The sequence below is a fragment of the Podarcis muralis genome, chromosome 3, assembly GCF_964188315.1.
Source record: "Podarcis muralis chromosome 3, rPodMur119.hap1.1, whole genome shotgun sequence".
Taxonomy (NCBI): Eukaryota; Metazoa; Chordata; class Lepidosauria; order Squamata; family Lacertidae; genus Podarcis; species Podarcis muralis.
Window position 1 is genome coordinate 121,358,299 of NC_135657.1, and position 105,281 is coordinate 121,463,579.

The following is a 105,281-nucleotide window of genomic DNA, read 5'->3' on the forward strand; positions in this document are numbered from 1 at the left end:
CTGGGTGTCATCTGCATACTGATGAACACCCAGCCCAAACCCCCTGATGATCTCTCCCAGCAGCTTCATATAGATGTTAAAAAGCATGGGGGAGAGGACGGAACCCTGAGGCACCCCACAAGTGAGAGCCCAGGGGTCCGAACACTCATCCCCCCCATACCACTTTCTGGACACGGCCCAGGAGGGAGGAGCGGAACCACCGTATAACAGTGCCCCCATCACAGTGGCCTGATGTTTGTTGTTTGAAAATGAGCAGCATGCTGCAATACTAAACATACATATTTAGAAATAAGCTCCACTGAAATGATGCTCTGAGTAAGCATACTTTTAAATTTAGGTTTCAGTCTCAAACACACCTAACACAGAATAAGTCCTATTGAGCTCAGTAAGTAAATAGTTTAGGATTTATAACTGAAAACATTTTCCCCTGCCATTTTGTATACTTAACTATGACCATAAATTTGTGTCCTTGTTTCTACACTAAAAATAAAACTTTCTCCTACATCCCTCTCCAAGAAAACATGTAGTTTCTATGTTGACCCAAAATATAATTTGTACTTTAGATAAGGGAAAGATTTGGGAGACTTCAGACTGTATTTTGAGCTTGTGCTTCTTTCTCCCTCCCCTCCGGTGTTTATGGGATCCACCACTCAGTCTGGGGTCACACTGGGGACCCACTCTCAGCCAGGAAATCCCTGCTGGCTCTGTCCCAGGTGGGGTTCCAGTTGCACGTGGCTCTTTCCGTATACCTGATATACTATTGATTTTTATTGCATTGTTTATTTTTTATTGCCTCATTTTAGATTGTATGTCCTTTAGAGTAGAATTCTTATTTTGTTTTTGTTTTTTTTTAAATATATATTTATTAAGGTTTTTCAATACAAAGGCATATTTAATAAAACAACGTTGGTTATTTAGCATCTTTTCATCATTACTTTGGACTCCCTCACACCTCCCCCACACACTTGCATCGTTATGAAATTATTTCCAGGCAAATTATCATTTTGTTCATAGTCTTTAGATTCAGTCATTAAAATATAGTTGAACTTAAATCTAGTTTAGTGATAGACAATTATTTCTGTTCTGGCATCCCTGTCAACATTCAGCCAAATTACAATATTTTTGTAAATAAGTCTTAAATTTCTTCCAGTCTTCTTCAACTCTCTCTTCTCCCAGGTCTCGAATTCTGCCGGTCATCTCAGCTAGTTGCATATAGTCCATCAGCTGCATCTGCCATTCTTCCAGAGTGGGTAGATCTTGAGTCTTCCAATTCTTGGCGATCAGTATCCTTGCTGCCGTTGTTGCATACATAAAAAATGTTCTATCCTTCTTTAACACATTCTGGCCAACAATGCCCAAGAGGAAGGCCTCTGGTTTTTTGGTAAAGGTATACTTAAACACCTTTTTTAACTCGTTATATATCATCTCCCAGAAGGCCTTCACTCTAGGGCAAGTCCACCAGAGGTGAAAGAATGTTCCTTCATTTTCCTTACATTTCCAACATTTATTATCAGACGAATGGTATATCTTAGCCAATTTAACTGGGGTCATGTACCATCTGTATATCATTTTCATTACATTTTCCTTCAGAGCATTACATGCAGTGAAGTTCAGCCCAGTGGTCCACAACCTTTCCCAATCTTCAAACATAATGTTATGCCCAATATCCTGTGCCCACTTTATCATTGCCGATTTAACCATTTCGTCTTGTGTGTTCCATTTCAACAGCAAATTATACATTTTTGAAAGTACTTTAGTCTTAGGTTCTAACAGTTCTGTTTCCAACTTCGATTTCTCCACCTGGAATCCTAACTTTTTATCATTCTTAAATACTTCTTTAATCTGAGCATAGTGTAGCCAGTCTCACACTTTATCTTTCATTTTCTCTAAACTCTGCAATTTCCAATTGTCTCCATCTCTTTCTAATATCTCCCAATACTTTGGCCAGTTGGCCTCCATATTGGCTCTTTTTCGGGCCTTAGCCTCCAAGGGTGACAGCCACCTCGGAGTTTTATTCTCCAGTAAGTCTTTGTATCTTGTCCAGACATTAAATACTGCTTTCCTGACAATATGGTTCTTAAAGGCCTTATTAATCTTAACCTTATCATACCATAAGTATGCATGCCATCCAAATGCATTGTTAAAACCTTCCAGATCCAGTACATCCGTGTCCTCAAGAAGTAGCCAGTCTTTTAGCCAGCAGAAAGCTGCGGCTTCATAGTACAACTTTAAGTCTGGCAGGGCAAAGCCCCCTCTTTCTTTCGCATCCGTTAGTATCTTAGACTTAATTCTGTAGAATTCTTATTTTGATTGTGCACAACACCATGTACACAGACAGGTGGTGCTGTGGTCTAAACCACTGAGCCTCTTGGGCTTGCTGATCAGAAGGTCACCAGTCGAATCCCTGCGACAGAGTGAGCTCCCATTGCTCTGTCCCAGCTCCTGCCAACCTAGCAGTTCGAAAGCACGCCACTGCATGTAGAAAAATAGGTACAGTTGCTGCGGAAAGGTAAATGGCATTTCCATGTGCTCTGGCTTCCGTCACAGTGTCCCGTTGCGCCAGAAGCGGTTTAGTCCTGCTGGCCACATGACCCGGAAAGCTGTCTGTGGACAAACGCTGGCTCCCTTGGCCTGGAAAGTGAGGAGTGCCGCACCCCATAGTTGCCTTTGACTGGACTTAACCGTCCAGGGGTCCTTTACCTTTACCTTTTTACCCGGACAGTGCTATATAGTTAATAATAGCTGTAATAATAAAACAACAGCAACAATAATAATTTGGGGGCTGCTTATGTTCAGGTGAATACAGTGTTACTTTTAAAAATTGCAAATACACAATATACATCAAAACACAGAGGAGGACATATTTGGAGGTAACACTTAACTTGTAACAAACTGTACTTTCATAAAATGGATATATGGGGTTTTTTTTGGGGGGGAGGGCCATAATTGCTTCTGTTCAAGTTTCTCTTCACAATCCGTGAAGTGTAAATACTCTCATCAAGTGAGACATTCTGAATAGTCTCAAAGTTTTTACTAAGCCACAGTAAAAAGGGACAATTGGGCCTTTGCTTCTTTCTGCCTTTTGGCTGCCACCAGAATGTTCTGCAACATCCGGCTTCTTGCGCAATGGCTGCAGAGGGCCAAGCCATGGCAAGTGAAGTGATGGCAGCCAAGACGAGGGAGCTGCCCCAGGTTTCCAGAAAATGCCTTTCCGTGGCTATATTCTTATAATAATTTTAAGGTGCATAGCAGGCCACACTCCGCAGTAAAGCTCTCTTTCACCCTTCAAAATTAGGAAATGTTCCCTGAAAAAAACCGACTGTCCAGGATACTGCAACTAGCAAGCATTATCTTTTTATATATAAATTTTAAAATTAGATTTTTCAAATTCATTCACACAGATAATGTTCTTGCAAATATTAGAATTTTACAGAAGATTCTTCCGAATCCTAGGACTCCCCTCCTCCCCTCCATGGATTCTTTAAGCAACTTTTTCAACTGCATATTGTAAGTCCATCCAATTTAGAGTCCTCCACTGTATCCAAAGTCCAGCAAGCATTATCAGGTATCTTGACAAACAGGAGACAAGCCACATGCTCAAATTTCTGTTAGAGCACCTCTGTGATGCATGTATGATGCTCTTGGGTGGTCTTGGCTAAGGGACCAGGCAATTTCTGAAGTCTTGTTGCACACTCTTGTTCCGGGTCCTCACTTCCTTACTGGGGGGGACAGGGACGGGACCTTTGCTGCAACAGAAAATAAAGCTCTTCTGTGCTTTTCTTCTACTGGCTCCTGCCTCCACTCATTCTTCTTAGACTGATCATGGACTTGGGGGACTGACTCTGAGTCCCTTGGGGAGTTGGGCTGTAAAAGCCAACCCTAAATTTCCGTATAGCAATATGATACAAAAGAGCAGCAAGCCTGCGTTGGATTCTGTTCCTGCCCTTAGTATGCATCAGAGGGTGGGCAAGGACAAGTCAAGCAAACCAAGGGGAAGTCAAGCCCAGGGGAAGAGTGGGAGGAGGCCTGGCAAACCCAAGAGAAAAACCAGCACTAAACAGGGAGGGGAAGCATGCACTTGTCTTTTGCATCCGCACAGGTAACATGGTGCTTACAAAATGTTGGTGTGGAGCAACTTAACCCTGAAAAGGCCACCAATTCTAATATGGCTGCAACAGCCCAGACCATTCTGTGATGCGCCCCACCCCCCCGGACTAGAGCCTTCTGCAGTAAAGTTACATTGGCTGAAGTGGTTGCAAAAAGTATTCTAATAAAATTATATTTCCAATGAGTTTCAGGACATCTTCCTGCCTAAGAGCCAAACCTTACATTCGCCCCTATTGAAATTCAATTTGTTACCTTGAACCCAGTTCTTAACAGAATCTGTTAAGGTCATTTTGAATTCTGATTCTGTTTTCTGCTGCATTAGCTACCCCTCCCAGTTTAGTGTCATCAGCAAATCTGATGAACATCCCCTCAATTCCTTCATCCAAGTCATTCATAAAGACGTTGAACAACAGGCCAAGGGCAGAACCCTGTGGCACCCCACTGGTCACTTTTTTCCAGGATGACGAGGAACCACTTTGAGTTCAGTCTGTCAACCAGCTACAGATCCAGATGGTGCTCTGGAAACATCTGAAGGTTGAACTAGCATTGTCAAAGTTGAGGTAAATGTAAGCAACTAATCCTTTCTATGCATTGCAAATTTGTCATAGTGGGCTGCTGTCAAGGGTTCCTTGGAGCACAGAAGGGGAAACCTTAGTGAATGGAACTATGGAGAAAGACACGAGGCACGAAAGCAGAACACTCTGTGCAAAGCAGTCTGGTTTCAGACCACACACAGAAAGGGCACGTGGCTGCTTGCCTGCTCACTTACTCTTGTCTCAAAACTCAACATTGACACCCAACAGCAACCTCATGACATGCCTACAACTGGAGTGCAAAGACAAAACTCTCCACACAGATAAGCAAGGAAAGAGGCAACGTACAGCAGAGCAGCATTGTGGTTAGACTGGGGAGACCCAAGTCCAAATCCTCACTCCATGAAGCCCACAAGGTGACCTTAGGCCAGTCACTATACTTATGGCATAGACGCTCAAGGAGGGTTGGCTAAACTTTGATCCTCCAGATGTTGTGAGAACCTAAGAAAGAACTCTGCGGCTTTAGGCCGGTGGCCCATCTAGTCCAGCCTCCTGTTCTCAGTGGCCAAACAGATGCCCCAAAGGGAAACTCAAAAGCAGGACTGGAGCACAGCAGCAGTGGGCAAGTGGGTGCTTGTACTGGAGCCCCAACATCATTGGAGAGCCCCAGGTTCCCCCATCCCTGCTCTATCGTGACTTGCCGCACCTCTCAAGTATTTCAGCCAGGAAGGAGTCTCTTCTGGCCCTCCCTGGAGATATCAGGAACTGAGTCAGACCTTCAGCAGACAAAGCATGTGCTGTGACAGAGCTAGGGCCCTCCTTGATTTTGCTTCTTGGTATGTTGTCAGGGAGGTTCCTATGAACATGAGTGGTTGGCTGAATAGTTCTTCTCTTTGACTTGTATCCTGCAACACCAGAGTCAGCCTACACAGTTTAAAACAGGCAACGCCCTGCTTTCTGCAGAAACCATGGAGAGTTGTGGGAGTTTCAAGGCAGTTTCTTTGCTGCTAATGACCACTTGTGCTCCTGTGCACAGATCCCTGCAGTTATAAAAGGTGACTAATCGGAAAGATTTGACCCAAATATTGCCACAGCTCTAGGCAAGTGGCTTTTAGTCCTGTCCTTCCTTAACACATGACAACATAATAAATTTAAAAGGGTAAACTAGATTTCTTGGGTTTATGGAATAGTTCACACTCCACTGTGGTCCAACGGGAAGATCAATTGACCTATGCTGCTCAACTGACCAAACACCATCATGAAAAATGCCTTCTTTGGTAGCCACTCACCTAAACTCTGAAAGCCCCCGCCCCCCAAAAAGGGCTTTGATGACCTGAGCTAAATGGTACATTCTTATGGAAGAAGACCATCCTTCAGATACTCTGGTCCAAAGGCCCTTTCTAGTTTTCATAGAAGGGACCAAGAGGGTCATTCGTCCAACCTCCTGCAATGCAGGAATCTTTTGTCCAACATGGGGATCGTGCTGTGACTCTCATGCTCTACTGACTGAGCCAACACATGAACTGTACTCAACAATACACTTTAAGCACTGGGCTAATATGTTTAGCGTGACAGATCTCAGTTAACAATTTCACTACTATTTTCTAAATAAGTTGGATGTTTCAAGATACTCTTCAGAGGGAGCCTCCCATAAGGCAGATTGCAGTAACCCAACCTGGAAATAACCAAGGGATAGATAACTCTGGAAAGGTTATATTTTTCGAGGAACACAGATGGCCCACCCACTGGAGTGAAGGAAAGGCACTTCTGGCCACAGATCCCACTTGGGCAACCACAGGCAGAGCGGGATTTCATGACAAGCTACAACCCTGACCCTTAAGAGGAAGAAGAGGCCAAACACCAATTTCAAATCTGATGAACCATTTATTATCAGCAACTCCATCTTGTCTGGATTGACGACATGAGGTCTTATCCAGCTCATCACTTACACCAGGAAAGTGCCTGAGATGCATTAGATGAAGAGGCTTCATCCATGCATTGATGGAGCCTCATCTTAAATCCCCAAACCATTTGTCCTAGCCATCTCATGGATTTGATAAGCAGCACAGAAGACACGATATAACCCTGTGCCAATATCTTGGGTAAACACTAGGATGCAGTTGTTGTTGTTTAGTCGTGTCCGACTCTTCATGACCCCATGGACAAGAGCATGCCAGGCACCCCTGTCTTCCACTGCCTCCCGCAGTTTGGTCAAACTCATGCTGGTAGCAGTTTCTTTGCTGCTAATGACCACTTGTGCTCCTGTGCACAGATCCCTGCAGTTATAAAAGGTGACAGCCACCCAATCTTAAACAACTCCTCACCCACGATAATACAACAACCAGACTTAACATGGACACTGGTACCAGAGCCTGCAATAAACCCAGATGCCAACTTTGCTGCCACATACACCCAGACAACACCATTACTGGCCCCAACAACATCAAACATACCATCTCAGGTGTATTTAAATGCTCATCTTAAAACATTGTGTATGCCATCAAATGCCAGCAGTGCCCTTCAGCTCTCTGTACTGGACAAACAGGCAAACCCTCTGCCAAAGGACTGTTGTTTAGTCGTGTCCAACTCTTCGTGATCCCATGGACCACAGCACGCCAGGCCCTCCTGTCTTCCACTACCTCCCGCAGTTTGGTCAAACTCATGCTGGTAGCTTCGAGAACACTGTCCAATCATCTCGTCCTCTGTCGTCCCCTTCTCCTTGTGCCCTCCATCTTTCCCAACATCAGGGTCTTTTCCAGGGAGTCTTCTCTTCTCATGAGGCGGCCAAAGTATTGGAGTCTCAGCTTCAGGATCTGTCCTTCCAGTGAGCACTCAGGGCTGATTTCCTTAAGAATGGATAGGTTTTATCTTCTTGCAGTCCATGGGACTCTCAAGAGTCTCCTCCAGCACCATAATTCAAAAGCATCAATTCTTCGGCGATCAGCCTTCTATATGGTCCAGCTCTCACTTCCATACATCACTACTGGGAAAACCATAGTTTTAACTATACGGACCTTTGTTGGCAAGGTGATGTCTCTGCTTTTCAAGATGCTGTCTAGTGAGCCAGTGTGGTGTAGTGGTTAAGAGCGGTAGACTCGTAATCTGGGGAACCGGGTTCGCTTCTCCGCTCCTCCACATGCAGCTGCTGGGTGACCTTGGGCTAGTCATACTTCTTTGAAGTCTCTCAGCCCCACTCACCTCACAGAGTGTTTGTTCTGGGGGAGGAAGGGAAAGGAGACTGTTAGCCGCTTTGAGACTCCTTCGGGTACTGAAAAAGCAGGATATTAAATCCAAACTCTCCTCTACTTCTCCTTCTAGGTTTGTCATTGCTTTTCTCCCAAGAAGTAGGCGTCTTTTAACTTCGTGGCTGCTGTCACCATCTGCAGTGATCATGGAGCCCAAGAAAGTAAAATCTCTCACTGCCTCCATTTCTTCCCCTTCTATTTGCCAGGAGGTGATGGGCCCAGTGGCCATGATCTTCGTTTTTTTGATGTTGAGCTTGACCATATTTTGCGCTCTCCTCTTTCACCCTCATTAAAAGGTTCTTTAATTCCTCCTCACTTTCTGCCATCAATGTTGTGTCATCTGCATATCTGAGGTTGTTGATATTTCTTACGGCAATCTTAATTCCGGCTAGGGATTCATCCAGCCCAGCCTTCTTGTCCCACGTAGAGATTTCTCAGGAGACAGATGAGGTGATCAGGCACTCCCATTTCTTTAAGAATTTGCCATAGTTTGCTGTGGTCGTCACAGTCAAAGGCTTTTGCATAGTCAATGAAGCAGAAGTAGATGTCTTTCTGGAACTCTCTAGGTTTCTCCATAATCCAGCACATGTTTGCAATTTGGTCTCTGGTTCCTCTGCCCCTTCGAAATCCACCTTGCACTTCTGGGAGTTCTCGGTCCACATACTGCTTGAGCCTTCCTTGTAGAATTTTAAGCATAACCTTGCTAGTGTGTGAAATGAGTGCAATTGTGCGGTAGTTGGCGTATTAGTTGGCACTGCCCTTCTTTGGGATTGGGATGTAGACTGATCTTCTCCAATCCTCTGGCCACTGCTGAGTTTTCCAAACTTGCTGGCATATTGAGTGTAGCACCTTAACAGCATCATCTTTTAAAATTTTAAATAGTTCAGCTGGAATACCATCACTTCCACTGGCCTTGTTATTTGCAGTGCTTTCTAAGGCCCATTTGACTTCACTCTCCAGGATGTCTGGCTCAAGGTCAGCAACCACACTACCTGGGGTGTGCGAGCCATCCATCTTTCTAGTATAATTCCTCTGTGTATTCTTGCCACCTCTTCGTGATGTCTTCTGCATCTGTTAGGTCCTTACCACTTTTGTCCTTTATTACGGTAATCTTTGTACGAAATGTTCCTTTCATATCTCCAATTTTCTTGAACAGATCTCTGGTTCTTCCCATTCTGTTGTTTTCCTCTATTTCTTTGCATTGCTCGTTTAAGAAGGCCTCCTTGTCTCTCCTTGCTATTTTTTGGAAATCTGCATTCAATTTCCTGTATCTTTCACTATCTCCCTCGCATTTTGCTTGCCTTCTCCCCCCCCCCCCCCCCCCGCTATTTGTAAGGCCTCGTTGGACAGCCACTTTGCTTTCTTGCATTTCCTTTTCATTGGGATGGTTTTCGTTGCTCCCTCCTGTATATACCATCTTTGGAAAACTATCTTCCAGGTAGAATTGTAGTCACTGAATGCCTCCCACTCCCATCCAAGAAAAGCGACACGGAAGGATATAATGATCAATAGCACTGAAAGCCGCTGAGAGATCTATGAGAATCAACAGGAATTGTCCATCTCCTTAAAAAATAAAAGCCAATAAGGGTGACCAAGTTAGTTTCTATTCCAAAACCAGGTCACATAACCCATGTCATCTGAACTCAGTCTCCTGCCGCCCACACAAGTACATTGCAAATGACATCCACAAAAGAGGATTTTGCAATTGGGTGACAGGTAATTGTGGGTCCAAATGAGGGCTTTTGGTGTGTTTTTTAAGTGGGTTGCAACTGGTTCTTTTGAGGTACCAGGGCTGCCCCCTTAGCAAGGAGTTCCGCCTGTCCAATTCCCCTCATATTGGGTGTTATTAATCATGATGGGCAAAAGCAGCAAGAATGCAGAATTTGCATTTGGATGGTGAGGTTCTCCTGACTGCCCAATTCCAATTTTAGTGGCTTCAAACACCAAGCAGATTTTGTGTTACATGCCACCTATAACAGCAATTTAATGGCAAGGATTATGTGGGAGATAGAAACTACTAATTGAACTATACCAAAAATGCTACTTTGGTAAAACATCCCTGTACAGTACTTTGAAAGAGATAAAATACAAAGTGTATGTAACACTGTAGTTAACTTCAGTAACTCCACTATAAACAATTTATGAAAATAGACATGACCTTTTTACTTGCCTCTGTTAATACTCAAATTGATAAATACTCAATTCTATAAAATTATAGGGTAGTGTCAGGGAACTGCCATCGGAAGGACAGGAGGTGGAAGGGCTCCCTGAGGTTGAGACAGACTTAACAGCTGAAGAGGGAACCAGCAGGGGGAGAGGAGGGGCTCCAGGGGAAAGTGAGTCGGAGGGATGGCTCAGAGACACTTCCAGCGAAAACAGTGGGGAGGTTTCAAGACCTCCTATAGGGACACCCACTCCTCGCCGGAAACTGTCACGCCGAGAGTCCAGAAGACGTGTTTCCGTTAAGGAGCTTTTATGCTGGAAGAGATTCCGTAAGAGACCACTTTCGGATTCTGCTAGCGACTGACAGAGCCATGCTGGAGGGGCTCCGTCGTAGGCAGAGGTTTGAGGACTTGACCAAACTCTGAGGGACTTGCATTTTACGCACAAGCAGCTCATCATCCCATTACAGCAATCTGAAAGTCTTTGAAAGCAGCTTGTGCAAGGGGAGGCATCATGAGCAACCCAGCCGAAACCGGAGAAGCAGGAGGAGCTGGAGCGGGTCCAAGCCTGGAAGAAAGGTACAGAGTGTTGGAGGTCCAGCTAGCGCTGCAGACGGCGAGGCTCGAGGAGAGGAGGGCTCAGGATGCAGAAAAGGGAAAAACCACCCCGCTCGCACGAAAGGTGCCAGGATTGGTGCAGAAGTTTGGGGGGGAATCCCAGGAACTATCACGCCTTTAGGACAGAGATGCAATATGCTCTCAATCTGCAGTTTGATGACTTTCCCGACGAGGAGTCGCGAGTGGCTTTTGTGATTGGCCATCTCGAATCGGGGGCGAAGGACTGGGTTAGACCCCTGATGGCAGTGAATAATGAGATCCTAAAGGACACGAGGAAGTTTTTTCGCGCCATGGACCTGATGTTTTCCAGCGACATTGAGCAGGGAGTGGTGCGCAGACAGTTAATGGCTTGCAAACAGGGGAGCCGATCTGTCCGTGAGTACTGGACTGAGTTTACCATGTTGATCCATAAATTGGGGTGGGATCTATCGGCGGAGCCCATTCAAATGCTTTTTGAAGAAGGGCTTTCTTCGGCGGTGAAAGACGAACTTTCCCGGGCGCCCAGGGCGGAGTCTATGGACCAGCTGACCAAATCCGCGCTGACCATAGGAGCACGCCAGGAGGCGAGAGCGTTGGAAAAGCGGGAAGGGAGAGGGGAGCGCTGGAGGGATTTCCGCATTCCAGAGATTCCAGAGCCACCTTTCCCGCCGGCAGAGCCGATGGAAATTGGCACAGCGCGCGCGCGCGCAGTTTCAAATCCCAGTGGCGGAAGAAGGAGGGGAAGAGCGCCAAGAAATGTTATCTCTGCCAACAGCCAGGTCACTTTGCCAGAGTTTGCCCACAAAGAAAGGAATGGCAAGGGATGGCGGGAGCTGTTGGGGAAAAGGAGGAGGAAGGCAAGGAGCAAGTAAAAGCCAACGCCTGGCTGCCACCGTCGGGGCACAGCAGCCAGGCCAAAGAGCAGTGAAAGTGCCCACGCCGGAACCTCCAAGACCTGCTTTAGTGATAGAGGTGTTACTAGAGCTGCCAAATGGACACCCACTGAAGATAAAGGCGCTATTGGACTCAGGCAGCTCCTGTAATTTCATGAGTAAGGAGTTTGCAGCTGAGCACCAGATACAAACTGTCCCTTTAAGTAACCCCTTGCAGGTGACCACGATCGATGGTCTCTAGGGCAGCAGCTGAAGAAGGAACAAAAAGGGTTTTCTTGTGTGAGTTTCTTGTGGCTGTTTAGCTGCTCTCTCTGGGCAAAGGTCAGAGGGGGCAGGGCTTCTGTTGAGGTAGGTGATTAGCTGTGGGAGGAGCTTATCAGAGCTTTTTGTACACATCCTTTTTTAATCTTAACTCAGTTAAAAGTTCTTTAGATAGCCACCCTGGCTTCTTTAGGCACCTTCCATGTTTCCGTCTCATTGGTATTGCCTGAAGTTGTGCTTTTACTATCTCCCTCTTAACAAACTCCCAGCCATCTTGAACTCCCTTTCCTTTTAGTATTACTGTCCATGGGATCTCACCCAGCACTTCCCTAAGCTTTATGAAGTCGGCTTTCTTAAAGTCGAGAAATTGAGTCCTAGTATGCTTGGCTGCTCCTTTCCGCTGTATGGAAAAAATGGAAAAGGGGGGAAACCACCAAAGAGGAATTCAAACAAATAGCCAGCACGTGTAGACACAAAGTCAGAAAAGCTAAAGCACAAAATGAACTCAGGCTTGCTAGAGAGGTTAAAAGCAACAAAAAAGGCTTTTATGGGTATGTTCGTAGCAAAAGGAAGAACAAAGAAACCGTGGGGTCACTCAGAGGAGAAGATGGTGAAATGCAAACAGGGGACACAGAAAGGGCTGAACTCCTCAATGCCTTCTTTGCCTCAGTCTTCTCCGATAAAGAAAACAATGCCCGACCTGAAGAATTTGGAGCAAATGATTCAGCAGAGGAAACACAGCCCAGAATAACTAAGGAGATAGTACAAGAATACTTGGCTAGTCTAGATGTATTCAAGTCTCCAGGGCCAGATGAACTGCATCCAAGAGTATTAAAAGAACTGGCAGATGTGATTTCAGAACCACTGGCAGTCATCTTTGAGAATTCCTGGAGAACAGGCGAAGTCCCGGCAGACTGGAGGAGGGCAAATGTTGTCCCTATTTTCAAAAAGGGGAAAAGAGAGGACCCAAATAATTACCGCCCAGTCAGTCTGACATCAATACCAGGGAAGATTCTGGAGCAGATCATTAAGCAAACAGTCTGTGAGCACCTAGAAAGGAATGCTGTGATCACCAATAGTCAGCATGGATTTCTGAAAAATAAGTCATGTCAGACTAACCTGATCTCGTTTTTTGACAGAATTACAAGCCTGGTAGATGAAGGGAACGCAGTGGATGTAGTCTTCCTTGATTTCAGCAAGGCATTTGACAAGGTGCCCCATGATATTCTTGTAAAGAAGCTGGTAAAATGCGGTCTTGACTATGCTACCACTCAGTGGATTTGTAACTGGCTGACTGACCGAACCCAAAGGGTGCTCATCAATGGTTCCTCTTCATCCTGGAGAAGAGTGACTAGTGGGGTGCCACAGGGTTCTGTCTTGGGCCCGGTCTTATTCAACATCTTTATCAACGACTTGGATGATGGACTCAAGGGCATCCTGATCAAATTTGCAGATGACACCAAACTGGGAGGGGTGGCTAACACCCCAGAGGACAGGATCACACTTCAAAACGACCTTGACAGATTAGAGAACTGGGCCAAAACAAACAAGATGAATTTTAACAGGGAGAAATGTAAAGTATTGCACGTGGGCAAAAAAAATGAGAGGCACAAATACAAGATGGGGGACACCTGGCTTGAGAGCAGTACATGTGAAAAGGATCTAGGAGTCTTGGTTGACCACAAACTTGACATGAGCCAACAGTGTGACGTGGCAGCTAAAAAAGCCAATGCAATTCTGGGCCTCATCAATAGGAGTATAGCATCTAGATCAAGGGAAGTAATAGTGCCACTGTATTCTGCTCTGGTCAGACCTCACCTGGAGTACTGTGTCCAGTTCTGGGCACCACAGTTCAAGAAGGACACTGACAAACTGGAACGTGTCCAGAGGAGGGCAACCAAAATGGTCAAAGGCCTGGAAATGATGCCTTATGAGGAACGGCTAAGGGAGCTGGGCATGTTTAGCCTGGAGAAGAGGAGGTTAAGGGGTGATATGATAGCCATGTTCAAATATATAAAAGGATGTCACATAGAGGAGGGAGAAAGGCTGTTTTCTGCTGCTCCAGAGAAGCGGACACGGAGCAATGGATCCAAACTACAAGAAAGAAGATTCCACCTAAACATTAGGAAGAACTTCCTGACAGTAAGAGCTGTTCGACAGTGGAATTTGCTGCCAAGGAGTGTGGTGGAGTCTCCTTCTTTGGAGGTCTTTAAGCAGAGGCTTGACAACCATATGTCAGGAGTGCTCTGATGGTGTTTCCTGCTTGGCAGGGGGTTGGACTCGATGGCCCTTGTGGTCTCTTCCAACTCTATGATTCTATGATTCTATGATGGGCGGGAGCTACTGGGAGGAGAAGTCAGCCAGCAGACGGTTCCAATGATAATGAGAGTGGCAAGGCACACCGAACGAATAGCGTTCAATGTGGCCACCTTGGGAGGAGCGCCCATTATTTTGGGGATGAGCTGGCTGGCGCTGCACGATCCGCTAGTGGGCTGGCATCAGAGAGTGGTCTCCTTTGGGTCAGCGCATTGCCTAGAACACTGCAAAGAGGGGAGGGCTCCGGAAGGGACCAGAGCCACCCTGGCAGGGACGGAAGTAACGGACAAAGGGAAGGTGCCCCCACAATACGCTGATCTAAGCAACGTATTCAGCGAAAGGGAAGCAGACAAGCTGCCGCCGCATAGACCCTTTGACTGTCAAATCAATCTACTCCCTGGGGCCCAACTCCCAGTGGGCAAGCTGTATGCCATGTCAGACAGGGAGATGCAGGAGTTAAGGGAGTTCATTGACAAAAACCTGAAGCGAGGTTTCATCAGAGAGTCCAGAGCGGTGGGGGGCAGCCCAGTGTTTTTTGTGGACAAAAAAAAACACAGATAAACCGAGGCTTGTAGTGGACTTCAGGGCCCTAAATGCAGTATCAGAACCTCTGGCTTTCCCTATGCCCCGAATTGATGACATTTTGACCAGGGTGAGGAAGGGAAAGATTTTTACGAAACTGGACTTGCGGGGGGCGTATAACCTGATACGAATAAGGAAGGGGGGTGAATGGAAAACCACCATGTTCACCCCTTTGGGGGGCCTTTGAATATCTCGTTATGCCCTTCGGTCTACAAGCGGGCTCAGCGTGTTTTCAATCGTTTATGAACCACGTCCTGGGGCCTTTGCTCTACAAGAATTGTGTAGCCTTCTTAGACGACGTGTTGGTATATTCAGAGAATGAAGAGCAGCATGTGAGGGACGTCCGCGAGGTGTTGGGCAAGCTGCAAGCCAACCAGCTGTGGGTGAAACTGGAGAAGTGTCAGTTTCATACCAAGGAGGTGGAATTCCTGGGGTACCGCTTGTCAGACAAGGGATTGGCCATGGATCCAGGCAAGGTCCAAGCGGTACTGGAATGGAAAACACCGAAAACGAAGAAGGATGTGCAAAGATTCTTAGGGTTTGGAAACTTTTATCGGAAGTTCATAAAGAACTTTGCCCACCTGACGGCTCCCATCACTGACTGTCTCAGCAGCAAGAAGAAATTTGTTTGGACGGCGGAGGCGGAGCGAGCATTTGAAGCACTGAAAAGGGCGTTCGCTTCGGAAGAACAACTCCTGCATGTGGATTTACAAAAACCTATGAGAGTGGAAACAGATGCGTCAGACCGGGCGGTAGGGGCGGTGCTTCTACAACCGGGGAAGAGTAAGTCGGAGTGGAGACCGTGTGCCTTCTTCTCGCGGAAGCTGAATAAGTCCGAGAGGAACTACACGGTGTATGACCGAGAACTACTCGCCATTCACGAAGCGTTCCGGAGATGGAGGCATTTATTGATTGGTGCACAACATAAGGTGCAAGTGTGCACAGACCACAAGAATTTAGAGTATTGGAGAACAGCACGAGTGCTCAACCAACGACAAGTGAGATGGGCCGAGGAGTTCTCCAAATTCCACTTTGAAATTTGTTATGTGCCAGGCCCAGAAAACGTCAGGGCGGACGCTCTCTCACGCAAACCTGAGTATTTGGAGGGGGAGGGGGCAACCGAAGAGAGACATGTCATCCCAGAGGACCGCTGGGTGTGTGGGGCGGCACTGGTGGGGCAAAGAGAACTGGTAGAGGAAACGGAGAATGATGAATATGCCCAGGATAAGCTCAGAGGTCTCAGGGGGGAGGGAGAGGGCCCCGGAGGCTTTGAGGAAAGAAATGGGGCATTGTATTACAAAGGGGCACTGTATATACCCGAAGGAGAATTGAGGGGGAGAGTACTCAAGCAGCTGCACGACAGCCCCACAGCGGGGCATTTTGGGCAACACAAGACCATGTGGTTGGTTACCAGGGAATTTTGGTGGCCCAAGGTGAGGGAAGATGTGAGGGAGTATGTAAGAGGGTGTGACCAATGCCAGCGAGCCAAAGGGGAAAGGCGGGCGCCGGCAAGGTTATTAGAACCCTTACCCACCCCCGAACGGCCATGGGAGGCGGTATCGATAGATTTCAAGACGGATCTGCCGAAGTCCAAGGGGAAAACAGCCATCATGGTAGTAGTAGACCTGTTAACTAAGATGTGCCACTTTGTAGCATGCTCACATGCAGTCACAGCGGAAGAGACAGCGAAATTGTTTGTAGAACACATTTTTCGGTTGCATGGCACCCCCTTGAGGGTGGTCTCAGACAGAGGCAAACAATTTACGTCCAGGTTCTGGAGGAAGCTCATGAGCTTACTGCACGTGGAGGTCAATTTTTCGACTGCCCGGCACCCTGAAACCAACGGGCAGGCGGAAAGAGCAAACGGTATCCTCCAGCAGTACCTGAGGTGTTATGTCAATGACAGAGAGAACGATTGGGTCGAAAAGTTGGCGCTGGCAGAGTTTGCCTACAATAATGCGGAGAATGTGTCTACAGGGATGAGCCCCTTTTTGGCCAATTATGGGTGTCACCCCAGGGCATTTCCAGGGGGAGGAGGGGAGAGATGAAGCGTCCCGGCGGCCGAACTTTTTGTAGAAGAGATGGAAGCGATCCATCGTCAGCTCCAGCTCAACTTAGAAAGGGCCAAAGAAGAATATAAGAGGCAGGCAGACAAGAACAGAAGGGAAGGTGAAGCCGTAAGGGTGGGGGATCAGGTGTGGCTGTCAACCCAAGGCTTGCCGTTTAAAGGGGGTTGCAAGAAGTTGAGACCCAAAAGGTTGGGACCCTTTGAGGTCATTCAGCAGATCAACCCAGTGGCTTTCAAACTCCGGTTACCCAACCACATGAAATTGCACCCAGTATTCCATAGGTCCTTACTGTCACCGTATAGGGGGGGACCTGAAGGGGAATCCACCAGGGGACCTGCCTTAGAAGAAAGGGAACGCAGCAGCCATGTTGCGGAAATCATCGATTCCAGGTGGAAGGGGAATCAGGTGGAGTATTTGGTGGCGTGGGAAGGGGAACCGGAGTCAGAAAACACCTGGGTAACTGCAGAGGATGTCAATGACGAGGTCTTAATAGAAACGTTCCACCAAAGGTTCCCGAGGAAACCTCAGCCTGTAGCAAGGTTCAGGAGGGAGTACTTCGGCACCACCGACGAGGAGGAGGAACTGGAAGGATTCACGGAATCGGAGCTGGAAGAAGGAATTGACTCCGATGACGAGGAGTACTTGGGGACCAGGAACAGCAACCGGTGGAGGGAAGTGTTCGAGACTTCGGAAGATGAGGGAGGTTCTTTCAGGGGCTTTGCTTCCTCACCGCCCATAGAGGAGGGGACGGGAGGGGGTGAAGGGGGCCCTGGAGGGGAGGTGGATGTCAGGGAACTGCCATCGGAAGGACAGGAGGTGGAAGGGCTCCCAGAGGTTGAGACAGACTTAGCAGCTGAAGAGGGAACCAGCAGGGGGAGAGGAGGGGCTCCAGGGGAAAGTGAGTCGGAGGGATGGCTCAGAGACACTTCCAGCGAAAACAGTGGGGAGGTTTCAAGACCTCCTATAGGGACACCCACTCCTCGCCGGAAACTGTCACGCCGAGAGTCCAGAAGACGTGTTTCCGTTAAGGAGCTTTTATGCTGGAAGAGATTCCGTAAGAGACCACTTTCGGATTCTGCTAGCGACTGACGGAGCCATGCTGGAGGGGCTCCGTCGTAGGCAGAGGTTTGAGGACTTGACCAAACTCTGAGGGACTTGCATTTTACGCACAAGCAGCTCATCATCCCATTACAGGTAGGTTAAAACTTGGTTTTATTTTTGTATAGTTTTTTAGTGTATATTAAATACTTGGCTAGTCTAGATGTATTCAAGTCTCCAGGGCCAGATGAACTGCATCCAAGAGTATTAAAAGAACTGGCAGATGTGATTTCAGAACCACTGGCAGTCATCTTTGAGAATTCCTGGAGAACAGGCGAAGTCCCGGCAGACTGGAGGAGGGCAAATGTTGTCCCTATTTTCAAAAAGGGGAAAAGAGAGGACCCAAATAATTACCGCCCAGTCAGTCTGACATCAATACCAGGGAAGATTCTGGAGCAGATCATTAAGCAAACAGTCTGTGAGCACCTAGAAAGGAATGCTGTGATCACCAATAGTCAGCATGGATTTCTGAAAAATAAGTCACGTCAGACTAACCTGATCTCATTTTTTGACAGAATTACAAGCCTGGTAGATGAAGGGAACGCAGTGGATGTAGCCTACCTTGATTTCAGCAAGGCATTTGACAAGGTGCCCCATGATATTCTTGTAAAGAAGCTGGTAAAATGCGGTCTTGACTATGCTACCACTCAGTGGATTTGTAACTGGCTGACTGACCGAACCCAAAGGGTGCTCATCAATGGTTCCTCTTCATCCTGGAGAAGAGTGACTAGTGGGGTGCCACAGGGTTCTGTCTTGGGCCCGGTCTTATTCAACATCTTTATCAACGACTTGGATGATGGACTCAAGGGCATCCTGATCAAATTTGCAGATGACACCAAACTGGGAGGGGTGGCTAACACCCCAGAGGACAGGATCACACTTCAAAACGACCTTGACAGATTAGAGAACTGGGCCAAAACAAACAAGATGAACTTTAACAGGGAGAAATGTAAAGTATTGCACTTGGGCAAAAAAAATGAGAGGCACAAATACAAGATGGGTGACACCTGGCTTGAGAGCAGTACATGTGAAAAGGATCTAGGAGTCTTGGTTGACCACAAACTCGACATGAGCCAACAGTGTGACGCGGCAGCTAAAAAAGCCAATGCAATTCTGGGCCTCATCAATAGGAGTATAGCATCTAGATCAAGGGAAGTAATAGTGCCACTGTATTCTGCTCTGGTCAGACCTCACCTGGAGTACTGTGTCCAGTTCTGGGCACCACAGTTCAAGAAGGACACTGACAAACTGGAACGTGTCCAGAGGAGGGCAACCAAAATGGTCAAAGGCCTGGAAATGATGCCTTATGAGGAACGGCTAAGGGAGCTGGGCATGTTTAGCCTGGAGAAGAGGAGGTTAAGGGGTGATATGATAGCCATGTTCAAATATATAAAAGGATGTCACATAGAGGAGGGAGAAAGGCTGTTTTCTGCTGCTCCAGAGAAGCGGACACGGAGCAATGGATCCAAACTACAAGAAAGAAGATTCCACCTAAACATTAGGAAGAACTTCCTGACAGTAAGAGCTGTTTGACAGTGGAATTTGCTGCCAAGGAGTGTGGTGGAGTCTCCTTCTTTGGAGGTCTTTAAGCAGAGGCTTGACAACCATATGTCAGGAGTGCTCTGATGGTGTTTCCTGCTTGGCAGGGGGTTGGACTCGATGGCCCTTGTGGTCTCTTCCAACTCTATGATTCTATGATTCTATGATTCTATGAAATTATACACATTAAAGTTAACCGAGTGTCCATTTATTTCTCCTCCTCCTGTGCTTTAATTTGCTTACTCACAAAAGCAGCTGCTCATCCCTCCTTTACTACAGTATTTTGCAATTTCCTTTTGGTATACAGTTGTGAAATAGTTAAGCTTCCTTGCAGCTTCATGCACATGCAAATGACGAGATTCCGCAGTGTGGTTTCTGACAATAGCTGTGCCCCCATGGGAAGTTGTGTTCTAATATATGCAATGTTTTGTACCATTTAGCTCTGTGGCAAGGGCTGCTGAGCAAGGCCGCTTCTTACAGTAATAATACTGAATGACTCTACTAATTAAAGAGTGAGGAAGTTCTAGAAAGTATACTAATCAACTGCTCTCCTTTGGACCTTCAGTGAAGAAACCTTTTTTTACAAATGTCATTGGATGTATATGAAGAGTTCTAGTGAGGCAACATTAACACCTTATTTCTTTTTTAACAAACTCATTGTCAGCATTAGGTTACTATATTTGCAACTAAAGCTAAACTTGACAAGATTAAAGTAATGATGATTGGAAAATCCTATGCCACGTGTCTCCTTTCAAAATCTCTAGGAAGAACTGTCTCAAATTTTCCCCAGTATAAGAAGTAAAAGATTACGCTCTTCACTGTCATCTTCATCATTACAACTTAAAAACATCTTCTCTTATGTGAGCATAGAACCTCTGTTTTGTATGACAGTGGCTCTGAGGAGACTCTTGAGAGTCCCATGGACAGCAAGAAGATCAATCCTATCCATTCTTAAGGAAATCAGCCCTGAGTGCTCACTGGAAGGACAGATCCTGAGCTTAGGCTCCAATACTTTGGCCACCTCATGAGAAGAGAAGACTCCCTGGAAAAGACCTTGATGTTGGGAAAGATGGAGGGCACAAGGAGAAGGGGATGACAGAGGACAAGATGGTTGGATAGTGTTCTCGAAGCTACCAACTTGAGTTTGACCAAACTGCGGGAGGCAGTAGAAGACAGGAGTGCCTGGTGTGCTCTGGTTCCTGGGGTCACGAAGACTCGGACACGACTAAACAACAACTGCTATCAGTGTTGACATGCTATTGGCTTTTTCATAGTTCCATCTAAACCTCATAGAAGTTAGTAGACACATCCACTGTTCGTAAATTGGGAGTTCTACATCTAACTCAATTCCAGTTTCCTATGATCATAGATAAAAAAGTATTCTGCATGCCCTACAAGTATTTTCTTGATCATCTTATTAAACACAAAATGAATTTATTGAAGAATATAAAGCAAAGAGCAATAGTTCGTGCTTTGAATATACAGCTGACACTGCAAAAAACTAACAGTTTGAAAATTTTCATACGGGTGTTTATTATTCAACATAAAAATGCTAAAATTAATGGTGGTAGTCTTTACATGTAGTTTCCCACAATTTCTATACCGTTTTTTTCAGCTCTTCATTCACTTCTTCCCAGATTTTCTTCTCAATTTCTAATGTATCATACTTTTTCAGCATATCAAATTCATTCCAAGGCATTTGCCATTTTTCTACTTTCGCTTTGTGTCTTTCATTAAGATACAAGTCAAAATTAATGCCCTGGATATTGAACTTTGGATGTTCCCAGCGTTTTGACCATGGTTTCGGTTTCATTCGGACTTTCATCTAGCATAATTGAAAGAAATGTATGTCAGATCATATATTTGATATTCAGCGAGTATCTTTCTTTCAGTTATATGTACTCAATGGACCAGGGGTGAGGGTTTAAACCACCAAGCCTCTTGGGCTTGCTGATCGGAAGGTCGGTGGTTCAAATCCCTGTGACGGGGTGAGCCCCCGTTGCTCTGCCCAGTTCCTGCCAACCTAGCAGTTTGAAAGCATGCCAGTGCAAGTAGATAAATAGGTACCACTGCGGTGGGAAGGTAAATGGCATTTCAATGCACTCTGGTTTCCATCACGGTGTTCCATTACACCAGAAGCGGTTTAGTCATGCTGGCCACATGACCGGGAAAGCTGTCTGCAGACAAATGCTGGCTCCATCAGCCTGAAGCCAGATGAGCGCTGCAACCCCATAGTTGCCTTTAACTGGAATTAACTGTCCAGGGGTCCTTTACCTGTTTTACTCTATGGACCTTTAATGACATCCCATTTATACCTGCTTGGCATAAGCAATGCTGTATGCACAGATACTTCCAATGATCCCCTGGACTGCCCACTGGGTTTCTTTCTCAGTTTGGTGCCAGTTATGCTCAAATTCTTATGACATTTTAGCACTTAGCAATATTTTTTGGGAACTACGTTTAGGGTACAATTCCCATCTTTGCCCTAGCCATGCCAGTGTACGTAAAATAACATCTTCTTTATTTTGCTATGGCCTACTTCCTGCAGGTGTTTATCATGGTTGCCTTCAATAACGGCTATAGCAGAATGGAGATGTAGAGGACAGAAACTAATTAAGGATAGTAGCAAAGACAGCAACAACAACAAATATTATAGAACTGCCTACTGATAACAATTAACCATAGAGCTCAGCTGCAATATCCAAGCTTGATGACAAGGAGTTAAGAACCCTATACTTCAACTATTCTGCTGTGTTAGAACTCCAATCAACATCTAAAGGTAACCATTTCAGACTGCTCAGGAGTTCATTGGAGCTCTAACGTGCCATTGCTTGCTAGCAAGAAGAAAACACTTCTTTTCTGCTAGGTTTGAGCTCTAAAGGAGCTAAGCCATCTCAAGTGTAATGTAATGACGAAAGGGCAGAAAGCCATTCCCATGAGGGCCTCTACCGCTATCACAACACCAAAACAAATGAATAGTACAATGTGACAACTTCATATTACAAAATGATGTTTCAGAATAACTAGTTGCCAGTCACAAACACCAGTTATTCCTTGCTGCTACCTTGTTGACAGGAACTTCTTCCATAGCTGAAAGTGGGACAGCCTTCATGTTAACATCAACAGTGCTGTACTCTGGAAGGGCATCCCGTAAATACATCAGGTTATCATCCAATCTTTTCTCCAGTTTCAGAACCTTGATCTCTTGGATTAGAGGATTGTATAGTTCATAGCAAATTTCAATACCTTAAATGGAAAATTGATAAATACAGAAAATGACATTATAAAAATAGGTGACAGTACTCTTTGTTATGAACCAATTTTTGTTGGTAGAAGAATAAACAATATTTGGAGTTATACAACATTTGAGGGCTGGTAGAATGGAGGGAAATGGGTGGTGCTGTGCGTTAAACCACAGAGCCTAGGACTTGCCGATCAGAAGGTCGGCGGTTCGAATCCCCGCGACGGGGTGAGCTCCCGTTGTTCAGTCCCTGCTCCTGCCAACCTAGCAGTTCAAAAGCACGTCAAGTGCAAGTAGATAAATAGGTGGGAAGGTAAACGGCGTTTCCGTGCGCTGCTCTGGTTCGCCAGAAGCGGCTTAGTCATGCTGGCCACATGACCCAAAAGCTGTCTGCGGACGTACGCAGCAACCCCAGAGTCGGTCACGACTGGACCTAATGGTCAGGGGTCCCTTTACCTTTACCTTTAGAACGGAGAGTTAACTAGATTGTCAAGAATAAAAAGTGTTCCTAACACTTCAGGTAATAGAATGGATCTGCAATACAATGCAGATTTTTTAATTAAAAAATCTAGACATCCCAATCCAGTGTTTTCCTACATGCCACCTCATGCCAACTTAAGTAGTTCTTGGTAACATTATTTTAATTGTTTGAACCTGGCTTAAGGACATCCAACAGTTACCCTATATGGAATATATTTTCATTATATCCAAATAATGTTGCTGAAAAGCCACTAAAGCCATTGCTGGGTTTCCAGCACTTCCCTCAGCTGGAAAACAATGAACATTAAAGTATGCACCCACCTTGTCCTTCTATTATATTGCGAAGTATGAAGGTTGCACCAAGTCCTTTTCCTGATCGCTGAATACAAAGTCCTACAAAAGTGCTGCTTTTCCCACTAGCATGGGGATCTGCGGCAGAAACAGAAAGTATACTTCCTGCAAGAAAAGAAACCATTTAAAGCCTAGACACTCACCAACAGAGGCAGAAAGGATAATAAAAACCAAACTTAGTTTTTAGTACATTAACGAGCATGGCATTTATTATTATTTACCTTGGTACATGATTTGATATTAGGCAATAAAGATTAGTTCCATATAGCTTCTTTTGCATGTTGACTGTTTTTGGCATAATGGAATGGTTGCTTTGTAATAGCATTCAAATTATTGTTTCAATAGTACACACAATCATACAGCTCTACAGTGATGTGGAATGATGAGTGAGGCAAAGTTTTCTAATTTCTAAAGCTATCCTATAGCTTCCCTTTTCATCTTTTCCCCACTAAAATGTGCTCAGGAAAACAACAGGGACAATTACTATGCACCATGCCAGGGGAGATGTATGTAATGTAATTAAGGGACCATTAATTATCCCCTTCCGGAAAATTCAAACTGACTGGTAGTCTCAATGGCCAAGTACAGAATTCCGCAAGACTCAACACTTGTTTTGTTAAAATATTTGGGAATGTCTTTTAAATTGAAGATAAAATGGCATTGGTATTGAATTCATTATTTTTGGTAATATATCCAACACAATATTATGAAAGTTCCACTTTAGACATAACTGACCAACATAGAACTCCGGAATATTCATTACTTTTCTCCTCTGTATCATGTTGCTTCTTTCAAGGTAGAACTTGAAAGGATTTGTTCTCTGCCGAGGAGGGATGAATTCAGGACTCAAGAATCTGTCAGAAACATAAATAATGCAAATGGTAACTTATTATAATAAATAACAAATGAGATACAGCTGAACATAAAATTAAAAATTTGTTACCGTGTCTCTGTTGTTTGGATTTTTGATTCATCAACAATGACTGGCTTTGGAGGTGGCTTAAATTTTGCTGGTTCTCCATCTTTAGATTTGAGGTGTCCAACCGAGAAAGAAAGGTTCCCTTTAACAGACAAATTTGGTTACAATGTGGCTGGAAATAAATTATTCAGCTTCCATGATCCTTTTTGCATTACAGCAAAACAGTTGTGTGCTACATCTTTTGTGCTACAATTTTTAAAAAAGAAAAGATCAAGTTGATTGAATGGTGGGAGGAGAAAGCAGATTTGCAGTGTAAAATCAATCCACCTGTTGAGGAGATATCTGTGTTTAATCACATTTGAGAAACATTTGGACTAGTAGTGATGGCAGGGCACAATGCTGGGTCACAACACCAATTCACAAGGCTTCGGAAATACTTCAGTACCTACACCATAACCGGCAGAATAAATGATGTTATAGCTACATATGCAATGCTTGCAAGTATCATCCTGTATTTTAAACTGAGGCCTAAGAATAAAACTCCAGCCATGACACAGAAATAAGATGGGTTGATATGTTGACACTGGACCATGCACGTAATATAACTAGTAGAAGTTGATGGACTTATATCATATATCATGAACAATGATGAAGTTTGTCATCTGTACACATTGCCACTCTGTTCTACATACAGTGGTACCTCTGGATGCGAACGGGATCCGTTCCAGAGCCCCGTTCGCATCCTGAGCAGAATGCAACCTGCATCTGCACGTGTCGCGATTCACTGCTTCTATGCATGTGCATGACGTCATTTTGAGCGTCTGTGCATGCGGCGAAACCCAGAAGTAACCCATTCCGTTACTTCTGGGTCGCCGCGGGGCACAACCTGAAAACACTCAACCTGAAGCGTCTTTAACCCGAGGTATGACTGTATAAACAACATGCAGAGTTCTAGTGTGCACAATTCAATTAGGGAGCCCTTTCAATCTGTGCTGAAAAATTATGGATACATCCTTAGGCATGGCTGTATCTCTAGGATAAATGTTATCCTGAATTCTGTTCCAAAAGCAAATTGTAGCTTTCATTACAAAAAAAGAAAAAGAAAAGATCAATTTGAGTTGTGCTTAAGTTTGCCTGGGATTGCATATAGACGAGCGTCACATTCACACCCTATGCTTAAGCCACCATGATACGCCCCCCCTCCAGAATTCTGGCAGCTGTAGTTACGGGGGGGGGGGGTTGAGAGCTGTTAAGAGGCCCCCGTTTTCCTCGCAGAGTCACAACAATTCCCAGTTTCCAAAGTGGGAACTCTCAGCATCCTTAACCAAGTACAGTTCCCCGAATGACCGGCGGCGGCGGCGGCGGCGAAGGCCGAGGTGCTTAAAGCGCCGCTGTCGCCCCCCGACACGTGCCGAGGCGTCGGCAGCAGCGGCTCCTTCAGCAACTTCTTTGAAGCGCTACCTCACACAGAGAGCGCCCCTCGGGAATTTCCTGGCCCCTCCGGGTTTTGTGAGCAGAACCCCCTTTTATCCTCCCCCCCACACACACACACACTTACTGCATCGCAGGCCGAGCAGAGGCGGGAGTCTCCCGCGAGCGGCTGCCATGACAGCTGCGGGCAAGCACTTTCGCCAGCAACAGGAGCGGCGCATGCGCTGCGCGCGGCTACGGCAGCCTCCGCGGGGACAACCTTGATCCAAACGCGAGCCCCCGCGCGCTGCGCCTGGCCGGACTTGCTCGGCGCCGAGAGTGAACACAGAGCTATTCGTTCGCGAAGAGACGCGCCTCTGCCGCCTTCGTCTCGTTGCCGAGTTCGGCTGTCGCGCTTTTCTCTCGGGCGGGACGGAGCATCGCGGCCCGAGGAATCGCCACTGGGAGGGAGCCCAGGGCAGCAACCAAGGTCCTTCTCTCTGCTGTTTTTATGGCGTTTCCTTTGTTTGTTACATTTCTGTACCGCCTTCGCCCGAGGAGCACAAGGCGGGTTGCGATAGGAAACACAAAAACGCGCCACCTCCGAACAAACGAAACCGGGCGGCGGAGCCTGGAGTCTCGGCGAGCCTTTCCGCCCCCGCCTCGCTCTCTCTCGCCCGAGGCCCCGCGGGAGCCGGCCTTGCCCAAGGCGCCCCCGTCCGACCCTGCTCCCCCCCGGCAGACCCCCAGGGGGCAGATCCGCCCGCCTCGCCTGGTTCCACGAAATGGGCCCGTTCCCTCGCCCTGCGCGCACGCGCCCCCGGGGGAGCAGACAGGTCTGAGACTGGGAGGCGAGGCGGGGCAGGTTCTCGGCGGCGGCGCCGTCTCGGGCCAAGGAGGCGTGCCAGGGCGCAAGCCGGGAGAGAAGCCGGACGGGCTCGGCCTTGGCGGCAGGTGCCTTCCGAAGCGGGCTCCCAGCCCCGGCTCCGCCGCCCCCGCCGCGGCTCCGCTCCCTCCCTCCCTCCCTGGGCCGCCTTCCCGCCATCTTCGGAGTTTTGACGCAGCCCCACCGCAGCCCGAGGAGGAGCGACCGCGACCGGGCCAGGAAGGGGAGGCAGGAGGCCGCGCTCTCGCTGGGAGCAGGCCAAGGAGGAAGAGGAGCGAGCGAGCGAGCGCAACAGGTAGGCGCCGCCCGCCCGCCCGCCGCCCAGGCCTCTGCCTCTCGCTGGCTGCAGCAGGCCGCCTTTCGGGGCGCCGGCCAAGGGCCCCTCCGAGGCCCGAGCGCCTCCCGGTCTTGCGCGGCCTCCCTTGGCCGCCGGTGCCTTCGCTTGGGCCGCCGCTCTCCGGCCCCCGGGCGCTTGGGGCAGCGGGAAGCGCCTTTCTCGCGCTTCGTATTGCGATGCCCTTTCCTGTCGTGCTCGAGAGCAGCGCGGCACAAAAGGTACCTCAGTTTAAATGCGGTTAAAATGGGTCGGAGGTCCCTGTGAGATAAAGGACGGGGAAGGACGATAGGAAGAGCATATTCTGGTCGCCCGCTTCCCACATGTGTGGCACCGCGGCCCTGTTCATTGCGGCATCTTTCCTCGGGTGGCAATGAGACGAGGGAACAAGGCAAGGAAACATAGGCATTTATATTTTCAAAGAGGCAGTAAGTTTCTTTTATTTATTGAGATTAAGCCTCGTTTTAAAAATGTATAGACTGGAAAGTATCGTCGAACATAAAGGGAGGCATGCATAAGGATTCTGATAGTCAAGTATTGGAAGTCCTTGCCAAACCAGATCATCAGAATTATATTCTATTTTTTTAAAAATGGAAACCACCATGGTGGTAGTAACAGAAAACGAGATTTGCCAGGAGTAGAATGACTGTATCCTATTGATCATCATGATCAGCAGTAGCTGAAGGTGTGGTGCATATTAGGGAAGATCTTTAAGAGTTAAATTTGTATTTTTGCAATCATGGGGATGTTTTTTGATGTAGAGCTCACACCTTTTCTACAGGTGATTATGAACAATATGGGGAAGAAGTTGTGGTTCTGAATTTACAATTGGATATAGTGGTTTGTGGTGGACAGAGCCTGTCTTGTCAGTGTTCAGAATGCAATCCAGGACTTTTTTTTCATCCAGAACTTGCCAGAACTCAGTTCCAGCACCTCTCAGGTGGCCACCATTGTCATTATAAGAAAACTATGGATTTGTTGTGAGTTCCAGCACTTCTTTTTCTAGAAAAAGAACACTGGCAATAACATTTTAAAATTGTAAGGATGCAGAAATACAGTAAAGATGGGGCAAAAAGGTTCTCCCCCCTCCCCGGCTGTCATTTCAGTGTCAGTGATTGGTTATTTCAGTGTCACCTGCAACCAAAAGGTCTGGAAACTTTATTTTTGAAACATGAAAGACAACATTACAGTACTAATATTCAAAGTTCCTTATGACTTGCATGTCATAGCTTTCCCAACAAAGGGGGAATGTGTCGTTTCCCTCAAAAATGAATAGTAAATCACTCAACCCCCCCCCCCTCCATGAATAGAACAACCTTAACAGGCATAATGGGAATTAGCATTTTGCAAATCTTCCAGATTTTACAGCTGAAACACAATTTGTACTAATCATACAATACTATTTTGGCTTTTGCATTTTGTGTAATCGTACTTAACTGTATTCTTTGTATAAGATGCTATTCTTTCATGAGAACAGATATAAAGATCAATAAAAGAACATATTTAAACATAATAAAATGAAGGAAATGGTCAGGGTGATCTTAGGATCTCACCACATCAGAGTTGTACCTAATAGTAAAGCCAACTGCATAGGCGCTGTAGAAACTATAATTAACCCATCAGCAATCAGCAAATGTCCACAGTATTCCTGGTTACTTCAGCACCACCCACCAATCATGGCATGCACACCTGAGCATGCTGCAACAACAATAGCTATGTAACAGAAGCTGCAATCCACGCTCTTTTGTCTCCGGCATGATGGTTGCAGAGTATGAATCCAAAACATGAATTTTGCCTTGATTCCACATTTTCCCATGGTGGGATTTAAACGAAATCCTATTTCAGTGCTTTTCTATTGACCTACCAAGGAAGACATGGGCTTGTTTCCAATGAGTGTGCAGTTGTGGTGCCCCTTGTTGATTCGTTGTCATGGTGTCTTGCTACCCCTGCACAGTGGTGTTATGGGGCTCATAGACCTTGAGGTTGTATTTATCTAATTTTGAGACCTGCTAAGGAACAGATGATTGTTATTATGTCCTGATATGTAAAACCACAGAATTCAAAGAAGGTGTACTTTCTTTTCCCCGTGACTGTCTACTCATGGTGGACTCATTGAAATAATCCTGTCCCGTCTATTAATTTCATTGGTTTACTCTGAGTATGACTAACATTGGATAACATGGAAACTAAAAACAGGATAGGAAGAGAGTTCTGCTGTCTAAACTTTCCTGATGCAGTACTTTCGAGAGGCAGACCCACATAGAGTATGTTACACTTGGTCAGTTTGAATTGACCAGGGCAGGGGTCAGCAAGCTTTACCTTGCCTGGGCCAGTTCACTCCAGCGGAGATCCCTCCACGGGCTGGATTGCTCATGTTCACGTGATTTCCGGCATCTGCGCATGTGCAGATGCGATTTCCGGCGCCACAGAAGCGAGCCCCTGGACCGCGCTGTGCCGGTTTAGTGCAGCGTGTGGGGACTCACCGAGAGGGCAGTTCAGTTTGTGGGCCAGTTAAAACAACCCCCATGGGTTGTTTGTGGCCCATGGGCCTTAGGTTGCCTACCTAGTGATCAAATCTGCTTTAACAAGCCAAAGTTCTGCTTGCTACAGTTGCCATGTGAGGATCTGGCACCAAGGACAGGCCCACAAGGATTCCTAAGCTGTGGACCTTATCACTTCCTCCCTATTCAGCTGTCCTACTGACCAGTCACCTGCCTGTCTTGCCAAAGTTAAGCTTCTGTTTTATTAGCTCACATCCAGTCCATTATTGCACTCAAAACACCACTTCAAAACATCCAGAGTTTCCTCAATATGAAATTAAAAAGAGAGAAAGTTGGCTATCATCCACATATTGCTGAAAACTAATTCCCAAAGCTACTCCCCGTGGTTTTAAGATTTTAAGAAGCATAACAGAATCATAGAATTGTAGAGCTGAAAGGAATCCCGAAGGTCATCACTTCCAATCCCTTGCATTGCAGAAATTACAGCTAAACATTCAGATGGCCATCCAACCTCTGCTTCAACACCTCCAACGAAGGAAAGGCCATCACATTCCAAAGTAGTCTGTTCAACTGTTAAGCAGCTCTTACTGCCAGGAAGTTCTCCCTAATGTTGAGTCGGAATATCTTTTCTTGTAACCTGAATCCATTGGTTTGGGTCCTACGGAGAAAACAAGCTTGCTCCATCTTCCATGTGACCGACCTTTAGATCAGGCTTCCTCAAACTCGGCCCTCCAGATGTTTTTGGCCTACAACTCACATGATCCCTAGCTAGCAGGACCAGTGGTCAGGGATGATGGGAATTGTAGTCTCAAAACATCTGGAGGGCTGAGTTTGAGGAAGCCTGCTTTAGATATTGGAAGATGGCTTTCATGTCACCTCTTAGCCTTCTCTTCTCTGGGCTAAATATGCCCAACTCCCCCAACTGAGTCCGATCCTCATAAGGCTTGGTTTCCAGACCCTTGGCCATCATGGTCTAACTCCTCTGTGCACATTCCAGCTTGTCCACATAGGCGCCGACTCCATGGGGCTTGAGGGGGCCCGAGCCCCCTCAAAAATTCGTTTGGGGGGGCTCCGCCCCCCCAATAATCTCCGGCGCCCCTCCAGCAGAGCGCCATCGCCGCCCCTCCCCCAGCCCAAAATGCACAGGGAGGGGCGGGCTGCATGCCTCCTGCCCTCCCTCCCGAGCAAAAGCTCCACCCAATTTCCTTTGGACCTGATTAATAGGCGCAGCACGCTCTCCCCTATTCGCTCACGAGGAGGCGGCGCCACTTTATTTGCATATTCATGAGCTTATTTATTATTCATGAGCTTTCCCGGGGCCCCCCAATATTTTTTATAAGTCCGTGTCCCTGCTTGTCCACATTGTTCTTAAACAGTGGTGCCCTGAACTGGACACAGGACTCCAGGTGGAATTACAGTGGTACCTCAGGTTAAGTACTTAATTCGTTCCGGAGGTCCGTACTTAACCTGAAACTGTTCTTAACCTGAAGCACTATTTCTGGGTTAGTGGAGTCTGTAACCTGAAGCGTATGTAACCTGAAGCGTATGTAATCTGAGGTACCACTGTATAGGGGTGGTACTATGACTTCCCTTGAGCTGGACACAGTGCTTATGTTGATGCAGCCCAGAAAAACATTGTTGATTTGTGCTATGTCTGCCGGGTGTTGGTAACCTGGGCCGGTTCTTTGGTTACCTCTCCACCAACTGCAACATTGTCCTGGTAGCCCACAAATGGCAATGATGAGAGGATATATGAAGCCTGTGGTATCTTATGACTCTCTTGGCCAGAGAAGCTGTAGTCATTCAATCAATGAAATAGCTCAGGATGGGAAGCACCACTGAGGGTCTGAAAGATCATGGTGTCGCCATTTCATGTTCCCGTGTCATTCAGTTATTGGTATATTTCTTATGTAAGTCAATTGGTGTTTTAAGTACTGTAGCTTCTATATGTCTCAAGAGATTTGACCCTCTTAATCTATTATTGTTCCAATTGAATTAATCCTTTCAATTTTTCCCTAATAATGTTCTCTTCTGAATCGAGGGGTGTGTGTGTAATTTCTTGCCTGTGTGTTCTCTCTTTTAGTAGATGCAAAGCATTATGTTGGATGAAATCAAGTTGCCTCATTTCTTGCAAGTTTCATAAATCACTTTCAAGAGTCAAAAATTTGTTTGCTTGAGAAGTAACCTTCGAACTGATTTCAAAAACTCCTAGGCATCCACCTTCTCTCGGAATCTGCTCTATCACTTCCAAATAGCATTGCGTTAACATAGATTTCTCCCCCTAAATGGCAGCTGCAGAGGCTACAGTGAGGGAGAATGGTGTCTGTGTTCCTTAGCCCTCCTGCCATGGTTCAGTATCTGAGGCTGATGAAAAGGGAAAGGCAGAAATTGCTATTCTGCTTACAGATCAAAGCAGAAAAGCAACAGCTGGGTTCTGCTAAATCAGCCACATATGGGAACACCTTGGTTTAGGATTGTAGAATCGTAGAGGTGGGAGGGATCCCAAGGATCATTGGTGGTCTGTGGACCCCAAGGGGTTTGTGGCACCATTCACATAACAAAAACTACCATAGAGATGGCAAAATTTTCTAAAGTACTTAGCTAATTGGGAACCACTGATTTAGTTCAACCCCCTGCAATGCAGGAATCTCGACTAAAGTTGGATGGCCATCCCTAACAGATGGCCATCTAACTTCTGCTTAAAAACCTCCAAGAAAGGAGAGTCCACAATCTCCAAAGAGAGTCTGTTCCACTGTCTAACAGCTCTTACCATCAGAAAGTTCTTCATGATGTTTAGCTGGAATCTTCTTTCTTGGAGCTTGGAGCCATTGGTTCCAGTCGTACCCTTCAGAGAGGAGAAAACAAGTGTTCTGCATCTTCCATGTGAAAGCCCCTGAGATATTTCAAGATGGCTATCATATCTCCTCCCAGTCTCTTATTCTGCAGGTTAAACATACCCAACTCACTCAACCATTCCTCATGAGACTTGGTGTCCAGACCCATCTTGGTTGCCCTCCTTAACCAAGGATAGTTGAAGTCATGTTGTTGCTGGACCTTCTCCTTTTCCTGTATCCAATTCCTCCCTCACCTGGGACACGGGTGGCGCTGTGGCCTAAACCACCAAGCCTCTTGGGCTTGCTAATCAAAAGGTGGGCAGTTTGAATCTGCGCGATGGAATGAGTTCCTGTTGCTCTGTCCCAGCTCCTGCAGACCTAGCAGTTCGAAAGCGCGCCAGTGCAAGTAGATAAATAGGTATCGCTGCAGTGGGAAGGTAAACAGCGTTTCTATGCACTCTGGTTTCTGTCATAGTGTCTTGTGCCAGAAGTGGTTTAGTCCTGCTGGCCACATGACCTGGAAAGCCGTCTGTGGACAAACGCCGGCTCCCTTAGTCACCTTTGACTGGACTTAACCGTCCAGGGGTCCTTTATGTTTACTTTACCTCACCTTCAAAATAAGGCGTTTATAGATTGTAGCTTAGAGACATTGATTCATTAAATTATTTATGCTAACCCTTGAAAAGAAATATAGTTGCAATATTTATTCTTGTTCCAAGTTGTTCTTTTGTGTTTTAATCTCCGCCTTTTATTGTTTTTCATCATTCCACAATTGGTCCCATTCTCCGTTTAAGGAAAGATTTCCAGTTTCTAGGCTGCATCATATACCCAGTAAAAATCCCATTCCCCACACCTTGTCAATTCAGCATCTTTATCGGTGGTATAGAATTCTGTATAGTTTGTTGTCAGGCATGTCAGCTGAAGGGGGTATACTTTGGTTTTGCTTAGCAGGAGCTGAGTGACATCCTGCCCTTGCTGCATTATTCATGGTCCAATGTTGTTATGTTGCAGATGGCTGAGAGCTAGGAAGAACCATTCCAGAGCAGAATGACTCACATTCCCACAGCCATGAATGGTAAGGAGCTCTTGTGTAGGGTATCCTCTGAGGAGGAAGATTTTTTGTCTTTCTCGTATATTACAGTATTATTGAATAATTCTAAGATTGATATGCCTCAGAATTTTGGTAAAGTTTCTGAAGACTATCTACTTTTGCCTACAGAATTTTGTTCTGTGTGTTTTCCATGATCCTTCTGCCGGAGCTTATAGAGGGCACCATGAGCTGCCTGAAGCAGCTGCTAATTTTACTGTATTTTAAGGCTTGAAACATCCTCTGTGAACAGTGTGACAGCCTTCGGAGCTCTTCAGCTGTGAGTGGCAAGCTGTGTCCTTGGTTATCAGGCCATGTCACATAAATGGTACCTCCCCACCCCACAAAAAAGGTTATGAAAGGCTTGTAGACATTCTGTTGCTTAAGGTAATAAGTGTAGTAGCAGAAAACATGTGCAAAGCAATCCTGTTCACGTTTACAAAAAACTAAGCCCGACTGTGTTTAGTGAGAAACCTTGTAAGTAGGGAAATTGTTAATGTTTAATATTTTATTGTGTTTTTATATATGCTGGAAGCCGCCCAGAGTGGCTGGGGCAACCCAGTCTGATGGGTGGGCTACAAATATAATAAGAATAAGAATAATAAGTTTAGGAATACAGTCTTAAAATCAATTTTTTAAAGACATAATATTTCATGATAAATGCTTTTCACATCATTTAAATTGCTCATCTAAAAGCATTTATTTTGAATACAGCTTTGATATTTACATATTAGTTTATCATCCTTTTGATTTTGTTTGTAGAAGGAAAGAAAATAGTTTTACAGCTGCTGAATTTGCTGTGGAAGTCCAGTAAGAACCAAAAATGGAATTTCAGGATAAGCTCATTAAACCCTTGAAGCTGGTAAAATTAAATTTATTTCACTGTTGCAGATATTTAGAACAGAGAAGTTAAGATAGGCTTGAGGATAAGTAAAAAAATTGCTACCTCATGCAAATGTTTGCCCACATGTGAGCAGTGTAAAATATTCTGCTAGCTGCAAGGCTGCATTTACTGCATGAAGTATTAAAGCATGCAATTTGTTTCTCTAAATAACTCAGAAGTTTGTGAAACATTCTCATGTTTTTCCATGCATACTTAATCTCTTCACACTGAGCATTACCACTTTTGAAGCTTGCATAATTGGCTGTCTTTATTTTATGATTGAATAAAACACTTTTAAATAATGATTTAGGAAGTTTTAATACTTTTTTTAATACTTAAAAGGGACTAGCAACTAGATATTAACTCAACCTGTGTAAAAGTGATGAGTCTACAGAGTGATCTTGTATGAGGTTAAATCCTTGATCTCCCAGCCTAAGGATAGCCAACAGGACATCCTCAGGATGTTGGACCAAAACTCCCATCAGCCTCCATTAACATGGTCAGTATGTCAGGCATGATGGTTGTTGAAGTCCAGCAATGCCCATGGGGCACCGTCTTGGCTACCTCTGGTCTTGCACAATGCTCTCTCTTCTGCCCAAGGGGTCATTTTCACTGGAGAGGCCAGGCGCTGAACCTTGGGTGGGTGGAGAGCCCCTGAGCCTTGGCTGCTGCTTCTGTACTGAACATGGGTTCACCGTAAACACCTGTTGAGACACACACAAGAGGAAATGGCTGAAATGTGTTATTAGATTATGTTGGGCCATTCTAATTCCCAGAGGCATTGTCACTTCCTGAACTAGGGTTGGTTCCTTTTTTCCTGCCAGTGTGTCTTTAACGGTTGCACAATCAGCAGAAATTCAACAGAAAGCTTTCTTGGGCTTAAAGTTACGATGGCAGGGAAGTCTGTCTTTCTGATGTATTCCTGTTGAAGGCACAAGGACCATGACAGAAAAAGGGGGTGACCCTATCCTATCCCTTTGGTGAAGGAAAAAGAGAGCAACTGATACAGAATGGCCAGAGTACTTTTCTCCTGGAATATGGTGATTGAGCAGCTGATATTAACAGTAGAAGCTTGTGTAAGGTGGACACACTCAAAATCTTATGCTTCTTCCCCTACTCAGCCATTGCTCTTCATTTGGAGTAGTCCTTCCTGAAGTGAAGCTTTGGTCTAGCAGATGTGGCCTTAAGGATGTGTCAGGCTGGTACTAAATTAGAGATAATTGTGTCAGGCTGGTACTAAATTAGAGATAATTGCAGCATTAATTAGTTTGATCAGTCTTAGAATTGGAAGGGACTTTAGAGATGATCTAATTCAACCTAGTGCAGGATGCAATTACAGCATCCCTGACTGGTGGCTGTCCAGCCTCTTCTTAAATACTCGCAGTAAAAGGGAGTTGACTACTTCCCAAGGCACTCTGTTCTACTGTCCAGCAGCTCTTTATCTTAGGAAGTTTCTCATAATTTGCAGCTGAAATTGGCTTCTCTGCAACTTCCACCCATTGGTTCTTGTCCTGGCTTCTGGAGCAACAGAGAGCATGAACTGCAACACTTCAGAAATTTAAAAAGCTCTGTGATAACGTCACTGTATTTTTTTCACTGCCAGCTAAAATCATTATTGATTAGACATGTCTACCCAGATGCTCAGAAAGCCAAGGCAATTTTAATCTGTTTTAGTATTTTAACTTCTGTACATCTTAAAGTAGGTTTGTACATTTTTCTTTATTTTGCTGTTTTATCTTTGTGTAAACCATAAACAGATGTGGCTCTTAACCTTGTAGGTTATGCAGCATTCCAGCCACACAGAAGTCAGAGCTTTCTGCATCTCTCCCTCTAGGCAAGCTAGAGGTGCAACCACAGTTCAGCATGAACATGGATCAGGGCCCACGAGAGAAGTGGCCTGTGGAGAGTCCTGGAGGCTGGGAGAAGGAGGGGCTGCAGGTGGGGAGCTCCATTTGGCCTCCAGGCTGGGAGCTCCCACCTTCAATCTGGGAACAAGGCTTCTGTAAATGTAGTCTAAGGTGGCAGTGGCTTTTTAAGAACAGCAACCCACTGCTAGTTTATGTTCAGAATATTTTTTTGAAAAAATAAAAGACTAAAAAAATATGCATACAGTAAATCAGATCTTCAAAAAATAATGTTTATTGTTAATATTATCTTAAGCAATGAAGATGTCAGCACCATTTTAGAAGCATTCTTCCTTCTCACACACATATGAAAGGAAGGTCTCTTCCAAGATGATGACTTCTCTGACACATGTGTTGCATCACCAAAAGCTAAAGTCACTATGCTTCTTGTGACAGAAATGCTGCCACAGCGTAAATGCAAGTTTAATCAATACAGTGGTACCTAGGTTTTTGAACGTAATCTGTTCTGGAAGAGCGTTGGACTTCCGAAACAATTGAAAACTGAGGCGCAAAGGACGGGCTACCAATTCAATAGAGAAAATTGTAAAACAACAGATAGACGCAGTGGAAGCCATTCGACTTCCAAGGTGCATTCGAAAATGGAAGCATTCACTTCTGGGTTTTCAGCGTTCGAAAAACAAAACATTTGGCAATGGAGATGTCCAAAAACCAAGGTACAGTGGTACCTCGCAAGACGAATGCCTCACAAGACGGAAAACTCGCAAGACTAAAGGGTTTTTTGTTTTTTGAGCTGCTTCGCAAGACGATTTTCCCTATGGGCTTGCTTCGCAAGACGGAAACGTCTTGCAAGTTTGTTTCCTTTTTCTTAACACCGTTAATACAGTTGCGACTTGACGTCGAGGAGCAACTCATAGCACGCGGTGTGGTAGCCTTTTTTGAGGTTTTTGAAGACTTTGGTGATTTTTGAAGCTTTTCCAAAACTTTTCCGACACCGTGCTTCGCAAGACGAAAAAAATCGCAAGACGACAAAGCTCGCGGAATGAATTAATTTCGTCTTGCGAGGCACCACTGTACCACTGTAAATTTTAATAGCCTAAGGCTTCAATCCTAATCCCATTTACCTGGGAGTAAATTGAATTGACTAGGATTTACTGCTGAGTACACATGGTTAGGATTGTGCTTTTAGAATCATAGAATCTTATGGGTTGGAAGGTATCCCAAGCGTCATCTGGTCCATGGGTAGGCAAACTAAGGCCTGGGGGCCGGATCTGGCCCAATCGCCTTCTCAATCCGGCCCGTGGACGGTCTGGGAATCAGTGTTTTTACATGAGTAGAATGTGTCCTTTTATTTAAAATGCATCTCTGGGTTATTTGTGGGGCATAGGAATTCGTTCATTTTTTTTCTTTCAAAATATAGCCCGGCCCCGCACAAGATCTGAGGGACAGTGGACCGGCCCCATGCTGAAAAAGTTTGCTGACCCTTGATCTAGTCCAACCCCCTGCAATGCAGGAATCTCGGATAAAGCATCCTTGAGAGATGGCCAGCCAACCTCTACTTAAAATCCTCCAAGGAAGGAGAGTCCACCCCCTCTCGTGGGAGTCTCTTCCACTGCCGAACAGCTCTTACTCTTATTCCCGAATGTTTAGTCGGAATCTTCTGTCTTGCAACTTGAAGCCATTGGTTCGCGTCCTACCCTCCAGAGCAGGAGAAAACAAGCATGCTTATACATTTCAATCACGTTACAGCCCGATTTCTAAGGTCATAAGCTGGTAGCTAGTGCCTATTTGGAATGGTAGGATTGAGCAAGAAATAAATAAAATACTGAAACACTTCTTGTTCCAAATTCATGATCGAGAGAGAGAGAGAGACAGAGACAGAGAGAGGAGAAAAAGGAGAAGAAAATGAGATAAGAGTAACTGTCTTCCAAAAATCATTTGAATGGTAGGGATTTTTGGGATGGTGTTTGAGCATACATAGATCATACGTAAATAATGTTTAACTGAAAAGTTAACAATGGTGAAAGCATGCCCGCTAATGCTGTAAAGTCCATATAATTGTGTTAAAGCTGGGAAAAACCTTGAGAGAATAACAGTCAGCAAATAATTGCGCATCTAGGGAACAAGATACCATGAATCATAAAAGCATTCCTGCCAAACTGGTGAGGGTAAAGTGTGTTAAAAACTTGTGAGCTTAATATTATCACTTAGGAAAAAAAGGTTCATTTTCCCCCAGTTGACTATACCCATTTAAAACTACTTTTTAAAAAATCATTCCCTTTTGCTTTCAGGAGGCTCAAACATTTGGGCCATCACCTCGGAAGAGAGAATGAAGTATGACAAGCAGTTTGACAGCCTTAAACCAGTTGGGGGATATGTCACAGGTTGGTGTGTGCTTCTGCAGTGAATTGCCTTCCTCATTATAATCTGAAGATTTAAATCATGAATTTGCTCTCACTTGAAAATTGGCATAAAATGCCTCTTGAAGGAAGCAAGGGGTTCCTCCAGATTGATATCATTTACAAGTACAGGATGGCCACACCTTACGTGGGGACTCTGTTCCAAGAGTTCAGTGTATACAAAAAGGTGCATATTCAAGCCACCTCCTTGGAAGTTGGTCTTCTACCATCAGCTGGTGCCCGGAGTGAACCTCACTCCACAAGTTCCCCACCTTGCTTGGGGTAGGCCTATTCAGTGCACGGGCTCTGAGATGCTCTCATGAGAACTCGCAGGACTGCCCAAGTTCCCGTGAATGAGCATCTCCAGGCATCTGGAGCCAACGTGCTGAGACGCCTTGCCTGTATACCTGAAGGAGCATCTCCACCCCCATCGTTCAGCCCGGACACTGAGATCCAGCGCCGAGGGCCTTCTGGTGGTTCCCTCGCTATGAGAAGCAAAGTTATAGGGAACCAGGCAGAGGGCCTTCTCGGTAGTGGCACCCGCCCTGTGGAATGCCCTCCCTTCAGATGTGAAGGAAATAAGCAGCTATCCTATCCATCGGAAGGCAGCCCTGTTTAGGAAAGTTTTTAATATTTAATGCTGTATTGTTTTTAACACTCGATTGGGAGCTGCCCAGAGTGGCTGGGGAAACTCAGCCAGATGGGCAGGGTATAAATAATAAATTTATTATTATTATTATTATTATTATTATTATTATTATTATGAGCTTTTCACCTTAGTTTAAAGAGGTAAAGAGTCTAGTCTGGTCAGAAGGGAGTTTGCCTCACTTGGCAGGCAATTAAACCTAAAATTGGAGAATCAATTTTTTGATTCTCCATTTTATTGATTTTTGGAAAATTGTATGTAAGATTGCTTCTGTTATGTGATTTATGTGTTTGATTAGAAAGTACTAATTTTTATTAGCTTTATGCATTTTCACTTGTTTTAGTCTGGACTTTATATAAAATTGGATATGCTTAGATTGTATTCATATTTTTGTAAAATTGTGTATGTTTATTTTACTTGCTTGCAGTGTGTGTGTGTGTGTGTGTGTGTGTGTGTGGTGTATAGGGGTATATGGGGCAAGGCACTTCAGCCCCCTCCATATTTTGAAGCAGGGGGCCCAAGCATCTCACCTATCAATCACAGCTCTGACACTCATTGGCTAAAACTACTGATAGGCAGGAGCATCCAGTCTGGCTCCTTCCCCAGAAGTCACTTGGAAGGGTGCATGCACATTTTGCTTCATAGCTTTCCTTTTAAATAAAAGCTCAAAGTCTGCTTTCCCTTCTCAGGGACATAGTGTCCATGGGCCAAAGTTGGTGACCATGATCAAGGATATTGTTGGTTCCTATGCTCACCACTTAGATATAGATACCAGTAGTCCTCATCGTTCCCTCTGGGTCTTCACGGGGCCCTAATGGCAGTAGCCATCTGGAAGCAGATGAGCAAAGGGAATCTGGTATTTCAGCAGGCTGAAGTGGAGCTGTGCTATGTGCCTGCTGGAATAGGTGTTTACAAATACATATATCCAATTAATAATGGCTCTTTCTCATTGTTAAAATTTTCATTGATTGATTTGTGAATCAGAACATTAAATCCACTCAGTAATTTTGCATTTGCGATGTCAAATAGTTGAAGCACTTTGGTAACTTTTAAAAACATGGTCCAGTATATTAATGAGTCCTTTAAGGAAAAAATCACCAATGGAAAGTTGAGAATTGTATTAATGATGATGACTCACCTTGTCCCATTTTTTCTTTCCACATAGGTGATCAAGCACGTACCTTTTTTTTACAGTCGGGTCTGCCGTCTCCAGTCTTGGCTGAAATATGGTAATACATACATGCATGCATGCATGCATGCAGATATGTTTAATACTGTTATATTGATAGCACAAACGTCTATATCTTTACTGAATGTGTTTAATGAGGATTATATAATGATAACAATGATAATTTATTGCTTATACCCCACCCATCTGGCCAGGGCTCTGCAGCCACTCTGTGCAACTCCCAACAGAATATTAAAAACACAATAAAACATCAAGAATAAAAAAACTTCCCTAATTCATGAAATATTAAAAGCTTCCCTAAACAGAGCTGCCTTCAGATGTCTTCTAAAACTCAGATAGCTGTTTATTTCCTTGACTTCTGATGGGAGAGCGTTCTACGGGGCGGCTGCCCTCTGCCTGGTTCCCTGTAACTTAGCTTCTCACAGTGAGGGAACCTCCAGAAGGCCCTCAGAGCTGGATCACAGTGTCTGGGCAGAACGTTGGGGTTGGAGATGCTCCTTCAGGTATACTGGGCCAAGGTGGTTTAAGGCTTTAAAGGTCAGCACCAACACTTTGAATTGTGCTTGGAAATGTACTGGGAGCCAATATAGGTCTTTCAGGACCAGTGTTATATGGTCTTGGTGGCCACTCCCAGTCACCAGTCTAGCTGCCGCATTCTGGATTAGTTGTAGTTTCCGGGTCACCTTCAAAGGTAGAGCACATTGCAGTAGTCCAAGCGGGAGATAACCAGAGCATGCACCACTCTGGTGAGACAGTCTGCGGGCAGGTAGGGTCTCAGACTGCATACTAGGTGGAGTTGGTAGACAGCTGCCTTGGACACAGAATTGACCTGCGTCTCCATGGACAGCTGTGAGTCCAAAATGACTCCTAGGCTGCGCACCTCCTCCTTCAGGGGCACAGTTACCCCACTCAAGACCAAGGAGTCCCCCAAATCTGCCCGCCCCCTGTCAGTACTTCTGTCTTGTCAGGATTCAGCCTCAATCTGTTAGCCACCATCCATCCTCCAACCGCCTCCAGGCTGGTTCTGATTTAAAAGAGAGGTAGAGCTAGGTATCATGCGCATACTGATGAACACCCAGCCCAAACCCCCTGATGATCTCTCCCAGCAGCTTCATATAGATGTTAAAAAGCATGGGGGAGAGGACGGAACCCGGAGGCACCCCACAAGTGAGAGTCCAGGGGTCCGAACACTCATCCCCCCCATACCACTTTCTGGACACGGCCCAGGAGGGAGGAGCGGAACCACTGTATAACAGTGCCACCAGCTCCTCTAGATGGCCCAGAAGGATGTGATGGTTGATGGTATCAAAGGCCACTGAGAGATCCAGCAGAACTAGGTAATAGCTTTCACCTTTGTTGCTAGCCCACCAGAGATCATCGACCAGCACGACCAAGGCAGCTTCAGTCCCATGATAAGGCCTGAATCCCAACTGGAAGGGATACAAATGGTCTGCATCCTCCAGGTGTGCTTGGAGTTGTTCACAACCACCCGCTCAATCACCTTGCCCAAGAATGGAAGATTTGAGACAGGGCAATAGTTGGCCATATTGGGCGGGTCTCCCGTTCCAGCCCTGCTCCCATGGTGGAGTCTACCTCTTTCTGAATCTGAGCAACTTTATCTGCAAAACCTTTGGAAAATCATTGCAGGAGATCTTGGGGTCCTTACCAGACCCCAGTGGCGAAGGTGGTTCCATTAGATTGCGAACCACCTGAAAGAGTCCCCTGCTGCTATTTTCTGCATATGCAATAGAGGTGGTGAAGAATGTCTTCTTCGCCGTCACTATCGCCACTTGGTAGGCTTGATGTTGAGCTCTAACCCATGTCCGGTCCGATTCAGAATGAGTTTTCTGACATCAGTGCTCTAGCTGTCTCAGCGATTGTTTCATCGCCCTCAGCTCTAGGGGAAACCATGGGGCTGTTTGGGCTCCATGCTATCAGAGAGGGCGCTTTGGAGCCAGACAGTTGATAGTCCTGGTTAACTCCACATTCCAGCAGGTCATCAGGGAATCAGCTGAAAGGCCATCAACATGGGTTAGAACATCCCCTACCACTCTCTGGAAACCATTTGGATCCATTAAGTGGCAGGGGCGGACCATCCGAATCAATCCTACCTCCCTGCAGAGGGGAAGGGTCCAGTTGCACCACACTCCTGTTGCAGTGAGGACTGGACCATCGGCTGTGGTGAAGACTTCAGGGCCTGCTTCCTTGCAAGGCCTTTACCCACTGACCTATGGGGCGAGGCCCAGGCCCTCACACTTCCAGCTTTAAAGAGACTCCTGCTGCAATGAGGACTGTTTGGCCCAGTGGGTAGGGCTGGACTATCTGGAACAAACTCTTGGGGAAGGGCCTGGGGTGGGGGTAGTGTTCCACTATTGCTTCCCTGCTCCAGGTATCTAATGTGTTTTAAAATGTTCTTAAGCAGTCTGTGACATTTTTAGTTTTTTGCTTTTGCTTTGTTTTTACTCTGTGGGGTGGGATAAACGTTTAGTTGGGGCTGGGGATTAGTTTAATTTTAGTATAATTGTAATTTATTTTTATTATTCAAACCAAATCAAATACCTTTATTGGCATCACAGTATAAAACGTTTCAAATCACTGGGATAATTAAAAGGACAAGGGTGAAGCTGTCAAGGGTTATAAGGTATTATTATTATTACTTTTAGTGGTTTCTTGTATTGTTTGCATTTTGTTCTGAAGGGCAAAGGGTCAGTGCTGCCTTGAAGTGGGCCCCAGCCAACAGAATGGCTGGGGCTGGTTTGATTGAGGGTGGGGGGTGGGGGTGGGATGCACTGGGACACCCGATCTCAGTGATCACAGGCAGGAGGAGGAGTTACGCTAAGACCAGACCACATCATTCCCGAGGAGGCAGGTTTAGTCGTTGTTTGAAGGCTATCTCTGCCTCCGGGTCTGATCCTGACTAGAAGGATACGGGAATCAACAAGGGAGACCCACACGACCTTAAGGTGCTGCTGTGCAATGCCAGGTTGATGATTCATAAGACCACTGCCATCCATGACTTGATCGTGGATGGAGGACTTGACCTGACATGTGTAAGAGAGACTTGGTTGGATGAAGCAGACGGGCCGGTTCTTGCCGCTGCTGGTCCACCAGGTTTCTCTTACGCACAGCAGCCCAGGTCATATGTCCGGGGGGGGGGGAGTTTGCAGTGATTTTTAGGATTTTTAAGGATATGATTTGTTCCTATTTTTTTACTTTTAATTTTTTAATTAATTTCTATACCGCCCTCTACCTGAAGGTCTTAGGGCGGTTCACATAACATATCAAATACATGAAATCAAAACAATAACCCAATAACCCAATAACCCTCCCCCCCCCCCCCCAAAAAAAAAAGAGCCAGCATTTTAAAAAGTGTTATCGGATGTAGATCAAGTCAGGCAAAGGCCTGGTTAAAAAGGAACATTTTTGCCTGGCGTCTAAAGGTGTATAGTGAAGGTGCCAGGTGAACTGGGGAGAGCATTCCACAGATGGATGGGGAGCTACTGCAGAGAAGGAGGGGGCATACAAAGAAGGGCACCTGAAGATGATCTCAGCGTCCGAGGCGGTTCATGGGGAAAGAGGGGGTCCTTGAGGTATTGCGGTTCTGAGACGTTTAAGGCCTTATAGGTCAAAAGCAGCACTTTGAATTGGGCCTGGAAACTAATCGGTAGCCAGTTCAGTTGGACCAGGATCAGTGTAAGATGCTCAAACCGTCTTGCTCCTGTTCCCCCCCGAATATTGTTGTTCTTTACAACTGTCTTATTCTTGTCAGAGAAATGTTGAATGGCATGATCTGTATATCTAAATTTCTGTCCTAGGAGAAAAATATTAGGATAGAATAGACTAATGTTTTGGAGCACAAACTGAATTTAATGCATCTGTGGTGCTAGCAGCCTCTGAATGTGCCATGTGCTGTTAACTGAGTTTGGAGTAAAAACACAAAAACTGTAAACAAGCAGCAAGGTTTTCATGCTTCCTGCCATGATGGTTGCATTTTCTGATCCTTGGGTGGTGCATAGTACCCTTATTGCCTTAGGTATATGGTCTGCCTTTTTTATTACAGTCATACCCTGGGTTACAGACGCTTCAGGTTGCGTTTTTTCTGGTTACGGACCCGCCGAAACCCGGAAGTACTGGAACGGGTTCCTTCCGGGTTTCGGGGGTCATGGATGCGCAGAAGCGCCGAATCGCAATCCGCACGTGCGCTGATGCGCCGCTGCGGCTTGCGCACACTGTGAGTTGCAAACGTGCATCCCGCATGGATCACGTTCGCAACCCAAGCTTCCACTACTCACTTACTAGAATATGCAGCATCTATGCTCTTATCACTCTGTTTGCAAAATTCTTTCTAACAACGGGATGAAACAGAACAGATTATATTGTTTTTGCTTCTTGGGATTCTGAATAGATGCAACTGTTGAAGACTTAAATTCTGTCAGCATATGTTAGTTGCATTACTGTTTATTGTGTAAGCATTTAAAAAAATATTTTGGAACTTTTAAACTGCTGTAGGCCACTCTCAGCTCTGTTTCTACTATGAAAGGGTGGAATATAAATCCTAATGTTCTGAGCCAAGTGATTAGAGCTGCTATACCACTTCTATATAAAGGATGCACTGGAGTTTTTGAGCATAGAGCAATTCAGGTGATTAATGTCCCTATTTTACTCTTGCCCAATTTCTGTCATTCTCTGCTCTGTTGTAACCTCTCTCCAACCTAGGTGAAGGATAAAATTCGGTAATTCATAGGTTTGCCTCTAGCAACCTTGCTTTCTTTTCCAGTAGATGCTGCTCCTGAAGAGTTAACCCAGGGGTGGGGGTGGAAATACTAAGAGCTCCCTGCCAAATAGGAGTAATTGGCAAGGAAAATAGTCTTCTGCTATATATAGACGTTGTTGTATTGTTGTTTTTAAGGGCACTTTCAGACCTGAACAAGGATGGGAAAATGGATCAGCAAGAGTTTTCTATAGCAATGAAGCTCATCAAACTAAAGCTACAAGGCCAGCCTTTGCCTGTGGTTCTCCCTCCAATGATGAAGCAACCTCCAGCATTCTCTCCCTTGATTTCTGCTCGTTTTGGTAATCATGAATATGAATCAATGTCCAGGTGTTTGGAGAAAGACTGCCCCTCTTAAATTATTATTGATAAATAAATAGCTATGTTCAAATCTGTTATCATTAGACCATAGATCATGATGTTAAAGATATGTACAGAAAATATAGCTAAATATTATCATATATTTTTGTCATAAAAATGAATAATACTTTTGAGATGATTCTCCTGTGCTCTGATGGCATAATAAGGATGGGCCTCAGAAATAGTGCAGCTAATTCTATGTGCTGAAAAGGGGTTAGGACTTGCATGTTTCAAAGTGCAACCATGCTTGCCATATGGCACGATCCTTTAAAAAGTAGGGTGAGTTTTGAAAGCAGTTTGTGATATGTTGTTGGCACCTGTCTGTCTCGAGTGACAATGGAGTGTGCCTCGGGGGGTGAAGGCAAGCCACTGGAGAATTGCCTGCTGTGGCTGCAGAGACCGCAGAGCAACTCATAACTGCTGCCTGCTGCATTGGTCTGCTGTTCTAAGTGGGTTTACAAAAAACAACCCTACTTTTTAAAGGCAAACCTTTCAATGTGCCTAAAGTGGATGCCACTGAACAAATTATTCTCTTCCTCTAATCGTACTGTATATTAGACATCTATTGGTTTAAAGCAAGTACTTGGAGCATATTGCTTGTTCTTTTTTTCTGAAGCCTGTGGCAACTGGGATGTGTTATTAGGGAGAAAATCATGGCTGTATAACTGCTTGAATGAAGCAAACTTATGTGTAAGCATAGACCTCTTATCTAAAACTAGTTTTTGTAGCTCAGGGTTTCCCAAACTTGGGTTTGCAGCTGTTTTTGGACTACAACTCTCATCCTCCCTAGCTCGTAGGACCCATGGTCAGAGATGATGGGAGCTGCAGTCCAAAAACAGCTGGAGACACAAGTTTGGGAAGCCCTGGTGTAGATCTCTCTAGTAAAAGTGAGTCATGTCTCCCCAATTCCTGGCTATTCACAGCTATATGGCTATCACTAACAACTTGGTTTCTCTTCTAGGCATGGGCAGTATGCCAAACCTGTCTATTCCAGCATCTGTTCCCACAATGGCACCTTTAGCTCCAATGTCCTCTTTTGCATCTGTAACGTCCATCCCCCCCCTGATTATTTCTGCTCCTCTGCTGCCTTCCACCAGCACACCTGCATTGCCAAATGGAACAACCAGCCTCCTCCAGCCACTACCATACTCTTCAAGTAAGTATCATCATGTCCGACAAGAGGCAGACTTCCAGTCTGGACAATCTGAGTTGGATGTTGGCCAATGTTTTGATTCTGAATGCAAAATCTCCTCCTAGCAAATACTAAACTGATGATTTTTCCACCTTAAATTCCTTCTTCTTGCTACGCTAACCACTTTCCACTGGAAATATTGTATGCATGATGCCCCGCCCCAAATATTTTGTTGTTTTAATGAAAGTTTGGATGTTGCTATGGAGAGCAAGATGGAGCTGGTCCTCAGCCTTTTCCCTTATACTGTTTTCCTGCTCAAGGTCACTAATCCATGGAAGCTATTTCCTTGTTTGTGGGGAAAAGAGGAGGAGATTAGTTTTGAGGGGACAAACGTCAGGAAGGGAGAGGGTTAAGCACCCCCTTACCTCATAGGTCCTCCTGCTCAGCCTCTGAGGCTCACTATTATTGAAGAAGAGCCCTGCCAAATCATGGTAGGAAAGTTACACAACATGGTGCTGCCCATAGAAAATGTATTGAAGAAAATGAAAAAATAGAATTGGGCTATAAATTAGCATAAATTATTAGGGTGTTGTAGTCAGACTAGTTCTCAAAGCTCGTCAAGTTTGTGGTATGGAGTCAATTTTTTATTCTTTTGCTTTTTTCTTTTTCATGTTTTTCTTTTTCTTCTTTGTTTGCTCATTTACCCACTTAATTTTTGAGCTTTGTGTTTTGCACTTTGTTTTTTTTTAAAAAAGTTTTGTTCTATTTTTATTTATCCATTTTTTCCACTCACATAAGCACAGTTTAAAATAATTCTTATGATTTACTTAAGGCTTATTTTTAATCTGGGAAATAGAGTGTGCATATATCTAATAAGTTAATGTCATGGGACGGCCATCAGAACGGGGGAGGGAGGCAGGGGGATAGAGAGAGCCTCCGGCGCTTCTGAGAAGCAGCTCCTCGCCCGGCAGTGGAGAAAGCCCCACCTCCAGTGGACCAGAGGGGGAGGGGGTAGCTGGGTGAAGGGAGGGCTGGAAGATGCTGCAGAGAGCCCAAGTGCCCCACCTAGCCCGGCTGGCCAGGAGGCACACACGCCGCTTCCGTCACCCTGCTTGCGCAGAGGGGTGAAACGTATGGAGGGGAGGTGGAGATTTGGGGTGTGTAAGTTCTTATGCTGGGGGAGAAACCGGAAGGGGGCACTCCCGGAATCTGCAAGCGACTAAGACGGACATGAACTTTGGGGCTCTGCACTGTAAATAGTTTGCACCAATAAAACCTGTAAAAGACAGGTCGGAGTCCTGCCTGGTTACTCACGAGCAACCACCACCAACATCTGACAGTTAAGCTTAGTGTTTGTGTAATTTCTGAATTTGTTAGAAATTCTAGGAGTTATATTGTATATTTTAATACAGGGGAGAAATTGAATTTTGGTTTATACAGTCAATTAAACGGATGAATGGAAGAATGTTCATAAAGGGGTCAAAACTGATAATCCAAGAAGCAAAAGCTAATTTTGACATATTTGAGCTCAGTTGGTAGAGCATGAGACTCTTAATTTCAGGGTCATGAGTTCAAGCTCCACCTTGAGCAAAGATTCCTGCTTTGTATGGGGTTGGACTAGATGACCCTTGTGGTCCTTTCCAACTCTACAATTCTATTATTCTGTGATTGCAGGCTGACGTAGCTTATCTACAAGAGACCCATTTAATTGAACAGGATAAATAATTATTATAGAAAGACTGGGTGGGGTGGGTTTTTCTTGCCGGAAATGCAACCAGTGCAAAAGGGGTCACCACTTTGGTCAGAAATGGATTTCCAAATGATGTACTTATGAAAACAAGCTTAAAAATAAAAGACAGAACCATTTGAAAAATGAGTTGAAAGAGTTATGGGCACAAATGTTTAATAATGTGCTGGAAGGATAATACCATGGCCCCCTTTGAACAATGCATCGAAGATAGGTCTACACTTGTAAGATAGAAACAAATTGGGTATGGATAAATATAATGATATTTGGAATGTGTTTATAAAAAGCATATTGACTTTTTAATAAGTCTATACTCGTTAGAATAATTGTAATACTTTTATACATTTTTATATACTTACAAGTAATTTTCTCTCTTTTTGTTTTTGGTTCATGTTCACTTTTCCTCACTTTTTTTACTTTATTTCTCTACTGAAAATTTTCATCCAAATAGTAATAATTTGGAGTCAGGTTGGTGCCCAAGTGATCCATGGAGATACTTTTGCCTTGTATTGTGGACTATGTGCTTTTCTCTTGTTTCAGCTTTGCCTCACTTTGGTTCATACAGTCCCATGATGGGCGGATTTGGTGGTGCCAACATCCAGAAGACACAGTCCCTGATAGATCTTGGCTCTAGTAGGTAGGGATCTTCAGGCAGATTTATGTCTCAATAGCAAGTTTCTGTTTTTTTCAAGATCTCTTTGGGTTGTCTTTGCAATCTATCTTGTTCCCCACAAAAGTGAGTACTTGGAAAGACAGAAGTCATTTATTCACATAAACTGTTGCTGCACAAAAACATAGGAACAATGTTCCAGTTTGAACATCTATTTATATAATACCAGATTTCTTGCAAATGTGATCTTTTTTTCATATTGCAGTTCAAATTCTTCTTCTACTACCTCACTAACTGGGAATTCACCAAAGATTGGATTTTCAGACTGGGCAGTTCCTCAGGCTTCCAGATTAAAATACAGGCAGAAGTTCAATAGCCTTGATAAAGGGATGAGTGGATACCTGTCAGGTTAGTATTACAGTATTATATTTAAGCTTGCAAAGGTAAAGATTAATGAGTGATTCATGAGTTAATTGACAAAAAGATTTCCTCCTGTTCGTAATGCAGTTTGTTCTAAGGGGGATTTCTTTTTAAAGGAAAGGGATTGCAATTGAAGATTAAGTTTATAATTAATTGAATAATTTTCCTATATAAGAAAATGAAATCCCAGTATAAATGTAATATTTAACTGCACTTGCATGTTTGAAGATTTTTTATAAATAAGTGTATCTTTGCAGGTGGTGTAAACAAAATCTGCCCTTATTCCCTTATGGGGAACACAAGAGCCCTTATATAGTCCTTTGTAGGTTCTCCATCGGTAGGAGAAAATAACAGGCCAACCAGAGAAAATTGAGAAGCAAAGCAGCTAGTAAGCCTGATCTTTATTAAAGCTGTTGCAACAGGGTGCTCCCCTCACACGCAGGAAAGGAGGAGGACCCAGAACCAAGGTGTGCCTGTCCTTATATAGACTTTTTAAATTGCTCACCCTCAAACTCCAGACCACCCCCAGAAACATCATACATACATCATAGAAGGGGTGTAGTCCAGGACCACCACCCCAATACATCATACCTACATCACAGGGGGCGGTCTAAAACAGAATCCTGAGTGTGTTGTTTATCTCCTGGCTGGCAAGTTACCTGATTGCATTATCTGGGTTTTGGCTACTCTTATGTTATTATACTCCTGCCAACCTTGCAGTTCGAAACCACGTCAAAGTGCAAGTAAATAAATAGGTACCGTCGGGAAGGTAAACTGCATTTCCGTGCGCTGCTCTGGTTCGCCAGAAGCGACTTAGTCATGCTGGCCACATGACCCGGAAGCTGTACGCCGACTCCCTCAGCCAGTAAAGCAAGATGAGCGCTGCAACCCCAGAGTTGTCCACGACTGGACCTAATGGTCAGGGGTCCCTTTACCTTTATGTTATTATAACTACTTACCGTATTTTTTGCTCTATAAGACTCACTTTTTCCCTTCTAAAAAGTAAGGGGAAATGTGTGTGCATCTTAGGGAGCGAATGCAGGCTGCGAAGCTATCAGAGAAGCCAGAACAGCAAGAGGGATTGCTGCTTTCACTGCACAGCGATCCCTCTTGCTGTTCTGGCTTCTGAGATTCAGAATATTTTTTTTCTTGTTTTCCTCCTCCAAAAACTAGGTGCATCTTGTGGTCTGGTGCGTCTTATAGAGCAAAAAATACGGTAATTCCTGAATCCAGGTCACATGCTCACCCTATTCACACCTTAAATGTGCCCTAAAGGCAGGATTTGTGAGCACAGTGACCATGAGGAGGCTTTTTCATTTCCTTCCTCCTTGCAGAGAAACATTTGGTCAGTTTGGGAGAGTCAAAATGGTTTCAGGACTGTCTTCCTATACTGTTTCAGACATGTGGTTTATGTATTTATGTACATGTTTGCCTTGTACATTTAATTTATACATTTGAGACCTTAAATTATTATAATACAGACTAAGACTTTTCAAATTATATTTCGAGTAAAACCAAACAAGGGCCCATCCACATTTCCCTTTGTCCTGTGATTTATTCCATTTGGTCTGTGGCTTGTAGGCATGGGTCTGAGAGGTTTCTCTTTTGTTCCATCACTTTCCCTGGGAAACCCTGCTGTTCACAGCTGAATCAGAGCATTTGTTCCAGTCCAGACATTTGTTCCAATCCAGCAGTAATAAGCAAGTTTTCATCTGGGAAAGTGCAGAACAAAAGAAAAACCTCTCAGACCCATGTCTAGAAATCACAGTCCAAACAGAATAAATCACAGGACAAAGAAAAGTGTGGATGAGCCCTGGCCTGTAGATGGTAAAAAATATCACTGGTTCTTGAGTGCAATTAGATTTATATATTAACATACTTGACTTATATATTAACATACTTTTCATCTTTGATTTACTCAGGGTTTCAGGCAAAAAATATTCTTCTGCAATCAAACCTTTCCCAGACGCAGTTAGCTACTATTTGGTAAGTCCACACATAAAGACTTTGATGTTTTGTGCTGCTCAGTGTTAATAAGCATAGAGTAATTTTTAAAGAAATGTAATAGTCTACATTGCATATTTAATACTGTACTCTTTTTATTTTATGCTTATTCTTGAATTGCAGAATTCTGGTGTTGAGATTATATCTGTTTAATTTCTTTTTTAAAAAATTATCTTTAATTAAAAGTGGTGGCAGCGGCTCTACCAATGAAAGGTCCTGCAGCCAATCAGAAGCCACAGAAGGTCGCGGTGGCGTGGGGACTCTGAAAGGCTGCATGAGCTTCCTGCAGCCAATCAGAAGCCACAGAAGCGTTTCCGCCCGCTCAGTCAGTCCCCGCAAGGTGAGGCGTCTGTGGCTTCTTTCCAAGGAAATGCCTCACCGCGTCAGGTTTACCTCAGCGCGCGGTGACTGACTGAGTGGCTGGCAGGGTCCGCAGGCCGGATTTATGAGACTAGTGGGCCAGATCTGGCCTGCGTGCCGTGGTTTGAAGACCCCTGTCCTACTACTTCACACCCCGTGCCTCTGGGAGAATTAAAACGGGTGTTTAATTCTCCAGTTAAAATCAGCTGGACTCCAAATTAATATCCTTCAATGCATTAAACATCAAAACATTAACAATGTATGGGTTTAGAACAAGGATGGGGCTAGACTTGACCACAGGATGCTCTCACTCCTCACCTGACATCAAGAATTGGGGCATGTAGACCTTCTCACAGTTGTCAGTGCACCACACAGGACTTGCGAACAACCTTGCACAGTGCTTTGGAGTACCATAGAGTACCATCTTTACAGAGTGCTGCATAGGGGCCTTGGCAAAGCCCTTCAAGGGTCAGCTGCACCAAGGAGTCCCACGTGGGGAACTCAGTGGCACAACCAATCTCACAGAACTTTGAGCTCCACCTCAGCTGCACAGACAGTCCCAGTGGGCTTGCTCTCTCTGTCAGTCAGCTGCTTGGCAGTTCAGAGTTGGGAGCCCATTTCAAGACTCTTTGTTGGAGCCTCAATTTCCCCCTCACCCAATGTCACATGTGAATTCGAGTGTGGGGCAAGTGAGCATGATTTGGGGGAAACTGCCATGCAGGCCCAATTATGTTTCAAATGTGCTTTTGTGGGTATTTGCTTTTTCAGAATTGTTCGAGTTAGTAAGAGGTATCTTGAAGAAATTGTACTAGAATGTTGCATTGAAACAATGAGATTGCTGTTTCGTATTTCCTCTGTTCTTCTAATGCAATTGTTCTGTCTTCCTAGGTCACTTGCTGACGTTGATGGCAATGGGCAGCTGAAAGCAGAGGAGTTCATCTTAGCCATGCACCTGACTGATATGGCCAAGGCTGGGCAGCCTCTCCCACTCACTCTGCCTCCGGAGTTAGTGCCACCTTCTATGAGGTGCAGAACACAAGATGGTATGTTATTAAAATTGTATAATAAATGGAAAAGATGCCCTTTTTAAAAAATCCTTGTTTCTTCTCTCTAGAAGTGGAAAATGTGCTGAAAATACTGATTGTGTTCTGCCAACATACCAGAAAATAATGCAGGAAGAAGAACCTCCCCAAAAACTTCCAGGTAACAGTGGGGTTCTTTTTTATGTTAAGAGTGCAAAGTTGACTTTAAAAAGGCATTAGAACTGAAAGAAACATTGTTTTATCCCATATTCCAGATATTATGTGTCCCTGACATCAATTTGCTTGATAGAAGCTATTTGAGCACTTAATAACAATTGTAGGACTCAAGTATAAATTGCTTACAGTAGCAGTGGTATGTTGTCAGGACCGAAAAGCAGCAGTGCATTGGGCTATGTGGAGTCAGAGTGGTTGGACTGTGGCAGTGTTTCTACGACTTGATCCCCCAGCTGTTGTTGGACTGCAACTCTCATCATCCCTGGCTGACAAGACCAATGGTCAGGGATAATGGGGACTCAAGTTTGAGAAACATGGGACTATGAAAGCAGCAGGCAAGATGAAGAAACCCAAAACTACGTTTATTTACTTAATTTCCTTTTTGAATCACTTCAGTATCAAAGCCCTGTGCATATAACAAATGCTTTTCCATTTGTCAGTGATCTTACTTGAGTGTTATCTACCTCCATGTTTCATACTACAGTGGTACCTCGGGTTACATACGCTTCAGGTTACATACGCTTCAGGTTACAGACTCCGCTAACCCAGAAATATTACCTCAGGTTAAGAACTTTGCTTCAGGATGAGAACAGAAATTGCACCACAGCAGCGCAGCGGCAGCAGGAGGCCCCATTAGCTAAAGTGGTGCTTCAGGTTAAGAACAGTTTCAGGTTAAGAATGGACATCTAAAACGAATAAAGTACTTAACCTGAGGTACCACTGTACTGTCTTTGTTTTAGAAATGAACCTGCATTAGATCAATTTTTGCACTCTGATGCCATTTACTATTCTTTAATCTAGTTACATTTGAGGACAAGAGGAAAGCCAACTATGAGAGAGGCAACATGGAGCTGGAGAAACGCCGCCAGGTGTTGTTGGAGCAGCAGCAGAGAGAGGCGGAGCGTAAGGCTCAGAGGGAAAGAGAAGAAAAGGAGCGAAGAGAGAGGGAACGGCAGGAGCAGGAGCGAAAGAAACAACTTGAACTGGAAAGGCACATGGAAAGACAGCGGGAGATGGAGAGACGGAAGGAGGAAGAAAGAAAGAAAGAAATTGAAAGGCGGGAGGTTGTTCTGCTAATTGCTATTTTTAATCTGCAAAGGAATATATTTTCCGTTTATTGCTGTTTAGTGATCTTCACTTAAGCATTCTTTTGCCACCGTGCTGAAACCCACTTGTCCCTAAAGATGACACCAAACCCAAGAGCCCCAGCTGTGTCTGGGGGCAGCCAAAGCTCAGCCTCAAGCAGCCAGTTCTCCATTGAAGTGTTCCAGGCAGTCAGCACAAATAGCTGGGCTGCCTTCAGGGCATTGCCTAAGCACCTCCAGAAAGTGCCTGCCAGGTGTCTGTCACACAGAATTGCAGTGTTGTGCATGCGCTAGCAACCCTGTCCAGGTAGGCAGTCCCGAGTCCAGCAGTGACCTCGACAGGAAGTCCGAGGCTGTAGTGTCACCAGCTAAGGGGCGAGGCTGAGTTCCTCATGCTGAGACGGATGCTGGTAATCGGGGAACCCCTGAATGTGAGGCCCAGAGGCAGGAGTACATGCAACCTGCTGCAGCAGAACCAGGACCCTCGTGGCATGGGCCCCTTCCCCTGGGCTTGGAGAAGCGAGGGCCTCCTGTATGGCATTGCCAGTGCAATAGCACCAAGTGGGCGGCTATGGAAAGGTAGGATAAATGTTTGTCTTCAGACCAGAGGCTCCCCCTTTAAAGAAGTTGAAATGCACATTCTCCATAATTCATTGCCCTTTAGCACTTTTGAAAGAACTGAACATTTAGTGGTTATTTTATCTGCAGGCAGCAAAGCAGGAGCTTGAGCGCCAACGGCGTCTGGAGTGGGAGAGGATTCGGCGTCAGGATCTTCTTAATCAGCGTAATCGAGAACAAGAAGAAATTGTCAAACTGGCCTCTAAGAAGAAGAGCCTCAGTCTTGAGCTGGATGCCTTGGTGAGTCACAGCACTGCAAAGGACATAGGGAACTCCACTGGCAGGAGTAGGGAACACAGCTCCTGCAGATGCTCCAGCCAACCTGGGGGGGGGGGGGGTGTCAGGTGGGATGGGCATTCCAAGCCAGCAGCACCCGGGCTCACCCAAACAACAACACATTGTCTTTTCAAACATCTTTCTGTATTCTGGGAGGCGGCCGTGTTGGTCTGATGCAGTCAAAATAAGACATTTTAAAATGGTCCAGTAGCACCTTAGAGACCAACTAAGTTTGTTCTAGTTATAAGCGTTCATGTGCACGCATACTTCTTCAGTGGCTATTGACCCTGAGAGTATCTCCCAGCTTGTATAATACTTTATCTTAAAAAATCTTGTTAATTGGCTTTGACTAACTTTCTGTTTTAGGGGTAGTGATTAGCTGATACTCTGTATATTAGAGGCATGTTTTTATGTTCTCGAATCAGATGTTTGATTTTAGATTATTTTCATTACAGGATGGCAAACACCAGCAGATCTCTGGGAGATTGCAAGATGTTATAAAAAGAAAACAAGTTCAAAAAAATGATCTGGATGTTCTGGAAAAGAAATGTGATTTGGAAATTTTTGAAGTCAAGCAGCTACAACAACAGCTTCAAGTATGAAATCTCACTTTAAGTTTCAACTTGTTGCCTTGTGTGTTCCAGAGAATGAAGGACATGAATGAATTGGAGGGGGGTATTTTTAATACATCTGTGTTAAGATGTAGCTACAAAATAATAACAGTTTTTGCTTCTGTTCAAACAGTTCTCCTCCAATAGCTAGATTTCTCAAAATAATACAATTAAACTTTGTTTTTTAACGCTACAAATGACCTAACAAGGATAAAGGCTATTGATGGTTAAATTATCAGGTTTTTCTAGTTTTTACAAGGTACAGCTTACAGAGTCTTAAATGCATGTAGCATGTAACAATATTTGTTATGCCAATATGCTTCAAGGTTAAGAAAAACCTGTCAAGTCCTAAATCCTTCTTTATTCTTGGACGTGTCTTTTATATAAGCTGGTTTGTCCATTTCTCTTGTGGGGTCATAAAATACTATCTATAAATAATTTTCAGCTGAGAGTTCTTTACAATATCAAAATTTTATCTAAAGTATGGAGAATCTGTGTCACTCTTACTTGAACTGATAGGTCTCCATATTGACCGTAGTACAATATCAGGATGTACTGTGGATTCCCATGGAGAAATACCAGAATCAAGCCTAATGTTGCACTTGTCCCAAGTGTCTCTAACTTCCTGTAGAATTACTATTATTGGGTGAAATCCAATTAAGTCATACTCAACATAAATCTGGTGAAATCAAAGGGCAATTGATTTCAGGAGATGTCCCATGAATATATACCTTATATATTTCTAAGAAGGTAGGGCTGTAATGCATTAAGTTATTAAATATGTAAAGAAAGTATACTGATGATAACTTTCTAAAATTTTATCCCCGACTCTGCAGGAATATCAGAATAAGCTGATGCTCCTCATTCCTGAAAAACAGCAGTTAAGTGAGAGAATGAATCATATGCAGATGGGCAATTCTCCTAGTAAGTATATTCAGCATTATTTATCTTTATCCTTCTCAGTCATTCTTTATTTTTAATTACCAAAACAGTGATGGGAAGGAAGGAGAAAATGAAGGTGAGGGATTGAAAAGGACAGTTTGAGCCTGAATCTAGAAGGGGACCCTTGGAACATGGGATGCTCAGAAATTCAAATACATAGAACTGATAGATGGTGATGTACTTCTATTTCCTTTTTGTTAAAAAAAAGTCCATCTGATTTGCTCCTGAGGACCACTGCTGGATCAAAACATGTCTGGCTATGGAAGATATCTGCCTAGTGCAAACTGCATTGCCTCCTCCTCTGGAGGAATTACAGTGGTGCCTCGCAAGACAAAATTAATCCGTTCCGCTAGTCTCTTCGTCTTGCGGTTTTTTCGTCTTGCGAAGCATGGCTATTAGCGGCTTAGCGGCTATTAGCGGCTTTAAGAAAAAGGAAACGAACTCGCAAGACGTTTCGTCTTGCGAAGCAAGCCCATAGGGAAATTTGTCTTGCGGAACGACTCAAAAAACGGAAAACCCTTTCGTCTTGCGAGTTTTCGTCTTGCGAGGCATTTGTCTTGTGGGGCACCACTGTATAGGTGTTGAACCATCTGCTGGTGATACTCAAGCATGGAATTCCCTGTGTCAAGCAGGGGGTGAACTAGATGGCAAACTAGGCATGCTCCAACTCTTAACAGTTCAGGGTAAGATTAAGCCATCAGCTGAAATCTCTTTCCCACCATGGATTTATTGAGTATCTGGACAAGCTTTCAGACTCAGTTCTCTGACTTCAAAAGGTACCAAATTCTTAATGAGCTGATGAGATTGTGGCAGGGATTAGTAAATGTAAAGCAGGTTGTTAATTACAAGGGCCATATAAGTGAAGGGGGGAAAATAACCAAAATGTTCTTAAGATGAAACATTGGATTTTGGCTTTCATCGACAGAAACAGACCTTAATTCACTACAGAAGAAGTCCTCAGAAAAGGAAAAATTATGCCAAAGACTTAGAGAACAACTAGATGCACTAGAAAAAGAAACAGCTACCAAGCTTTCTGAAATGGATGCTTTTGATGATCAACTTAAGGTACAATCTTGCCTCCTATTTGTGAATCAGAGTAATAATTTGTTGTATTCCCTCCCTCCCTCCTATGAAAAAAATTCTTGCTTCTGATTTTTCTTCTGTTTCTCAAGCTTAGTTCAGTATTTCAGCCGATAAAGACCAATGAAAGGTTGCGTGCCTTTTCTGTCCTTTCCATTCATACTGTTTAGATGTTCACAGATTGGTCTCTTTTTGACATTTATAATGCATGTGTCAGCATTTTGCAATACAGGGCCTCATGGTCATAAATTGGTATGGGTGCCATTTTGAATGTTGTAAACTGAATTAATTTACTTGTCATTGAATACTGCCATCCCAAAGTGGGTAACAATTAAATAAGATTATAATAAAAATATACAGGGGAAAATATAACATTGTGCAAAAATTACAGAATTTATAAAATTTTTGGATAGCCTATTCACAACAAAACGGTGGGATATGCAAATTAATAATTTAAGATATTTTTCTCTCTGGTTTTAATAAAAGCTAACCACAGGACATAGTTAGGAAGGCCATCAATTATGCTCGACCTCTTCACCATCTAAGCAACGACCAAGCCAGTTCTCATGCAGCTTAACTCTTTTTGGCTGCTGCATTATGGCACTGGTGTAAACAGATAGATCTTTATTCTCTGAGCGCCATTCCTTCTATAGCCAAATCGCCTTCATCACATATAAGAGGGAGTTGGTAAAAGGCTTCGGGGAGACCCCAACTTTTGCTGAAAAACCTCAGAGGTGGAGAGAACCCAACAGCCCAGTGGAAATGAAAAACCGTAGGGATGTGGAGTATGTAGTGGAGTAAATGGGGAAAAACCATGATGAAACAAGAGCACTCTACTTTTCCAACACTTTGTTTCGGGTTGCACTTAAAAACAATTAATAGTAGTGTGACAAGTTCTATCTAAAGGAGACATAACTGATGAAAGGTTAGTGGCGGAATTTGATTTTTTCATTTATTTAAAATAAAGCAGTTTAAATGGTGTATGGGAAACATTAAAATTCTCACTAAAACAGTTAAAACATTTTAAAATAATTAGAAAGTAAAAAAAAAAAGATTAAAACACATCAGTAACTGTGTCTGGATAGAATTGATATACTCTTCAAGAAAATAATTTTGAGATAGCATGATTAATACCTAACATGCTAATTGAGAGTAATTTAAATTGACCAGTTACAACACCATAAGTTCCCTATATATATAAAAATTGCAGTGCAAAGTGTAACAGCTTTTTATCTGCCTTATCTTACAGTATGAGACTATGGATGCTTCTGTTCTTCAGTGCCTTTTGTGTCTGCTAAGCTGTCTCAACAACCTCTTCCTCTTACTTAAGGTTACTTTCTAATCTTTGGCTTTTTTTGCTTATAATAATTTCATAGTTTTTTATTCTTTTAATTGCATTTAAATCCCTTAACTCAAAATCCAGTCAATTCAGTATCAGTGCAGTACAGCACAGTTTGTTTTTTCCTTCACATTTCTGTTTGCTTTCAAATCTTGTCTGCTCAACGAATGCTTGAATTAGGTACAAATCAAAGCATTAATATGAAGCTTGCTAGCTTACTAACTACTACCAGATACTTAATCTGATTGTCATTGTTTTTTATGTGAGATTTAGTTGCACACAGCTTTTCCTTCATTATTTAAATCTTACTAGCTCTTCTGAAATGGAATCAGTTCTAGTGCTTCAGATTGATGAATGAAAGGTCTGAAATTGTCACGTTATTATCACATCTGAACATTTTTCTCTCTTAGTAAAGTGAGTGTCTCATGTCTGAATACCAAAATGGGTCCTTAGAGAAGTTGAGAGCACACAGATTCACCTCCTGCTCTAAGGTCACCCACCTCCTTCACCTAAATGTCCCTGTCTGTTTTGTTCAGCTCTTGCCTCCACAGCCTCTTAAATCTCCCCCTGCTCAGTCTAATGGAGTGAAATATAAATTATAAGAGAAGATTGGGGAGACTTGTGTCTCCTTACACACCATTTGTTGCACAAGATTCCTCTGCTCAGTATCTAGTAGTTGTCTCTCCTGACCCCCCAAGCCCATTTCAATGCAGCTCACACAGTTTAGGAGAGCCCCACCTCTGGAGAGGCTTTTCGTTGCACACAAGCATCAGCTAGAACCCCTCTTCTAATTTCTTCCATAATATTTTGCTTCCTCCAGTAGCTAAAAGAAAGTTGTGTTGGAAATGTAAATTTCAGAAGTATTCTATTTAATTTTGAACCTGTTCTCTTGATTGTATTAATACAGAGATTGAACACTTCTCAATGTAGGATTGCCTGCCTCTTCGTACCCTGACTTGGATTGCAGAACACTAAATCAAGTCCCCCGACCCCCCCTGATTTGCTCATTTGATGTATGTTATATTTTCTTACTAGGAGCTAAGAGAAACCTACTCTACACAGCAGTTAGCTCTTGAGCAGCTCCACAGGATCAAACAAGATAAAATCCAAGAACTAGAAAGAAGAAGAGCTGAGCTTGCACAGAAGAAGAAAGTGGAAGATGAGGCTGCACGGTAACAGGATAAATTAAAACAATGCAGGCTTTTTTCTAAAGGGCCTCCTCTGCACTGTCTTAGATGACAGGCTTAGACTTCCTCTTACTACGTGGGCTGTCATTCTGGGTTTGATTCCCCGCCCCAGTACATTTATGTACCTTGGTTCTGTTTTTGTGTTGTATTGGATATTGCATTTTAAAATGTAACTCTTTTTATTGATGCAGTTGTGACCCACTTTGATTGATGCTATCAGTATAAAAATGGTCACAACTTTTTTCTTTTTTAGCATGGGTTCTTTTTAATTTCTTGGCAATCACAATTCTAGCTACATTGAAATCTCATTGGGCAATTGTACAATTTTAGAGAACTGCACTTCAAAAAGAAACGTTTAGATATATTGAAACAGTGACTCCATAAGAAATTGCTAACTGTGAATTACAATATTAACGGGGATGAAAGCTTTCCATTGTATGTGACATAATAAGCCTCACAGTAGTATTTTTTTAATAATAAAAAAACCTTCTGAATTGATTCTGAAACCTACAGGTTAGCAAGCCTAACTTCAGCATATGGCAACAATCTTTGCAAAAAGTTGCTGTTTCTGAAGATGCTTATGGACTCTGTATTTTCTACACCCTACTGCAGGGGTCAGCAACTTCTAAGGCCCACGGGCCGGAAGTGCCCCACAGAGGTCGTTTGACCGGGCCACGAGCCACCCCCCCCAACCAAGCTGCCTGCTTGCGCACTGTGCTAAACCAGCGCGGCATGGGGCCTCGCTTCTGCGGCACCAAAAATCACGTCTACACATGCACAGATGCTGAAAATCGCAGGCATGCGTGTGATCCGGCCCACGGAGGGATCTCTGCTGGGCCGATCTGGCCCAGGCAAAATAAACCTTGCTGCCCCCTGCCCTACTGGTTCTTTTTCTGTGACGAAACTAAATATGGTGCCAGTTCTTAACCATCGTAAGATTGCATAACTGAAAAGTTTAGGACAGCATGTATCCACTTCACCATTCCTATCGCTATTATGATGCTTAAATTGTCCTAGGACTTTCAGAGCTTACAGGAAGATAATAATGTAAACTGAGAGCAGCTGATTTAAGGATCTGTGCCAAGTCTTTTCTTTTCAGTATCAGCATAAAAATACCATTTTTTGACAGTGTTTTCGCTGCTTTTTTTCTTAAGAAAAGCAAAGCGGGAAAAAGAGAACTTGTGGCAGCAGAATATCCGGAGGGAGGAAGAAGAGAGGAGAAAGCGACTACAGGAAGAGCGAATGCAGGAAAAAATCCAGGAGGAAAGACAAAAAACGGAGGAGGCAGTTGCGCAAGAAAGGGAAGCCCAGTTGCAAAAATTGGCAGAGGAGAAACTTGAAGAGGAAAAACGGAAGAAAGAGGCCGAGATGCTGAGAGATAGTGAGCAGCAAAGGCAGAAGCCAAAAGAAGACAAAAGAAGGCAGGAGCTGCTGGCGAAAGAAGCTGAGGAGAGGCATAAGCACTTTGATGAAGAGAAGAGGAGAAAAGACACGGCCAATCGGCAAGAGACTGAGAAACCCATTTCTCAGCTAAATGAAAAAAATGTAGACATTCTTAAACAGACAAAGGGACGAAGTCTTAAGTCAGCATTGAAAAATGAAGGTATCTTACCCAGGTTTTTGTAAGGATATTAGCTACCATAGTTTAAAACACTGAAGTCTGTTAGTCCCACGCTGTCTACTGGTTTTACCAATCCATTAATATGTGTGGCCTTAATGGGAGAGATCAGTTCACAGGTGTAAATTACGCCTTAGCTAATGTTAATATTCAGCTTTTCTCATGGCTTGAAAGGCCAATGTTGTTCAATTATGCAAACCCCAAAGCAGGCACTGACTGCTGCTTTGAAATGAACATAACTGACAAGATTAGTAGTCAGTAATAGTTCCTCCTTGACTTTCCAGGCCATGCTGTGGGTTCCTCTGAGTCTAGGAAATCTGTTGCCTTTGTGAATTATAGAGCTTTATATCCATTTGAAGCGAGGAATAATGATGAGATGAGTTTCAGTTCTGGAGACATAATTCAGGTAAGAAATGGCTGATAATCCCTGAATTCTTAATAGGATATTTATTTCAAATTAAAGCCTTTGCTTCTCTGCAAAATACCCAGCATGCCATGCAGTAAAATAAAGAATTAAAACCTATCTAATAAGCTAGTTGATAACATTTTGTCACACTTCCATCCTTTTTTCCAGGTTGCTGAGAAAACTGAGGGAGAGCCTGGTTGGTTATATGGGAGCTTCCAAGGCCATCAGGGCTGGTTTCCAGGCAATTATGTAGAAAAAATTCCTGAAAATGAAAACACCCTTTCACCTCCCAAGAGAGCCCTCCTTCCTCCTGTGGTATCCTTACCAGCTGCCTCAGTTCCTGTAGAGTAAGTGCACCTTAATACTCTGCTACCACGCAAAATGGATGGTGATGATGATGATTCACCCTAAAGCCCTCAGGTTTAAAATAACTTAGAGTCTCAGAAATAAAGTGGGTTCTAAAAACATGCTTCTCAAATGTCAAAAGCCAGAGGGGGTAAAGAGGTGCGTCTTGAGCTGAATAAGGAAGATGCCTGGTGCACCTCTGGGGTCAGTTCCACAACTTAGTGGCTGCCACAGGTCATGCCCTCTTGCAGGCCACAGCCAGACGTGTTTTGAGGGGCAATGGAACAGTTGGACACAATTTGACAGAAGTCTACAGAACAGCTTTGGCCAACTCAGTTGGCATGCTGCATATAGTGGCTTCAGTCTAACAAAGATTTAGGCTCTAACTCTGTGGTGCCTAACTGTTAGAATTTTGGCCATTGTATACCAGTTTATGCAAAAATGTGCTTTGTATATTAAGAAATAGTGGCAGTTATTGTAGTTGTGCTGCTTTTCAGTTCAGAAGTGATCTTTCCCTTGTTTAGCTTAAGGCTGAATGGCAGTGATTGATTTGAAATTCTGCACACAGCTTCATAGCTTATGAATCTTACATGCATTTTGGAGGCTTTGCTGCTTCACAACTACATGCTTTAAAGTGCTTTATTGCCATATATTGAATTCGCAGGCCGCTTTCGCCAAGTAAGCCAGCCGACGAATCCGATTACCAAAATATATCTTTCTCAAGTTTAAATGTCAACACATGTCAGAAAAAATCTGCTTTTACTCGTACGGTCTCGCCAGGATCTGTTTCTCCCATCCATGGCCAGGTATGTTCTACCTATAGAAGAGTGATTTATGTCCCTGTATCTTTGTATCCTGCACTGTTCCCCCAGCACTGAATACCCAGGGATATAAGGCTTAGGGTCTGCAGAGGTGGAACTGGCTAACCATTTATTTGTTTGTTTATTAAAGGGATTGCTTTAGTTGAGATTCCAGCATTGCAGAGGGTTGGACTAGATGTCCCTGGGGTCCCTTCCATTTCTACAATTCTATGATTCCTAATCTGCCATTCAAATAAATTTTCAGAGAACCTGTAGCATCAAATTTGTCACAACTGTATTTGCTGAAATATGTGTAACAGAAAAACATAAGTTGTGGCAGATGAGAAAACTGAGTTGTCCTTACAAGGAAAACTGACCTAATTATTGATAGTATCCCAAGTCTACCTCCTTCCTAGGCAGAGTATCTGGTTTGGTTTTGAATTATCATGTGCAAGTATTTGTTCTAGATATTACTCTGTCTAATATAAAGTTCTTTAAAGCATAGAAACTTGCATAAATGTTTGGCATCTGAAACCTTTTTGTTTTTTAACAGGGGCAAGTTGTAGAAAACCTAAAAGCACAAGCACTCTGTTCCTGGACTGCAAAAAAAGATAACCACTTGAACTTTTCAAAAAATGACATTATTACTGTCTTGGAGCAGCAGGAAAATTGGTGGTTCGGAGAAGTAGGTCGAGGAAGAGGGTGGTTTCCCAAATCCTACGTGAAGATCTTGTCTGAACATGAAAGCCAGAAAGAGGAGTAAGGCTCTGGGAATTTTGGGGTTAAGGATGCATGAAAAATGTATTGGGTAGTGTTGATGAACGGAAACTTGGACTGAGGTTCAGAGCGGTGGGTACACAACATTTGCTCCCTGGAGAGTCTCTTTCAGAAGGTATCCCTTGTTGTTTAAACTGCAGGCTACAAATAACAGATTTGGGAATTAGGCAGGCATAAGAACAGTTAAAAGTGCCCTTTGACTTTTTATTCTAGGCTTCCCTTTCATTTCTTATTGCATTAAATCATCAAGCTCTTTTGAACTTAAGCGATTTAGAGATAAATTTGGGAATGAAGGATATATTTTGAGAAAGGAAGCACCAGACAGGTGCATGTTCCCTGCCCCCCCCCCCCCCCTTGCACCCATCAGTGTCTAGGCAGGAGGCCTTTCAGACACGCCTTTTACCATTCCTTCTGTTCTTTTTAAATAAATGAAATCATGAATTCTTTCATCCCAGCTATGTGAATTCAACTGGCAAATCACATAGATTTCTGATTAACCTTTGTACCCGTCCCAGTTTGCTCTGAATGCCCATAGCCGGGTTTAGTACTATCTAGTTTATTATATGGGCGTTTGAAAAATGTAATTGGAGGCAAAGGGATAAGGCTCTGTTAAGATGCATTTAGATGCCTAGTCCTTGGAGTAGCAGAGGATGATGGATGATGATGATGCTCTGGTCAGACCTCACCTGGAGTACTGTGTCCAGTTCTGGGCACCACAGTTCAAGAAGGACACTGACAAACTGGAACGTGTCCAGAGGAGGGCAACCAAAATGGTCAAAGGCCTGGAAACGATGCCTTATGAGGAACGGCTAAGGGAGCTGGGCATGTTTAGCCTGGAGAAGAGGAGGTTAAGGGGTGATATGATAGCCATGTTCAAATATATAAAAGGATGTCATATAAAGGAGGGAGAAAGGTTGTTTTCTGCTGCTCCAGAGAAGCGGACACGGAGCAATGGATCCAAACTACAAGAAAGAAGATTCCACCTAAACATTAGGAAGAACTTCCTGACAGTAAGAGCTGTTCGACAGTGGAATTTGCTGCCAAGGAGTGTGGTGGAGTCTCCTTCTTTGGAGGTCTTTAAGCAGAGGCTTGACAACCATATGTCAGGAGTGCTCTGATGGTGTTTCCTGCTCGGCAGGGGGTTGGACTCGATGGCCCTTGTGGTCTCTTCCAACTCTATGATTCTATGATGATGATGAATGATGATGATGATGATGATGATACTTTTATTATTTATACCCCACTCATCTGGCAGGTTTCCCCAGCCACTCTGGCCAGCTTACAGCATATATAAAACATAGTAAAATATCAAACATTAGAAACTTCCTGGTACACAGATGAGGAAAAGAAGCTATGAATGCCAAGACACACTTTATTTGAATTTTGTGTCTTTTGTAAAGTTTGAGTCACTGAATAATGAACATTGTATCTTGCAGTTGCCAAAATGACTTTATTTTTATTTATTTTTAAAATCTGCAGGCCAGAAGCTGTTTATGCAGCTGTAAATAGGAAACTCCCAGCATCGTCTTACACGTTGGACGAGGGTAAGATTTTGAATTTAAATAAACCTTTAGATTTCTATGTGTTTAAGGAAAGGTTCCAAATTCTTTGAAACTTCTGCACCTTTAACTGTGTGCTATCGTAAAAGCCCAGAAGTTATGAGACTAGGAATGAAACTAGGAATGAAAAACTCTTTATTATGGTCTGTATGTACTTGGATACTTTTTCTACACCTTTTTTTAGAAAATGAGAAAAAATGTAGGTCAGTGCAAGCGGATGGGCAAGGGAGGGAAAGAGCATAAAGGTATGTGAAGAGGTGGCCTTGGGCATCGGCAGAAGGCAGGTAGGGGAAAGACCGGCAAGACACACACCTCCCAACTCTGAGCCTCCTCTCGAGATTGCCCTCATGTTCCACAGTTTCCCACTTCAACTGAAGTGGGTCATAAACTTGAAATGCCAACAGTCTTGCCTGCTCTTCTGACGATAACTATGCCCTCACAAATTGATTACTTTTTAAATTTTAATATTTTTATTGCGTTTTGTGTAATAGCAAGTACAGTGGTACCTCGGGTTAAGTACTTAATTCGTTCCAGAGGTCTGTTCTTAACTTGAAACTGTTCTTAACCTGAAGCACCACTTTAGCTAATGGGGCCTCCTGCTGCCGCTGCGCGGCCAGAGCACGATTTCTGTTCTTATCCTGAAACAAAATTATTAACCTGAAGCACCATTTCTGGGTTAGCAGAGTCTGTAACCTGAAGTGTATGTAACCCGGGGTACCACTGTATAACATCCTTTTTCCCCACCTCAGCCCCCTACCCCATCACAGGTGTTCAGTTATACATTAGCAGGAGTGTTTCGATAATCCATATGTGCCTGTTGATTTTAGTGCTTTGCTTGATTCCATGATGAAATTCACTTCCACAACATGTAGTGATGTCCACCAATTTGGATGGCTTTAAAAGAGGATTAGATTAGGGTCTTGACTTCTAGCTGTGACACTGCAAGTCACCAGTCTGGAGAGCCTGCTCTTGCACCCAGTTCCCAATTGCAGGTTTCCTATGGAACTCTGGCTGGTCACTAAGAGAGCAGGATGTTGGACTAGTTGGGCCTTTAGCCTGGTCAAGTACCTCTCATCTTATATTCTTAACTTCCCACAGTTTTGTTGTTCTTGCTGTTGTTGTTATCTCATCAAACAGCTGTTGGTTCAGAGTTTGAAAAATGAAAGGAATTGTGTGGATAAATATGTTCATGTCCTCAATAATGTCTTCATTACAAAGCTAAAATTCTGTCGTCTTTTCCAGAATACATAGCGCTATATTCTTACACAAGTTCTGAACCTGGTGATTTAACTTTCACTGAAGGAGAAGAAATATTAGTTACTCAGAAAGATGGGGAATGGTGGACTGGAAGCATTGGTGATAAAACTGGAATATTTCCTTCAAACTATGTCAGACCAAAAGATTATGAGGTAAGGATTTAGTACAGTCTTTTCTTTTTTTTAGGGGGTGTGGGGAGGTATGGTATCCAAAGATGAACTCAGAGGCCCTAATCCTAAAATACCTTTTCCTTTTCCCTTTTCATATGTCTCAGATGATCAAGTGATCATGGGAGAGGCGGGGAAGAGGGCAATCACTGCTTGCAGCAGAGATGTTCAGTATGCTGGACTCTGAATGTCCCAGTGGGGCAGAGTTGTGAACAAGTCTAATAGTTACTGCCCCTGGACCACTGAGTCAGGAAAAGAAGAGCTGCTGAAGGACTTTCTTAAAACTATTTGCAAAACAGCAAGAAACACATACACACTCACTTATTTGTTAACCCCCTCCCCCAAGCAAGAGCATGTAAGCTAAGTAGGCTGTCACTAAGAAAGTTGAGTGGGTTGTGCTACTGCTGCAAATTAAAGTGGATTGTTTTATTTTATTTTCTCATAGAATTCTGCTGCTGCTAGCAAAACAGGGACATTAAATAAAAAACCTGGTGAGTATTACTAATTTTAGAGTGTGTTAGCTCATTGTAATAATTTAATTTTTCATTGATGCTTGTCTTCTTTCAGAAATTGCTCAGGTTACGACAGCCTATACGGCGTCTGGAACAGAACAGCTGAGTCTTGCCCCAGGGCAGCTGATCCTTATTTTGAAGAAAAATTCTAGCGGATGGTGGCAGGGAGAATTGCAGGTAAAAGGAAGGGGAATTCTTGCACATTTGCCAAGCTAAGTAGGATTTCAGATTGGATGGGGGGTGGAGTGTTGAGATTCCTGCATTGCTGGGGGTTGAACTAGACGGTCCTTAGGGTCCCTTCCAACTCTACAATTCCATGACTCTAGAATTGAAACTAAAATTGAAGCAGGGCAAAGGCTAATAGAGTTCTGTCAAGAAAACAAGCTGGTCATCACAAACACGCTTTTCCAGCAACACAAGAGATGACTCTACACATGGACATCACCAGATGGGCAGCATCAAAATCAGATTGATTATATTCTCTGCAGCCAAAGATGGAGAAGCTCTATACAGTAAGCAAAAACAAGACCTGGAGCTGACTGTGGCTCAGATCATCAGCTTCTTATAGCAAAATTCAAGCTTAAACTGAAGAAAGTAGGAAAAACAACTGGGCCGGTAAGATACAATCTACAGTGGTACCTCGCAAGACGAACGCCTCGCAAGACGGAAAACCCGCTAGACAAAAGGGTTTTCCGTCGCGGAGGCGCTTCGCAAAACGAATTTCCCTATGGGCTTGCTTCGCAAGACGACAGCCCATAGGGAAATCTCCGGGACAGCGGGGAAGCGCAGCGCGTCTTCCCCGCTGTCCTCGGACCTCCTCCGAAGGTTGGCGGCGGGGCGGGGACAGCTCCTCCTGCCACCGCCGGGCTTCGGAACGATGCCCCGATGCCGGTCGGCAGGCGGGAACGCCTCCCCCCGCCGCCCGCCATCGGGACCATGCCCCGAGGGCGGGCGGGAACGCCTCCCCCCGCCGCCCGCCATCGGGACCATGCCCCGATGCCGGGCAGCGGGCGGGAACGCCTCCCCCCGCCCCCCGCCATTGGGACCATGCCCCGATGCCGGGCGGCGGGGACGGGGCGGGGCATGGTCACCGCCGCCGGCGTTTAAAAGCACTCTGGGGAAAGCAGCGAAGCGCGCTGCTTTCCCCGAGCATCGGGAAGTCCGGCGGGGGTCCTTGGGATTCCCTCCCAGCCCCCGCCTTTAAAAGCACTCTGGGAAAAGCAGCGAAGCACGCTGCTTTCCCCGAGCATCGGGAAGTCCGGCGGGGGTCCTTGGGATTCCCTCCCAGCCCCCGCCTTTAAAAGCACTCCGGGGAAAGCAGCAAAGCGCGGCGCGCTTTGTTGCTTTCCCCGGAGTGCTTTTAAACCCGGGCGGCTGGGAGGGAATCCCTTGGACCCTCGCCGGACTTCAAAAGAGCTGTGGGAAGTCCGGGGGGGGTCCAAGGGATTCCCTCCCAGCCCCCGCCTTTAAAAGCACTCCGGGGAAAGCAGCAAAGCGCGGCGCGCTTTGTTGCTTTCCCCGGAGTGCTTTTAAACGCGGGCGGCTGGGAGGGAATCCCTTGGACCCTCGCCGGACTTCAAAAGAGCTGCGGGAAGTCCGGTGGGGGTCCAAGGGATTCCCTCACTGCCGCCCACCTTTAGAAGCGCTCGGGGAAAGCAGCGCGCTTCGCTGCTTTCCCCAGAGTCCTTTTAAACGCAGGCGGCAGTGAGGGAATCCCTTGGACCCCCGCCGGACTTCCCGCAGCTCTTTTGAAGTCCTGTGGGGGGGAGAAGGGCTTTTCTTCCTACCGCCAGCCTTCAGAACAGCCTTCTGAAGGCTGGCGGTGGGAAGAAAAGCCCTTGTCCCCCCCACCCAGCCTTCAGAAGAGGTCGGGGGACAGACTGTCCCCAGACCTGGTCTGAAGGCGGTTTCCCTAGGAACGCATTAATTGATTTTCAATGCATTCCTATGGGAAACCGTGCTTCGCAAGACGAAAAACTCGCAAGAAGAAAAAACTCTTGGAACGAATTAATTTCGTCTTGCGAGGCACCACTGTAAATCAAATCCCTTATGAATACACAGTGGAAGTGAGGACCAGGTTTAAGGATTTAGATCTGCTGGACAGAGTGCCTGAAGAACTATGGATGGAGGCTCGCAACATTATACAGGAGGCAGCAACAAAAACCATCCCAATGAAAAGGAAATGCAAGAAAGCAAAGTGGCTGTCCAACGAGGCCTTACAAATAGCGGGGGAGAGAAGGCAAGCAAAATGTGAGGGAGATAGTGAAAGATACAGGAAATTGAATGCAGATTTCCAAAAAATAGCAAGGAGAGACAAGAAGGCCTTCTTAAACGAGCAGTACAAAGAAATAGAGGAAAACAACAGAATGGGAAGAACCAGAGATCTCTTCAAGCAAATCGGAGAAATGAAAGGAACATTTCGTACAAAGATTACCATAATAAAGGATAAAAGTGGTAAGGACCTAACAGAAGCAGAAGACATCAAGAAGAGGTGGCAAGAATACACAGAGGAATTATACCAGAAAGATATGGATGGCCTGTACACCCCAGGTAGTGTGGTTGCTGAGCTTGAGCCAGATATCCTGGAGCGTGAAGTCAAATGGGCCTTAGAAAGCACTGCAAATAACAAGGCCAGTGGAAGTGATGGTAGTCCAGCTGAACTATTTAAAATTTTAAAAGACGATGCTATTAAGGTGCTACACTCAATATGCCAGCAAGTTTGGAAAACTCAGCAATGGCCAGAGGATTGGAGAAGATCAGTCTACATCCCAATCCCAAAGAATGCTCCAACTACCGCACAATTGCACTCATTTCACACGCAAGCAAGGTAATGCTTAAAATTCTACAAGGCAGGCTCAAGCAGTATGTGGACTGAGAACTCCCAGAAGTGCAAGCTGGATTTCGAAGGGGCAGAGGAACCAGAGACCAAATTGCAAACATGCGCTGGATCATGGAGAAAGCTAGAGAGTTCCAGAAAGACATCTACTTCTGCTTCATTGACTACGCAAAAGCATTTGACTGTGTCGACCACAGCAAACTATGGCAAGTTCTTAAAGAAATGGGATTGCCTGATCACCTCATCTGTCTCCTGAGAAATCTCTACGTGGGACAAGAAGCTACAGTTAGAACTGGATATGGAACAACTGATTGGTTCAAAATTGGGAAAGGAGTACAACAAGGCTGTATATTGTCTCCCTGCTTATTTAACTTATATGCAGAATTTATCATGCGAAACGCTGGGCTGGATGAATCCCTAGCCGGAATTAAGATTGCCGGAAGAAATATCAACAACCTCAGATATGCAGATGACACAACCTTGATGGCAGAAAGCGAGGAGGAATTAAAGAACCTTTTAATGAGGGTGAAAGAGGAGAGCGCAAAATATGGTCTGAAGCTCAACATCAAAAAAACGAAGATCATGGCCACTGGTCCCATCACCTACTGGCAAATAGAAGGGGAAGAAATGGAGGCAGTGAAAGATTTTACTTTCTTGGGCTCCATGATGACTGTAGATGGTGACAGCAGCCACGAAATTAAAAGACGCCTGCTTCTTGGGAGAAAAGCAATGACAAACCTAGACAGCATCTTAAAAAGTAGAGACATCACCTTGCCAACAAAGGTCCGTATAGTAAAAGCTATGGTTTTCCCAGTAGTGATGTATGGTAGTGAGAGCTGGACCATAAAGAAGGCTGATCGCCGAAGAATTGATGCTTTTGAATTATGGTGCTGGAGGAGACTTGAGAGTCCCATGGACTGCAAGAAGAACAAACCTATCCATTCTTAAGGAAATCAGCCCTGAGTGCTCACTGGAAGGACGGATCGTGAAGCTGAGGCTCCAATACTTTGGCCACCTCATGAGAAGAGAAGACTCCTTGAAAAAGACCCTGATGTTGGGAAAGATGGAGGGCACAAGGAGAAGGGGACGACGGAGGGCGAGATGGTGGGACAGTGTTCACAAAGCTATGAACATGAGTTTGACCAAACTGTAGGAGGCAGTGGAAGACAGGAGTGCCTGGCGTGCTCTGGTCCACGGAGTCACGAAGAGTCGGACACGACTAAACGACTAAACAACAACAAAATTGAAACTTCCAGCTGAGCGAAACATGTATTGTCTACTGTGTATGGTTTCTACAGATGAAAATCAAAAAGGTGTTTTTAACAAAGATGCACTGACACTTTGAAAATAAATTTGGAAATTAAAGTGTTTTGAAAACAAGGGGAAAACAAACACACAGACAAAAGCCATGCCACGTGTTTTTGTTTTTAAAGCACTTTTCATCCTGAAAGATAATTGGCTATCTTAAGATATACTAGCTTTGCATAACTGTGCTTACCACACACATTGGTCACTTTTAGTTACTTTTTGTGTTTATTCCATCTACTTATATCCCACTTATAACCCTGATATCATAGTCTGGTAGCAGGAACAGAAATGTCCTAATGGTGGCAGGATTGTTGAGGTGGCATTTCCTGTCCTCCCTGGTGGTGTTGCCCTTTGGGGCCAGGGAGTGGACCTAAGCAGCTGGATGAGTTAATAATGAGTTGGGAGGATGTGTAATAGTGTATGTCTATCGTGTAATTAATTATCCACAATGACTCATATATATGCCACGTTATAAATAAGTCAATATTTTCTGTGGTAACATTTGCATATCCCTAACCTTGCATATTTTTTAACTTCAGTATGCTCTCATAAGTTTGGCTTGCAAAGAGCTTGATGTGTTCTTATTAAAATCTAGGCAGCTTTTAATGTCATTCAGGCTAGAAAACCCAGAGTATCACATAACTTACCTGCAGTTAATTTCAGCTGATTTACTCACAGTACTCGCAACTGATGCTACTTTCCTCTGAGCTTTAAGAAGCCAGGAAACTTCTTTATAGGACTACTTTAACTTATTTATTGCATATGTATTGCATCTCTCCTTGAAGGAGGTCAAGGTGGTCTACTCTAGGGAAGGGGAACTGGATCCAGCCACTTTGACGGGTGGGCAAGGCCATTGTGAGAACCCGTGACAACTTCAAATGGGCTCACCGTCAGCGCTGGTCGGCACTGATTGAAGCTTGGATTTAGATTCAAAGCACACCTGCAAGTAGGCATCTTCCACCGGCACACCAGGAAATCTGGTCTGCATTTTAAAAAATGTCCCATTGCAGGCACAATTTGAGTGCAAACTGTGCAGGCAAACAGACAACTTTTGCTTGCCACGGAGTAATTCTGAGTGCACTTTTATGTTCACAGTTGTTCCTTTATAGCTGTGTCTTTACCTGCCCTGTAACTGACATCTTTCCTGATACCCGGTGTGAGGCAGGCAAGTGTTGTTTGGGGAAAACAGCCTCATGGGCCAATTTAGGACCTGGCCAGACCCAATTAGGCCTCCAGGTTGGAGGTTCCCCATCGCTGGCCTCCTGGGTTCTTCCTTACGTGGTTTGCCTGTTAGCTGACAAAAGCTTAACATTCTTCTTGCAGGCAAGAGGGAAAAAAAGGCAAAAAGGGTGGTTTCCTGCTACCCATGTGAAGCTGTTGGGTCCAAGCAATGAAAGGAATACACCAGCTACTTACCCAGGTGGGTGGCTAAAGCTTACTTTCCCTTTTGTTTAGATGTAGGGGTGAACCACACAATACGCTACATGTGTTGGCCCCAGTAGCTGTTTTTGTAAAAGGCAAACGGCTTCATGGTGCAGCAGTTCTGAGTGGGGAAGTAGCAGAGGGGAGGACTAAATTGTTTCTTTCTGCGTTGTTTCTGTGGAGTCATTTCCTGAAGCTGGGTTTTGCCATGACCCCCAGTGACTGTGCAGGGGATAGCGGAGGTGATTGAAGCTGCTTCCATGGGGAGAAATTCAGAGCACACTGTGCCAAGTGACAGTGAGCTCCTAAACCCAGGCTTCCGTTTTTGGTGCTCATTCAGCCCTGGTCCAGCACTTCAGCAGCCTTTCCTGAGTCACATGGAATGGAGAGAGTTTGGCATCATCCGCACCCTGTTGGCACTTTACCCCAAAACTCCAAATGACAGCTCCCAGTGACTTGATATAGCTGTTAATTGAGGGACAGGATGGCATCCTTCAGAACCCTACAGCTTAAAAGCCATGGGGCCAAGGATCTATCCCCTAAACTACGTTCTAGAAGGATGTGGCCCTGCAGGTAGGAGTGAAACTACTGCAGATTTAGTCTCCCAACTCCCATCCTGCCAAGCTATCCCAGAAAGATACTGTGGTCAACAGTATTGAAAACCACTGAAAGGAAACAGCTGGGAAGTGCTCTGCAACCAAATGTGGAGACTTGAGTCTTTTTGGGTCCCCTGCAGTTCCTTTCTCATTGCTTGTTTCTGATGTATTCTTGCCTAATCACTTCTGGGACACTTGAAAGGAGTACAGTGTTTACTAGCTTCTGAAAGAGGAGAAGGGAGATTTCTAGACCAATATAACATGGGTACACAGAGAAGCAATCTGATGCAGTCCCTGAGGTTGTTCTTCTTTCATTTCTAAAATGTAGCTGGGACACAGAATTATTTTTCTTCAGTGATGGAGTGCTTAGCTCTCCTGGGCCTAAAAAATAGGTATGAAATGACAAGTGGGCAACCTTCCTCTGTTACCAAATCATCCCCCTGTTACCTCCCTTCACCCATTGATATGAAGCCAGCTGGTTATGGCACTGGGGTGAGTGCCCTGGTGCTCTAGCAGGAGAAATAAAAGTACTGTATTTTTCTTTGTATAACACACCCCTTTGTATAAGAAATTTTGGGGGACTCTGGGGAGGATTGCCCAGTGTTGAGCTTTTATTAGGGGGAATTCCCAAAGATCACTCACCCATTGAACCTACGCTCACGCTTGCATGCGTCCCAAACACAACCAATCGGCTGCCCAATTGCCACGGTAACAGCCAATAAACACCAGCCTTTGCCACAGCCACCAATAGCCGATTACAATTTCCAGCTTGAGGCAGCAACAAATCCGACGTCCCACATATGCACTATCCGTGTATAAGACATCCAATTTTTAACATTCTTTTTTTTGGGGGGGGGGGAATCTAGTCTTATACACAGAAAAGTACGGTACTTTCACTCTGCTTTGGAAAGGGCCTGGAATTCTGAAATAATGTTTGGTATCTCTGCTGATTCAGGATAACACAGCTGGTCTTGTGGGTTTCCATTTCTTCTAGTGTGTCAAGTGATAGCAATGTATGACTACAGGGCAAACAATGAAGACGAGCTCAGTTTCTCCAAGGGGCAGCTTATCAACGTACTGAATAAAGAAGATGCAGATTGGTGGCAAGGAGAGATCAACGGCTCTTCAGGCCTCTTTCCCTCAAATTATGTTAAAATGACCACAGACTGTGACCCAAGTCAGCAGTGTAAGTGAAATTTGTTTAATGCATCAATTCATTTGTTTTCTCCGCTCACATGCTTGTAGTTCAAGATCATTATTATCATCGTTATTACCAGAGAGTTCTAGTTCACCAGGAACATCCTTCAGTCACTTCATTCAGATCCACAGGTAGATGCACATGTTTGCCTTTTTCTTGTGTGTTCAGCTGCCATGGCTGGACTTGTTCCTTTCTGGGCAATTTTTGAGCTCTTTCACTCGCTCCATTCTAGCGTTGGTGTAGCACTAGATCCTCTCAGACGGTGAAGCGTCACCTCGTCCTCTTTCCTTCCAAGCAATGCTGTGCTCTTCATTTGCACAAAGGATCCTACTCAGACTTTTCAGGTTGTAGCTTGATGTAGATTACTGCCTCCTTCCTTTTTCTTCGATTTGAAATTAGTTATAAAACTTCACAGGTTGCCCTTTTACCAGTTACCAGTCGGGCGTTGGAAAGCAAGCTGCTTTGGAATAGTTGGAATATTAACCCCAGAGGATACTCAGCTGCAATTTTTGAGACAGTAAATATGAAAGTAAGGAAGGTTCCGTTATACTTTGGGTTCTCAGTCTTTCAAATGCTCCTCATTACCTTCTGGCAGTTATGACTGCTGTTTATGCCACTTCCTGTCAATCACTGTATTCATCCTGATTAGACGGCATTGGCTTATTTAATGAGCATTCATTCTTATTTGTTTACAGGAAAGTTAGATGACATTGCACCAAAGCAACAGTTGTCCCACACTTTCCAGTGCATTTCCATGTAGTAGTAGTAGTAGTAGTAGTAGTAGTAGTAGTAGAGTTGTACGTTGGTTCTCAAACTTAATCCGTTCCAGAAGTCTGTTCCAAAACCAAAGCATTCTAAAACCAAGGCACACTTTCCATAGAAAGTAATGCAACATGGATTAATCTGTTCCAGACAATTAAAAACAACCCCTAAAACAGCAATTCAACATGAATTTTACTAATGAGACCATTGATCCATAAAATGAAAGCAATAAACCAGGCTGCAATCTACTACCCAGTATCAAAAACTGGCAGTGATCTACCCATTGCCATTGGAGGGGGGAGAACACAAATTAGAGGGACAAGGACTGTGCTTGGGGTGCGTGTGGGAAAGGAGGTGTTTAACTGGATGTGGGAGAGAGGAGTTTAAGGAGGGGGGAGGAAAGGGAGGCAAAGGTTCTCTCCCCCAGCCCAAGCCAGCCCTCTCCCCTCCTAAAGCATCTGCCCACGCTCCCCATTCGCCTGGGTGAGTCCCAGGGATTCTGTCTCCACTTGGGGCATGACGAAGCAGCAGCCACGGGCCGGTCAGGGCGGTGCTGCCTGCATGTCCCTGGCTCCAGCAGCACCGGAGCGTGGAGAGGAGGCGGCAGCTGCTCCCGGCTGCGCTCCTAGCCACTGGATGCTAAGCCGGGTGGGCTGGAGCCTGCGCGCAGTGCGAGCACCCTGATCCCCGCCTGGACCTCGGTTGAGGTCGGGCTTGGAACAGGGGGAGGGAGGGAAGGTGAGGGGCTGGGAAGGTCAACCTGCCCAGCATACTTCCCCCAGCACATGCCCCCCCCCCAAACACTGCCTTTCTGCTTGCTGGGGAGAGTCGCCAACTTCCAAGTCTCCCTACTCCGTAGTCACATACATTCCGAGGTGCCGCCCAACTCCACTTTGTATGGAGGAAAGAGGTCTTCCCAGCAGACAAAAGGGAAGGGAAGGGAAGGGCGGCAGCCACTGCTGGGGCCAAGCTGCTCGCTCAGAATGGAAGTGTGCACTCAAATGATTTCCAGGTTTGAAGTGTTCGGGTTCCAAGTGGTTCGAGAACTAAGCTGTTCAAAAACTGAGGTACCACTATACTAATAATATTTATAAATCTGGCTGGGTTTCCCTAGCCTCTATGTCACTTTCCTTATGCAGAAATCTGGCCCTTTAGGGAAGTGAGTTTGTCGTGGAGGAGCTCCCAATCAACTATAATTGCACAACTTAATTTTTCAGTGTGTGACTTAATCCCACCTCAAAATAGCAACACTCTGGGGGTGTCCTGTGCTGAGTGTGCATTTTGAGAGAAGTAAAAAAAAACCCAAACAAGCAACTGGTGAATGAAGGGCAAAGTGTGGCTATACCTGCACAACTAAGGTCTATAAATGTTTCTCCTGCACTAGAGGAATGTATCCTGAAGTGGTCTTTCCCTCCAACATTCTCCAGTAGGCAGATTAGAATTGCCAATATCATTTTATGAGAGTTTTTATTTGACTTTCTATCTAGCCTTGGGAGACATGTGGAACTTGTTTCCTGAATCTGTTTCTTAGCTTCCTGAGCCCAGAGCCCTGGGCTGTGGTCTTTGCTCAGTATGCCCTCTACTTCCTTCTCTGTCCCACAATCTTCTAACTAACAATGGTATTTCAACAACTTTCTGCATTGTGACATAGGAAACCATTCTCTTGAGGTCACCTCCACCTAGAAAAGAGAAAAAAGATGTATTAGAACTGAGTTGTCTAAAAATGCTTGTATGCATTGATCAGCCCCCCACTGCCTTGTGGGATATTTTTGGGAGAAGAAAAGACTTGAGGAGGAAACCCTACACAAAATTGGAGTGGAATCTCTAAAGCAAGACCTACCAGATCTTACCATCAGAGGCCAAATTTTTTTTGTCTTAAATTATCTCTGCCTAGAAATTTTGCAGAAAAGGGAGGATCTTAAAGATTATGCTTCCAAGCTGCATGAAGGAGGCCTTTGATAGTGCTGGGGCTACCCGTTCAAATGAATAGTCATCCCTGAGAACAAGGCATTCACAGCCGCCATACCATCTGACGCAGGGCAACTACTGAAGCAGCTAGAGTTTAAAGATAGAATGAGTGAAGACAGTTCAGATGATTTGGAGGAGGAGGATGAAACAGACCGTAGCCATGGTGATATGCATATCTGGCAACGCGCAACAAGGAAAAATAAAAAGGCAAAGAGTGAATTTTGCAGACTGGGGAATGTCTTCCAGGGCAGGCTAACCCAGAGGAGCAAGTCCAGATGGTCATTGGTACAGAACAATGTGCACCTGATGACACCTATGCCATTACATGTGGGTACCATGCTTGTTTCTCTGGTGAGGAAGGCATGTCTGGGTAACTGGCAGTGTTTACTTTGCCCCACCACTGGAGGGAGAAGCCCTGTCCTGGAGCAGGTCCGACTTGTCTCTCTCCTAGCAAACTCAGGAGTTTGTGGGTGGAATCCAACATGGCGCTGAATGAACATTCTGTCAGTGCAAGGATTTCTGCTTGTGCAATGGAAAGTTCTCTTCCCCCCTGCCCATGTGCCCCCTAAATCAGTTCTCTGGAGCAGATATGAGGGGGGCACTGGGCATACACCGCAAGGGAAGTGGGAGAAGTCCTTACCCTTGGTTGAATACTGGCCATGTGCTTCTCAACCTTTGGTTGCTTTCATTTTGCCAGGCAGGTTATATTTCACATGGTGAATCCTATTCAGTGTTTTTGTCTTCTGTTTCTATTTTTGTAATGCTTGTTTTTTATATTATTGTTTGATTGTAGATTGTGGGATTTTAACTCCTGTGAATACTAAGTGATGTAAACACATTAGAAGGGCAGGATATCTATCTGAATCCTTGAAGGTTCATTTTGTCCCTTTAATACCCAATCACTGCTGTGCAGGTGAGGGCTATTTTATCAGGACCACTGTTCTGCACAATATAGGAACTGGAGAAGTATTAGTAGTAGTAGCAGTAGAAGTAGCATATCAGTAATAGCATATCATACAAGCATTATATCACAACCAGATACACAACCAGACTGTATTTCCAGGCACTGTGATCATCTGCCAGGGATTCACATATTTTTGCCAACCTTCATGCCATGTTTGCAGACGTTTTTGTAACACAGAGTTGGTCTGTCAGCGGGTCTGGTGTCTGAAGCCATCTCCCCTCCAAGGTCCTTGGGGATCTTGCCATCTTCCATTCTGTGGACATGACCAAGCCAGTGTAGATGTCATTGAGACAGAAGTGTGAACATGTTGGGAATGTGGGCTTTGGGAGAGCACATTTTTGCTTGAGGCCTGTCCTGCCATGTGATGACCAAAATCTTCCTGAGGCAATGGATGTGGAAGGTATTGAGGCGTTGCTCCTAGCAGTTGTAAGTTGTCCATGACTCTTTATAAGGAAGGCATCCAAGGATGAGCTGTTTTGCTGGACAGTCATGTACATGTTCTCACGGAAGGGTGCAATCTTTTGGGGAAGCTTTTGGGAAGCTTAGGCAGACATCCTTGGGGAGCCGTGTCAAGAGTCCTTTTTGGCTGATGAGGTCAGGTCTATGAAGGCGATGTGCAAGGGGCACCCCTGTTCTCGGCATTTCTCCTGCAGCTGGCACAATGAGAGAATCATGACAACCGTTGACCTCAGCTCTAAAGCTGCATTGTGACCTAGGATAGACTCTGTCAGGGAGTGACTGTAATCTCTTGAGAAATACATTAGTGAAGGCTTTCCTCATGGCCTTCAGCAGGGAGATCCCATGTTAGTTGTTACAGTCTTGACGATCACTTTTGTTAACAATGCTGGAGTTGTGTATGTCTTAGGGCATGGATCCTTGTTCCCAACACTGCAAGTGGTTTTGTGGAGGTGCGTCATGAGGGAAGAATTTGAGCCAGCTTTCAGCTCTTCTGCTGGGATTCTGTCCTGTCTTCCTGGACTGGCTGGACAAAGAGAAGTGGTGGGAGGCACCAGCCGGGGAAGCCTCCTATGAGGAAGGCTCAGAGCCCAGGGTGTGGTGGTGGGACAAATCAGAGGATGGAGGAGGGCAGAAGGGTTGGAAGTTGAAGAAGCAACAGGCTTGAGTGAGAAAGGAGAGCCAGATGCAGAAAGCAGTGCAGACTCAGCACATGAAGCAGATAAGGAGGGGCCAGCGGCTGCAGATGCATCCATAGAGTTTGCCTTTCCTACTGTAGTTGGCTCCCCTCCCCGCTTGTCTCCAAGGTCAGGGAGAGCTTTGCACGTAGCAGAAGAAAGACCACAGGTGGCCCCTCCCCGGCATATTTAAGGCTTCTTGGGAGACATCTGGCAGGGAGGAGACTTGGGGGGAAGTAGGAGATAGTCAGCTCCCACCGTGGATGAAGAGCCAGATGAAAATCTGTGATTGTCTCACTTTGTACCATGAATCAGTGCAGGTGCGTCAAGACTCTCTAGAAATTAGGGAGTATTGTTCTGTTGGAGGAACACCATAAACATTTTTCAACTATCAAAAGCCCATTGAGCTTTTAGAAAATCTTAGAAATTTCCCTGCTTCCCTTATTCTCCAGTTAAGCAGTTGGCAGCCTTGTATAGCTGAGCCATTTAGTATTTGACAGATAGTAAAAATCAGCCGTGCATTATTTACCCATATAGTTTTCATTGAAAACATCACAAAGCGATGAGGCATGGTAATTCCTTGTTAATAAGAAATGGTCTTTCTCTGCCATCTGATTGGCCCCTTGCAGGTTTCACTCAGGAAATCTAGTTGTGGTCATTTATCTCTAATTTTCTTTTCTTTTTTATTTTTTAAGGATCCCATGTTGTCTTCCAGTGTGAAAGCACCTCAGAGACCCACTATCCAACTTTGACTATAGCATGGAGGCAGGTGGACAGCCTGCTCAGATCTCTCTGAAACAATTGATTTGCTTCGCTTCAATATTAAATCCACTCAAGACTTCAAATTTTGTTCTGTATTGTACAGTTACAGTTTCTGCAAACTGACTAGATAGTGGGTCTTTGTGTGGCTTTCTGCACTGTCCTATCTTGTGTTCTCTACTCCCTTTATTTAGGAACAATTAGTGCACTTGTCAAGGTATCTCTTGATGTGGTGCAGCATTAGGCACACAAAGACCTACTACTGATTGTACTGTTTCACCTGCTTAGTTGTGCTCTTGGGATGTTGCACCTTGTATTTCCTTTGTTAATTTGTGGTTTGCTGATCTCTCACCATGCACTTCATGTATGATTCTGGACACAGTGACTGGGCTATTGAACCAAAAAGGAACAGAGATGGAATAAAAATGGTGTGCTTCTTATGCACTTTACACTTTCACTGTATCTGCTGGCTTTCAGATCTTAAAACTCTTTTGTCTGACTCAAACACCAACTTGTCTGTAACATGCTTCTTTATATGGATTTTGAGAAAAGTTTCTCTCTCTCTCTCTCTCTCTCTCTCTCTCACACACACACACACACACAGCCCATTTTATTACGTGTTAAAGTAGAGAGCAAACCCGAGCCACACCTATTTTGGTGGGCATTGTTTTTTATGATTCTGGGTGAAAAGAGATGTGGGGAAAGGTCTCTCTTCTGTTGCTCCCCCTGCTCCTGACAACACCATTAGCAGCCTGATGGGCTTAGAGCTCCTAGGCTTGCCTCATCCCTTGCCAGGTGCATCAGTGCTGATCCTTTGGGTGGGGGGAGCAGCAGGGGAGGGAGGGCCCAGTCAGCTACTGGGTGGGGGGCAATTTTCTAGGCCCCATTGTGTTCCCAGGGATGTCAGAAGGAGCACGACAGGACCCCCAGGGCCTTTCTGTCGGCTGCTCCTCTTCCCTTGCCAACCCAACTTCACGTTACTTAGTAGAGAGTCCCATGCAGCATGGCGGGCTGCGGAGAGACCCCCGGACACCCCGGCACCGACGCTATTTGCCCAGGTTTTCCATCTGAAAGCTGGTTGAGGGCAGAGAGTGGCTTGAAGCATGGAGATTATTAGGAGCCTGGAGCAGTTGGGAGAATAAGCGGAGCACCTCTCTGTGCCACGGCTCCCCTCCAACTTGCCCACTCGCAATGGTTCTTCCTGGAGAAAAACAAAATGCCTCTGTGATTCAGTGACACATACTTACATGTGATGTGTAGTGGAACCCTGAGAAATAGCAAGCTATTTCCTTTTAACATTCTATAGCTACCCTTAATGCCAAAGTTAACTATCTGTAACAATAAAAGATGGTGTTATTGTTGTCCCATACTGAATATTTTATAGATCTGCAATTGGCCTCTGGCAATTTCCTAGTCAATGACACTGTCAAAATGAGATTCCTACTGAGAGCTTACATTATTATTATTATTATTATTATTATTATTATTATTCCTGCATCAGTTTAATATCAGTTGAAGTTCACTGTTTCTGCCTCTCCCTTTGAAGGGGAGGATAGGATGAAAAGATAGATCTAGAATAGAGGCAGTCTGACAGAATGGCCCTATTCACCAAGTTTACTACATATCTGCAAGTGATTGGATCCCCAGTTTTAGGGGAATTTCCATTTAGATTGGTCATTTTAAGACATAATTAAGCTAACATGTGGCAGAGTAGTATTTTGGTTGTAATTCTTTAGTGATTTAAATATGTTATTTTCTATCATGCATACCACTTCAGTAATTTAACTTCTTTAAGATTATGTCTTGGGGAAAGCTAGTATTTTTTTAAAGGATGACAATTTTGTAAGGCAATTAATTGAGGTAAGACAATTTCTTAGAATTTGAGAGTGCAAGCAACAATTGTGATGTGTGCAATCTGAAATGTTTACAGTTTGGATATGCAAAACTTAGGTGGTACTATCAAAAAGTGTTAATTTCATTAACTCAGAAGTATTTTGTTCAGCATTCTAACAGTGTAATCCTGTTACTTGGAAAAGAGTTCCTTTTAAGTTTGTTTAGGGTTCTCACCTAAATAAAATGAATGTTATGTACTCTTAATAGACTTTTATCAAAGAAAGAAAGAAAGAAAGAAAGAATATTCCTGTATATACTTTTATCAAGTAACAGATTGAACAGATTGTAGGGAGGGTTTTATGTGCAATACAGGAAAGTTATGTGCCTCAATAAATTATGAATGGGTTTTCTCTTACTTGTGTTTTCCTGTGATCGTATCTCAAAGAATCAACTTATCAATATTGATCGCTGCAAGTGGCTCAGTGTTCAGCTGGTTCCCCATCCCATCTTTCTGCTTGATAGTGGACATTTAGCAAGTGTTTTGATGCTACATCAATAAAAATGCTAATTGTGCAGTATTGCGTCCTCACAAATTGTGATTGCGGCTTAGCAACTTTCAGCCAAAACATCCCTGATGGGCTCTTCTGGAAATGTTTCTAGTCCAGCTCTCCAGCCCCACATGGCGACTTGACAGGGGCTGGAGCTCTCTGTTTATACCATCTCAACCACAAAGTTCATCAAGCCCTTGGCAGACCTCAAACACGGCTGTTGCCATTTTTGCTAACCTGAACTTAGCCACATACAAGGGTTCAGACAAAATCTGAGTTTCCAGTAACTTCTGAAAGGGTTTTGTTTTCTGTTTTTTATTTGTTGGCTAATCATTCAGAAACTGATGATCAAACCAATTTAGTTGCTGGATGAATTATCTTTGAAAAGTCCTGAATTGCAGGGCGAGATTAAAGAACCTCTTCATGCCAACTGTTAGAAGAAAAGCGAAAATCATAAAGCTTTTAAATCCATATACTGTATTGAGTAGAGTTTTTAAACTTCTGCACCCCAGAGAGCAGTAGCCTATTTACAAATGCATATCAGGCATATCAGGCAAATTGCCTATTTACAAATACATATCAGTTCCAAAAGTTTCTAGGTATTGGCTGCCTCTGCTCTTCAAACCAAAAGCCAAACATTCTGGCAGACAGGCTCAGCTTTGAGGTGTGCATCCATTGGGCTCTCTGAACTGTAGGTCTTTCGCTTTAAAGACGAATGGCTTTGTTCTTGCAGATTTCTTATGGGTACCTGTTACTGTTATGTCTACCTGCTTGTGCAACAGAATAAGCTTTCCCTCCTCGCCTTGCCTCCTTGCACTCCCAAAATCTCCCTCTGAGGCAGGTTTTGGTAGTATGCTTTTTAGGTGCGGTGGGGTGAGAATGAGAGGAGAATTAGCCAAAGAATAGGATGCCCATAAAGATCTCACAAATGGGGGGAATTAGGAATTGAGGGTTCTTGACTAAACCTAGAAATTACAATCCAGCCTAATTAAGAGTTCTGGAGAACTGAAAAGATTGTTCCTGATTTTGTGGATATTTCGGATGGGCATCTAAGCAGCTAGAAAACTACCATTAATATTTTTTAATAGTTCAACATAAAATGAACGAACCACACCATCAAATTGTGATTTGTTCTTAACAGTATATACCAGGACATGAGGCTTTGTGCTCCTTCTATGCAATCCAACCATAAACTGATGTCAATCAGCCTGTTACAAGAATGCTGACAGACGTATGATTTGTAGTGGTATTTTGGGCTGCCACAACATGCTGCTGCTTTACAGTACAATCTTGCACATGTGTCCTCTTGGATGAGCCCCGTCAAGATCAGTTGGGTTTGCTTCCAGTTAAAGGTGCATTTCGACTGCAGTTCTTTACGCACCTGAGAGCAAGATCCTCTAAACTCGACGAGTCTTAAGTCTAAGGACACATAAATAGGGTTGTGTTCCTTTTATTAGCTATCTTAAATGCTTACATATTATAGTGTTGTATGCTGCCTTAATAACTTTTTTCTTCTTGGGTTCTATAGTATTTGAAATAATGTTTAGTTTCTCACCATGCAAACACAGCATATGCTGTGTATGAGATAATGGTTATTAGTTTTTTTGAAAACTGGAAATAACTATGCAAAAATACTTTATTAAAGAGACACACAAAGTTATAGGCTTGTGTATGATTTCTTTTCCATTACGGTTAGCCTAATTAAATTTATCTCTGGGGATGGAGAGCTATTGTGCTAGAGTGGTTCAGTGATCAAACTAGGAGGGTCAGACTGAGTTGTGTCTCTAGAGAGGGTGAGCTGTCTCTGCCAGGAGAGTCCAGGGGGTTTCTTCCAGCTCCCATCCGGCCCAGCCAGCAGGACCTGTTGTCGGGACAGCAGTGTACTCAAATGTGCACTCAGCGACTGATGGCTCAATTCTAACCATGAAAGCCCTCTTGGATTCAGTGGTGCCTACTCCCAGGGGAGTGGAGCTAGGATTGCACCCAAAGATACCAACTCTTTCAACAAAACAACTCTGAAGGCCCCATTTCTTCATGCACTGGTGGGTTTAATTTAATTGGTTAATTGTTTGGCGTCAATATGTTAGACCTGTCTAAGATTTAGAAAACTTTGGTTATGGAAGAGGTACCTTAAAGGGTCATGGAAAGCCTGATGATTCCCCTACAATTTGGTTCCACTATCCTTTGAAACAGAAATGGAAAATGTTTCTAGTAGCAATTATACTGGGAAAAGTTGATAGGTATTCAACTTGTTTTAGAGGGGGTTTGCATTCCCTCCCCCAGCTCAGGTTTGCAGCGTGGAGGTTCTTACGGAGCCAATATGGTCATTAGAGGCCAAGTGACCACCGGCTATCACCTTGGGTTGTGGCCAAACCTGGATGGAGACAGCTTGCCCTCCATTGCCCAGGCTGAGGTAACCTCACATATTTACTGCAATGGGCCTCTGAATATGGGCCTCTGAAAATGGCTCCAAAAAGTTTGGCTGGATTAGGGCAGCACGAGGGCTTTGTGGGGTTCCCTGGTTTCCAGTCCAGCCCAAGCCCAAGCCTGGCTGTGAAGTCTCAAATGGCTTGAGACCAGATCGCCTTCTCCCCCAAGATCCCTACCTTAAGATCTTCTTTGAGCCACTGCCAAGTGCGGCTGCCATGAAGGGGGCCTTCTCTGTGAGGGCATCTGTGGTGATAAATAGTTTGAACTACCGTTTAACGTGCTGTGTAATCTCGTTGTTTTGTGATACTGTTATTTTCATTGTAATCTATGGTTTTATGTTTGTGTGCCACCCAGACGACATTGGGCAACCTTACGCCAATGGTAAAGAAATGTTCTGTGCAACAGGGCTGGGCAATATCTGGTTTTCAATGTCACGATATATCACCAGCTAAACATCATGATATTTGGATATATCACAATGTCTGAAATAAGGATGGAACTATGTAGAGGTGACTGTGATAATAATGCCACGGAAAACTGCCACCACTTATGGTTCTAACTCTAAAACGGATAAATTTTTACTTACCTTTAACATATTGTTAAAATGGTTATGTTATAGTGCTACTGTACTGATAATGTTTAAATTAACACATTTTCTCTAAAATTAAAGCTATAGAAGTAATTCTGTAGCCTAGATATCAAAGGGAGATTGTTTCCTAAAAAATTAATTACACTACTAAACAAGAAAAAAGCCAGTTCACGATCACTGTCACACTTTTAGATACAGTTGTGCCTTGGGTTACATACACTTGTTTACAGATGCTTCAGGTTACAGACTCCTCTAACCCAGAAATAGTACCTTGGGTTAGGAACTTTGCTTCAGGATGAGAACAGAAATCGTGCTCCGGTGGTGCGGCGGCAGCGGGAGGCCCCATTAGCTAAAGTGGTGCTTCAGGTTAAGAACAGTTTCAGGTTAAGAACGGACCTCCAGAACGAATTAAGTACTTAACCCAGTGTTTCCCAACCTTTTTTGGGCAAAGGCATGAAAAAAATCTCGAGGCACACCACCATGCCAGATGGGGAAAGGTCACTTTTTACTTATGTAAAATAAAAATAAAAAAATAGTAACAGCATAGAAGGTAATGGTTAGGCTAGCATCCCTCTTCCAAATATGCTAGGTTTTTATTTGCAGGGACTGTTCTACATGGGAAAGCATTCAGCACTGTCATTCTCCCATCTGCCATCTGAATTGGTACTATTCTGGGTCAACTTACTCTGCTGCATGTGTAGATGAAAATGGCACCAAGTGTGGGGGAGGGGGCAGAACAGGTTTCAGATACAGGATATTAAGCATGCACGTACTTCAGATTGAACTGGTTGCTTGCTTTGCAAGTTTTCATTTCCCAAATGACTGCCTTGGCAAGCGCAATACCTACCAGGCTCAACGCCGGTCTCGCGCTGCCGCTTCCCGCGCTCTCAAGGACCCGGGAGGAGGAAGGCGTGAAGGGAATCCCGAAGGCGCGAAAACCTCGCGCATGCGCAGGCCTTCCGCCTGCGACAGCCCAGTAGGCCGGCCGAAGCGAGCGGCGATGGGATGTGGGAGGGAGCTCGCTCGCTGCCCCGCGTGTGCCTATGTGGGGCACGTTACAGCCCCGTGACGTCAGCGCCACGCAGGCAGCCAGGCAGGCAGACGGCGAGAGCCCCGCGCTGGGCGGCCTCTCCTCGCCGTCGCCGCCCCGCCTCACTCGCCCGCCTCCCTCCAGGCAACATCTCACGGCACACCAGGCAACGTCTCGCGGCACACTAGTGTGCCGCGGAACACCGGTTGGGAAACACTGACTTAACCCGAGGTACCACTGTATCCAAATATATATCACTATTGAGTCTTAGTTGGACGTGTGCATCCCACAACACCAGTTATTAGATTGTGTGTTAATTTTCTTTTCTAAACCAGGCCAAAATAGAAAGAATGGAATGGATGAATTTTAACAGAACAAAAAATTGCTAAACACAATTTATATTTTTAGTGCCAGGGGAATTTGCATTTCTTATATAAGCCAAGCCAAAACAGAAAGAATGGATTGAATTTTACAAAATTAAAAAATAGTAAACAAAAAAATATATTTTTGCAAGGAAAATTTGATGCATTTAATTATATGAAGATTTACTCAACGATAGTGTTCTTCATCTGTAACATTACAGATTTCCAGAGAATATATTAATGTTAATAGATGAGTTAATAACGAGTGTGTGAGAAAGCAAATGAGCAAGGGGAGAATTGAGAGGAGTTCTAGGGTAGGGAGGAGGGTCTGGAGGAGAGAAGGAGGAACCTAAGGAGGGAGACACACAGACAATTGCACAAAGAGACACAAACACAAAAGAGGGAAAGCAGCAATTTTCCCCCTTTTAATTTGAAGCAACTACAGAGCATGTTTCTCTGCAGTTTCCTGGCACAGGGGAGGCAGCGGAGGAGGCGGGGAGCTACTTTAAAATGTTTTTTTGTAATATTATTTTTTATTAGTTTTCAATTTTTAACAAATCCATCCAAATTATTTAAATTTAATATATTTTTCAAAAAATAATTAGGTTTCCGGCTCCTGTTGCAAGCATATGTCCAATACATTCCTGATGTTACCGCTTCATTCTTCTTCTTTAATCACCTTCTCAACCTTCTACTAGTTTTAATCCATTTTCATAGCCAGCGGATTTTGTTACCTTGCAATCAGTGCCATTGTTTTTTCCAAAACATGCATAGCCCTTCCAGCATTCTGATCTTGAACCTGGTGTGTAAAGATGATTCATTGGTATCACCCTTTGTCCATTCACATTCCTCTGCTCTGCTCAAGGTCTTACTGGGCTCTAAATAACTCCTCAACAGATGGCTGCTCTTTAGGCCCCAGTTAGAGAACAAAGTCACATAAACTCCTGCTAGATATAATTAGCAGTCCTTCGTTTTATCAAATTAGTCTCTTGTCCACTCCAGTCCAAAGATAATTTCAGTATTGTCTATTTCAACCTTGGTTGGAATGAGAAGGTACCGTATATACCCGAGTATAAGCCGACTCGAATATAAGCCGAGGCACCTAATTTCACCACAGAAAACGGGGAAAATTTATTGCCTCGAGCATAAGCCGGTTCAGCACGCCACATACCAAAAGGGCTGCTTTCAGGCTGCTCGTTCCTCCTCCGCTACCACCAACAGCGGCAAAGGCGGTGGAGGAGGAAGGAGCAGCCCGAAAGGACCCTCACTCAAGTATAAGGAGAGCCAGTGTGGTGTAGTGGTTAGGAGCAGTAGACTCGTAATCTGGGGAACCGGGTTCGCGTCTCCGCTCCTCCACCTGCAGCTGCTGGGTGACCTTGGGCCAGTCACACTTCCTTGAAGTCTCTCAGCCCCACTCACCTCACAGAGTGTTTGTTGTGGGGGAGGAAGGGAAAGGAGAATGTCAGCCGCTTGGAGACTCCTTAAAGGGAGTGAAAGGCGGGATATCAAATCCAAACTCTTCTTCTTCTTCTTCTTCTTCTTCTTCTTCTTCTTCTTCTTCTTCTTCTTCTTCTTCTTCTTCTAAGCCGAGGGGGGCTTTTTCAGCAAAAAAAATGTGCTGGAAGAGTCAGCTTATACTCGAGTATATACGGTTTATAAAATCATTGTGAAACTCTTTGTAGAGCATAAATCAGTTTTTCCCCTTTCTTCCCTCAGTATCAGACAGAACAACATATTGACTGCACACGATTCTTTCCTTTTTGCAGGGGAGGTCAAGAAAGAAAAAGACCGTTTAGGAATCATCATGACAGACATTGCCTTGCCTTCCACCCCCGTTCTGGCTGCTGCAAGGATTTTCGTGCTTGTAAAAAGTCATTCAACCACCTTCACAGCTCAAGTCCAGTCCTTTTGGCAGCTGATTAATTGCAGCCCATTATCATATGCCGTTTCAGGAGCGCCCATTAATTAAAGCCCATGTTCCAACTTCTTGAGCAACTGAGCATAGCTTATGCCGGAGGCAGAGGTTCGTCCATGGCAGGGACACCCTTCCCAGGTCGCACCCCTTCTGCCTTTCAAGCTGGCAGGTACAGGCTTAAGCGGCACCCTGGGATGCCGTGCGTCCCCAGAAGCCCCTGAGGAGCCTTGCCAGGAATTTTACCTCCATTTTACTGGCTTCCCCCTGCCCAGACAGCTGCACTGTCCCAGAGGGCAGCAGAGCTTGACTGCCATGGCCGTGATGTCAGGCAGGAAACCTACTTTAAAGTTAATAGGAACTGCCGCCTGCCAGCAGAGAGAGACTGGGTTAATTTTTTTATTAAAAAAACTAATGTGTTCTGCTCCTTCACAAAAACGTGTGCACACAAACACAGGGGTGGGGAGGGAGGGAGACACAGGCAGACAATTGCACACCCACAATCAACAAGCCCAGCAGGGGAAAGAGGGAAGTAGCTCTTAGGTTAGAGCAGCGTCTTTTTCCTTTTCGCCTCTCGGCCTTTTGGCTAAGATCATGTGTATGACCTGTTCTTATCCGTTTAATATGTGATATGTTGAGGACTATATATTAAATGGAATTTTGGAGCAAGGGAAGTTTTTTAATGACTGATGTTTTAATGTATTTTTAATCTCCTGTTGTAAGCCGCCCAGAGTGGCTGGGGAATAAGTAATAAATTATTATTATTATTATTATTATTATTATTATTATTATTATTATTATTACCCCAGTTGATATTTTTATGTGAGAACAGGAGGCGAAAAGGGGCTCCAGATTCCAGAAGCCATGCTTCTCCCAAAGCCACCTCCCAGCCTGGTGCCTGCCTTTCAGTCTCTGAGAGAGGGAAGTTCCCACTTGCAGGCTGCTCAGCTCTGCCTGTCAGGAGACAGAGCCCTCGGGAAGAGTTAGGCTGTGCGCACACACACAAAACAGTGGTACCTCGGTTTAAGAACAGTCCAGTTTACAAACTATTCGGTATAAGAACTCCGCAAAACCAAAAGTAGTGTCCCAGTTTGCGAACTATACCTCAGTCTCCGAACGGAATCTGAACGGTGGAAGGCCACCGGTAGTGGGAGGCCTCATTAGGGAAAGCGCGCCTCCGTTTAAGAACGGACTTCCAGAACGGATTAAGTTTGTAATCTGAGGTAGCACTGTATCTCCAAGGACGATTTGTGTCTGAGGAGGCAGGCAAGGGAGACAGAGAACTAAGGCAGAGAATTACCCTGCAGCGCGCACACGATTTCTCAAAGAGCGATTTTTGCACAGAAGAGCAGCTGAGGCAGAGTTCACAATTGCAACAGCTGCACAGGACAGGAAGAAGCATCACCTTCCCAACATGCTTTTTGACTATCACACACAAGCACACACATGATTCACAATAGATTGCCAGGTTATTCTTTAAAAAATGGTTATCACAATTTGCTCTTAATATAAGACAATATGTTGATATATTGATATAGGCCCAGCCCTACTGTGTAGGAAGGAGAGGGGCAAGTCATCCTCTTCTGCCATGTCTCACCGGACAGATTCTAACGTTCGCATCACCACATGAAGGCTCCTGGAAGCTCTTCTCCAGGCCTTTGCTGTGTCAAGAGCAGTGCTGCATTCCATGCTTCTTCTGCCCAGGACGGAGATGCTTTTCCCGCTCTCCTGTCCCGGGGCTGCTGAGAGGCCCACAGGCTGCTCATGGAGGAACTCTGCCGCAAGCCACGGACTGCGCAGGGTTGGGGTTCCTACCCAGCTATTTCAAAGCCAGTTTTCTTCTTCACGTTTATCAAAAGATTTATTCCCCTGAGACCGTTCCCTGTCTATTTTTTGCTTGGTATTAAGTTGGCACTTGGGCTCAAAGTGACTCAGACGGTTTCCTCCCCCAGGGTGTGCAGATCTCCAGAGTCTTGACACAATGCAGCCCATGGAAAGGAAGAGGCAGGGCTACATACACGAGCTGATCCAGACCGAAGAAAAATACATGGAAGACCTTCAGCTTGTCTTAGAGGTGAGATTTGCCTCAACACAAAAGGTAGCGATAAAAGTATTGTCTTGAAAAGGACCCCTGACAGTTAAGTCCAGTTGCAGACGACTCTGGGGTTGCAGCGCTCGTCTCGCTTTACAGGCTGAGGGAGCTGGCGTTTGTCCGCAGACAGTTTTTCCGGGTCATGTGGCCAGCATGACTAAGCCACTTCTGGCGAACCAGAGCAGCGCACGGAAACGCCGTTTACCTTCCCGCCGGAGTGGTACCTGTTTATCTATTTGCACTTTTTGGCGTGCTGTCGAACTGCTAGGTTGGTAGGAGCAGGGACTGAGCAACGGGAGCTCACCCTGTTGCAGGGATTCGAGCCGCCAACCTTCTGATTGGCCAGCCCAAGAGGCTCAGTGGTTTAGACCTTGAATCCCTTATTAGAGACCATTAAGACCTTTTTTCTCAAGTGAAAGCTGTGCAAAAGCTTTAACACAAGTTCACAGGCTGCACCTTCCTACAACAGGCCTTCAGCTGCAGTTTTTGTTTCTATTTCCCCTGATGCTCAAAGAATGTCAGGCAGTCCCTGAGACAGGATCTCAATTCAGGGATCTGTCACAAGAAAAGTACCATTGGGACTCATTGCCACTGCTTAATATATGTTGGCGACATGAGTTACTAGGATCTTTAGATATCTTGTGGTCTCTAAGGAGATCACGCATGGCAGACTTGATCTGTGGAAACCTTTTGATCCTGCTCTTATTTTCTGATCACCTCAATTAGCCTAAGTGTTTTGGAAGAAATATCTGGCAGCAAAGAAGCAATAATGTTAAGAACAAAGGAAAACTGAAGTTTTGTGACTAATGTGAGTTATCAAACAGTTCTTAATTTGAGATGGGAACATCATGCTGTATTTAAAATTCATTTTCCCTCCTTGTATCTTTCTGAATGTAGGTTTTCCAGAAACAAATGACTGAAGCAGGCTGTCTCTCAGAAGCAGAAATGGGATTAATTTTTGTTAATTGGAAGGAGCTCATCATGTCTAATACAAAGTTACTGAAGTAAGTGCTACTACTCCTTTATTATTTTTTGTGGTTTTAGCTGTTTCAGTCCAAATAAACAAGAAAAAACCATTGAGGCTACAGTCTACACCCAGTTACATGGGAATAGGCATTACTGAACTCAATGGGACTTACGCCTGTTGCAAGCATATGTCCATAACTGTGCGTAAGTCAAATTTGGCCTTAATATTTTTTTCTTAGAACCATCTATGGGGTCTCAGAAGCATTTTCCAGCCCTGCTATTTGAGAAATCAAAGGTGCTGGGGATTGAACCTGGGACCCCAGCACGTAAAACATGTCTTCTACAATTGAGCCGAAAGAAAAGTGCTCTCTGGAGACATCAAAAATATTTCGGACCTCTCAGAAGCTTCTTAGCTGTAATTTTTAATGTTTTGTCTGTAAAAAATGAAAGTGTCTCTGCTCTTCAGTTTTATGCAAGTATTTCTGTTTGGGAAGCTTTTTGTTCAATTTGTAGTCTTATGTGATGTGATTTCAAATTCACTAAATGCAACCTTGATTGAGAAGAGTAAAAAGCATCCCTGAAGAAATGAAGTACCAGAAACAAATAAATTAAGCACATGTGCATTGCATTGAATCCCCGCGATGGGGTGAGCTCCCGTTGCTTGGTCCCTGCTCTTGCCAACCTAGCAGTTTGAAAGCACGCAGTGCAAGTAGATAAATAGGTACCGCCCCGGCGGGAAGGTAAACGGCGTTTCCGTGCGCTGCTCTGGTTCGCCAGAAGCAGCTTAGTCATGCTGGCCTGTTGTGGTTCTGGACTGTCAGGAGTTAACACTCCAGGACCGTTCTTATCAACTGGGTGCACTGCCCACATGATCCTGGTTGTTTTCCTTTGATCTGAGCTCTCTCTGGAGAGCAGTCTGTCTGAGAGCTTTAGCAAGGTCCTTTCGTTTTTTGTTAAGAGGCAGAAAGCTGCGAACATGCAGCTAGATTCTGTAGGTTATCTTTTCTGTTTTGAATGCTACTAAATAAAGAGTTTTAATGGTCAGGGGTCCCTTTACATTTACCTTGCAGGGAAAGCAGAAATCTGGGCTTTTAAAGGCCTTTTTAAAATGCTTGTTTACACTGTGACAGTGGATTGTCTTGCTAGGTGTATCAATCTATAAATGCCACAACCAAATAGGAATTGGGTTCACCGTTCCTGTGTTCTTGGATACGTCCAGCCTTCCTTTGATGGTTCATTGTCAGACAGTAATTTAGGTCGTGACCATGTGATCTCCAGGTTCTGAATGAGCTCCTGGGTGAGATAGCAAGATCCACTTGCTTCATATTCTCAACAGAGCTGACCCTGCCACATGGGATCTCCGTGTGACAGTAACTGGTGAGCCTCTCCTTAGCTTGTTCCTGTTGAAAGCTCCGGATTCAAACTGCTTCCCTGTCGTTTTGTTTTCTTTCAGAGCCCTGCGTGTGCGTAAGAAGATGGGGGGTGAAAAAATGCCTGTGCAGATGATTGGTGACATTCTGGCTGCTGAACTGTCTCAAATGCAAGCCTATATCCGGTTTTGCAGCTGCCAGCTTAACGGGGCTGCCCTTCTGCAGCAGAAAACGGATGAAGAACCAGAGTTCAAAGAATTTATGAAAGTACAGTATACTACGCAGTAGCTTCCTAATTCAATCGTGTCTCTTTTCTCTCCATGAGGGTGTGGCAGATGTAACACGAGCTCTCCAGTAGCCACATCTACCAAATCAGGGGTTAACCTTGGGAACGGGCTCTTCCTCCCCACAAACATTTCCTTTGTACAGTATATCACACCAGTATCTGCCCAGGCGTTTAGGTAAAAGTGCCCCTTGGCTGCATGCTCACTTGACTCTCAGCCAGTTTCTCTGCCACGCTGTCAAACCTCAACTCTCCTTGTTCTTTGAATAGGTCTGACTGTGGCTGCAAGGAGTCTCCACAAATGGAAAGGCTCCTTGGGAGGAGTGGGGATCTTGCAAAATCTCCCACTGGAGTACAAAGGAGAGCAGATCTCCCCTTCCCTCACAGCCCCGTCCCTAATGCTGTTCCAGAGAGGTCACCAACCCTGCAGAGCAGATTTCTGAGGGAGGAAGGGGGATCAGGAGAAAATGCTGCCCCCTCCATGGGTGGAAAGACCTCTCTACTAGAACTCCACTCATGTAAGGGTTTTGCTTCCCTTGGGAAATGCTGCAGTGAATGGAGCCTTGTTCTGGCTCTGCAACAGAGGTTTTCCTTTTTCTAACGGAGCAGCCTGAGTTAGGTCACACTCTCTCCCTTAATATTCTCCATCCAGACAACAGACACTCAAGGGGCTGCTGTTTCATAAAAGATAACAAACTGAAGCTTGTACAACTGTTTGCACATTTTAAAGCCCTCTGTCAATGTTGATCAGTAGCAATAATGCAGTCTCTCAAAAATACCGGATTACCTTGTAGAAATTGGCTTCGGATCCTCGCTGTAAAGGAATGCCACTCTCCAGCTTCCTGTTGAAACCTATGCAAAGAATCACTCGCTACCCTCTTCTCATAAAGAGTGTGAGTATCAGCATAATTGTTCTCTGAAGCACCGAGGGAGGGGTCCTTTGGGATAGAAATTAAATGAACTAACTTGATTGACAGTATTGTGTGAGAACAAGCAGAGGATTGCACGTGTATTTATTTTAAAAAAATCAGGAAAACTGCTCATATTGGTGTGGATAACACCTCAGTTGGATCCCCATAAGGGGCAGCTGCATATTCCTGCCTTTCAGGGGGTTGGACTTGTTGATCCTCAGGGTCCCTTCCAACTCTATGACTCTATAGCTCTCTCCGCCCACCCCCATTTAACTAATACTGCACTTTTCTTTGTCTGTTTTTTCCAACCAGATTCTGGAAAATTCCCCTGAAACTCACCCAGATCACTGTAATCTGAAGCTGGCTCTAGAGCGGGCGGAGGAGCTGTGTTCCCAGGTGAATGAGGGAGTGCGAGAAAAGGAGAATTCAGACAGGCTTGAATGGATCCAGTCCCACGTTCAGTGTGAGGGCCTTGCTGAGGTAACTGTCTGGAGTGGGAAGGACTGGATAAAAAGGAGGAAATAGGTGCTGGGAATGCATTATTATGGGTTCTTGATAGAAGTGGCCCGGTTGATGGCAGTTCAACAGGTATAGACCAACAGCATACATTAAGGGTAGCAAAATGGCTTTGGTTTTGAGTAGAATTTTCTCTCTGATGTTGAGAAGTCATTGCTTTGGTTTTCTCTTCCTTTTAGCAACTGATTTTTAACTCCCTGACCAATTGCTTGGGACCAAGGAAGCTTTTGCACAGTGGCAAACTCTATAAGACAAAAAGCAACAAAGAACTATATGGATTCCTCTTCAGTGACTTCCTGCTTCTCACCTACATGGTCAAGCAGTTTGTATCTACAGGGTCAGATAAATTGTTCAACCCAAAGTCAAATACTCAGTTCAAAATTTACAAAACGGTGAGTAAATTAAAGCATCATTTGGAAAGGGAAGGAGCGGGATGTTTTCTTTTAATAGAAATAATAACCTCTTTACTATTTAATAGACTTCCTTGATCTACTAGGATGCTTAAGTTAACTGTATAATTTCAGTCTCCTATCAGTACTAATTTTGAATGTTTACACTACTGTCAGTAGGGACAGATCTTCTATAATTAGTGAGTGAAGGACTTTCTTTGGATTTTTAAAAAAAGCATCTTAGCATTGGTTAGACAAAATCTTGGCTTTTCTCCTGAAAAATGGAAATTGCCACTGCCTCCTACATAGCTCATGTAGGAAATATCCTTTAGATAGCGCATCTTAATTTGTATTAATTTAATCAACAGCCCTTGTATGGGCTGGTTCATTTCTGCAAGTCCATCATGCCAATGAGTGGTAAATGCGACTAAAAGTATGGCAAGGACTTACAGTGGAAAATAGAGTGTTTGCCTCCTAAATACCACTTAATCAACTAATTGGTTGGGGAAATCAGATGAACTTTTAATCAACTAAAAAGGTGCTCTTGGTTTGTTCTTAAAAAAACAAGTAACCAGAGTTTATAAAAAACTGCAGATGGTGAGCAGGCACCATAAAGTGCGTCATAAAGAGGCGTCCCAGTTCTCTCTCTCATATGAGGGTTTCCCTCTTCTATGATGATGCCTATGATGAAACATGCATACATCCTCTGGAAGCAAAATATGATTCTTGTGTCAAAATATTTTACCAGTATGTGAATGTATACAAATTTAATCAACATGGAATCAATTAATCTTATGAACTGTAGTTCACTAATTGATCAGGTTGTATCCCTATGGGAGTTTCTCAGGGAAGTTCCATAGACATGAGTCTTCTCTTCCCAGCAGGAGAAAGTTTATTTTCTGTTGCAAAAATGTGTTACATCAGAATTTGCACCAAATAGTTGTTTTAGTAGTTCAGTATCCAGTGCTGGTCTCAAAGTAAGGAGATGAAGATTTGACAAAATTATAATGGAGAAAGGTTTTGCCGTCACCCAGGACTATACCTTTCTGTGTTGTGTCCATCCGCTCATTTTCCTTGTTAGCCAAGGGATTTCCTTTTCCCTGCACAATTCTGAGGGCGAAGGCAGACTTACTGATAGATGATCAATATTTGCATCTTATCATTTGATAAACTGTCTGTATTACCCTGTCCACCAAAGGATATACAGTATCTTCTCCTCTTGATTGTTCTGATTGGGTGTGGTAAAAAAATCCATACTAATAGGCTGGACAACAAGATTGCCAACTGAAGATGATATTCACCCTCTGTGTATGCCCAGCCCCATAGGAAATAAGTTCCCTTAAAGATCTGGGGCCTCTTCCCCAGTGTAGCAGGGGGCTCTCTCGCATAGTGGTCTTAGCTGCAGTGGTCGCTTCGGACACAATTTAATTATAATTTCGTTTCAGCCTGTCCAAGTGTGTTTTTTTAAACTACCTCTGTGTTTCTTTCAGCCTGTTTTTCTTAATGAAGTCCTGGTGAAACTGCCGACTGACCCTTCCAGTGAAGAGCCAGTTTTCCACATCTCCCACATTGATAGAGTATACACATTAAAAACAGACAACATCAATGAAAGGTGAGCTCAGAGAATGTTCATCTCGCTTTGTTTTTGTGGTTCTTATTTTTGTAAAAAATTAAAATAAAATAATACTCACTTCCGCAGAACTGCCTGGGTCCAGAAAATTAAAGGAGCATCAGAACATTATATTGAAACGGAAAAGAAGAAACATGAAAAGGCTTACCAAGGTGCTGAACGTTGGTTGATGGGAACTTGAAGGAACAGGCTGTACCACAGACACCACTGGATTCTGGTGTGAATGCAAGCCCGCTTCCTGGGCTTCTTGGGGACATCTCCTGGCCTGAATCTAAATGCCACATATTCCTATTCCCACATCACATTTTCAGGCTTCTTGACACGTGGGCACATTCCTAAAATAAGCCTCTGGCTTTACAAGTGGCATGAAGGGGTTTTGAGTTGCAAGACAGTTGTGCTGTGGAAAGGATTCTGTTTACACAATGAAGGAATGTTGGTGAAACTGAACATGGAAAGTTTCATGTGTCTACACTTCTACCTTGCCCAGGCAAATTTATACAAATTACAGGTGGATCCTGCTTCCTCCAGGATAGTTTCTAAACTTAATGAGATTTCAAAGCAACTAGTTGGCATGTGTGCTTAATGCAAACAGATACCACAAGTTGGCTGCAGTAATCTAGCTTCTGCGCAAACATGCCAATTTAGGTGCCTTGTGTTTTGTTCCATATGTTGCTCAGCCAGCTTTCTTTTTCCGTCCAAGCAATTTACTGGTGGTAAATTTGTTTTGTTTTTCAGCTCGGTCACAGAAGAGTTCAGGAATAGGACGTTTGATGGTGCATGTGATTGAAGCAACTGAATTAAAAGCGTGCAAACCTAATGGTAATAATTTAGGGGCGGATGTTTGTCTTTGGTGATATAATTTCAAGTTCAGCAAACTAATATGTAGAGAGTCTAGTGTTACAAATAAGTAGTTGCCAAGCAATTTTCTGGAACTGAAAAACCTGTGTATTTATATAGTAAGAGAAATATGAAAAAAATAGAATTGCAAACAACCTGAGCCTAGAATCAGAGCAGGGACTGGTTTTAATGGTGCAATTGGAGCAACGGCCTCAGGGCTCACGCCAACAGGGCGCCCACACTTGGAACTTTGAGTTTTGTTTTGCTTTTTAAGTCTCTAGCCCTTCTCAAAGGTAAGTTATGAAGCTTAATTTGCAGGCAACATTCCAAGCAATTTATGTGCAAGGAATCAGACTAACATTTCAGACTTCTTTTTTTTAAAAAAAAAAAAAATCAAGTAAGCCAAAACTATGCAATAAAAATAAGAGAGGTACAAATACAAAAAACAGAAGCAGCCAAGTATCTCTGGAAGAAACTTAAATCAAGTAAGTAGAGTACTTGAGACCATTCTTTTCAAAGTCTGGATTTCACAAGTATGAGGCATGGTGCTTATGGACAAATAAACCATTTAACAAAAGGAATATTGATTTTTTTTGGAGGGTGGTGGGTAGATTCACACCTTCTATATGATATGGTATCCATTTATTGACTTTGTTACGGCAACTGAACATGGTTTTCACCCACCCAATTCATGGAACCTTATGAAGGGACACTTTGATTGAATTGCCTTTGGAGGGCTGTCTAAAACTACAACCATCAGCCACCATTTTTCTTTCTTTTCTGTACAACTACAAAGCTCTGCTTTCCTGGTGTGGATAAGTTTTGTTACTTGAAATTAAAAATCTCCCCCCCCCCCCCAAAAAAAAAAGATTTTATGCCTATGATACGAGCACTAAATCCCTTTTTCCAGCCATTTAACACCTCCTCCTCTATCTTCATGACAGCTGCATGAAGTAGGTTAGGCTGAGAGTTGATGCCTAGCCCAAGGCAGGAAGTGAACAAAAACAATGTGAGTTTTAAATGTGAATATGAGCATGTTCAGAGTATTATTATTATTATTGTTGTTGTCAAGTTTGGTAAAATGTTATTGTGTTTTGCCTTGGGAGTTGTAAAATTGCACATGCTCCAACTATTTTATTTTTTGTTGTCAGACAAAGTTTATGCCATAATAAATTTGATAGCCTTTTAAGACCCTACAGGATTTAATCTGTGGCACCTTGTTTCAGGAATGCTTTTTCGGGACTGTCTTGAGAACTGCACCAGGGCTTCCAACCGCTTTAATGCAACCTTGAATCCAATCAGAGCAATTTAAACACAACTTTTTTTTTTACCCTCTTATGAAAATAGTGTCCTTAACTCTGCTCCGATTTGCCTACATTATTCATTTTAAACGTTAATGTGTACACTTCTGTTTTATGTTAAGGGAAGAGCAACCCATACTGTGAAATCAGCCTGGGGTCTCAAAGCTACACAACAAGAGCACTGCCAGACACTTTGAACCCAAAATGGAACTTTAACTGCCAATTCTTCATCAAGGATCTATATCAAGATGTTCTGTGTCTCACCATGTTTGACAGGGATCAGTTCTCACCCGATGGTAGGTGCTGCAGTTTGTCTGCGAGAGAGATCATTATTTGTCCCTTGTTAATGACTAGGAGCTGGTATGGCATGGGCTGGAGCTTAAGCACAAACGTATCAGTTCTGACTACCCAGTGGCCCCATTTAGGGTGTTTGTTGTGTACTCTACACCTAAATAGAGCTATTTGGGAAAGAAGAGAGGTGCTCACTGCCAAGTCCATCTGTACCATTCATTTGTTGCTCCGGTGCATTATAAATACACCCCATTTTCAACAAACGGATCTTTATTCCCTGACTCTGACCATGTTTGTTTACTGTGTCCCAAGCAAGAAGGATCCCATCATCAACTGTGTTGAGGTTCTTTGCCCACTTCTTTTTGCTCCTCCTTCCAGTTCATTTTTGGGGGTTCCCATTTTTGTTGCATTTTGTCTGTTAGGGAACTAAAGATGAACAAATGCATTGCCAAGAGAGTTTGATACTGTATTTGAAGCAGCAGCCTGCTTTAAACACGTTTCATATGTCAGTTTCTAGACTGAATCCTCAACTGTATATTCTATTTCATGTCAGGGGGGGAAGCGCTTTTCACCCTGAACTTCTGTTCTGAGAATGCATTCCAGGGCAGCCATCTGAACATGCTATTATGCTTCTCCATTCCTTATCGCATGTGACTCAGACTTCATTTCCTCCTCATTTAGCCACTTCACACTTACTTCTGAGTAAATGCATAATACAAGCTTAAGCTGTAGCTCTCTTTGAGTTTACTCTCAAATTAGTGTGCATTGGATTGCAGCCTTCATTATTTAACACAGATTTGAGTATGTTTTATGTGTTGTTGTTAAACAGATTTTTTGGGCCGCACTGAAGTTCCAGTAGCCAAAATCAGAACAGAGCAAGAAAACAAGGGACCTACAACTAAACATTTACTGCTGCATGAGGTACCAACAGGGGAAGTTTGGGTACGCTTTGATTTGCAGTTATTTGACCAGAAAACACTCCTCTGAAAAGGTGTTTTTTTGTAATATTAGGAACTACAAACTGCTGCCATTTGAATGGAGTGTTTTGCAAATAATCCTTCCTTACAGGCAGGTACCTGAGAGCAATGTGTGCTGCAAAATCACTTTACTTGGTCACTTGTACATCATTTCTCTGTGGGGGTTGCTTACGTTTGTGACAATCTATGCAATGTAAAATGTACTGTATATAGAGATCCTGTAAGCAGTGCCTTTCTTTAGAATATGGAAATTTTTGAATGCTGATGCCAATGTATCTTTTCAATGTAATTTTCACAGCTCTTTAAAGTATTAATTAGGAATGTGGCATTAAAATGTTTAAAGTGTAGCCACTTGGATTAATGTGTGTGTGTGTGTGTGTGTGTGTGCGCGCGCGCGCGCGCGCACATGTCACTCACATACATGCTGAGGGAATGATTTCATTCAGGGCTAGAATAACTGAATCTCACGCCTGAAAAATGTAATCTGCTTGAACCTCATCTCAGGATATTAATTGCAGGAAATATATGCTGAAGTCTTAGCACTTCGCGATCCTTTAAATACTGTATATCATTAATAGGAAGTTTATTTATTGATTAGGAAATTTCAAGAATTTCTTCAGTTCTGTTTAGCATTTTATAACCAGATTTTGGTTATAAGAAGGAAAAACTAGAAAATTTTCATTTAAAATACTGGTTGATAATCATGAATACGTTTCATGTGATTTGTTTAATATATTTATGTAAATAAATACTTGGGTTTCCTGGAAGATGCCCGTAAAATGTGCACCTTTAAGCTTCGCCAATGGGCCCAAGGCAGTGAAGGTTACGTCACCCTTGGATCGGCATAGAGAATAAAATGAGCTTATTAAAATGATTCGTCTAGATTCAAATGGAGGCATACTGATTTTCAAAAGTATATTTTATTGTACCTCTGAATGTGAAAAACACAGGAACTACATTCAAGAAAATATAAACAAAATGTAAATCATACTTGTTACGGGTACTGCTCATAGGATACAATGGAATTAAATATTCAGCAAGACAGATCGTCCTCTTGGACGCGAAGAGGCAAAAGTGCCCACTGGATTGTTCTCCTGTGCAAAAGACCTGAAGCACAGCTGCACCTTGGAGAAGAAGTACAAAAAGGCTGGCAGCAGAAATTGCCAGTTTCAGGCACTGGACAAATAGGCAGGACCTCCTCTGCATCTTTCACTCAACTCTCTGCTATTTAAGTACTGCTTTCAATGCAAAGTTAGTGGAGTTGTAGCCTTTAGGTGCTATATTGCTTAACAAGTTTTAACAGAATTGCAAACTTGACCTGAATAAAAGTTTTCTGTGTTTAATTATTTCTATTTTTATCTTATCTTATTTTATTTTAATGTGATTTTCCTAGAGCATATATTCAATTCAAAGTCAGATCCCACATTCCAGAAACTGGATTGTGACAACTTTTCCTGGGCAGGAATAAAAACAAACAGCTATTTCACATTTACTTGAGCAAGTATCTACATCTAACTCAATACATACTTGAAATATAACAAAATCACCACACTTCTGCAATGAATAAACAGATGAATTGGTACAAATTTTAAAGCAACAAAGGCCTTCAATATTACTATTTTAATAATACCAGTATTAATCATTTCAACTAGTTTGCCTAAATTGTGTGTGTGTTGCAGGGCATCTGCAAAAATTTCTCAAGAATTGACACACTTCAGGATAATATCTTGGAGAGAGCAAAGTTCCTTAGTAGACACTCTACAGTGTTCATCCAAACTGCCATCTTCATTCATCGGTTTCATACACCAGGGGCATGAAGGGGCTGTCCAACTATCAGGTGTTTGCTCCTGGCAGATGATACAAGTTCTGGCTGGACTGTCTCAATCTGTTTATCAGCTGTTGCTACTGCTCCTTTATATATCTATTTTGTACAGCTGCCATGGTCATGCCAACTGGATCTTAGACTGAGTAAATGGTATCTTTCACATTATTGCAAGGGACTAACAACTGTCTAAGAGTACTGCGTCCTTAATAACTTGACTGTTTCTTACAAAATCAGTAACCTTTTAGGACCTGGTTTTGGGTCACACAAGGTCAACATTACCAGCTGTTAGATACCAGTGCATAATACTTGGTATAATGCCCCCCTCTGCTTTTCAACTGAACCAACTGCAGCAAGGTAAGTGGATGATCTACACCAAAAGCATCTTCTTCTACGCAAGCCCCACTCTTTTTGGAAGGTAGATTTTATGAAAGATGAAACCATAGTATTGTCTTCAACTAAATAGTGCATTTAGTTGTCTACATATAAGAGTGTAATATATCCCTCGCTATGTTTCAAACCCACTTCTGTGCAGGAGGATTCCCTACTGTTAATAGGTTTGTGCTTTATGTTATTGTGCTGTGGCCAGAATCAGTAACGGTTATAGTGCTCAGGTTTGTGCACATCTGTAAAGGACTTAATCCATGTGTTCCTGGAACATTATGCCAGACAGAAACAGTTTTATTTGTTCTAGGATGTTTCATATGTACGGCACTGCTATACTCAAAAGTAAAAAAGTGCTGTACACAGGGTAGAACTCCTAACTTGGGGGAATAAATATATCACTGCTGTTGCTGAGCTACCTCTGTCTAATCTAATGCAATAGCTGGGGCTCTATCCTGCTAACTGTGGCTCAGAATCCACACTGCTTTTGGTTTGCATCTTATATAAGGAATCCATTTCAAAGGCATATCATTGGGAAGCAGATTTTATTGCTGGTTTCCAAACTGATGAGCCAGTTAGTATCTGATTTGTCAAAAGACAGGGCATGCGGGTGAAATCTGGTTTCCTGGCAGAGCCATCTCTCGTTCATCAGAAGCCAGGACGGGTCCCCCTACCTCTTGAAATCCACAGAAGTCAGGTTTCTAGATGTGCGCATTTTTCTCCTTTTAACAGAATGAAATTAGACCATTATCAGGCACTAATGCTTACTGCTGCTGCAACAGATGTACACTGCTGAGTTGAGACTGTGTGACACTCAGAATAAAATGTAAAATGGCAAACGGACCAGTACTCTTAACATTCCCTTTCCACTTCATTGGCATTGAGAACAAAACCTTGTTAACGTGTAGATATACTGGTGAACACCACATAGCTATTCTATTAGGGGTGGAGTGGTAGGAAAATCATCTTCTGTGGGCCATCTCCTTCCCTTGTCTTAGGAGGCAGACGGCTATAGTGCTGGCAGGAGGAGTGGGGTTAGGCCAAGACCAGTCCATGCTTCAGACTGGGGAGCAGGTTCCTCTCAGGGCTCCTGGCTTTCCCGGTTGGTGAGCCCCTACTGGCTAGGATATTTTTCTTCTTTCGTGTTCTCGCTTGTTCTTTACCTTTCCTAGCTCTCTTATGTGCCTTCCTACAAAAAAGAAGAAGGAGAATAGGAACCACTCACCTTGCCGAGGGTCTACTCTTGTCACATCCCTCCCCTGTTTCCGAAGGATGAGATTGCAAGTGTGTCTACCTGCTATGGAAATATGCCTAGGCCAGTTGGGAGTCCAACTCCCAATAGCTCCAGCCAGCATGGCCAATGCTCAGGATGAAGAGAGTTGTGATCCAGCAACAGCTGGGGAACCACAGATTCCCCATCCCTGCCCTGCATACTTCTGTTGTCCCTACAAAAAAAAGTGGGAAACCTGGGACTATGTACTTTATAGTCAAAGGTGCTCTGCTGTAGTTGGGGTGACTGAATCTGTGTGGAAGAAAGCACTTTTCCAGAAAGAGAGCAGCCAGGTTGGTAATGAAAAGAACCTTTCACAATGGAAAAACATCACTTTGACAAGGACATTTACCTACTAGATGGGTGTAATGGGGATTAAACTAGTAGGGTGAGAGAGGAAATTACCCTTGCCACTTTTAAAAGTCTCTCACTCTAAATTATGAAAAAGGGAGAGAAGAAGGATCACACTAGGCCCCCAATTCCATTCATTGCTCTCTTGAGATGACCTCTAGGATGACCTTCCAGAGTCAGTGCACCAAAGAAGACTAAACTCCCCCAAGCAAAGCATAGAGTTTTAAGTTATCTACCTTGCTTGCTGGTTTCTGAAAGCCTCATGAGATTTCACAAGGCTGAAGAGATCTCACGAGAGTCTCCCACCACCTGGGAAGGAAGGCAGAGAACTTAAAAAGTTTGCTTCTGCTTCTGATGCTTTCTGCCATGGTGAAAAATGTCTCCCACACTAGCGGAGATCGCTCGTGCAGCTAATTAAGGATAATTTGAGAGTAATTATTCTTACAAGCCCCACTCCCACCCCCGAGCTGGGGTGTGTGTGTGAGCTTTCACTCGCAGATCGTCTGATACCTGCCTCTTGTTCCGGTGGAATGTGGGAGGCAGGGGACGCTGAGTGCATAGCACTGCATGTATCAGAA

At 44.1% G+C, this 105,281-nt stretch overlaps 2 protein-coding genes, 1 long non-coding RNA gene, 1 other non-coding gene and 1 pseudogene across 11 annotated transcripts; 3 read left to right on the forward strand and 2 right to left on the reverse strand.

Annotated features, from left to right (window-relative positions):
* Positions 1-20,904: 20,904 nt before the first annotated feature.
* Positions 20,905-26,084, reverse strand: MRPL19 (mitochondrial ribosomal protein L19). The gene is made up of 6 exons (XM_028721811.2): positions 25,952-26,084; positions 24,418-24,535; positions 24,210-24,328; positions 23,445-23,579; positions 22,467-22,648; positions 20,905-21,227 (listed from the first exon to the last, which is right to left on the reverse strand). The coding sequence occupies exons 1-6, from the start codon at positions 26,043-26,045 to the stop codon at positions 21,000-21,002; spliced, it is 876 nt and encodes a 291-aa protein (XP_028577644.2). The 5' UTR covers positions 26,046-26,084; the 3' UTR covers positions 20,905-20,999.
* On the forward strand, positions 24,688-25,621 carry LOC114593464 (ATP synthase F(0) complex subunit k, mitochondrial pseudogene; annotated as a pseudogene).
* A 68-nt stretch (positions 26,085-26,152) lies between the features above and the next one.
* ITSN2 (intersectin 2) lies at positions 26,153-101,223 on the forward strand. Of its 8 annotated transcripts, XM_028721803.2 has the most exons (41): positions 26,170-26,237; positions 26,272-26,293; positions 33,370-33,433; positions 38,482-38,574; positions 40,401-40,464; positions 45,334-45,497; positions 46,517-46,711; positions 48,975-49,071; positions 49,310-49,452; positions 51,387-51,450; positions 52,717-52,854; positions 52,943-53,031; positions 53,886-54,148; positions 54,878-55,027; positions 55,519-55,659; positions 56,511-56,598; positions 57,542-57,681; positions 58,946-59,026; positions 60,071-60,207; positions 61,377-61,825; positions 62,125-62,246; positions 62,415-62,593; positions 63,256-63,397; positions 63,945-64,150; positions 65,648-65,712; positions 66,970-67,136; positions 67,597-67,642; positions 67,719-67,840; positions 73,131-73,227; positions 74,820-75,011; positions 91,266-91,387; positions 92,303-92,409; positions 93,825-94,008; positions 94,819-94,917; positions 95,248-95,415; positions 95,631-95,843; positions 97,331-97,452; positions 97,540-97,622; positions 98,206-98,289; positions 99,731-99,904; positions 100,729-101,223. In XM_028721803.2, exons 3-41 carry the CDS (start codon positions 33,406-33,408, stop codon positions 100,884-100,886), a joined length of 5,376 nt encoding a protein of 1,791 aa, XP_028577636.2. In that variant the 5' UTR covers positions 26,170-26,237; positions 26,272-26,293; positions 33,370-33,405; the 3' UTR covers positions 100,887-101,223. The 8 variants fall into 8 exon arrangements, with proteins under 8 accessions (XP_028577635.2, XP_028577636.2, XP_028577634.2 ...); XM_028721802.2 differs by having other exon boundaries at positions 26,153-26,293; XM_028721801.2 differs by lacking the exons at positions 26,170-26,237; positions 26,272-26,293 and adding an exon at positions 26,572-26,984.
* On the forward strand, positions 89,880-90,065 carry LOC114595066 (U2 spliceosomal RNA). The gene has a single exon (XR_003706148.2). It is a non-coding gene; the product is annotated as a U2 spliceosomal RNA (small nuclear RNA).
* LOC144327348 (uncharacterized) lies at positions 98,690-99,736 on the reverse strand. Its single transcript, XR_013392438.1, has 2 exons — positions 99,069-99,736; positions 98,690-99,034 (listed from the first exon to the last, which is right to left on the reverse strand). It is a non-coding gene; the product is annotated as an uncharacterized LOC144327348 (long non-coding RNA).
* Positions 101,224-105,281: the final 4,058 nt, after the last annotated feature.

What these genes read in the sequence shown, in the direction of transcription:
- MRPL19 (XM_028721811.2), bottom strand. Translation starts at nt 26,045, where the DNA reads ATGCGCCGCTCCTGTTGCTGGCGAAAGTGCTTGCCCGCAGCTGTCATG. An exon ending in TATTCCGGAGTTCTATGTTG is followed by an intron (nt 23,580 to 24,209) that starts GTCAGTTATGTC and finishes CTTTTCTTGCAG; the next exon opens with GAAGTATACTTTCTGTTTCT. An exon ending in CAATATAATAGAAGGACAAG is followed by an intron (nt 22,649 to 23,444) that starts GTGGGTGCATAC and finishes TTTCCATTTAAG; the next exon opens with GTATTGAAATTTGCTATGAA.
- ITSN2 (XM_028721802.2), top strand. Translation starts at nt 33,406, where the DNA reads ATGACTCACATTCCCACAGCCATGAATG. An exon ending in GATGAGTGGATACCTGTCAG is followed by an intron (nt 49,453 to 51,386) that starts GTTAGTATTACA and finishes TGATTTACTCAG; the next exon opens with GGTTTCAGGCAAAAAATATT. An exon ending in GCTGCCTCAGTTCCTGTAGA is followed by an intron (nt 62,594 to 63,255) that starts GTAAGTGCACCT and finishes TTGAATTCGCAG; the next exon opens with GCCGCTTTCGCCAAGTAAGC.